The following is a 144179-nucleotide window of genomic DNA, read 5'->3' as shown; positions in this document are numbered from 1 at the left end:
CTTGTGTTTGCTACATATTTCAGCAGTGGCTCAAAATCAGATGCCTCATCGCTCATATAATTCTGCCGAATCCATCTGTAACATAAAGCTGGGTCTTGCACTACTCCAGCACAAACCCCCACAGGTTGTGAGTTGGAACACAGAGCTATTAATCTTACAGAAAAGAAAATGAGCAGGGGCATCATGGAGGTCTTCCAAGCCGCATCAAACAGAGGATTTTTTTTGCTCTTCTGAGTAGGGTGTGTCTTAATATCAGCAGGTATTTATTTTCAGTTTATTTATTTATGCTCACAGCATCTCAGTGATTTTTTTTTTTTTTTTTTTTTTTTGAACTTGTAAAGGCACTCAGCTTTTACTTTTCCTGTGTGGTTCTTGATTTACACACTTGCTGAGAAATAGACTAAAGCAAGTCAAAATCCAGACAAGTAAAATGGAGACGTTCAGCAGCTCTAGGCCAGCCAGTCAGTGTAAGGAAGGGTGAAGTCTGTGTGCTCAATGTAATCCTGAGATAAGCAAAGGGTCATGTTTCCTTTGTACATTACTGCCATCTGCTGCATTTTATCAACAGGCTTGTGGAGCTGGTTTGTTTCTTGCTTATACGCAGAAGAGCTCACAAAGCAGAACAAGCCCCACAAATCTGTCTCTCCACACCAATTTCAAAGTTCCTGGTATTATTCAAGAACTAAACACACCTCTCTCTTGATAGTCGCTCAACTCTAATAATGTTTTCATAGCACAGAAAGTTTACAACTTAGTCATTTGCTTGTATTTCCCATCATGCAAATTTGTTGGAAGAACCTTTTCTGCTACCAAAACTGCCAAAGAAATATGGTAAGGGGACGGAGAGATTGTTTACTGGTGTTCATGATACAAAGTATATGCTGTACATTAATCATTGTCTTTACTTGGATTAGTTAAATAAATCATCCTAATTAGGGTAGAACAGTTATTTAAGAGAATTATATAAAAGCCAGAAGAACATAGGAAATTGCCTGGGTCACTGGTAGTGGGTTAACTGAAATTATTACTGTTGGTTAAACTAACCTTTCTATTTCCACCCCACTGCTAACCTTGACTGGTCTTTTTAATGCCTTTTAGGCACCTGCTTTTCCTAACAGGTTGACAGCTGAAGGCCGCATCTATTTGTCTGCAGTTAAAGTGGCCCTGTATCTCCTCAGATAAATTCTTTGTGCTGAGACTGTCAGTTCTCACTACCTAGTTTAACATTTTACAGGAGATAGTTCAGTACATGGTGTATTTGCCTCTGAAATAAAAGTCAGTCATTGTTCTACATATGGTGTAAGGAGCACTGAATTTCCAAATTTCTGGGTTTTTTTTCAGCAGAAGTAATAAAACTATAATTCTAGATACTTGTGCCGCAATAGTTAGCTAAGCAGAATACTTAAAAATAGAGATGATAAATCTATGTGACCAAATTAAGATCCTAGTGATTAACCTTAGTTGTGTAATACAGTTTTCCTGGACATTTTAAAAGGTATCTAAGTGATTTTACAGTGATGCTATCTGCAGCTAAGCTATGGCCAGGTATCACAGCAGAAGCTCTGCACTCTAGTGAAAGGGGAAACAAGACATCTCTAATGAGAGGTCTGGACCTATGAAGCTGACCGCATGATTTTTTGGGGCACATAGATGAATCCCACTGAAGTCAATGAATGACAGTGTTATTGTAAGCTCATAACATAGTATAATACCCTGAAAGGGTTGGGGTTTTACTACCCTCTCCCATTTGTTACAGGTAACTACACTTTTTTTTTGCCCTAAAGCTTAGATTTTTTAATTCAGATCAGTTGTCCGTTCCCTGGTAAATTTTTACTTCACAAGTATTTTATGACTTCCTTTGAAGTACAACATTTATGTTTCACTCTTCTGAATAAAAACCAGTATTGGTGATGGCTTTAGATAAAAGGCAACAGGCAAAAATAGTACTTACACCTGTATAAGATTTAGGTGGTCAGTATTACCTCACCTGCAGAGAAAAAAATAGAATCAGGAAAACGAAGACCAAGAAGAAACCAAGGAGAACTGGGAAGAAAATACTGCAGTAGAAAAAAGCAAGTTCCACCCAGATGGGACATGATGAAAGGTGGTAAATGACATAGGACTTGCAGAAGCATTGCTGACTAGTAAGATAAGGAAGGTTATTCTGTAGGGGTGGCCACACCTGTATGATTATTTTTTAAAATGGTTTTCTTAAGACCACTGATTGATTTCTCTATCTTTGCAAGGTAACTAGGAAAAAAAAGTGCCTGACAGCTGATTTTAACAGAAAAAAATAATTCCAGAAAATAATAAATTCTTGCCACTGAAAGCTGAACAGCAATTTAAACCCTAGTATTGAAATGAACAAAACCCAGAAAAGAAAGATGTACCTGCAGAAATCCAAGCTGAGCGATTTAATGACTATGTCAAACTTTTGTAAGGTAATATCATGAGTTCTTAAAAAATTCCCTTTCCTCTGATGCAATTGTCTCTGACATTGAGAGCAATGAGGGTATGGGTCTGTTATACAGGACAGACATTAGAGAGAGAGAGGACACTGTAACTGCTACCACCTGTTCTGTGAAAAAGGTGATGGGTTCTGTTCACTGGGACAAGACCACTGTATTAGGCCTCAGTGAAAATTACAGTAAGGCATGTGAATTCCAGTCACAAGGAGCAGTCAGCAAAATTATTCTTGTCTAACAGAAATAATTGTGAATAGATTGTTTTCCCAATGTGTTCGTGATGACAAATTATCTACTTTGTCATCTGCTGACATGTGTTCTCTGGTTCTGTATATTTGCTGCTGTGAAAAGGTCTGCTAGGGTGGGAGGCTTGAAATGAAAAAGGAGGGTTGATATCTGTTTTCACCATACAAAAGAGTTTCTAGTGTCTGCCCCAAAGCCCATGCTTTAGATTTGTTTATAACATTTATGCTATTCTGATCTAGATTGTAAGGTAGATACATGTTTCTAAGATCAAACCATCACAGCTGCTCTGTGTAATTTCTAATACAACACAAATGCTGGCCCTTTCTTCATCTGACTGCTTTTCTGGAATGCAGTGGTGAATTTATCGGTTGGACTTAAGTTCTTCTTCACTTGTACTCAGTAAGGTGAGTTAATTACTTCACCTAATTTTTTTTTTACCTCTCTTAAGTTTTTCAAGCAGCAAGCAAAGAAGACAGACCAAGGGCAAGCATTCTTACAGACGCTCAGGAATACCGAGTGAGCAATCCATTGTCTGGGATCACAATCTAAGCAAGACTGAGCAAACCAAGAAGGGGATATTATTCCTTGTATTATAAGACTTCAAAGCGTGACTGTGTCAGAAGTTATAATCATGCAAAAATCCAAATCAAGTCTTCACAGTGACCTGTTTGATTATTGCCCTGTGAATGGCCAACAAAATACCAGTGCAGACTGGATGGCCAAGTGAAAGCCAAACACGGTCATACATATACTGTTTGATGACAAAAATGCATGTAACAAAATAGGAAACCCAGGCTGTGAGGCTCATGACTCAATGGAAGTGTCTGCTCCAGTCACAGGAAGAAACTAAGCATGTAGATGGATCACTAAGGCCTATTAAAAAAGAAATTAAAATATCTCACAGCAAACAATAAGTTAAGCCCTTTCCTCAAAAGGAACTTGGAATTCATCTGTGGTGTCTGAATAAAAGCAAACCAAAACAACCCAGAGAGGAAAAGTAAAAGATTTGTGGGCCTGTTCAGGGAAAAGAGGAGGTGAATAGATGGAGTTATGAGAGAGGAATGTAAAATTATAGCACAGAGAAGATCAGGAGCCTACTTACACTTGCTCATATGAAAATTAGAGGTGAGTTTTAACACTAATGAAAGGCAATCAAGATACAGAAATAAACCATATTTTGCTTCAGGCATTGGTAAGTTGTGCAAAGTATTGCCACAATATGTTGGGGGATAATGTTGATGTGGCATTTATGTGGGAAATGATCTTGCACAGCAGAATATTTTTATACAACAACAAAAAGCCAAGGAGCATCAGAAAACAAACTTCTCTTGATCAGAACTTCTTGCATGCTTCTGTATATACCAGTCTTTTCATTATAGGCCTTGGTTACGAGTTATAAAACCAGATCAATGTTCTCTGCAGACCTCTGAGAGAAACTTCGCTTTTTTTCTGAAAATCTTTCACTCCTCAGACACATTTTGATTTTTCCAGTGATTCTTAGTTTGAGAATTTCCACCATAGGGCATTACATTTTTCTCTGGAGCTCAAGATGATTCGGGGCCACTATGTAAAATTAGAAAAAACTCCTAAGTCAGTAAAACGGGCTGAGTGTATTTATTCAATTAACCTGGCTCTCCCCGCAGCAGCTGAGTGTCAGGTAGCATTTGCTTGGTAGGGCTAGAAATGGAATAGAAACACATAAAGGAAAATATCTTCACAGTTAGTAGACTGAAACATATCCATTATCTCAAAATGTTCTTTTTTCTTGCAAGAGCAGTGCAAGACAGCAGAGATCACGACTCTGAAATGCTGGGAAAGGTAATTCCTTCCAGCTGGGGTATGCTTCACAAACTACATCTCACTATGTACTTATTACATTGAGAAAGATAGTGGGGCTGTTCCCTATAGCAAGCTTTGTCCGTACTAAGAAGTTTAAGTATTCTAACCAGTATCAATCTAAAATTGATATTGTAAACAACTGTGAGCCCCCGCTGTAAACACGTAAGATGGTTTAAGCCTTTTACTGAACTAAATTACACGAATGCAAGCAAACCAGTCTTAATGGCTCTACATTAGATGTTCTCACCAGTTTCTACACGAACTTTAAACTACGAGGTAAATAGCAGAGATAGGAAAATGTTGCTATTGTACTCGATCATCTAAAAGCTGTGTTTCCAGGTATTCACTCAGCTTGAACAAAAGCAGTAAAATATGTTCTCACAGGCAAGAATCCAACACTTTCGATAAAAAGGAATACTATTTTCAACAAGAGGAGAACAAAACAACAAACATATGAGATTTTTGTATTGAAACCTGCCTAAATGCTGTGGTTTGAACAAAAACTCAGAAGAACTTGAATTTATTATGCCAGTTTTAATGTAGCTGATCTTTAAAAAAAGTTTACAATACAAGGAGAGAAAGTTTGTAACGAAAACCTTCAGAATGAGACTCTGTGGCTTGAACTTGGATAACTGCCTACATTACTATAAATGTAAACTGAATCCAAACGTGCCCCCCTTAGGTCATTCCTGACTGTTATAGCAACACAAATATTACTTACACTTGAATACATGCGGTAATGTGTGTATATGTGCTTGCCCAGTGCTATCCAATGCCGTATTAAAGTACATTCTCAAGGATCACATAATTTTACTTCATCTCCCTTGAGGATCTTCAACTGAAGTAAAAATTCCTCAACAGCCTTGACTGACACCTTAGAATAAAAATTAACAAATGAAGCTGTTAGTTTGATACTAATTTAATTAAATACTAATTAAATACTGATTTAATTAATAGTGATTATTATTTTCCCCTGATAGAAAAAGAATGAGTATCTTTCCAAACTTTGAATCCTCCCTTCCTAGCCCAATGCAGTCTTTCAAATAAACCCGCTTTGATATTCCATAGCGCATTTTTTTAAGTATAAAAAGTAGCTGGAATTTAAGTTTCTAGCATATCAAATGCCTTACTTTGGACATCAACATAAAGCTTAGGCTGCAGAGGAGAGGAGAGTGAAGGGCAAATAAGAGTTAATTTTGATTTCTTTGCATTAAAGCCACTCAGCAAATCGTTGATACCCACTTTTGCAGAGGCATACAGGCATATGGAAGTTAGGAGGCACTCCACACTTGCTTAACAAGGACTTTGTTAATTAACAAGGATTATCCTCATTTTCTTGTGTCTCTAAGCTTTAGCCTGTTTGAAGACTATAGTTTTGGGGAGGGTTACTGAGAAAAGAGCAAGAGGACCGGTTTCCACTTGTAGCACAAATGCGCAGTGTGCCAAAGCCTTTGCAGAAAAACTTCTGTAATAGAGTTCAGACAACCAACATAGATGAAACACTGTATGGCCTTAATTCAGCATCAAGCTCACATACAATATTTTCAGAATCAAAAGAAATAACTGCATGCTTTTTGTACTGCCAGGATTTAAATATTTTGCTGCATCAGGACTCCAGTGTACACTGTTACTAAACGAGATTTGACTAAGCAGCACTTTGCCGTAAACCATTTAATTGCTTGCATATAGTCATAAAATGACTGTAGTCAAATATTGTAACCTTAATAAAAATACATAGTGTAAATAAAAATCTTATGCAAAGAAGCATCCATTATTTTATTTTTTTCACTTGAAGGCCAGCTAAGTGCTAAGTACTGATAGTGAAGACTATTTGAAACACTGAGTTAAAACCATGATGTGCTAAGCACTTTTTAGCGCCAGCCCTAAATCTTTAGTAGATAGAACAAAGCTATTTTGTAACATGATTGTATTGGCATCCATGGCTATGATTTGTATTTTTGTATTTAAATCCCTATTCTCACCATGACAAAGTCTATTCCCCGATCAGGCCTGCCAAAAGCAGTTCAACACAGATGTTCCAAATGACAAATGTAATTGATATATCAGCTTGTACAGGGCGTAAAATTTCTACTGTATTAACATCTCAGCATCCATGGGTTCCTGAACAAAATGATGTGTCATCATAAATTAGGAAATTGCAATATCAATTCTGCTTTGGAAGAACAAGTCAGATTAGAAAGAAGTACATAGAGAGATCTACTGGTAGGAAATTTAAACTGAAATAAAAATTTCTGAGTAGGGTTGGTCACAGCTGTCCAAACAAAATAAATGGCAAGTTAGTTTTCTTGCTTGAAATGGATAGAAATCAATTGTCGGGTGACTTTTGCTAAAGTCATCTGAACAGGAGCAAATAAAATTCGTTTTAGTCTCTGAACAGCTTGTTTTCAAATAAGTTAATAACCATGGACATTACAAGTGTTTAAAGATTTTAATCACAATCTCTAGTCCTTCAAAGTGGGAAAGCTTGTTGCTCTGGATTAATAATCTTAAAAGATTGTAACACTCAGCTGATTCAACATACTAAACCATGCTGCACCTTCAAACAAGAAGGTGTGAAGCTAGAAACACTTCTTTGCCTATGTCTGGAAATGCTTGAAAGACTGCATTTCTGTTCAAATTTCCAAACACATTGCTGCCAATTTATAGAATTCCCACTAGGTGAAACAACCAAGACCCTCTGCCCAACTACATCATGTCCCTGTCTGATCACTCCTTCAAATTATAAAATATCTTGCAGTTTACTACTGCATTTATAGACAAAAAAAAAACCCAAAGAACAAAAAGCTAAGCAGCTGTCCTGCTGCTACACATGGTTTCTGATAATTCTGATAGTAAGTATTAATGACTTAGTAAAAGTTCTGGGAAGAAAGCAGAAGTAGTATATGCTACCAAGAAATTTAGTTAGACTCATGACATCACTTTGTCTTCAGGAGACACTTGCAGGTCTGTAATGAATTAGCGAGCTTGCTGGCATGGTACAGAGAACAAAAAGAAGTAATTTCAAAGAAAATGAATATCATACTGTCATACTTAGTTGGCTGATTTTGATCAGGAAATTCAGCCGTCAGCGGGAAAGTCTCATCACGAAACACTTGTTGGCCGCAGCTGTGACACGTTTTAGAACTGTATGAGTCCAGGGATGTTCAGGAAAACGTTATAAAAAAAAAATAAACCTTGTGTTGCTCTTAGGAAATACAAGATAAAGGAGAAAAGAAATGTCTTTAGGAGGTTCTCTCCACCCACTGCAGGCCCATTGCCAGATTAGACCACTTGGAAGGATCATTTCTTGGCTCCAGACTCCTATATTTTCTTTTGATAGATTTCCTTCCTGAGATGTGAGCGGTATACTATTGCTTGCTAAGATCAGCAATATTGATAAAATATTTCTTCCCAAGGAGAAGTCATTTTTCTTGAGGTGAATACTTTGACTAGTATTAGTTACTTTCCCATTCCTACACAACGGAAGGATATACCTCTTATTCTTTACATTGGCAGTTTTAAAGATGATGTGAACACATTTATCAAGTTGTATGTTGTCTTGCATTCCTCAAGCACTCTTGGGAATGTGGTTTACAGTACATGTTGAAGTGTGAAGTGAGGTAATTTGTTGCTTTTAGTGAGTGCCTGTGGCTCCATTGCTAACGCTATATGTTGAAACGCTGTGTAACACACTGTATTTGAAGCACATTGTAGAATCTGTCATCTTTATTTAATCTGCCAAAAGTAACCATATGTAAGTAACCATAAAAGTTCTCGTAGAAACACTGGCTCTCCCACTTAACATGTAAAATAGTTTGATTGTAGGTTAAGTCTGCAGGACACGCTAAACACCAAGTGTTTAACGAAAGAGAAGAAGTCAAGATTAAACTTAACAGGGATAGTTGGAGGAGCAGTAGTTCACAACAAACAAATTAATATAAGCTGTATAAAGAAATCCTCCCGAGCTCTTAGGAAAAACCTATCTTATTACATTGAAAGTGGATCTCCACCTTAGATGGAGTCCTCTGAAACAAGTAGTAAGGCTCCTACCTTAATATTGCATGTATATTGAAAAAAGTGGTATAGAAAATTATATACTCTTGAACCCCACTTCATGCTGTAGGATATCTAATTAGCATGTTAAAGTAATACTGAGTTTGAAGTCCATGCAGAAGAGGCTGGAATAAGGGCTAAGATGAAGGTAGGAGCAAGGAACACGGGACCAGTCTTGATGTCTTCCTAGGGCTTACAAATACTTTGGGTCTCTGCCATGAAAAGGGAAAAGACCTTCTTACAGGTCTAATCCTATCATCCCTTGAAAATGTCTGCAACAGGTAAAAGATATACCTGTGAAAGTAAGTAAGGCCCTGTTGTGGAGAATATATACCCGTGAAAGTAAGTAGGGCCCTGTTGTGGAGAATATATAAATGAAAATAGGGATATGAAAACTCAAGGAAAATATACAATCCCTTTTAAGAATGAGAAAAGACATTACTTCCAACACATATTCACTTGCTGGTGCCTGCTGGAGCCTTGACGCAGAAGCACTGAGAGACAGCTGAGAGTGGCCCAATTTTGCAGATTTCTGAAGGAATTAAATTCCACAACACAACAGATTTGGAAACAGTAGCAAGTGAAACAGGTTCCAACTGTGACATAGTCCAACATGGTGGTGTTAGATTAGGAACTCATCTGAAAAGCCTGCATACAATATTACTGATGTAGAACATGCAAATGAACTGCCTTTTATTTTCCCCCCTGCCTCCCTTTCTGCTAAATAGGTTTATGTAGTAAAAGGAACTCTGCAAGAGGACAAAGAACCTTCTGATTTCCTAACAAATCAGGAAAGATGAAAAGTTCCTAAGTTTAAGGAGGAAGCCCAAAGACAAGAGTTCTGACTCTTGTTGCTGGCTGGTTGCTGCTTTCCAATGAAAGAGGCACTGCTTCAGTGCCCCTACTTGTGTCAGACCAAGCAGTACTGTTCTGAGGAAATTAATCCATTAGCCACAGTGCTGTCGGGATACCAGCTTTCCTCTACAATAAAACTGAAACATTTTCTTTTGGTTCCAACCTAGTAGTATAAACATAGGGGCGAAAACTGGAGAAACAGGCCAAGTTTTGACATTCAGACATTATTCCAAGTTTTAGAAAATAATTCCATTTTCTCTTCTGGCAGCCTGCTTGGTTTGAGAGTGCGGAATGTCTGCAGTTTTATTTTTATCACCCAAAGAAGGCTGATAGACAACAAGCTGAATCAAGCCTCTGGAATATTTTAAGCCAATTTATCTGAAACTGATAGGAGTGATATTTGCTTTCTTTAGGAATATTTAACTTCCTCCTCACCTCAGATGAGACAGGGAGCTACTATACATAGAGCAGTTCAAGGACAATCTGAAGTCAGGCTCCTGAAGATTTTCCAGGGCAATTTCTACCCTTCCATTTTTTCCTCACCACCTTTGTGCAATTGCACAGTCAGCTCACTGAGCAGAAAAGGTAACATTAGTTACCTTTGTAAGTAAGTAAGTGTTATTTGCCACTGTATCACTTTCCTCCCTTACCTGTGTTGATGCAAAGGAGAGGGTGGGACTATACAAGAATTCGTGGAGAAGTGTGACCTCAGGAGCTTAGCCTTAGGTCAGTTTAGATTCAGGAAGCTACTACAACCGGTCGCGAGATCTCTCTTGCTAGGTGACCAGAGAGGGTACAGTGGCAGGAACTGCAAAACAGCAAAACAGCAGTGAGTGAGATGCTGAGTTTGGAGGGCAGGACTCCTGCCCCAGCGCTGTGGTTCACTGCCTTTGCAATTAAGCATTTCTGCAGAGCTGCACTGTAAACTGTGTGGCTGATCTGATCCGTGCTAACCAGAGCCCTCCATATATTACACGGGGTTTTCTTGTTTTCAGAACTGTATTCTCCCAGAGGTGTGGGGGTCTGCTGCAGAGCATGTTACCGCAGCATGGCTGAGGGGCAGGTGGACGTGTGGTTGGAATGAGTCCAGAGGAAGCCTACAAGGATGATCAGAGGGCTGGAGCACCTCCCATATGAGGACAGGCTGAGAGAGTTGGGGTTGTTCAGCCTAGAGAAGGCGCTGAGGGACCTTATAGCGACCTTCCAGCGCTGAAAGGGGGCTACAGGAAAGCTGGAGAGGGGCCGATTACAAAGGCTTGTAGTGATAGGACTAGGGGCAATGGCTATCAACTGGAGAGGGGCACGTTTAGACTAGACATTAGGAAGAACTTCTTCACGATGAGAGTGATGAGGCACTGGCACAGGTTGCCCAGCGAAGCGTTGGCTGCCCTATCCCTGGAGGTGTTTAAGGCCAGGTTGCATGGGGCCATGGGCAGCCTGGTCTGGTGGGAGAAGTGTCCCTGCCCATGGCAGTGAAAAAAAAAAAAAAAACAAAACCCAAAAAAACAAACCAAAAAACCCCATTTTTGAGCTATTTATTTTATCCCTAAACGAAAAGTTCCATTTTGCAAGAGTAGTTTATTAGTAATCCCATCCATGCCCATTTGCTACTGATCTCTCCATGTCCTCATCTGCAGCACTGACGTGATTTGGACCTAAGGCTTCAGCAGCCTCTCTCAGATCAAGAAAGGCGTTTGCGGTGTTATAAGCTATAGCAGCCATAACCGAAATAATACATTAGCGTAGATGGACCTGCTCGTCTGCGCTGCAGATGCAGAAACGCCGGTGCAGAGCACGATGCTCAATGCAGGACTGATCACTTAAATCCTACATTTCCCTTGTTAAAAGTTATCTGAGAACGGCTTTATTCTCCTGTCAGAGATGAGCTGCAATGCCTGCTTCGCTGCCTAAAGAAGAGGGAGACAACAGCGCCCCTTCAGCCGTTTCAGTCTGTGGTCGAATATTTGCATATCACTTACCCATCCTGCAGCGGTGTCCCTGGTTGCTGAAAGGAGATGGTCCACACGAAATATATTACATATTGGGCTTTGACAGAGATTGAACTGCATTGTTTTCGAAACGGAAAGGACAATAATTTGATACTGCAAAACTAGAGCGCTACCAGTGCCACCATAACCTTGAAGTGTCTCCGATTTAGAGCTATAAATAGCTTTCCTACAAACTTGTGTTCTTGGCTGGTCCGATGGCAGTGGTATTTATAATTAATTGATCACAGTCAGTTACAGATTTCTTTGTTCTTTCTCCACTCCCACTGCTGCACTTGACTGGTCTTTTGCAATCGAACTTTATAGAAATAACATTAGTTCACAGCTCCGATGGGCAGGACAAACTCGGGATGCTGCTGCTTTTGGGGTCAGGAGTATTTCAAACACTACGCAAGTGTAATTCAACCTTATCCCACTACTGCTTTATTAAGTGCTTCAGTGACTTTAACATTTTTTTTTTAGGTCCTGTTCTCTTTATTTTGTAAGCCAACACTCTTTTTTTTTTATTAGCCTCTGATTTTCTGGAATAAATGAGCATTGAGTCAAGGATATAGTTTTTAATTTTAATCCCTCACAGACTGTGCTTTCCTCCACAGTCTTTTGAGAAGCCAATGCCTCCTACTTACTTGATTTTTACCATTGTTAACAGCACAGGCTCTGTGCTTCAAAGGCACTTCTGCAGTGGCAGTTGAAAGAGTTATTTGCTGCTGGGGGTAGAGGAGTAAAAAGGAGTAAGTTACCTGAGATTCTACTTTAATTATATGGTTTTCATTTCTAATATATCATGCTTACAACTTTAAGCACTTTTTTTCATAGATTAATTAAATGGAATAATAGTTAAAAGGATAAATAGCAAAAATTAGGTGATTACTTCCTAAACCTTTCATATACAAGACAAGGATTTCTGCTCCAGGCACTTTAAGCAAATGTGCCATTTGATTGTCAGAGCATATAGCAACCGAGAAAAGTGGAAGCCCTCATTTTATGCAGGAAGGTATTTAATTTTCGCTAGTCATGATCCTCAAATACATCTTTGATGATTGCTTCACACAGGTGGCTGCTTGAAACTTGTAGCCTTGAGCCATCTCAGCCTCCTCTTTCTAGACTGGGGGTTATGTTGTGGAATTTTTTAAAGTCAGTTGTGAGATGTTAATTGTGCTGAGAAGAGTATATCCCCAGCCATTACAGATTCATTTTCCTGTAGGTTCTTTCTATCAGCATTACTCATATATTTGAAATCTGCATTTATTGTGCAATTATTGAAGCCTTCTAGTTAAAATGCTGTTGTTCCTGTTTATCTCTCTTTTCCATTACCCTTTGTTTTTTTCCACTGCCTTCCTTTCAACTATGTCTACAGCCCCACAAATACACAGCATACAAACAAAAAGGTTCGTTTTACAGACTGAGCTGCAGAGGCAAAGGTGAACTATATACTCCTATCTCTACCCCGACTCTGTGTCCCCACCCTCTGCCTGTGTCCGCAGGCTGAATGTGCAAAGGCAGTGAGAGTGCACTTGTGATCACACAGTGCAACTGCACTGTGAGCTCTGCAGGCACAGCTCTGGAAATCACAAACCACGTACCCTTCCATAAACCCAAATGACAGGAATATACCTGGAGAAACCTACATGGTGTCATAGACTGAAATCTAATATCTATCTATCTATCTATCTATCTATCTATCTATCTATCTATCTCTCCTCTTCAGGATTTTCTTTACCAGATCCCAATTTTCCCCCTACAGGTATTTCATTGGCCCTCCTTCAGGGGTGTGAAAGCTTTTTCTTAATGAGGGACAAAGATAGCCTCCTAGTAACTCTCCTTTGCCATATATTAATATTTAAGTTAGCCCTGTTAATCAATGTGATAACACTTCTGCTGCCACAGCTTCACAGTGGGTGTGGTGGTTGGCAATACTCAGCTCTGTCTCCATTGCAGGGCCACCAAAACTTCCCCTCTTGCAAGCCTTCTCCTCCCTCCCACAGAGAATCGCCCTTCAAAATCCCAAGGGCTCTGTGCTTCAGGACATTGAAAGCCTGGTGCCAGTGACTGGAGTCAACCCGCGAGGCACACCTGGTCCAGGCCAGCAGAAAGGGGGCCTGTTTGCTCAACGCTGCAACACCCACCTTTGCACAACGGAAGTCCTGGCAGGCGTTGTTCCTACAAATGACAAAGCCAGCTCCAAACTCAATACTGCACCTTTTCTGGGAGGAGGCAGGGTGGCAAACACTTTGGGGAAAGCCTCTCCGTGCCCTCAGGCTCCCCATCTTTCTTAGCCTGACGGGCTGATGCTACAGCTCACGTCCCCTGGGTCAGCCCCACGAGTGGTACTGCAAGGGGCAGGTGCCATCTGGGAGAGGTGGAAGGTGAGGTGCCTCAGAGGCACCCACTCTTCTTTTTTTGATGTCAACTTTTCTCACCACTGTACCTCCTGCTTGTGCCAGCAGCCTGTCCATCCACCCTGCTGACCACTTCCACTTGCTCTTCCGCAGCCAGGCCTTGATGCTATTTTGTCTTCCCCACTTCATCTCAGCTCTCTGTTGCCTCCTGGGGACTTCACCATTCCAGGGCACTGCCTGCATCCACACCCACTCTTCTGAAAGGCGCTGTGTAAAATCTGTGTTACCGCAGAGATATTTAATAAACCTAGGCAGTATCCAGTGTGTGAGGAAAGATGCCTGCATTATTCAGTGCTGCATTCAGGAGAAGTAATATATTTTTTATTATTTTACTGTATATGATTCTAGTCTGCTCTGCTTTCACAGGGAATTTTGTCCTCTTTTTCCCACTTTGGAAACTCAATCTTGATTCTGTTTTCTAACCACTTCTCCCTCCCATTTGCTGCATCCTCTAGGCAAGTGTACTGATTTTTAAAGAAAGCCTCTTAAATACGTGAGACAGAGTGGAAGCCTCCCTGGGGCCCCCGCGGCACTCGCATGGAGGGTCAATCTCCTCTTTCATTTCAGTGTGCCATAGACCCCCACACCTCTCCCAGCACATCACTCGCATTGCAGAGAGCTGCCCCAATGCACCTGTGCCAACTGGCAGGGCTGCATAGGGATGTCTGGGCATAAACAGCACATTGGTTATTTTCTTTTTGTCATCACCAGTAGTTCTTTTCCTTGCATCACTTAAATTACTAATACATTAGCTTCGTAGGGATTTGGCTATGAAGACAATACACAGTCTTGTTTCTTAGGAGTTACTGCTATGCAAGTGCAAGTTTCTGATGTCTTTTCCTGTTGGGTGCAAGCAGCTTAAAACACACCACTCTGATGTCCGTGTCTTACCACTTCCAGTCATGGAAGCCTTTTTTTAACTCAGACACATTGAGGGGTGAAAGTTAAATATTCTGCTATCCCTGCTAAGCCAGTGCTTGTCCTCAGTTCAACAAACCTCTGAAGATACAACAGTGTTTTAAAAAGCCTTTACAATGGCCCTTCCTTTCAAACACAAGCAGTAATTAAGTTTCATCCCCATCTAGGAGGCCTGTATAAAAGTTGGGGTAGTGTGTGTGCTCTAAATGTAGAGCTTATCCTGTTGTTTCCCAAAAATGTCCTGAAGGTCACAAATTTTGAACAGAATAAAAGGTAATCACTGGAAACAGAAAACACTGCACGTATGCTGTCACTAGACATGCAGGAAAATGTCAGCCTCAAAACATTTCCCCCCAAAAATAAGCTGTAGTGAAATGAGGGTGGATTTAAAATTTAAAATTCTAATTTTTAAATGTTAGGACTTTATGACTCAAAGTGTTTGGAAAACCACTAAGAATGCACTGGCCAGTTCTGCTGATTGCATCTCTTGGCTGGCTTTGCAGTCACTAGATCAGTAGATAAATTCCTACTAAATACAACTGTCAGCTCAACATATATTTTGGACAGTAAGTCTTTAGGCTGAACCTTATGTTTGCAGGTAAGAATGCCACAAAGTGTCCTTTGTATTTGCATGATGAATATTTTTCTAGAAAATTCCTTCCCTTCGTAACATTTTGAACCTGTGAAATTTGTATCTAGCTACTAGGTTTCACATGAAATTTTACAGACTGAATTTATTAATCACCAAGAGCATCAGTTATCAGGGTATTAATTCCTACAATACTGCAAAGCAAAAGCTAGTGAACTTTTTATTAATATGAGACATGAACTGCAGCATCTGAGGCTCACAAAAATGAATGAGATATAAAAGTCAGTGATAGTGACTGGCACATGCAATCGTGTACACCGCACCCGTCAGAGCCCACTCTACTCACCAGGACAGTAACACGCCAGGGAACGGCGCTGTGTAGTGGTGGGTGCCCTCCTCAGACTTAGCACTGATGCTTTTGGTGCATCCACACCCCTCTACACAGTGCCTGCTCCACCAGGCACAACGCTTTTACCTTCTGTGGGACAGTCCGTCTTTGAGCCACAGAAACATCACTGTTTGCTTTTCTACAGCTGAGCAGGAGGAAAGAAGATTGTCCCTAGTTAAGGCAAAACAAACATTTTGAACACAACGTAGCTCAAATTACAGTTAGATATGGTAGCTTCTCTCTAGGCAAATCTATCTTTCCACTAAAAGTTTGTTCTGTTGTTTAAACTGAATTCTGGAAGTATTAGCTTAGATGCTTAGTGTAAGAAATAATAATTGCAAATATGCAACATCGTTACCTCCACTGAAAAAGCTGAGCTATTTCTTCAGAAGGTGTTCTCTAGGGAAAGGTGTTAGAAGACTCTGAATATACAAATACCTACAGTCCACAGAGATTAAATAAAGTACTTTTAATTAATTCCCAGTGGGGGGAGAGTCTTCCCAAACTCTAAACTGTACGGAAGCTATGCAAGGAAAAAAAAAAAGTGAGGAATGCAAGATACTTTTTTTTTTTTTCCACCACAGAAATCAAAATCCTTTCACAGCAATACAGGTTATCTCTCTTAGGACTGAAACCCTGAGTTGGGGGAAATCAAATCTTACTTGGCCTCAGAAGGGAATGCCACTAACAGTGTCACATGAAATAATTTTCTCTCTTGCCTTGAAAAGAAGTATCTATAATTTTAAGAAGTCATTACACACCAATTTAAAAAAATGGCAGGTTAGACATCTAAAGGAAACATGCTTTAAGAATGCACTGCAATAATAATGTATCATTCCCTGTCACCATGCTAGCCCCGTGAATACTCTAGGGACCATAGCTAAAGTAAATCAGAACACATGAAATCTCCTCCTTAAGGAGCTTGCAGGCAACTGTGTGTTGGCTGTTGTTTGCCCTATTGGCTGTCAGAGGGAGTGCTGTTTTTGTTGAGACATGTGGCTGCTGTTTCAATGTGAATAACAGCTAATAATAATTGATGTCAATAAAGCAATACCAGCTTACACCTACTGAAGGTATGGTCCTAATTAGCAGCAGGTACAAAAATGAAATTAAATGGAAACCTATTGTGCATGCTACCTGCAACAAAACAGCGACAACACAGTGAAATATTCCCTTGGAAAAAAAAAACAAGTTTCAGAGAAGCAAAGCAGGATGGATAAAATAAATCAATTTGCAATCAATTATTTTTCAACAAAAATTTCTGTAGCCATAATGAATGGCTGTGGTGGGTTCACCCTGGCTGGTTGCCAGGTGCCTACAAAAGCTGCTGTATCATAGAATCACCAAGTTGGAGAAGACCTCCAGGATCGTCGAGTCCAAACATCATTCCCTTCCTCAGCGGAACTGAGGAAAGATCTGAGAAGCTCTCCAAGTCCAGGAAAACCCAGCTTCCTTCAATAATCACAGGCCTTTGGGAAAGGATAAAGGTAGCAATTAGATATTTGAACTACAAGTTGCTTTCATTTATTATGGGGGAGAACACAGCTGTATGTCGCCAGCGTTCCCCCAGGAAGAAGAGATCATAGAATCATAGAATAGTTTGGGTTGGAAGGGACCTTAAAGATCATCCAGTTCCAAACCCCCTGACACGGGCAGAGACACATCCCACTAGATCAGGCTGCCCAAGGCCTCATCCAACATGGCCTTGAATACCTCCAAGGATGGGGTATCCACAGCTTCCCTGGGCAACCTGTGCTAGTACCTCACCACCCTCATCATGAAGAATTTCTTCCTAATGTCTAGTCTAAATCTTCCCACCCTCCAATAGCCATTCCCTCTTGTCCTATTACTCCATACCCTTTAAAGAGTCCCTCCCTAGCTTTCTTGTAGGCCCCATCAGAAATTCCTCATGTCTAGTCTAAATCTGCCCCTCCCCAGTTTATTCCCATTGCCCCTAGTGTAATCACCACAAGCCTTTGTAAAAAGTCTTTAGTGGGGGGTCTCTTGCCCACCTGTCCTGCCCCTGCGCTCCTGCTGCTGGCCTTCAAGCATCTCAGTGCGCTCCCACACGTCTCAGCGCTGGCAGTGCCCAGGGGAGCCCTTCCCAGGACTGCAGCTTGTGCACAGGCCTTCCTTTTAGGAAAAGTGCGGAGCTTCCCTTCCTCAGGTGCCTGGTGTGAGAAACACTCATCCACTGGCAAAATATTGAAAAGGACAAAAACTTCGAAGCAAAGGCAATTATACTTTTATTTTACAATTCAGCGCTGAATTGGATGCCCTTCTAAACAAGGCATCCCGTTGTACAAAAGCAGTGGGTATATAGACTAGTTTTAGACAAAGATCTGTGTAAATCCTCAAAGACTGTCCTTTTTTTTTTTGGTTATCCAACCATGTCTGGAGACTTCCCTTCAGGCTACCTCCTGACCTAAGCCAGCGATATCTCACAAGACAATGCGGCATCTCAATAAATTCTCACAGCCCCAAGACAAGTCATCTCTTAACCTACAACAGCTACATCTTACACGGCAGATTTATATGACGAGGTAATTAAACGTACAAATCAGCTGCAGCAAAATCTATCAATTAATTCTCACACTGGGAGCTCCCTTTTCCCTGTCGGACACCTCCTCGCACTTAACCCGTAAAAATGGAGCGGGTTTTACCGCTCCACCTCCCCAGTGCCCGAAACGCCGGGCGGGGACACAGCCCCTGATTTGCATCTGCCCTCCCAGGATGCAGCGGGACCGCAAAGCGGGACGAGAACGGAAACTTGCTGCCTTATTTAAAAGCTTTTCTTTGCAGTCGTGGCTTTCATCGCACTGCAGAAGTCAGAGGCTGAATAGATTGCCCGAGAAAAACAAAGAACACCGTTGCTCACTAGCCATAACTTGGAGGTACCCGACAAGAAGAGGTATAAATAGCCTTGCAATAGCACAAGCTTCCTGGCTGGTCCGAAGGTAGTGGGGTATCTCAATTGATTGTTCACAGTCAGTTACAGATTGATCTCCTTGTTCTCTCTTTCCCCCCCTTCCCACTACTGCACTTGACTGGTCTTTTGCAGCCCCACAGCACCCTTCATCTGTCCCCCTCACCCTCTCGTTTTGACTAAGGGCAAGGCAAAGCACCGAAAAAAGTTAAACCAACCTTTAAATTTAAGAGTCCCCAGCCAAATTCTCAGTGGTTTGGTTTGCCGGGGCTCACCTGCAGCCACCAGTGTGGAACACAATCTGCTAATTTAGACCTCGTTGGGGACACCCCAGCCGGCAGGGTGCTCCTGGCAGAGGTGACCCTTTGAGCCAGCATTGCTACATAAGGCACCTTACAGTTTGAACTGTGGTGGGGCAGCTGAGCACAACGCACGGTGGCCAGCACCACTTCCACCTCCCCGAGGACCAGTGTGACAGAAAGGATGGAGAAGTGCTCAGCAGTGAAGGCCTCACACGCTTCTTGCAGCCGCTGCCCCGCCTTTAGCTGGGTATACAAGCCAAAACACCTGCTGCCCTTGGCACACGTTTTACCAGGGATGCAAGTGGGGAAATGGCCAAGAAGCAAACCAATGCCATTGTGCCAGCACCAAACCTGCAACTAAAAGGATTAATCAACCTGCACCAAATCTGCAACTAAAGGATTAATCTAGTGCAACTAAAAGGATTAATCAGCAGGAAATTGTGAGTTTTTAGAGCTCCAGGAGGGACTCAAGAGCATATCAGGTATGCCTATACCAGTAAAAACAGCAAAGGTTCATGAATAGTCCCTAATCTGGGCTCAGGGAACATAGACACCTCAGGGAAAGCCAAAGACTGAGGAATTCAGGCTATTTGTAAGCTAAGGGTGTTTTGAAGGAAGGCTGGGCAAAATTTTGAAGTAATGGGCAGAGATGTGTCTTTTCTTCCTCAGGAAAAACAAAGGATTTCTGAAGAAAATGGAAATATCTGAAGTAGTTGACTTGGTTTTGAAAACTAGCTCCTTCTTTATGAATAAAACCAGTTATGAATACATACAATTTAGCACAATAAGTAGTATTGCAAAGTATTTTTGTGAAGCAGTAAAAGGACGTCACTTTTCAAAGCATACCTGGTCATATAAAGAGAGTTTCAGAGTGCACTGAAGGACTTCTAAAGGGACACTTAGCCTGGTGGTGTATCTCAAATTGCTATGGGGGGGGGGAGGTGGAAATTAAAGGTGTCAATATTTTTGGCATATAAGAAGAAATGAAGGATGCGGCAACAGGGTTTAAAACTACTACATAAAGAATGAGCTTGTATTTTAATGCAGATAAAGAAATAATGCAGATTTACCAAGTTAAAAAAAAAAAAAAACAACAAAACAAAACCCAAACCAGGAAATTACGTTTCATTCATTTTGGAGAAAAAAAAAAATCTTGTCATCGGAAGTAAAAGTAAGAAGAGACAGCTTATTAAGTATTGCGTTCAATCACTGTCACTATCTTTATTTTTCCTATCTCTGTTTTTTTCATTTCTCCCTCTGTTCCCTTTCCTTTCACTGTCGCAAAAGATGCACATCTGAGCACCTTTAGGAAGGGGACAATGTCCTTGGACAGGTGCTATAACCAGTGTTATAAAAATGTGGAAAGTCACACTTGCTTAAAGAGAAAATCTTCAGCGGAGCATGCCAGTAACTTGCTTTAGAGGGAGTCTTATGCTGGGGATCACAACAGATTGCAAACGCATTCCCATGATCTGAAGAAATCTTTCTAAGTCTGAAAGAGGTGGCTTTCAGAACCTCTGCACAGCATTTCCTGCTGGCTGGAGATAGACTGCTCCTTACTCATCACCCATAGTCTCGGATCTTGCCCGAGGCACTTAATTCTTCCCATCCAGGAGGATTTTTCCCCTGTAGGTGCATCCCAGATACCAAAGGAAATGACATAGACCAGAGAACCACAAAATAACCATTTCTCCCTGGAGGCAAACAAATGAGTCCAACAGTATACTTTTGAATGCATTTGATGAACTGTCTGAAGCCAATGAAGCAAATTTAGCCATTAGTTTCTTTGCTTATTAGAGAAACATTTCTATTCAGTCAGGCAATGTTCATTCATTATCACCATTAAAGAGGTATGGTTTAAAATTAGGTGCTGATTTCAGTTAGCGGCAAAATGAAAAGTGATAAGAGGAAGGTTTCAAACCAAACCAGTGTTGTGACTTTTTTCCTTCCTAAACAGTAACACAGGATCTACAGTTCCCACTAGAATATCTTCACTGTTCTACCTATTCTATGTTGACCTGATGCATTCAAACTAAAAGTTTTTCCATATTTTCTTGCACTGACATAGTTACTGAACTGAGTTTGCTAGTGGCACATACAGCTTATTACCTGTAAAACAGGTAGTGCTGGTTTCATGTGTGTAGTAATCTCACATTATCCCAATTTCCTCTTTCCTTTCCGAAGAGTATGTTTTCCACTAACGAGTTAGGCTTGGTCTTTCAAAATGTAGTGTTTTACAGCTGAGAGGAGGACTTGTTCCTTATATATCCCTAGTCCAACAGGACCCTCTCAGGCTGAAGCGCTCGACTACTGTACATCTGATCAAGGTTGACCATTCCTACAATTCTCATCTGGTTGTGTTGTTAGGAAAAAACCCCAACCAAACCCTGAATTGCTTGTACCACTGAAGCTGTTGTCGCATCACTGATCAAAGACTTTTCGATCCTTACCTGTTCTTTAGGACTGCTTCCAATACGATGAAGAGCTGCCCTTACACCCACTGCTGCACTGCTATACAAAACAGCCCACTTCAAGGATCTCATTAATACTGATGATGATGTGATGCATCTTGGAAGTGAAAGAATGAATAACAAAGCCAAATATGACCTTTTTTTTAATTTAAAAAGTGACCTTTCTATTTGAAGACGGGCTCGTTTGCTCAAACAGAACATTAAGGGTGATCTTGGAAAAATAGAGGCAGGCAGTTTAGGAAGGCCACTTATATTTCAATGGACTGGTCAGTACACCAATAAACTCGATTTGCACCTGTTTTAGTAGTGTGCTCCGTTACTGCTCCATCAGGCTAGTTGAAAGGATCCTGAACAAAGCCCTACCCGTCCCCCCTACCCCAGCCCTCTGTGAAGGTCTCTCTGAAGAGCTACAGCTTAATTAGGCTAGTGGAGTTTTACTGGCTATCCTTTAGTTGTTGGATCATCTTGAGATTGTAGAAGACCAAAATGAGACCACTTCTATTTTCTTTTACTCTGCTTCTATAATTTTGAGCAGCAATTTACCAGGCTGTATTGCAGAACAATTCCCCCCTATTGTAAGGCAAAACATACTGCATTTCAGGAAGGCTACTGTAACTTAGACAAAGCAAGTAGGAGGAGATTAATCAAGAAGAGACTGACAAGCATCAGCTTTCACTTTGAAAACAAAAAATGGCTGTAAAAAACCTCAGTATATGGCATTCCATCAGAGGACTGGGTTACTGATTGTAACAAGGGGTTTCTTTGCATGATTAGATTAAATATAGCTCTATCTCCTTTATCTCTTTTTTTCTTTTAATCAAGCCACACACAGTTTGTGATTTGGACAAACAGCATTTTGAAACTGAAATTTCCATCTTTCTAAAGTAAGGATCCATGGTAATTCACAAAGCAGATCTCTTCCTTTCAATATGTGGAAATTAACCTGGAGAACGGCCATATCCTTTTAGATCCAAGTCCTTCCAGACTGAAGGAATCTCACCAAGCCTCTGCAGAGGCATGGTCATTTAGATTTCATGGTGTGTTTGTGGTTATAGAACTTGTCCGGACCTTCAGATGCTGCAAAGGGTCAATAATGGCACAGTGGCTTCACACAAAACAAGCCGTTCATGGCACAAACTCCAGCACTAATGTTAGTGTGAGATCAGTCCATAGCCTCTGAAAGCACGCACCACTGTGTGTAAAGAACAGGCTCCGGTGCAGAGTAACCTGCAAAGAAGTCGTAAGAAAACAAGCTCTGTGGGATTCTGAGCACAGATACCAAGACAGGTCGCACATGGCAGGAGAGTTTCTCCTGCTCATGGCTGCATGGCTTCACACAGCCTACCATGGGTCTCCTGGGTCCAGGCAGGAAGACAAGGAGACCCCTTTGTAGTTGGTAATTAGGAGCAGTGATTCCTGCCACACTGACATACTTCAAGCCATGCAGTATCACTAGATGAAGTCTCAGAACACCTGGCAACTGAGGCAAGATGTTACAGCATTTCAGTGCCTTCCGCTAGGGCTGCTGACAGATCCCTGCTCTGCACTGAAGAAGGGGGTTCTGCAACTTAAGCACATCAAACCAAAGCCAAATTGCTTAACAGATGCAAGGCTCTGTACCTTGTATTCATTACCCCACATCAAGGGCTGAGTGTACAGACTGCAATATTCAATATTTCTTCCACTTTGAACTATAACCAGAAAGGATGCCATACGTGCATGCAGCCGTGGGTAACAGCAAGGAAGGGGAGCTCCCTTGTTCTTCTGCACTGTGTATGCTTTTTTTTTTTTTTCCTTCTGTAGGAAGGGAGGACCAATGTTAATCAGCAGCACTTAGGTATTACTTTAATGGAGTTTTAGCTGCTAAGGAAAGCATCCTATTGTACCAGGAAGGGAAAAGTAGACATGCATAATAAATGTAACAAGTTCTAAAAGATAGTAGGACCTGTTCCTCTTAAAAAGCATTAATCACATTAATATTGCTTTTCAGGTAGAGCTTTATCTCTCTTCAGGGATATAACAGACCTAATGATGTCATGCCAGTGAGTTTCACAGAAAGTCTATGTCATGTTGACAGTACACACAGCAGGAAATAGGATATTTGAGCTAAGGAAATCAGTTTGCTTTCCAGTATAACTTTGCCCAAAGTTGAAAGGCAACAATATCCTAATCTGTGTCGGAAGTGATAAATACACCAATTATGAGGTGCAGATGCCAATGTGTGTGGCTCAGCTAAGGACTCACAGGAGATGCAGCCTGATAGACAACACTAGCGTAAGGATGGATCAAATCCTCATTCCTTCTACTGCTCCTAACCCCAAACCACAACCTGCTTGGGCTGATGCTGCCTGCCCTTGCAGCCTACAGTTGTCAAGAAACTAAGTTAGCACTACTACAACTATTGTATTCCTCTTATTTTGCTCTGACTTGCACATTGCTGCTCCAGAACAAAATGCAGGTCTTTGAGTACAGCCCTGAAGTAATTGTGTACCAGGCCACAAGGGCTCCCAGCAGGCTGGAGAGGCCATTTTCGACCCAGAGCAGTGTCAGCTCCTGTTAGGAGGGAGACATCTACGGAAACAATAAAGCATTGGCAATGACAATGTTAGTAAGTTAGCACCTACAAGAAGAGACGCCTACACTCAACTTTATCACTTTTTGTTCCAAGAAGAATCGAGCTTCAACCCTAACTGGACACCCCTCCTTCCCCCACCATTAAGGATCCTTTCACTCTCCCTTCTACATTCCATCTTTATCCATGTTCTCATGTTGGTTAGACATCTGTTTTAGAGTAAATCCCTATATGCCTGCAACTAACTAATAACCAGGAGCAGTTTAGTTCCCTGCAGTACTAAGCGAGGTATTTGCTTGAGGACAGAAACCGAACTATATTTAAGAACTGATTTAAAAAGTCTGTGCCAACTTCTTTGAAGAACTGAGTTGGTCTTAACTGGCAGACAGGATGGAACTTGCCACTTCGCTTATGTATACTTCCTAAAGCTGCAAAGAGTCACCTTTAATGCAAGCAGGTGCTCAGCTAATTCTGATCTCAGTCCTGTTGCTTGTGCACAGACACTAAAGATTTATAAAAGCTTTTGAAGCCTCTACAGAAAAGCTGCAAACAGAAGTGGCAAGTGATGGGAAGATAATGCAATTGCTATGAGCATTTTAAGTGAAATATTGCCTAAGCTTAACAGATACCTATATATTTAAGGACAGTACACAAAAAGCCTTCCACTATGAATAAAAGGAGGTTGACAATGCCAGGCCTGAAGTGAATTATTACAGTGCTTTTAACACAAAGCAGCAATTGAGATCTGATCCTGAATAGTTGATTAGCACTTCCCAGCTTTTGCTGGTAAACAAGAGGAGCTGAATAGCATTGAAGCACACCCCAGCACTCCATGGAGATTTGATACTGCCCCTTCACTCATAATCCGCTGGTAAGCTTTGTTCACTAGCTTCAGCTAAATTGTTATTTAAGAGAAAGCCTTCATGTGATCTCATATACCTCTGCAAGAATAATTCAGTAGTCACACGTTGCCGTGTATGTTGTTAACAGTCAATGAGGAACAGTCCCCTGTTAAGGCAGCAGGGAGGCACATCCCTTCAACAGAGGGCAGTAGGAAGGAGTAAGGATTGTGCATCCCCCTTGCAAGCCTTCTTGAGTCCTTGGACTATACCCTAATAGCCACCTCCTGGGCATATACTTACCCCTGCTACACACAAGACTGCATCTCACCAGAAGAAAAAAAAAATTGGGTGGCACTTTCAGATTTGGACACCCTGCAAAGAGTTGAAAAATAAGGTGACAAGGAAATATTGAAAGAAGACTGATGAGATTGGTCTTTTGCAAAAGAGAAAACAGTGCTGCTAGGAAAAAAGCACTACCCGAAAAATGAAATACGTATCAAAACTGCCTCGGTGACACTCAAGCCACACAAACCACAGCATCACAGCTCTGAGAAGAGGCAGACAGTGTTTCTGGAGTATATAAGCCTGCCACCCAACAAAACCCATAAATTTATGGACGTAACTAAACTGGGATATTCAAGACGAAAATCCATTTTTAAATGCACGTGCTGCCAAGTGGAGCACAGAGTATATGTGATCATCTTTTGTACCTGCAGTAACTGCCACAGGAATAAAGTCCTCAGTCTGCTTCCTCAAAGAATCACTATAAAACTTTCCTCTGTAGAAAAGGAAAGACAACAGTAATACACAGATCCAATACCAGAATCCACGCATTACCACCCACTAGATGGTCTTTCTGTCACACTCCTGTTACTCCAAAACATACTTGGGAAGACAAAGATATAAACGGGTCAATATGGACTAGTTAAAGAGAGGAAAATTGAAAAAAAAAAAAATTTGGTATTTTTAATCACCCTCTCTACTGCAGGCCATAAAGAAAAAGCAGACTGGTCTAGAGCATGTTTAGATATCAAGTCAGTGTCTTATCTTAACAGGACTGAATAAATCTGCACTTTGGAAAACTCCCATTCTCACCTCAGCAATGGACACAGAGATACAGTCACATGAACAGGTATACCGAAATATAACAGTAGAGAGACCGGCTCAAAACAATGCTCCCCTTGAGTAACTATACCAACAAGTACGACAAAATAAATCTGGCAGAGAGATCTGGTTCTTTTTTTTTTTTTAATACCTTTTAACTTAAAAAACAGTTGCATCAGAATCAAATAATCAAGGTCAAGATAGTCACAAAAAAAATAAAGAATGTATTTTTCTCCAAAGATCAAAACTGTAATTAAAGTATGACATTCATATCTGAGAAGTTCAGTGTCCAGAAAAGCTTCTCTGCCATATAAAAAAAGATAATGCAATTGCTTTACTGCTCAAGAATTTCCTTGTTCAAACTGCTTAATTCTTCTCTCACAGACGTTTTGTCAGTAACTTGCTTTTAACTACAACGTACAAATAATTTTTCTTCACTACCCTCATCCTATCTAAAGCTCTTCTTTTGTTCTGGAGCGTTTTGTGGCGTGCTCCTCTATAAACTTGCTCAAATGCTCTAAATCTCTGTCCCCACCTTCATATTTAATAGGGTTGTTCTTCTTGTCCTTTGGAGCAAAGTAAATAGTGGGGAATCCCTCCACTTTGTAGTGGTCACTTGTTACATCGTTGGCAGTAGCATCCATCTTGGCTATGACTAGGTTTTTCTCATTCTTGTATTTTTTGCCTAGCTCAGTATATATTGGTTCTAGTTTCTTGCAGTGTCCACACCATGGGGCATAGAATTCTATGAGAACATCCTTCTTTGGATCCATTACTATGGCATCAAATGTTTTGCCCACTACCACTTTCACAGGTCCTTTGTTATTTTTTGGTACTGGCTGGGACTTCACAATAGGCTTCAGTTTTCCTAGAAGGAAGCAAAACACACACTGTTGTTAGAATACAGTAAAAGCAATTCTTATGATCTCCCCAAAGAAGAAAGGGCAGAAGTACATCTTCCCGCCACGGAAAAAGTACTGCATGAATAAATGAATTTAACTGCATGTAACGTAGGCTACCTTGCTGCTACCCTTTTAGCACAATAACCTTGTGAAATACAGGCAACAATTTGTTTCATAGTTTGCTAGAACCTCTCTCCTTCTTTTTACGGCTGTCAATCCACAATGTAGTTGACAGTGATTTATTACACTAGTCCCAAATATGAATGACCAATTTGCACCTCCAAGCCGCAAGAACATTTTAGGCTTGTCAAACACAGTGTTACAACACAGTCAGATGCCACAGCACAGTCCAAGCAAACCTAATGAACAGGCATAAGACAAGAACATCCAAAAGCTTTAAGCCACAGAGCACTGTGAGGTTGCATGCATGACTTCATTGCGGCCATTGCTTCAGCAAAAACTCTCGCAAAACAAAGGGAAGGCAAAGAAAATGGCTTAAAGAATCCTATTTTAGAAACTGTACCTTTTTTGAATGACAGCACAAATTGCTTAAGTACATCAGAGTCAAACTCTTCTGGCTCCATGGCATATTTCTTGCCACCCTCATCTAGAATGGCAACATTGACATCCTCTCCACTCTCAAGCAGGCCCAAATCTTTTATTTCAGAAGAATAATCTTCCTCATCAGAAACAGCAAAGACATATTCGGGGAAGTCTTTGGCCACTTCCAGGACTTTCTCTCTCCAGTACTGAGTGGCTGAAAAAACAGAAGACAATAGGATTAGTGATTTCTAGTTGCTTACTGCTTGCTTCCTCCCAAAGTGGAGAAATGGTAATCCTGGCTAACTTACCAACACGATAGTCAAAACTGAAGTCTACAGTATAATAGACAACCACTAGAGGACGCTTAGCGTATCTTTTAGCATCATTGGAAGGCTTGCGATGACCAACTAGAGGCAAAGTATGCTTTAGAACATGCTCTTTAATCTCTGATCCATCTGTTGATTCCTGCTTAAAAAAATGGGAAAACACTTCAGACAAATAGATTTAAGTGGCATTTATTTTACATGCTACTGAAAACTAGCATTGATGCATACATGAATGAGACGAGCATGCTATAAATGATGCTGTCACATTCCTCAAATCCTTGAGCGCTAATTTAGTCTTCTACCCTTAAACTGGATTACAAAATAGTAAATTATTACTTGATTATGTAATCTGAGTTAATTTCACAGTCTTTTACAAGCCACCTGATCAAGGAGAGCAAATCCATGAAGCCTTCTTCCTCCATCTATAGAAGGCTTCACGCTTGAAATGGGGAGGGATTGTTTATAAAGCCTTGTAGCAATAGGACTAGGGGCAACAGGTATAAACTGTAGAGGGGCAGATTTAGATTAGACATAAGGAGGAATTTCTTCACAATGAGAGCGGTGAGGCAGTGGCACAGGTTGCCCAGGGAAGTTGTGGCTGCCCCATCCCTGGAGGTGTTCAAGGCCAGACTGGATGGGACCTTGGGCAGCCTGATCTAGTGGGATATGTCCTTGCCCCTTGTAAAGGGGTTGGAACTAGATGATCTTTAAGGTCCCTTCTAACCCAAACTGTTCTATGATTCTTGAACAAAACAATACAATTTCAAGGGACAAACAAGCTGCCTCAAATATCCAATGGAGTACTTCCACCAGGAAGATGCCAAGTGCTCACATTTACAAAGAAAAAGAGTATTCAATCCGCACACAAGCTTCTTAAGTTTCGGACCAGCTACTCACTTTAAGATCCAAAACATGCATCTTGGCCTCATGCTTTGAATGAAATTTTTCTGGCTGCATGACAACCAGTTTTCCTGGAGGTACTTTCAACAGTTTTGCAATCTCATCGCTGAAGGTGTGGTGGAACTTGTAATCTTCTCTTAAGCTGTTAGCTGAAAAATTAAGGTCAGGGAGAAGAAAAAGTCATAAAGAAGTGAACTGACAGCCTTCAACTGAAATCTTGAGACTGCACTGCAAGGAAATTCTTCCCATTCTCAAAAGGACGTGGAACAACCCAGAGACTCAGAGAACGGCCCTCATCCACAGGTGAGAAGCATGTGAAAATACATACAATTTGAGTAGCACTATTTAAACGCTGTTTAACAATCCATCTACTTGATGAGTTATTCTACTTATTCAAAAACCTCAAACTGCTTCCAAAGCCACAAATAGCTGTTTCACTGCATATGAGACTCCTGCCTCTTGGCTTTCCCTGAGATGACAGAAAGTACAGCTGGAAAGGAACTCCCAAGTTCACCTAGTCAATCTATTTGCTTTGGGGCTGTCTGGGAAACAGTTCCGTATCTTGCCATGCTGGATCAACTAAATCAGTTCCTGATCTAACTATAAATGATGTCAGCCCCAGAAGCAGGCATAGCCAGGAGAAGAATGGCTCACACTGGTCTCAAGGTTCTGGCTGAACCCAAGAGTGGCTGCAAGTGCTTCAGTCATGTGAGACAGGGATTGTTTAAAGAGACTGAGCACTTCAGGTGCTTAGTCTCTTCTGTGTGGTTGACAATGCTGTTAATGACATTTGCAATGTGTCATGGCCAAGGAGGGGTTAAGAATTAACATTGTCAGGAATGGTCTAGCTAAACTGATCCAGAGGTGATGATTCTTTCTCCAGCGCGCCCCCCCCCCCCCCCCAAACAAGTTGGGCAGAGCTCAGCCTCTGGACCTGTCAGATTAGAAACAAGCAATACCAGATGGCAGAGCTAGCAAGGTTCCAAGAAGCTGTGATTTGTTTTCCTCTCTAGTTCACAAGTTTTTAGGGACACAATACCAAGAGGAGGTATCTCCTGCAACTGGTTGATATTTTAGTGATGGCCTCAAAATCTGGTGTAACTTGTTTTCTTGAGTATAAGCAAAAGATCTCTTCCATCTCTCCCACTAAATTAGGAACAGAAATTAAGGATCACTCCATGCTCAAATTCCTGGGCAGAATCTCAACAAAACATACATTTCATTAATATTTTAAGACAGTCCTTACCTGCTTCCTGATAGAGCTGATAGGCTTTGTCATTCTCTCCACTAAAGACACCAACGATGATGACATCATCTCCATCCCTCAGAAATTCCTGTACCTGCTTGGTAGCCTGAATCTGTTTGGACGGAGGACCAGCCTGTTCAATCATATAGTCGACAATACCTGCGAGACAAACCCACCCCCAAGAAGTTGTTAGAACATTTATTGAACCAAAAGGTTCACACGTTCCCTCTATGACATTGTTTAACACCACATTTTCCATGGATGCCTTTCCTTCTGTGCAGCCTTCCCACAATAACTAAAAGACCAAATAAACCAGATCTCAGTCCAAGTTTCCAAAGCTGCAGTTCTGTATATTCTCTTTCAGGTTAGTTTCAGAAGAGGTGACCAAGCATGAGTTCCATGGATATCAGTTGATCTTTCAAGCAACTCTCCTTTCTGAAATTTCAGATTCTTATTCTTCACTGTCTCTGGACCCTGCCGTGAGCCAAAGTCCTGCTTGGATAGTCTTAAGTCTTTCCTCTTATTAAAACCTAATATTGATCACTTTTCCAGCCCTTACAGCACATTCCAGTGCAGCTAAAGGCTGCCCATTTATTCATACTGCCACTGTTTCACCATGCATGTTTAACTTTATATTAAAACAAGCCTATAGTACCGCCATAAGATGTTATAAAACCTGGAGACAAATTTATACTGCTGGCCTATGTAGGTATGAGAGCACACTTTGACTTCCCCAACTACCATTGCTATGATGTTAACAAGTTTGCAAGTCCTATAGATGTCAAAATATATGTGGCTAAGCCCTCCGGAAAAAAAAAAAGGCAGAAGTTGCAATACCGTATTTTTCCCGTGGACCATTGTAGTCATAAGGTTTGCCCTTGCGGAAGATTTTCAGAGTTGGGTAGCCAGTAACATCAAACTTCTTTGCAAGCTCAGTTTCAGCAGTAGCATCGACTTTAGCCAAGGGAATAGGAGGTGTACGATTGCTGAGCTCCCGGGCAGCCTTCTCATATTCTGGAGCAAGCCTTTTGCAGTGTCCACACCTAGAGAAGAAGAGTTGAGGGCAGTTGTTACAAATCCCAAGTCTTGCCAGCTAGAGCCTTTCTGCCCCTGAAGTGGAAGAGTTAAGTATTCCAGAATGGAGTAAGTAGAAATGGGGTTATTCAGTCTTTACAGGTCACTTCAGTCTAGCAAGACTTGCCTCTCCAACCTGAAGCTAGTCTCTATATCTGGCCCTACATTACTAAAGGTAGTTTCATTTTCAGAGGCCATTTTTAAATTAAGGATAAACTCCCTTTGGTTTTGCGTATCTCTCAACGTGTTCCCGAACTAGTAAATACGGAGACACTAAAGTGAAGCTTTGGAGATCACCCCTTGCTAAGACATAGATCCAATCTAGTTTTCAAGTAATTCATGATGTGATCCCACGTCCAGATTATCTAAGGTACATCAGATCTACACACACCTGCACAAGGCAAGCCTCTTCAGACTAGGCACAACAACTGAAAACAGGTTCACCAAGCGTGTTCAGGCCAGCTGTACTAGGAAAGTACAGGTAACTGCCATCTTGCTTACCACGGAGCATAGAACTCCACTAGGATTATGTCAGCACCATTCACAACATCATCAAAGTTATCCTGTGTCAATACCAGGGTTGCTTCTGGTGGAGGGGTCCAATTAGGGTCAGAAACCTCCTTCACTTTGGCCACAATTTCTGAAATACAATTGAGTAGCTCAATTAGCAAGTCTGTGTTATCAGTAGTATATAAAATGCAAAAGTTTGTATCAAGAACTTAAAGCCAGTGGCAAGCATGGCCTTAGACTAAACAGTGAAGCTTACATGAGAACACTTTCTTAATCGAGATCCTTTATGTTTTATCTCATTCTTGGTATTGCCAAGAGGATCATTAATATTCTCTTCACCCCACAGAGCATTTTATTTCTGTAGAGCAAGGATCTGTACTTTGCAGCACCACAGCATGTGAATTTCACCTCAAACCAGACAGAAAAGGCAATTTCTTCCCACTCCGACTGAAGCTGGATACATTCATTAAGCAAGAAACAAGTGGTTTTATATACAGGCAATACATAGACCAGATGTTTCTTATTAGCTGAACCTTCAGCAAGCACAAGACTACCTCCTCTTCTAGTCAAGTCATATTTCTATAAACCTTCCATCAGTAACAGCACTACCCACTAACTGCAAAATTGTCCTCTAGCATGTAGCCAATTGAGAAGACAGGAAAAATTTCAGCATTCATAATACTATTTTGCTTCATTAACTTGGGACCACAGTCCTTCAAAACAGTCACATTAAGAATCAAGAACATACAGTTCCTTGCTTTGTTACAGAGAACTGCAAAGGACTGATGCTTACCATCTTCTGTCCGAGAACCATCATAGTCAACAGGTTGGCCTTTTTTCAGGATTTTGATGGTTGGGTAGCCACTGACGTCAAAACGACTTGCTAATGAAGTCGCTGCAGTAGCATCTATTTTGGCAACTGGGATGGGAGGGTCATTTTCCTTCAGAGTTTTGGCTATCTTTTCATATTCTGGAGCAAACTGTTTGCAATGCCCACACCTGTCAGAGGAAGACACAAGCAGATACATAAAGCATGACAGACCCACAAGGCTATTTTCCTACTCTGCATTTCTAAGACACCTTCTGACAGATGTTCACAACCTCAACATAAGAATATTTGTCTTGCTATGTTTTCAGATGATGGAGAGATAGAGAGTAACTGTAAATGTGCTGTTTTCTCAACTCCAACCTTTTCTGGGTTTTGTGTGTTTTGTCTCTCCTCCCCTCATTAAAAAAGCAACACATTGTCATGTTTTCTAAAGCCATGACAAAAAAACCGACAACGGCTTTTACAACAAAATTGCAAGCCTTGTACTGTGCTTCTTCCTCCCCATCCCTCAATACCATTTCACTCAGACTTCAGTCTCTCCCTGATCTACATTCATCTTCTCTACCCAGCACCCTAAAATGAACTAAACAGAAAAATGAACCAGCAGTTAGGCTGGTGTAAGGAAATCTCACACCCACCGTGTTATCACAGCACCTGTTCTCTCTCTGGCCACATCAGAGCTCTTTTGGAAGAATATGGGCTCCTGCTGCAACAGCTGGCAGGACAGAGTATACCAATGTAAGAAAAGCTGAATATAGCTTGACAAGCTGAACATGAAACCAGGAAAATGAAGAAAAAAAAGAGGAAAAGTAGTGTGTAGCAGATGGTCTGTATTCCCAGCCTCTCAACTGGTAGGACTGGCATTAGAAAAAATACGAGGCATTCAGTCTGTGATGACCACGCATCTTGCTGCTTGGCTAAACGAAGCTTCATGTTCAACTTTCAGGCAGGCAAACTACAGCTGCAAAAACAGTACCTGCGGCCAAGCAAGGATGTGATTCTCTGTAATCAGAGTGGCATGAGTTAAAATGCAGCTCCACTTCAAACAAGATCATATTCCCCTCTCTATTCAAAGACTAGAAAAGGACAAATGAGTAAGTCATCTTCATATCAGTAAGCCACAAAAGAGAAGAGGTTTAGGCTGCAACATTAACTCAGGAACCTAAATGCAAATATATTCTACTCCTGTTTTTCCCCCCACTGACTATCCCTATTATCTTTGTCCATAAGAATGCAAAAGAAGACACATTCTGGCCTAAGTTCTGTCTCAGTTGTATGCCGGTAAATCCATTGTAGCTCCCCTGAGTGCACTAGCGTTACTGTGCAACTTGGTATGCCAACAGAATTATCATTGTGATAGATGTATGAGACACTGTTTAAAATGATAACACAAACAAGAATATCTTTACTCATATCACATTATTCTAGCAAGGACAGAGATTTGAACTTGAGAAGAAAAATCTCCTAGCAATTCCCCTGCTACTGAAGTTTCCTCCATCTAGATGAAGAAGTGCACAGGTTCTCAGTAGAGCAGCACAAAGACGTGATAGCAGGCAGTGAGACCAGTGCTTAACTTTTCTGGGGCTCACTGGGACCAGCTCTGATCCCTGACAGACATGGAGCGGGGATGGAACCAGGGTTGTTTTTCCCTTGGCATGGGATTCCTCAGCATGACTCATGGGAAAAAAACCCATGCTGTTTGTCACATGGCACATGGGTAGGGAGAGGGTACCTCCACACCACCAGAACCATCTCCTGCCCTGAACTACTGCAGAGTCCAGTGGTTCTCCTGCAGGCAAGCCACCCATACGTCATCTCTGAAATTGAAACCCAAGTTCACTTTTTAGCAGTATGTCCTGTTAGGGAAACCCCCAACACCCACTCTACCAAGCACCTAAGAAGGTACCGCAGACTGTGAACCCACCAAGGTGCATAGAACTCCAGCAGCACAGTGTCCTTGTCTGCAGTAAAGGTGTCAAAGTTTGCATCATTCAAGATTAATACGCCATTTTCTTCTTTAACTTCAGAATCATCATCCTCATCTTCGTCATCTTCATCATCGTCACTATCATAGTCCGCTTCTTCTGTAACAGATTCTGGAAAAGTAAAAGTAAGCATGTAATATGGGTTAGATTGTGACAAGTCCAACATTAAAGTAACACTACCAAGTTAAAGATAGATTAAGTATATCCTGCGTTTAAAGAAAACAGTATCAACATAGGTTAGTTCCTGCTTCCCATAAAATGACAGCTACCTCGGTTTGCTAAGAGCTTGGACTCTGATGTCTGACCATTTAACTTTTGTCCACACTACACCAGATAACGATATCGATATTTTGTACTACAGGGCAAACTAACAAAATAGACACAATAAGAATTAATGCATAAAGGCCTACATGATAACTGCTATTGAGGTATTTTAGGTATCTTATTGAAATATGGGAAAAGAAACATGTTTTGTTGGGCAAGAAGGGCACACAGATGACACCTGAATTCAAACAGAAGCCCTCCATCATGCAGCAAAACAGCTGCTCTTCAAGTGCAGCATTTATGTGTCTTGTACCAAAAAAAAGCAGATGTTATTCATCCCCAGTGCTTCCCTTGTACCCTTACCCACTACATCTGTAACAACACAACTGCTATGCTCTGACTCTCAGAGTCTAATAATCCAAAAGACTTACTATAAACTCAAATGCTGTCATTTTGCTACTGCCAAGGTGGTTTAGAGGCAGCACTTCAAAATTATGCTTCTGTTCCTGACTGTTCAATTCCACCCTTGCCACCTCAATACATCTTGCTTTCAGTTACAGTGATGTTTCAGGTTTGTAGTTCATAGAAGAGGCTTTCCACTCACAGGAGCATCACTCTGCTCTGCATCAGCACTGCGCTACAGAGTGAGTGTAAAGTCAAATAAGTAAGTGACTGTCACAAGAGTCCTGTGAAAACCCTCTACTATGCACTCGGCAGTTTCAATAGACTCTAAAACAAATGAAGTAAAAAATTCTTTTGACAAATTTTTGGGCAGGCCTTTGGTTTAAGGAGACCAAAACTGCTGGTCCAGAGCAAGCCTCTCAAGCAGAAAGCAGATTTGCTGAATTACTGAAGCAAAGTTAGCACATGAAATCTGAAGCCAAGGCATTTCAACTGCCTCAAGCTTCATTGGCTTGGAATTTGAGATGGTTTCTTTAATATTTGATCTTTCACATATTCATTTAAACTTTTTTTTTGTTTAAACTGCTGTCATTCGGGGCAAGCTGACCTTCCTGAATGACTTTAAAGGAATTTCAGTCATAGAACAAGTAATGAAAATACCTCATCCTAAGCGAAAATTGCACAACAATGAAGCTAGGGTCCTTTCAACCATGGGAAGTTCCAGGATTAGAAGAAAAAACAACCAAGGAACCAAAAAAAAACCCAGAAGATTAAGGTTTCTTGCTCAAAACTCTTCTCTACTTAACTTTAATTGGCTTTTGACTAAGCAGATAGCAGTTACTGCAGTAGGAGAGTAAATCACGTACATATAAGTTACTTATTCAGGACAGAATTCTGAAAATACACCACTTCCAGCTGAAATTTGAAAGTCAAGAATGGTAAATATGTAGAAAAAGTGCTAAACCCAAACCCCACTATTCTCAGACAAACAGCAAAGCAGAGGAAAAAGCTCGCTGTGGACAAACTTACCCTGTTAAATTGCAATAGTCACTTTTCTTGTTAGAAAAAAAGTATTAAAAAAGTAAGACTATAGGCTCTCAGAAAACAACATGCACTCCTGGAGAATATGCATTAATTTTAATTAGAACTCAACTGTATACACCATGAAAATACTAGAGGTGATAAGGGGAAAAACTACAAGAGATCATTTACCACACAACAGTAGTCACTGGATTAAGTTTCTTTAACAACTACAGTATTTAATCTGATCTATGAAGTAGTTAAAAGCAGCAAACAATGCCTCCCATTTGCTGTCTGAGCACTTGCAGTGAAAGGGCTGAACTGTCAAATACCCTTGGAGTGAATCTATGCCAGTCATGCACCTACAGGACTGCACAGGTAAAAAAAAATAGTTCTCAGGGGGGGGTTCCGCAGTCAAAACTTCTGCTTATATGTGTGCCCGGCAGTTCCGAGGATGTTTCACCAGTGTGTTCATGGTTAGTCCGTGCCTGAATATCCAGCAAGTTGCACAATGCCCATTGCTCTTCCAAGCAAATCACTTCAGTTTTCATGACACAAAGGAATCTGAGCAAACCTAGCCAGCTACTTTTACTCATTTATCTCCAAAATTAACTTACCAGCCTGCAAATCATTCCAACTATCCACCTCCCAACAGAAAAAAGATCACAGCTACTGTTGCACAGACTCACAGTTTCAAAAGCTCAGAACAAAGCATCTAGCATCCATCACTGCAATAGCTTTCTATCTTTCACTGCAAGTGTCTTTTTAGCCAGCCAACATAATACTTCCTTGACAGTGTCATGGACACTGCAAACACCAACTTCCTTGTCACTGGAGATGGAAGCAGGGCAATGGCACGTAAAAGCATTGGTCCAGCTTTTCACAATTAGCTTATGAATGATGCATGTTTAAAAAAAAAAAGTTAACCACACCTATAAATTGGTTCTCAAGGGTACAAACTCATTCTCTGTAGTCTCCAGCTTCACCAACACCTAGAGTTATCCCAGCCACTTTTAATGCCCCCTTTAGTGTTGGTACTGAAAGACCTGCCTCAGTGCAGAAGAGGTAAGCTAGACTTGTTTCAGTAAGAGCAAGAAACTTTCCTTTGCATTAATGATTTATAAGTTGAACAGAAGAGATACAGAATGAGTCTAATGGTGACAACTGAAATGTCAGAAGTACCTAGTAAACGTTTGCATAAGACAGCTCATGAAAATAACTAGCTGCACCTGAACTAAGTATCTTTGTTTCTTAAAGCTGCTTGCTAAGCAGATGGCCAAAACAACAGGTGACAGCTGTGGCTAAAACCTGCCCTTCAGTAAAATACAGGCCACTGCCTTCTACTATAACAAAGGATTTCCACAAATTTCAATGCATTACTACACAACTAAAAAACGATGATGAAGATGATGCTGCTTTTGAGAATTCAGGCACATGATGCTGGCTGGGAAGCTGGTTTGGCTATTCTGAACAAATGTCATCCTTAAAGTAACTTCTCTGAACTTCCAGTATTTATTGGAAGGGTGGCCTAGTAACTTTTTCTCAAGCAGGGTAAATCCCACGTGTAAAAGCCACATGCAGACATCATAGAATGGTTTGGGATGGAAGGGACCTTAAAGATCATCTGGTTCCAAGCCCCCTGCCATGGATCAGGTTGCTCAAAGTCCCATCCAACCTGGCCTTGAACACCTCTGGGGCATCCACAACTTCCCTGGACAAGCTGTTCCAGTGCTTCATTCACCATCCTCACAGGAAAAAAGTTCTTCACAATATGTAATACAAATCTACCCTCCTTCAGCTTTGAACTGTTAATCCAGGTCCTATCCCTGCACTCCCTGATAAAAAGCCCCCGCCCAGCTTTCCTGTAGGCCCCTTTTAAGTACTGTAAAGCTGCAATTAGGGGTCCCCAGAGCCTTCTCTTCTCCAGGCTGAAGAAGCCCAATTCTATCAGCCTGTCCTCACACAGGAGGTGCTCCAGCTCTCGGATCAACTTTGTGGCCCTCCTCTGGGCTCCATGTGCTTCCTGCGCTGACTATTCCAGAACTGAATGCAGTACTCCTGGTGAGGTCTCACAAGAGCAGAGTGGGAAAATCACCTCCCTCAGACTGCTGGTCACACTTCTTTTGATGCAGCCCAGGACACGGTTGGCTTTCTAGGCTGCAGGTACACATTGCTGGTTCACAATGACTTCTGGATGCAGCCTGAATGTTCCCTTTTGAGGTGTGCACTGCAGAGTCTGTTTCTCATTCGGATGAGCACAAAAGTCAAGACTTGTGTTGCCAGAGCATTCAAGAGCCTTTCTATGAAAGCAGTCTTCCTCAATCTTTTCTGTAGTGGAACCTCTACGTGATCTCTCCTTTTCCTTCATCGGGATGCAAAGGGTGTAACAGTTATGACCAAGGCTAACATTGCTGCAATCATATTCACCTCACCGCCCTAGTCAAACCTCACTTCCAAAACCAAACAGTGCAGTAGGCCTGGTTTAATCCAATTTTTTCATCTCTTGAGCAATCAATTTACTTGCTTGTTGCAAAGTAAATTTGTTACACTTCATACAGGTCTGCATTTCAAGCACAAGAGCGGAGACTAACTACATGCATTTCTAAAGTAAAAGCTTACTAAAGCCTATTCACACACAATTTTGAGACACAATAGAAGTAGGAAAACGATTCAAGTTGTTCAAGGATTACTGTTCAGCTTGGACACAGGAGGAACTATTTTCACCACCATGCATCTTTGAACCTGAGAACCCATATAATGACAAGAACAGCACACACGGCAAACACTAATGAGAACCTGGTCCACGAGAAGCTGAGCTGCTGCTGTCAGCCACAGGATGAAGGTTTTGGTGTAACATCACATGTGTTACTTCATCATGTGAAGGTAGCAGTGGGAACCAGTACTGGGCTTTGTACACGTTAAAAAGCGATGACTACCAAATATCCTAGCTAAAAGCAGAGAAACAGACACTATACAGAATCTTCCTCTGAAGCTCTTTCTTCTTAATTCTAAGCTGAAATACATGTATCTCCTTCCTGCAGATACTACATCCTACAAAAAAAAAAATCTTTTAATCTTTATCCTACAGATGTGTGCGACTGTTGGGTCACACAGATAAGGTGCCTGCATTTCTTCAAGTTTCAGTGTCTCTTCACTGAGTAAGAATTTGCAGGACAGGAGTTCAGATAGTCACCCATAATCTGGTCTCTCTGAAAGTCCTCCAATAGTCAACATACAGCGGTGTTAGCGCAGATAATATGGAAGAAATATGATTTCTCAAAATCCACATGAAAGACATTTAAAACGAAAAAAGACACAACTTTAAATGCCTGCTTCCTATGTACAAGCTCTAAGCTGGATAAGGCGGAGCAGCTTTGTTTCAACTAAGTTTGGAAAGAAGATTTGCATCAGTGAAATTTGACAGTAATGGGAAGAAACACCAAGAAAGCAGCAATACCAGGCCATTCTTCTGGGAAAATAAAACACCCAAAGGCTTGGAACTACATGATCTTTAAGGTCCCTTCCAACCCAACCCATTCCATGATTCTATGAATTTGAAACACATTGAACGCACACACTGAATACACAAATACCTTGAACTAAGGGGTAAGGAAAAGCGTTCTCTGTCGGACTGCAAAAATCACTGGTAATTTAGAAGTCAATAATTGCCAAAATGGCCAATTGCTCACTTTTCATTCTGTGTTTAGAAGAGGCAAAGTGGAGCTGCCTCACACCAAGATGACACACAGCACTATGACGAGCCAGCTCTCCCGGACTCCAGTAATACAAGGACTAATTATTATTACAAAAAGTGGACTATATTTTATTTAAGCTAAAGCACAGTTAAGTTTCATCTAAGCAGTTGCATTTTTTTCAAAGTTAGACAGAAGGTCCCTCTGACAGCATGCTTTCTTTTAGACAGTGCTTTCCCATACACTTGTCTATTCTTTGGAGATGACAACACCTTGTGTGCAGTATGATCTGTGCTGAACAGTCTCCTCTTCCGTAATCCCCTCTGTTTGGAGTTTCCCATCTTAAAAGCAAAGTCAGACAAAGAGCTGGAGCCAGCTCCAAACCAGCAAGAGTTTTGACTGCTGTGAAGTTCATAATAACATTAAAATTAGACCTCGCAAAGTACTAGACCATAGATAAAATCTGTGAAAGTTTATCCACACGCACGTAAGTAGGAAACACTCCCTGTCCCAGCTCTGCCTCGGGGCACGCGATAGATGGAGATCGCTCCTCGTGCTGCCCAGGCCTGATAAAGTGCACTCGCATTGAAGAGCTTCAAAGCGAGTCTCAGACTTCATTTCCCGGCATTTTCGCTGCCCCCCACCCCCCAGCTCACCTCCGCCGCCGTCCTCCTCCTCGGCCGCCGCGCCCCGCGCCAGGAGGGCGACCTGGGCCAGCGCCGCCAGCAGCAGTAGCACCCACAGCGCGCTCGGCCTCATCCCGCCTCGCCTTCCGGAGCGGAGCAGCGCCGACAGCCGAACCAGGGGAGCGGGGGCGGCGCGCGCCTCCCGCCGGCGGCTCCGACCTGAACCCTGAGCTGCCGCTCGCCCATTGGTCGCCCCGGCGCGACCAACAGCCGCCTGCCACGCGTCCAGGCGCAGCCGCGCCGGGAACGGAGAGAGGTGGAATTGCCGCTGGGCGGGGCGGCCGGGGGAGCCTCTGAGGGCTCGACGCGTGCTCAGGGGGCGGGGCTGTCGCGACTCGGGGGCGTAGCGGGGCGGGGCTTGCCTAGCGCGGGGCGGGACAGGGGGAGCGTGCCTCCATGCCTCGGGGGAGGGGCTGTGGCTTCCTCACGCCGGGGCGTGGCTTCCCGGGTGGGGGCGGGGCGTGGCTCCCTAACGCGGGGGCGTGGCTTCCCTGGCGCGACAGTGGGACAAAGGGGGGAGGGCTTCCCTGTCGCGGGGGGGCCGTGGAAGGGGCTTGAAGGGGCGTGGCTTCCCTGGGAAGGGGCGAGGCATTGGGCGTGGCTCCCTGACGCGAGGCCGGGGCGGCCGGGACGTGGCGGAGGGGGGCACGGCTTCCCGGGGCGGGGGCGGTGCGTGGGTCCTTGGCGCATGGGCAGGTAGAAGAGGTCGTGGCGTCGCGGAGGCGGTGTGGCTGCCGGGGCAGGAGAGGCGAGGCTCCCTGGGGCGGGGGCGGGGCTGCGGGGGCGGGTCTTCCCAGGTGCTGAGGGGTGGTGTGGGGCGCGGCTCCCTAGCGCGGGAGCGAGGTGGAGAGGGCGGGGCTTCCCTTATACGAGGGAGTGGCGGAGGGACAGTGGTTTCCCTGACTCAGGGGCGGGGCTTAGGGGGCGTGGCTCCCCGGCGTGTGGGTGGTGGGAGGGGCGTGGCTTCCCTGCCAAGGGGGCGTGGCTTCCTAGCTCCTTGACGCGGCGGAGGGGTTGTGGCTTCCCTCGAGAGGGAGCGTGACGGAGGGGGCGTGGTATGGCTCGGGGACGGTGTAAGGGGCGTGTCGCTCGGGGTCGCGACAGAGAGGGCGTAGCTCCCGGGGGTTGGGAGCGTGGCTTCCCGGGGCGGGGGCGGCTCGGAGGGGGCGGGGCTTTCTCGGGACAGGAGACTAGCGGAGGGGCGGGCTCCCTGGCGTGGGGGCGGGACGGAGGGGGCGTGGCTCCCGGGGACGAAGGGGCGGGGCTCCAGGGGCGGGGCTTCCATCGCGAGCGGGCGGCTGGGAGGTGCCGGGTTTGACTGTCTGGGGGTCGAGGCTTCAGAGCTGCGCTTAAGTAGTTGGCTGCAGCTTCCCAGGGGGGTTTGGGAGAGCTTTTGAGCTCCCGTGGGGCTCCGGCAGGGTGCGGGCGCTGTGGGTCTGCCAGGCTGGAAGGGGCCTCTGGGATCACCTGCTCCGGCTTTCTAAGGCGATGCTGCCAGCAAGTTCCTGGCAGCAAAGTCGTCAGGGCTGAGGATCTGCGGTTGTCCTGGGTGAAAGTGCTGAGAGGAATGGTTCTGGAGATCCTTGAGAACATCTGGGCCTGGGGAAGGAAATCTCTCCTGGAGGAGTCCCGTTTGTGCAGTGAGGTGCATTCCCTGGCCAGAGTTCAGTGGCTACTGGCTGTAAAACGGCCTCTCCTCTCAGATAATCTCTGTCTTCACATGGCTTCTGACAGACTCTTGATGCATCTTGGTTGCCATTTTGCGTCTGTCAGTGGTCTGTAGCAAACAGGTTGGGAAAAGGCATTTAAAAACCTGCCTCATTTCCTGCTGCTAAGTTATAGAATGGGAGTCAGTTCAAAAGGGAACTACAAACTGTAAACATGACCCCAATATCTGGCATAATAAATTGCCTGTATTGGGCACAGCTGGACTTGTATGCCTTTCTTGGCAAGGTAGTTCCTCTAAATCAGGTTTCATATATGCATATTTGTAAAGTATTACCTGGTTATCAGTCAGACAAAGCTGCAGTCAGTGCTGCTGGATGCTGACTTTGGGAAGACTTGGGAAACATGCTGCATAAATAACGTGGGGCCATTTTCTGTCAAATCCCAGAACTTCAGTAACTTGAAAATTATTTTAGAGGACCTAAGCATCTCTAATGGAAGAGAACTGCATCTTCCACAGTGTTACACTCATCTAGGGTTTCACTGGTATATAGAAGTTGTGCTGAGCTCCCAACAAGGTTGAAAAGGCTCCTTCTTGAACGCGTGATCTTGAAATCCAGAGAAATCACTTGCTATGTGCTGTGCAGCTGTTCTGTGATCCGCTCAGAGGAGACACTGAACTAAAGACATAAACACTGCTAGCAATTTATTTCATGGATCATGCTAGTTTTTCATTAATAAGTTGCAGAAGCAGTGAGGATGCGCATGAAAATCTTTTTGTTAGTGAAGTCTGCAATTTTGAATCTTTTTTTTTTTTTTTTTTTTTTTTAGCTACTACTGTTCAAAAAATCACAGAAGTTTGGTATCTCTTGTAAGATCCTTATGTGTCTGTACCTGTGGTTGCCATGTGGCTATGCCATTTGCTCTTGAAATGCACTACAAATCTCAGCCATCCAAATTTAACTGAACGGACCAGAAACTTTTCTTTCCAATATACTCTGATAGGTATGGAAAAATGCACTTTTTGTGTCTCCAGATATCCCCTTACTTCCGTAGATTCCCTTGTGATGTCCCTAAAGGGTTCTAGCTGTCCCTTAGGAAATACCCTACAAGACACCAGAGCTGAAAATACCCTTCCTGATAAGTAGTTGCTTGATTGTTGCTTTTTTTTTTTACTCCATTTCTTTCCTGACTGGTATTGGAAAGTGCGCAGTTTGTTCTTGCAGTCCCAGTGACTGTCATTATAAGGAGGACACTGCTGTAAACCTTCCTTCCTGCCATTGGGACTCCTCTCTCCTGCAGTCCCCTGCAGTGAAGGGGAGAAGGCCATTCAGCTGGAGCCCCAGAGATTAATCAACTTTTTAGACAAAGATAAGCCAGTTGAGGGATGGGATCACCTCACAGGAAAAGGAAAAAGCGACAATCACCTAGTATGAAGGCAGAGCAGCACTGGCTCTGCACAGCATACAGATGGTAGATGAGGGGCTTATGGTGACTGAGGAAGAGGAGGATGCTAAGAAGGCACCTTTTGGGCTGTTTTCTAAGAGAAAATGGATATGCTAGTGCAAGACAGCCCAGATACAGTAGTATGAGAAACACTGAACAATGTGGGAAAGAAGGCCGTTCCTTTCCCTGTGACTGGTGTGATGGAACTCCTGGTTCATTTGAGAGGCAGGGCAGGTAGTAATGCAGGAGCTCCACTGTCTCCTGAAGCTCCGGAAGGAAAGGGAGCTGATTTTCAGATGATTGTATGTATGTAAGTCCCTTTTATTCTTTCCATTAGCTGAATAACAGAGTACTTTAGCTGTTGTCTCCCATACCTTAGGCAAGGAGATGAGCAGTACTGGGGGTTTGCTTTGTGATCCTTCTGCTGGCAAAATGGAGTGGGGAGAAATCCAGAACTCATTTTGGGACAACCCAGCAACATCAGCCTCTCCCTCAGCAAGCCAAAGCCTAGCTTTGCTTATAGGTTGGACATTGTAATATGGCTTGCTAAGCTTTATAGTACTAGTGGATATTTATGTTAAAACTTGACTTGCAATAGCTTTCAAGTGATTGTGATTAATAACGTGGCATAGTGACCATGAAGACTGCTGGGCACAAGTGACTTGAGAGGTCTGCAGCTGAAGCTGCTTTGAGAGAAAGCAAGGAGGCCAGCAGGAGGGAGTGGTGTGTCATCAGAAAAATCACTGAGCAGCCAACTACTCTCCACTAGCTATAAAGCAGGGATGGTGCTGAAGCATTCCTCTGGGAATTTCTGGGCAAACTTTAGCTAGAAAAGAATATCCGATGGCTCGGTTTGATTTCTATTTTGCTCTTGTGGATACTTGTCTTTTCTTCCCATTATCTCCCTAGGAAATATGTTTCATCAAAAAAAATTGTTGATAGTTCATCAGACAAAACATTCTCAAGGTCACAGGGATGTTTCCTAATGGCAGCTGGAAGCATTTCAGGGACTATGGAAACACTGTATGGTACTCAGAAAAAGATGTGTTTCCTTAGCAATAATAATCTCTATTAGACTGAGTGGAGTTTTATAAGGTAAAGGAGTTGCTTAGTCTTTTTAGGATTATTAATTGCTTTTTTGATTCAACTTCGCTACATGATCTTATGCTGAATTCAACTTGATTTTATGTTGTGTGAACTATGTCTAAAATTCCCTGCATTGACTTATTCACCACTTATTCACCACTTGGCAGCATCAGAGTAAGTTGTTACTGTTGTCTTCTATTGCTGTTCTAATAAATAAAGACTTTCTTATTTGACTAACACATTGGGTATTTGTCTGTTTTCTTTCAGCAATAGCTAGCTAGTCTGTAGTGTTTTCCCAATTTATTACTGAAGGACTTATTTTTGTATCATAGAATCATAGAATGGCTTGGGTTTGAAGGGACCTTAAGGATCATCCAGTTCCAACCCCTCTGCCATGGGCAGGGACACCTTCCACCAGATCAGGCTGCTCAACACCTCATCCAGCTTGGCCTTGAATGCTTCCAGGGATGGGGCATCCACAGCTACCCTGGGAAACCTATGTCAGTGCCTCACCACCCTCATCATGAAGAATTTCTTCCTAATGTCTAGTCTAAATCTTCCCACCCTCCAATTTATAGCCATTCCCCCTTGTCCTATTACTCCATACCCTTTTAAAGAGTCCCTCCCTAGCTTTCTTGTAGGCCCCCATCAGGTACTGGAAGGCCGCTACAAGGTCTCCTCAGAACCTTCTCTTCCTCAGGCTGAACAACCCACCTGGACCTTCTGTTTTGAGATGTAATGCCTGACTAAAATCCAGGCTTTGCTCACTTTTCTCAGGCCACTACATGCTCTTTGCTCTAGCATCATGATCAGATCATCCACATCTGCAGAGAGGAAAAGAAATTAATATCTCACATTGTGTTTTCTTATTCTGGGAGTCTGATGTGGATGGACAACTTTCTTATACTATTTATTATGGTTCTGTCAAGTTATTTATCAGACTTTAGAAAACAGATTGGCAAGCTTTTGCTTTTCTTGATTGTTCAGTACTTCGCTTGGTTATTCAATATTAATAATAACATCTCTGATAATACCCGAGACAATATTTGAGTGGTTACACTTGTAAAAAGGTGAAAAACTTTTGCGTACATCTGTACTTTCAAAATTTTGAAATTATTTAAATTAAAAATGCACCTTTCCATTTTGTGCTACTCAAATTGAGAAAGGAGAACGTTCTTTAAACAAATAAAATGGTTGCAGTCAACAACCTGAATACCTGTCTGTTGGCAGAGGAGTCAGTGGCTACTTTAGTATCAGTCTCTGCATATGCAGTTTTTCATGTCACCTCTATTAAATGTCATGGAGGAGCAAAGAAAGGAAGAGTGAGTCATGTGAAATCCAGTTTGCATGGTCAGTATAAAACACAATGTGTCTGTAGAAGGTTGTTCTTCTTGCTCTGAGTGGTCCAACTCCATCAATGTGTCTGTGCTGCCTAACATCATCATTTTGCACCTCCAAAGCCTTCCCTCAGCTGCAGGGTACCTTACCTATGCCTCAACATAACTCTATGGCCAGATGCCTGCTGTAAATAGCTAAACAAGGAATGCTATATTCTGTTGTATCAGTGCTACAGGAATTCCAGAGGAGAGGAAAAAAAGTTATTTTACCAAGTAAAACATTTCAGAGATATTAATAACATTTTTTTAATACGGCTTTCTCTGAGAGGTTTTGTGTGACAAGTCACAGTCCTAGAAAAAACAGTGAAGTCAATGTTGTGTGACAACATCCAGGTTACAAGATTATGACAACGTTGAGAAGATTTTTAAAAAAATGAAGACTTTTTTCTTTGTGAGCTTTACGAAATGGCTCACCCCCTAAGTCACCGAGTTGTAATTGGCAGATCTGTTGAAGTTCATTTCATGTTCAATAGCTTTTTTGAAAAGAGTCATCTATGGGTGTGTTTTTGATGTCTTGAAGAAGGACGAGTTCTCCAGTGCTAGACAAAGAGCTCAAGTCAACTTAACCTACTCTTCAGAGCAGACTTCGCAAGTTGGAAGAAGTCTTTCTTCCAAATCATGACTTGCTTTTGAAGCTTCAGCTTTCTACCAAGCCAACTAATAGGTGTTAAGATAAGTTGTTTTGATCAAGTTTTTGCAGTTACAGTTCATTAAGATGCTTGGTAAGTTTGTAAGAAAAAGGCACGGGCATTTAGAGTCCTATCACTCCTGTCCTAGATGAACAGCAGATGATTTAAATACCTCAGAAATCTAGTAAAGTACTTTCTTAAAATGTTTTTATAGCTCAACTGCCAGTCTTCTGCATGCAGTAACAATTTTTTGGGTGCTGTATTAAACTCTGGATAAAAGTGTGATGAGCGCATCCTGCATTACCGTTTTTGATGAGTAGTGGTTTTCATGACCATTTCATAACATTTGTTAACTTTCAGAGGTTCACTGTGAAAGGCTTCCTGCTTAACAAGGTAATGTACTACTTGAGGACTTTATTCCATTTATGCCTTAATAGCCTGACAAAGCCACGTCACAGAACTTGATTTCTTTTCTAGGAAGTCAGCCATAGTCCCAAAGCCACCATATTTGCCTATGGTGAACTACTTCAAGAATACTGGCATTGTTACCAATGTAGTTATCAATGTACCAAGTATTAATGTAGATGAGCTCTCTTCTGTATGACAAAGTCTTTGCTATTACTGTTATCAGTATCGGCTCTTAAATGTTTATGATACTTGTGCTGTCAGCAGGGAAAGAGAGAAAACAATATTTTGTTACTATAGCACCTGAAATTGACTTGAAATGTGTTTCTTCTTGTTTGCAGCTTTTCTATGCCTGTTTGTTTTGAAAGAGAAATATGAAAATGCTTAGCAATTTTGTTTTTGTTTACATGTCATGTCATTCTGTGGCCACCCCTAACTAATTAATCATAGTAGTTTTATTTTTCTTCTAAGAGCTTGTAGCTTCTGCAGTCTCACAGAGGCTATAAACATGAGGCTGTTCCTGCAGCTGTTTTTATGAGGATGTTTTCTAGCTGCTGAATATGTGTATTTTTAAAACACAGTTACATCAGCATTTTGATATTCACCCAAATACTGTGCAGATTTGAAGCAACAGTAAATTGTATTGCATCTATTGAAAACATTCTCTGTATCTGGCAAGTTCTTGTAAGTACACAAAACTGTCAATCTGTTGAACAAAAGGGATATTAAAATTCTTTAACATCATTGACATTTTAAAGCTCTTATTTCAATATCCATTTATTAATTTTTGTTTGCATAATTCCTTGTTTTACTTCCTGTCACTATTTTCTGTAACAAGTACACAGGAGAAAAAGATATTCTGAATCTGTATCTCCAGTCTGGTTTAGCTATATGCTAAATGTTTAACTATATGTTTCTGCCTTTGGAGTGGATTATTGCAGGGAGTACACAAAATACAGGCTGCAAGAACCCCTTTCTTGCAGCAGGAAAGACTACATATAATGCAATTATTTATTTTATGATTAGAAATCCAAAATGAGGAGACAGTTACAGATCTCGGAGAACTCGGTTAATATCCATGAACAACTTCAAAAGGAGAAATGCAATTAAGGAAGACTTAATTTTTCTTTTTGGAGAACCTAAGGGAAAAAATTAATAAAAAATAGAGAATTTCAATGAAATTACAGAACCATGCATGATGCTCTGTCATGTAGAAAAGAGACTGCTAAAGATTTCCCAGAAGCTTTCTGTGCTCCTAGTACTTAGTTTTGATCTGAGTCATTGCCAAGAATCCCGGAGAAATCCACTTAGCACAGCAGTACCAGCATCTGGATCAGAGTACGTTAAGGTGGAAAACTGGCTTGCTTTTAGTGGGAACCAGACCACCTCTGATGAAGGGGGAAGCTCTGTCTAAAAGATTCCCCCATACTCTCTGAGCCTTGTCAGCTGAACTAGGATTGTGCTAGCTTCTGGTTTGAGCTCAGGAAATTCATACAGTGGTTGATGATGATGATATTACTAAAACCCCACTTACCCTGTTTTTTTGTCTAGTCCTCTGTAGCCAGGGGCAAATAATTCTACAATGGAAGTTTCTTGGCAAGGCTTAGCAGAATAATTTAAGTTGGAAAGGATTTTTAAGATCATGGAGTCCAAACAACTGCCAGCACTGCCAACTCTACTACTCCTAAACTGTGTCCCTAAGCACCACATCCACACATCTTTAAATATCTTTGGGGACTGTGACTCAACCACTTCCTTGGGAGGACTGTTTCAGTGCTTGACAACTCTAAACCTCCTCTGGTGCAACTTGAAACCATTTCCTCCTGTCCTATCACTTGTTACTTGGGAGAAGAGACAAACGCCCACCTCACTACAACCTCTTTTCAGGTAGTTGTAGTGAACAATAAGGCCTCCCCTCAGCCTCCTTTTCTTCAGACTGAACAGTCTGAGTTTCCTCATCTGCTCCTCATAAAACTTGTTCTTTAGACACTTCATTAGCTTTGTCGCACTTCTTTAGACACCATTCTATACCTCAATGTCTTTCTTGCAGTGAGGGGCCCAGAACTGAGCACAGCATTAGAGATGCAGCTTCAGCAGTGCTGAACACAAGAGGATGATCACTTCCCTAGTCATGCTGGTCGTGCCATTTCTCGTACAAGGCAGGACGCTTGGCTACCTGGGCACACTGCTGGCTCATGTTCAACTGGCTGTCAACCAACATACCCAGGTCCTTTTCTGCCAGGCAGCTTTCCAGCCATTCATCCTCAAGTCTGTAGTGTTGCATGAGGTTGTTGTAGCCCAAGTACAGGACCCAACACTTAGCCTTGTTGAACTCCACACAGCTGGCATTGGTCCAGCCTGTCCAAATCCATCTGTAGAGCCTTCCTTCCCTCAAGCAGATCAACAGTCCTGCCCAGCTTGGTGTTGTCTGCAAACTTACTGTGGGTGCACTCAGTCCCCTTATCCAGATCATTGTTAAAGGTATTAAACAGAACTGGCCCCAACACTGAGTCCCGGGGAACACCACTTGTGACCAGCTGCCAACCAGATTTAACTCCATTCACCACAACTGTCTGGGCTGAGCCATTCAACCATTTTTTTTACCCAGCAGTGAGTACATCAGTCCAAGCCAGGAGAATGCTCTGGGAAATAGTGTCAAAGGCTTCAACGGCTTTACTAAAGTCTAGGTAGACAACACAGCCTTTCCCTCATTCACTAGATGGGTCACCTGGTTGTAGAAAGAGATCAGGTGAAGCAGGACCTGTCTTTCATAAACCTACACTGACTGTGTCTGATCACCTGGTTGTCCTGTAAGTGCTGTGTGAAGTAAGATGATCTGCTCCATAAGCTTCCCTGCCGCTGAGGTCAGACTGACAGGCCTGTAGTTCCCCAGATCCTCCTTCTGGCCCTTATTGTAGGCGGGCATCACATTTACCAACCTCCAGTCAACAGGGACCACCCTGGTTAGCCAGGACTGTTGATAAATGATGGAAAGTGGCTTGGAGAAGACTTTTGCCAGCTCCCTTAGGACCCTTGGGTGGATTCCATCTGGCTCCATAGACTTGTGCGTGTCTAGGTGGTGAAGCAGTTCGTTAACCATTTTCCCCTTGATCATGGGAGCTTTGTTAGGCTCCTTGTCCCTGTCTTCCAGCTCATGGGGCTGGGTATCCAGAGAATAACTGGTCTTACCTTTGAAGACTGAGGTGAAGAAGTAAGTACCTCAGCCTTTTCCTCATTCTTTGTCACTAGGTTTCCCCTGGGATCCAATAAAGGATGAAGATTCTCCTTATCCCTCCTTTTGCTGCTAATATATTTATAGAAACATTTTCTATTGTCTTTCACAGCAGTAGCCAGATTAAGTTCTAGCTGGGCTTTGGCCCTTCCAGTTTTCTCCCTGTATAACCCATCATCTTTGTAGTCCTCCTGAGTAGCCTGCCCCTTCTTCCAAAGGCCATAAACTCTCCTTATTTTTAATTCAGTTCCAGCCAAATCTCTCTGTTCAGCCAGGCCGGTCTTCTTCCCCTCCAGCTTGTCTTCTGCCACATGGGGACAGCCTGTTCCTGCACCTTTAATACTTTGTTCTTGAGAAATGTCCATCATTCCTGGGATCCTTGCCCTTCAGGACTTCCCACCGAGGGACTCTGTCAACCAAGTTCCTCTGGAAGTTCAACATGGCAGTGCTGCTGAACCTCCTCCTCAGTTCTCCAAGAATTGAAAGCTCTGTTATTTCATGATCACTGTGCCCAAGGCATCCTCCAACCATCACTTCACCTACAAGTCCTTCTTTGTACGTGAACAACAGATCCAGCCCTAGCTGGCTCACTCACCAGCTGTGTCAGAAAGTTACACACTAAAGGAGCCTCCAGGACTTGGAGTGTCAAACATAGCATCACTGCTTTTGGCAGGCAACGAATGCAGAAGTGATGACTGCAGCAGTAGTTTAGGTATAATATTAAGCAGCACTGCAGAGGACCAAATTATCATGGCCACAAACAGGAACCAGACCCTAGGGAATCCATCAGTTTTGAAACATATGCCTTCCAAATGTCACGGCTGTCCCAACATTCATAACCATGGCATGTCAGTCATGACTGTGAGCTTGCACAGATACTTTTCATGATTCACTTAAGCATAACTTTGTCTTTTTTTCAGTCAAGGCCTGTGTGGGTGAGTCAAGGCTGTTTGCATATCAGTCCAAAATTTTTGCTGTATTTTAGCAGTCAAATAGGGAAAGAAATTTTTTCCCTAAAACCATCTAGTTTATTCATCACAGGTTTAAATTTCCTGAGTCTTTCTTGTCCGAGAAGAGTCTCTATTTTCTGAACAGTGTATATCATGTCATTAAGTTGAGAATTTAGTATGCAAAACAAATTGTCTTTCGTATGTCAGGTTGTGAAATTAGTGAGCATAATACATGTAGAGCTCTTCCTCTTTGCTTGTCTGTTGTAACAGCAATACCATCGACAGTTAATGTAAGACTTTTTTTGCCTACCCTCATCAAAATGTTGCCCTTGTTTCCCTTGTATCTATCCCCTCTGTTTAAGGCAACACATTTCCTCTTGGATTCCTTCCAGAGGATGAGGTCTTGAAAGAAGCGCTATATGTGAGACATAATTTAAATTTATGCTTTCATCAAGTGTAAAACTAGTAAAGCTTTCTGTCTTTTCTCACTATTTGTTTTCCTCTAATAATTTCCATTTCTCGTGCCTGCTGTTCATCAGTTTTTACAGAAAATAGCTCTTTTCTATTCAGGACAGTGTTAAGTCATCATTTGGATGATTATTAAGCAAGCACTCAGTACTTTTGAGGAAAGGGTGTTTTTTGCCCAGAACTCCCATCTGTAAATGCAGGGGTGTTTCATTGTAATCTGGTAACTTATTTCCATAATGTCTGTTTTAGGGTTTTTTTTTCAGTTTTAGTTCTACTTTGTTTCCAAATATGTCAGAACATTATCTTTTTATGTGCTACTTTTTTTTCTCCTCTTTGTCCTGGTTATCACTAAATTATTTTTCATGTTTGTTTTCATTTTTTTGAAAATGCTGTTGAATGCTCACTGGGTAATACCAAACACTTTGGTAATATGAACTGCACAGTCCACCTTAGAAAAAAGGAGTCATCATCAATTTTTTTTTCCTAAGAAATTGAAAGGATGCTAAACTTCATATTTTTATGGCTAGACATAAATGTGTGAAAATATTTTTGCAAAAATGTTCTATTTAGGGTATGATTAATGACAGAAAAAGAGAGCTAAAAAGACTTTAAACAAGTTTTGCTCTTATAGGTCATGTATGTACTTTAAACAAACCTGACAAACCTGACAAATTGAAACTGTGGAAGATGACACTGTCTCAGTGTTTGACTCACAGTCGAAGTGCATCTCTTAACAGAGTTTGTAATATGAATTACCAGTCCCTGATATGGTTGACTCATGTTCTCAAAGTTCTGATAACCACTGTTTTGGCTTGCACTTCTGGGTTAGAGGCTATATTTATCTCTTCCATTCAATAAGTACCATCATAACATATTGGGCCTATCACAGTTATAGAGCTGTAGCAGTCCTGTCACTGTCAACTGCAAGTACCAATGTTTCTGCTGCACATCCTTATGTCTCAGGCCTGAGAATTAATTTCTGTTTGAATAAATCACCCTTTGAGGGGCAGCCAACGAAGGGTTTGTAGCCAAAAATCCTTCAGAATTTTTTGGCCCATGATTTAGGTCTTATCAGACAGGAGCTTTGGGAGGCAGTTGCTTTCCAAAAAGAAAAACATGTCAGAATAACTCATGGTTCCTACATGTAGTCAAGACATAATCTACTTGACATTCAGCTAGATATTCATTATCTCCTTCATGGCAAACCCTTCAGAAGAGTTACAAGGAAGACTGGCAGTCCTATTTTTTTCTCTTTTATCACCAACTAAAGCTCAATAACAAAACATATGCTACTGTAGATTGAAAATCCCTTCTGTTTGTAGCAAATGAGAACCAGACTCCTTGGCTAGTGAGATATGAGGTCCAATACAAAACCCCCAAGACTAACCAAGAGAGGGAGGGGAGAGACAAAGAGACAGTTATAGAACATGTTCTAACCGGTCACAGTGAGACAAAACTCAGCATGATCCCTTCACTCAGTACTAGTGGACGTGTGTTCAAATTTAGAGGTTTTCTAATGTCAGAAAATGTCGATATGCAAGAGTTATCAATAAGTTAACTCAAAGACAACACGCAAGCCCACAACAATTTGTCTGTGAAGCAATTCTTAGCTAATAACAAAATCACCGTGCTTCAGTATCCATCCTATTTGCCAGACTCAAAGAAACCCATATTTTGTCAGTAGAAGCTGTGAAAGCAAAAATGAAGAAGATGCTCAGAAGACTTTCAGAAAATCCTCTGCGGCATTGCTTTGAACGTTGGCAGCATTGTATGCAGCTGTGTGTCAACTCAGAAGGGAACTCTTTTGAAGGTGATCATAGTTGATTTTTCTTATTTTGTTAAATAAAAGGAGCTACAGGCACAGCCTCAGTTTTGGTTTGGTGGTGTTTTTTTTTTTAATGTTGGACCTCGTATATCTATCTATCTATCTATCTATCTATCTATCTATCTATCTATCTATCTATCTTTTTTAGCAGTGAACTTTTCCAAGATGCTCTTGTTTTCTTGTGCTTTAAAGGCTCAGATAATCTGTTTTTCTCCTATTTAGATTTCAAAGCACAGCTTTGCAGTTGAAGTTTGTTTTGTATTATATGCTTGAGAGCAGTGTTGTTCCTGTCCCGCTTCTAGCTTTTGTAGGAGCAGAAGAGCTGAGATGCTTCTTCTCAGTCTTCTGCTTTCAAACAAATTTGAAAGTCGTGCTGAAATCTCAAATTCCTGAAGAATCACATTGGCCAGTGTACATCAGTTTTCCTTGTATGTGTACAGTTTGCTAAACTAAAGGTCACATTATTACCATGAGAATACCCTCCCTGTAATCCAGAGCTGCCATTTCAGCCCATATGGGCATACCCAAGCTCACTAGTTTAGGTACCAGCAGTGAGGATGCTATTTGGAAACTACCAGTGTGAAGGTCTTGGCTAGTCTTCTACAATTTGTCCTGACCCAGCTTCACTATTGTGCGGCTTAAAGCGACTGGAAGAACAAGCTAGTTTGAATGTTCTCTGAAAGCCTGCGTAATCATACAAAGCATTTATGCAATTGTTGCTCTGGTGATTTCCATTATTTCTTTGCAGAGCCTCTTGCTGGTGCAGTATAGTAAGAGTGACCCTCTGTAATTCTACAGATTTCAGCCAGAGTTTGCCTGAATGTGAATCCGGGTAATGAAACCATTTTTATGCCTAGAAATTTTCCCATAAATGAGACTGTCACCTCATTCAGTGGGTGCCAGCTACTACCAATTTGTGGTTAATGTTCTTGAGTGTATCATTGTAGGTGAGCAAGAATGAAGGAAAGCATCTCTAAAATGCAGTCACGGGTAGGCTTGGAAAATGTTGAGGCTGGGAAATGCAGATATAGTTCATATCATACCAAGGCAAGGATGTCAGATTATTTGTGACTGTCCTATTAAAATGAATCATAATCATTAAATTAATCTTATCTATTTACCTCCGTAAAGTGAATCTCACTCTTAGGTATTTTTATCATTCAAATTTCTGGCTTTATTTCCCTACTTCATCCTTCTGAAATAGTTGAAATGACACAAATGTTTTAAGGGACTGGTTTATGCTGCACTTTTACTATCTCATTTGGGATTTTTTAACATTTACAAGGATTGAATATTTATCCTTTTAGAATGCTCAGCACAATTCTAGCTCATGGAAAAAACAGGGCACTTAACAGGAAATAATTGGAAATAAGTCATTTGTAAAACACTAAGGAATAAATCTGTCTAATTTGGCATCACATGGTTATAACTTGGCCTCCAGAAGAACTGTCTGTGAAAGTGTATATGCTTTAGGTTTCAAAAATATCTTTATAAAATAGAGTGGAAATAATTGTATCTGACCCAGTATTGTAAAAGCTGGAATAAAATCAAAATTGTATTATGCTGACTGTTTTGAAAAGCACTGACAAGCTCTCTTTGAATTAAAAATGTCAAGCAGTTGGAATAATCAAAATTTTCTGCTAGAGCTGTTTTCAACAGCTGAATACTTAAACCAGTTAAATGAAACTATTACACGGTAGAATAAAGACAAACTGAACCTGATGGAGTATATTCTGACGGTTCAATCGTAACAGAAACTATTAGGAGGCCTTGAAGAATGAATTGGATGATGTAGGAGGAACAGGAGCTGGCACATATAAAAATGAGTGATTTTCTTTCTTATAGGGAAAGAATGTGATTTTAGATGATCTCTATGAGGAGGACCTATGTAACACATGGCATGTCATTCCGTGAGGTAGCATATTTTACAGTCTGGCAACTAAACAAATTTATACGTTTAGTGATTAATCTATTTCAAAGTCAAAACCACTTTGAAAGGTTGTGTGTGCATAGAAGGGAAATTCTTGCTGTAGTATTTACTTACTCACATGGGTGGGATTTGGAGCAATAACAGGAATGTTGGGAGAGAGTCCCCTTTGGCAAGTGTTTTGAAAATAAAAAAGAAGTTATTGTAAGACAATATTTGCATCTGCAAGCCCAGGAATGTAAAGAACTGGGCTAGGAGAATTAAGCCCAATGTAACGGTTCATTATTTGCATGGCAAAAGAAAATTACAAAGATAGATGAAGGAAAACTAATTTAAGAGTTGCATATGCTCTCCTTCCTACTCCCCACAGATCACTCACCAAGAGTAATTCCACTGCTGGCGTGTGAATTTCTGCCATTTTTAGTCTGCCTGAGAGTCTTTTACCTGGCATTTCTAACCTTGACGTCAGGGGCTTAAGTGAAATTATAAATAGTATTCTATAAAGGTGACCATTAGCTACGTTTGACCTGGCTTTTATTCCTTCTTTAAGTTGATATGGGTCTTGATGTTCCTTCATGTTCATTAGGGATCTGAACAGGCTGGACCGATGGGCTGAGACCAATGGCATGAGGTTTAACAAGGCCAAATGCTGGGTCCTGCACTTGGGCCACAACAACCCTATGCAGTGCTACAGACTAGGAGAAGTCTGGCTAGAAAGCTGCCTAGAGGAGAAGGACCTGGGGGTGTTGGTTGACAGCTGAGTGAACATGAGCCAGCAGTGTGCCCAGGTGGCCAAGAAGGCCAATGGCATCTTGGCTTGTATCAGAAATGGTGTGGCCAGCAGGTCCAGGGAGGTTATTCTCCCTCTGTACTCGGCACTGGTGAGACCGCACGTCGAATACTGTGTTCGGTTCTGGGCCCCTCGCTACAAGAAGGATGTTGAGGCTCTGAAGTGTGTCCAGAGAAGAGCAACAAAGCTGGTGAGGGGTCTGGAGAACAAGTCTTACAAGGAGTGGCTCAGAGAGCTTGGGTTGTTTAGCCTGGAGAAGAGGAGGCTGAAGGGAGACCTTATTGCTCTCTACAACTATCTGAAAGGAGGTTTTGGAGAGGAGGGAGCTGGCCTCTTCCCCCAAGTGACATGGGACAGGAAAAGAGAGAATGGCCTCAAGCTGCACCAGGAGAGGTTCAGGCTGGACATCAGGAATAAAATTTTCACGGAAAGGGTCATTGGGCACTGGAACAGGCTGCCCAGGGAGGTGGTTGAGTCACCTTCCCTGGAGATGTTTAAGGGAAGGGTGGATGAGGTTCTGAGGGGCATGGTTTAGGGAGTGTTAGGAATGGTTGGACTCGATGATCAAGTGGGTCCTTTCCAACCTAACGATTCTATGATTCTATGATTCACGAGTATTTAATAATATTAGCCAGGGCCACCAGACTTATGAGACTGTGCATTTGAGCTGAATCCTTGTGCTCTGTAGATGACTACAATTCCAGATGTTCTGTCCTTCTACAGGGTCCACAGGCTTGGGGTAGCCAGAGGCTACAACAAAACCTCCTATTTTTGGTTATCGCCTCCTGCTTTCCTACCCTATTCCCTAAAACCCCTAAAAAATCATAGTAACATTGTGAATGGTCATTAATTCTTATTTTATTTTTGGGGGTTTTTTTTGATCTTGCTGCTTCGAGAAGAGCACAGGGCTTTTTAATATGATCTGTAGTCATACTTATGATCAACCATGTGTTGAACAATTTAATCTATGCTTTGGCATCAGAACAGATGTAGGTTAAGCTTCCCAAGAGAGGTGGAAGGGTTCTGAGTTGTAGCAAATGTAGATAAACCTTTTGTATTTTTGTTTATAGTAACATGTCCCTGCTTACACTGAGAATTGGCAACATGAAAGAGGTCAAGGCACTGCTTTTCTTGAGTTGCACTCTTAGTTATTTTGATAGAAAGTGCCATCTGAGGTTTCTGCCGAGAGAGCAAACCCCACTTTCATTAATTATTATAATGTCTTTTCTAGAAGTCTTTACTGCTCCAGTCCTGAAAATGGGCTAAACTCAGCCATGAAGTTGCAGACCTTTCATATCTTTTCAGGAATATCACACCTTTCCGGTGATTCACGAGCTGTGTGTGAACAAAAGTAAGAGCAAAGCATAATGTTTAGAATGAAAGTGTTACATAGGGTGGTATCAAAACGAGAAATTCAGTTTTGGTGAATTTGTGCTCTGACATAAACAGGCAAAGAAAGCTTCAGTGTGTGGAATTGAGTGTTGGTATAATATAAAATCACCACTAGATGTCACTGGTCAACAAACTATAAAGTTAAACTAGCTGCCTTCAGACACCAGGAGGGTTGTGCTTGTTTATGTATGGGAGGTTTTTCCCTTAAGTAATCATTTTATCAATTATAAACAGGTTTGAGTCTTGGGAGAGTGGACAGAAATGTTATTTAATCCAGAATTTGCACATTTTTTAAATCTGTAATACTTTGAAGGGAAAGACTGAGGATTTTCTTGTTTCTTTTATGGTGTGAGTAATGTTTTAGGTGCCCTCTTCTTTCCTATGTGTTCACGAGAAGGCCAGCAAGGCATTGCTCATTGCTGCTTTGAACCACGCGGGCAGATATGAGTTGGCTTCTCTGAGTCTGAGTCGTGACTTGGCCTCGCAAGGTTCAGTTCAGACGGGTTTTATTCGCTAACTAGCCAGTGAAGCTCCTCGGGCAAAGGCAGTGTACGTGTATGTATTGAAAAGATGGCAAAACATGTTTTTTCCTGCAGCCTTGTTTAGGAGTAATAGGCATTTCAGACATTTTCTCAACACTGCTTTTCTTGCAAGCTGATAATATTTCTAAGCTAGGTGCACTATTGCACTGGTTTTTTCCTGAGAACACGTCTCTGTGTATATAAATGTTACATAGTAATAAAACTTTTATCGTCATAATTTTTCAACAATTGGCTTACTTCTATGCGAGGAATATAATTAGTAAAGCAATGAAAACAGTAACTTTCAGTTATGTATGGGATACTCATATCCATGAGATTGACTCTTAAAACTGTTTTAACTTCAAAATGCCTATTTCAGATAATTTGTTTTAATCTTGCTCTATAGCAGACAGCAATAGATCTTGATGTTTATTTCTATTTCATTTGTAAACCTCAGTATCTAATCACCTGTAGTATTCATTTAATAAAACTCTACCCTCTAGAAGAAGCATTTTATGATTTGTAGCACAGGTTCTTTACAAGAGCAGTTTGTTATTCTTGAGTGTAAATAATGCACTAAATTCACAGGCAGTCATATAGGTAGACCTATTCAGTAAGAATTCAGTGGTGTGCTAAAATAAATTATTTAATAAAATATATTATTTAGCACCTTCCTCTGTGGTTCACAGTGCTTTACGAAAGTGAAAAGTTTTTCTTTGTTTCCATGTCAAAAGTGCAGAAAGGTTAATAATGTGTATTCTTAAACTAAGGTTTTCCAAATTGACGTGACTAAAATTATATTTGCATTTCTACTTGGAAACAGTGGAAGGTGCTGGCACAGATTTACTCTTCAATGTATCAGAAATGCTAATTAGGCTGTAACCAAAAGGGTTATCTCTCCTCTCTCCAATCACTTCTCAAGCAAAGGGAACTCAATGGCTTGAAGAAGAATCTGTCTTCCCTGATGACTTACATCAGGCTCATTTCTGATCCTAAATGGTCTTTAGGAAGAAAAAAGTTGCTTCTTAGGACTGAAAGAAAGAAAATGGGGCCTCTACAACTAGTGCTGCCAGAAGGTCCTGCACCTATCAAGCTATTTAGATGACTATATTTTATTCTGGAGATGGAAATTTCACCAGAAAGGGTATGAATCTTTTTACCATTCTATCTTGATAAATCAGCTGCAATTGTCTCTCCAAAGAAGCTCCCGTTCTGTGCTCTTGTGTTTTCAGATACCTTTTTTAATAAAAAGATAAATATTGATACTGTCACTTTTTATTTCTTTGTTTATAATAATTTAAGAAACAATTATATTATAATAGTTTATTATATTATAATTTGTTTATAATAGTTTAAGAAACATTAAACTATTATAATAATTATCCCAGTGATGTAAGTGAGCATTTGTAGACAGTTTCTCCTACAGTTCCAAGAAACATTAAACCATTATAACAATTATCCCAGTGTTGTAAATTTGCTTTTCTCCTACACTGAAATTATGTAGGTGTCTTGGTGAGACAATAGCTTAAATACACAACACTTGTAAAGAAATACCTGTAGAACTGCTGTGTATCCCACAGTTCTATTTCTTCCCTCCAAAACTGCTATGAAAATGGCATAAACAAAAGGCCACGTTTCACTGGTTTTGTTTAAAATGTGATTATTTTTCAGGATTGTAAAAAAACTGCAAACCTGAATTAATAAAATAGATATAACTCCCTTTTGTATTTGTGCTTTTACATGTTGAAGATCATGAGTTACAGAAAAATTAGATTTATGAAAAAGCAGGAAATGATATGTATGTCCTCACTCTGCTTTGCATTACAACAACAAGTAGAAGCTGTTGCAACGTCAAAGTGGTATTTATTTGTTTTTCCAATAATGTGAAACATATTTTTCATTATTGTTTTCTTTTCATGTCACTGGAATTCTCTTTTAAAAACAAAGAAATTTATGAAATTACTTCTGTTTATATGATATGCCAGATTTTTGTGAAACAGACATAACATCCTGTAATACGCCAATAGTGCAGTATTACATTTTTGGAATACGTGTTTATCAAAAGATGAAGTCCATTGTGCACACAATTTATTATTTATTGCCTCTGAAAAAAAAATCTTTCCAATATAGGTACAATTAAGAAACTGCCTTCAACTTGAAAGAATAATATCATAGAAGATATATTCTACACTTGAAAAAAAAAAAGTTAAAAAAATTTGAAAAAAATATAATACAGAAAATTGTAAATTATCACTAGAGATCTACTTAATGAGAAGGTGGAGTTCAGGATCCTGAGTGAAGGGAGAAGGGAAAAAAATTAAGCTTACAACTCTGGATTTCTGGAGAGCATACTCTGGCCCCTTCAAGAATCTGCTTTGGAGAGTCTCATGGGATAAGGCTCTGGGAAGAAGGAGTGAGTTAAGGAAGCTAGTTAATATTCAAGGATCACCTCCTCCAAACTCAAGAAAGCTCCACCTCAATGAATATTAAGTCAGGCAAATATGCCAAAAGATCTGTGTAGAGGAACAAGGAGCTCCTAACTGAAATCAAACACAAAAATGAAGCATACTAAGGGGGGGAAGCAAGGATGGGTAACCTGGAAGGAATTCCAGAAACATTGTCCAAGCATCCAGGGATGAAATTAGGGAAACTAAAACTCAAATGGAATTGAATCTCTGGAAAGAATAGCGTGCACTGAAGCAGAGGAGTCCTTCTGGCAGGACTTAAGACCTTGTGTAAAGCACCTATGCTAGAGTAGTTCATGAAGAACTGTAGCTTGTGAGAAGGACCAGTGCTGGACACAATCCATGGAGAACTGTCTCTCATGGGAGGGACCCCACACTGGAGCAGGAGAAGAGTGTGACGAGAAAGGAGCTGCAGAAACGTGTGATGAACTGTGGAACCCCTGTTCCCTGTCTCCCTGTGCTGCTGTGGTGGAGGAGGTAAAGAAATCAGGAGTGAATTTGATCATGGTAGAAGGGTGGGATGGGGGAGAAGAGGTTTTTAAAATTTATTCCACATTACCCTACTCTGATTTGATTTGTAATAAGTTAATTTCCCCAAATGGAGTTTCTTTTGCCTGTGACAGTAATAGGTGAGTAGTCTCTTCCCGTCCTCATCTCTACCCAGGAACCTTTTATTACATTTTCTCTCCCCTGTCCAGATGAGGAGGGGGACTAACCGAGTGGCTTTGGTGGGCACCTGGCATCCAGCCAGGGTCAACCTACCACACGCAGGTGTCTAATATTTTCCTGAATTTGAAGTGATTTGGGCTTCTGTTGCAGCTTTACTGTTTTGAACCAGTTTATCTCCATGGGTATATGCATTCCACTGAAACTCACGAGGCCTGTTAGCTCAGAAGCTCAGACTGATGGGTGCATGGTGGCTCAAAAGCTGAAGAGTATGCCAGGAGTGCTCAGTTCAGCTGCAAATATTGGTAATTCCTACTTCAGTTTGCCATGAGAGTGTTCCTTGACTGAACAGGCAGATGGACTTAGATACTTGTTTTCAGAAATACCAATGCTTGCAGAAGAGGTTGAGTAAAATCTAAAAAGAGTGGAAGACAGAGGATTTTGAAAAACATTCTGTTCTGGCTGAGTCTGCACCACCTAAAGCAGTTATAGTTAGCTTAAACTGATGATGTAGCAAGAGTTTGGTATCCTGGGTCTTTTTGGGTGCATCTACATTTGTGTTTTAGTCCAAGTGTGTTTTTTTAAGCCTGTGTCCTGACTGTGTCCCCTTATTGCACCTCAGTTCTCATTGTAAGGCAGTCTCAAAGCATGTGAGTTGGATTGCATTAGGAAGAAACAAAACTGGAAGATGTAGTTCAGGTACATACCTCATGGACTCAGGATGCCAGTCATCAATTGATCCATAGGATCAGGCTAGCACTAAGTGAAACTTCTGAACGGTGTGTAGTGTGGAGACCGAGACCTTATCATCGACTGTTTCAACCATCGGGCTATGCTGCTTGGTAATGCAGTCTTCATTTTAGGAGTGGACACATAAAGAGCTCAGCCTTCAGAGGTAATCTGAGAGTTTGCTAATGTCTACTGGAAGAATAAACCAAGTCTGTTCATAGATAATACGGGTCTATTTACATTGGAAGTTGGGGTAAAGAGCTTGCTTTAAGTGTTAAACTTGAGGGTTTCTAAGCAAAGAAATAACCTGCTTTCTTCGTGTGTTTGGAGAAGAAGAACTTTGTGCACATTAGTTGCCAATGACAACATTAGCATTTAAAATTTACTTGTTTTCACTTGAATGGCTCTGAATATTGGCTGGCTGCTCCAATGAAGACAAAATACAGAAGGCAATTACAGAACAATGAAGAACATAGTTAATATTCTTACCATTACTGTGTTTTCTTACCCTCTATACCTGTAGTTCTTTCCTGTTTTGGATTTAAGATTTTTAGAATAATGATCTTATTACATTTTTGGGTATGTTTTTATGCTCAGAGTCAGGACAGGTAGAAAATGCTGTCTGTAAACATACTTACATATTCCAAATACCAGAAATGAAAATAAGAGGAGAAACAGATGAAGGAACACAAAATAAGTTTTAGAGAACCATCAGGTATTGGAAGGTTTATTTTCCCTTTGTACTGGGAATTTCCATTGTTTATTATATCCACATTTTCCATCAGCTTGGTAAGCACAAGCCAACTTTTATAGTGGTGAGAACTAGACACTGATTCTAGTGTCTGATTTCACCTTCTTGCATTCGTGTAGAGATGACTGGGGAGGCTTTGTTCTCCAGGGTGTTCTGTTTTTCTGTGGCAGAAAGCCTTTTCCTCCCTGCTGTTAGTAGCACAACTCCTCCACTTGAAATACTCAAATGCCAGTAAAAATCAGAAAGTTCTCAGGAGCCTGCTCCTCAGGTGCATTGAGTCCTACCCCACTGTCATGTGTGCTGATGGGGTTGTTGATGGTAGTTTTTGAACCACAGCACGTGATCGGCCTGCTTTAAAGTAAAAGAAAGCAAATGTTTATTTGTAATGCAATTTAAGAAAGAAACATGTTGCAGCTGATCAAGATTCGAGGCTGGACTAGTTTTTGAAAGTAGGGTACAAGGGTAAAATTTTGTTGTCATTACCTGTGTCCTTGCTCAGCATCCTTTGATTCCTCCATTCCCCTGGGCTCTGGCCTAGGTGACATGTCAGAGGACGGCTCTGTGATACCAGTCATTCACTCTTATGATGTTTTAAATGAAGCCAGGAACTCACCGGCACAGTTAGGTTGAGGGTGCTCTGCTGGCTACCTGGAGGAAACAGCCCATGAGAGGGGAGAGATCCCCATTCTGCTTGCTGTTCCATTCGAGTTCTGTCTTACTTACTCATTTTTCAGAAGTACCATTGTACTTTCATGTGGGCAGACATAAACATTAAGGTATCTATGCCCTTCCTAGACAACATTTTTCTAGCTTCTGTTAAAGGTAATATTAAAACATTAGCCTTACCTAGCTATTGATTGGTTCCTGCTCTGTTACAATAATTTGCTGGGTTTGCACTGCACTATCCTTAAGAAACAATTATTTAAAAAATGGTGAAGAAGATGATCTCAGAGATTCTTATATATGTGCATTGAGTTTGGTTATCCTTGCATTTAAGTCTTTTTGTACTTTTATGCAAATAATTAATTTTTCTTTTTGGAGTTTCTGGGTGAGGTGAGGAGAGAGGAGACAATTGCTTAAGTGTGGTCCACGGTGTGTTTATTTTCATACCCTGTTCTTAACTTCCTCCAGCCAAATCTAAGGCAAAAGTCATGAGAGAGGTCATATATATATACCTCCTTCTCCTCAAAAAGCCTGCCCATGGGTGCCAAAGGGGACTGTGTGTCAATGAGAGGGCTCTTTGCAGCCAACATTATGGTTAAAATCTGAATGCTTGTACTCTTTTGGACTTGTGGTGAGCTGCTATTCTTCATTGTATGAGAGTAACTCCAGACACATCAGCTGAACTAAAAATATTAGAGTAATTTACTGTTTGTTTTTTTTTTTTTAAATACCTAGTGTATATGGTTCACTAAAAAAAATGTGTAAGATTATACTACATGGAGTAGATATAGGTATAAAAATAATGCCAGTCAGAGTCATAACTGAATATACAAGGGGTTGGGCATAGTTTTAAGTAGGAGCTTATTAGGCTAGTCATTGAGAATCATGTAATTGAAGAACTTATATCAGTTTGCTAGCCTGTTCTGAGCTCACTCTGCACATCCAATTAATGCTCAAGCTAAAGCTAGAAACTACTAATGACTTGTATGGGTTAAAATTAAGAGTGTTTGGGTGGAAATTTTAAAACGTTTTTCCTCCTGAGGTATAACACATTTCTCCAAGCATTTCAATGCTGTATATAAGCAAAGAAAACAGCTCACTGCACTGTTCAATTTAGATGAACACCATTTATCTATCTAAAATTGGAGACACTTGGAAATATCAGGATGCTTGACAATCAGACCCATAGCCTGTTTTGTTGCTCTAACATATAATCTTAGTAATATCTAGTTTTATCCATTAAGCATGATTAGAAAGAGTTATCCCTTTTGATACAAGTGGTTGGACGAAACTGTACGGTCTTGCAGGTGAACAAGGAGTTCAGGATAAAATCTAGTTGTTTGAGTTTGACAATTTAAAATGTAACCATGGCCTTGTAAAAGGAATGTGCTGAGTCCTGAACCCTAGGGTAAAGTCAAGTCTTTTGGTCAAGTCTTTTGGTTCCTTATTCTCCCAGATATGTTCCCTCAGTTATGTCCAAAAAAACCCCTCTTTCAAAGTTTTGCTTCAGAGCCAAGTATAAGTCTGTGCCTTTTTTTTCCTTCTTTCTTCTCTTTACTGCTATTTTCTTTCCCTTCTCCCTTGACCCAGACCTGCACAAATCAATAGCCATGACAAGAGATGACAAGACTCGCATGTGTTTGGCACGTGCTTTCATTCTCACTGGGACACGTGCTGGTCTGAGGCTGCCAGCTGCTCTTGTTTTATGAAAAATGTTAGGTTTAGCTCTGTAAAATACAGGAAGTGGTTATCTCTGCAGATCCACATCTCTGAACTTTAGGGAAACACTGAAGGACCTGGATTATAAGCATTTGTTTCCTACTGTTCAGTTTTATAGGGATCGTTTTTAAATCTAGAAAATGCAATGTCCAGACAAAGAGACTTCACCATTCCTTAAGAAACCTAAAAACCTTTCTTTGAATTCAAGAGCCCTTTCAAGATAGAGACAACTTTTTATATGCATTAGCTGAAAAATCATTGGAAGCTCCATACTGTTGTAATGCAGTTTCAACCCATCTGTGGTGGTAACAGTTTACAGCAATTTGTCTTGCACTCAGTTTTCCTACAGGAAATTTTTGTGCTGTATTTAAATCAAGAAATATTTTATCAACATTTTTAATCCACAGCATGCCTAGAGGTAGGAACGGTGATGTATTCCATGGAAAATGTCTACAGACTCACCTAATGTGACTTTTTCTTCCTCTATGCACCTGTTTCTTATCACTATATTTTTCAGTAACATATTTTTGCATTAACATTTTTTCATTCTTTTGTCAGGCTTGTGTCCTTGTGCTCCCAAAAGTTTTAATAATCTTAATTTTGTTCCACTTGACAGTAAGCAGATATGCTTTACTTACTCTTTTACACATAAAATTCAGTCAGGAATAATTACATTTGACTGAGCTTAAGGAATTAGACATGCTCTAAACCTTTTTATTGAAAATTGCACTGCTGTGCATTCGCCTATGAATGCAGGTGAATATGGAAGCCTACAGAATATTTGGTGATATTAGTAGACCAAGTCCAGAGCAATGTGATTTTCCTCAGCAGTATCAAAGCCACTGTAAAACTATCAATAAGGCTTCTTGAGTAACAAGAGCACCACCTTCGGGCACTGAAGAAGAGAGGTAACAAAAAGCTGAGTGGCCTTAGGAATAACTCCTAGAGATAATATGAAAAGCTTGCACATTTTCTTGCATGTAGAATCTGTTTCCTAGTAAAAATAGAGTTTAAAGTCGGGATACCGAAAAAGACTGATAACCAGAATTTGCACAAGAAAAGGGCAAAGGAGAAAACCACAAGGGTAAAACCTGTGTTCAGAGCTGTGGAGATGCCAATAGAGATGGGAAACCATAATAGGAGGGGAGAAGCATGAGGTCTGCAAAGGTGTATAGGTGCGTTAAGGGGACTGTGGAAGTAGGGAGTCTTAGAGCCAATGGTAGAGAAAATTTAAGTGCTTTCCCATGGGGCAGGTGCCTGAATGAAGTGCAGTGTTTAATACATCTATCCAAAATTATTCCTCTGTGCATGAGTCTTTGGCTAGACTGTTCATGTACAAATCTGGTGTGCTTTTGTTTTTTTGAAAATAATTCCCTACTATTTTGCATGGGTATAATAATAGGCTATGTTTAGCATCCCAATTCACAAATCAGTGACATCTGTTGTTAAGATTCCCTGAGTGACAGTCAATAATGTGTGCAGTGCTTTAACAGTTCCATGCTGAAAAGAATTTTTTCTTGTTTGAAGTAATTTTATTACTTATCTTGTTGTAATAAACCCATCCTCTACCGCAGCTAATGGGGTGCAGACAGATATTGTCATGCTACTTTGCTATTAAAAATATAAACAATAGAGAAAACAATGAATGTGCTAGTAACTGAGCAACTGAGCCTGAATTTTCTATTATACTTTCTTGGCTTCTTAGTGTGTGTGTGTTTATTCTTATGTTTTAAGGCAAACTTATTCTCTATTGCAGAATTTCCAGGCTATGTAATTTCTGCATTCCCATCACAGTTTTTTCCAGTTATTTCAGTGCTTTCTCAGCCAACACTTCTGTAATGCTTGACCCCATGTATTTTGTGTTCTGAGGTCATTTAGAAAAGGAAGCCAAGGGACTGCAGATCCCCTAAGCCACTTTGCTGCCCTTGATTTTATGATTATATGTATCATGGTTTGAGGCAGATACTGGCAAATGCCACCCTTACTGTAACCTTGCAGATCCTTTGTTGCCTTGGAATATGGGCAGAGCAAACTCATGTCTGGCTGCAAGAAATTCCATAGTCTTTGCCTGCGTGAAGGTCTATATATTGGACTAAACTTCCCACAAAAGTAAGGGCTGGAACCAATTTCTTCTGAATTTTTATGAGTATTGGCTTCCAATCCAGATTTAAGTGTGCAGCTCCATTTCTAAAGAAAAAAAAAAAGTACTATAAATAATCATGTATTAAAGCTAAGGATTTCTGCTTCTCCTATTGTCTTTTTTATCAGTTTCTTCCTACACTTGTGTTGTTATCTCCTCCATCTCTTGAAAAGTTGTTCACCTCCAGTACCCCAAAACATCTGACACTTCTATTATGTGGAATATATATCACCTCAATAATAGATTAGATACAGTTTTCAGAGCTTCCTTATTGACATAATAGCATTTAGCTTTCTGTGATAAATCAGTGAGCTCTTTGTAAGGTCTATTCACAGACCATTAGCACTACATGTAGCTACAGCTTCTGGCTGTTTCCCAGCCTGTTCTTGTCAGCACTGGGCATCACAGGAATTAATCATTGTAGGTTATTTGAATCAGACCCTATAAGTGAGTCTGATAATTACTTATTAATGTCAACAAGCACATCACTTTCTATTTGGAATCATATAAATATGTCAGGGTATTCTGTTATCTATTTTTTTATAACAAGTGAAAAAAATCTCATTTAGAATAAAGTAAATCTGCACTCAAGTGTTTCTACTTGCAAACTTTCAGTGAGTTGCTGAAGTGCTACTGCCCTTTCCTTCCTATAGGGAAAGCTGAGAGATCCATCTATTAAGCATATGCTTTTTTTTCTGCCTGCTGGGCTTATAGATTTGTTTTTTAAAGTCGTTCATGATGTAGACTGAGGCTCAGCTCTGTAATAACTAAGCAGCTCTTCAGTCAGACTGTTGTAAACCGCATTTTCAGAGCTATCATAGCAAAGATTTTCCATCCAAAGGACTTCTGAGGTGTTGCCCTAGAGCACCTTTTCCATAGCGTGCTTGGGTGTCTATATTAAGTTTATATAACTAACAGTCTCTGCATTAAGCCTTTCTCTAGCATTTAATAGAAAATATTCCTATGTCCACTGAGCCCATATGTGTTTAATTATCCACTCCTCCCATCATAGCACCTATGCAAATGTGACACTTGGGTCTTAAGAGGGCAGGCCAAACTGGTTGAGTCGTTAAGTAAATGTAGCCGAGTGCTCCAAGATTAATGCTGACAGCCAATGGGAAGCTGTAACTTAGACAACTTTGCGGTAATTCAAATGTTGGATAAGTGAATTTTTTAGAACATCAGTTTTCCACAGGGGCATGAAATCTCTTGGTTCCTAAGTAATAAAAATGTATTTAAATGTATGTAATCCCTAATAAATAAAATGTATTGTTTTATTTTTAATTGAGGGAGGCAGGTAAGAGTAACTGAGGAAGGCTGTAAGATGGCCATGTTGAGTCAAAAATTCAGTTCTCATTGGCCCTGCACTGATCATGTTTTTGCACTAAAGGTAGATTTTACTCTGTGAACTGCACTCTGGGATTGTAAAGAGGCTTAGAAGGAGGGCTGTTTGCATCTCGATTTGTAAATGATTTGCCACATGGCTCAAGGCTAGCTCTGTGACCTTCTAGTTAGTTTATCTGCCAGCCAAATGGATGTCATACTAAATTGAATTAATATAATATTAATTCGAAGTTCAGTCACTATATTTATTTAAAGTATTTTGAAGGAGCTGGAATCTGTATGTAAGTAAGATATCAAAAAAACACTTGCAAGGTTTCTTCTATACCTTTAGAGTATAGACTTGTTTTCTCCTTCTCCTTCTCCTTCTCCTTCTCCTTCTCCTTCTCCTTCTCCTTCTCCTTCTCCTTCTCCTTCTCTATTCTATTTTTTTCTTCTTTTTAAAGGGAATTGTAGCCCTGACTGTAAGAGGAATTTTCAGAGCTGAAAACCTAAATTTGTTGTTTCCATGCCTCAATTTCATTCACTTTTCATTCTTGTTTATTCTTTTCAGACCTAGAATTCCATCAGATTTTTAGATCTCATGTTTTCTGATCATTGTGAATGTACACTTAATATTTCAGGTTACAGGGACCCCTGTACCCTAGGGTAACGATTCAGGGTCTGGATCCTTGCAATTTTGTTAGCTGGTGCTTTACAGACTGATCACTCCATTGCTTTCTAGCATTCTTTCAGGGTTCGAAGCAGATTTCATGAAAATTGAATACTTTCTGGTTCAGCAACTGAGTAGTATTGAATGCTTCTGGCATTCGTCACCTTAACAACTGTTCTCTGGTTAGTGAAATTAAGTATCGCTTGGACCTCCAGGCTTGTCATGGGGAACAGTGATATTTGTTTTCTGTGATATGATTATTTCTTTTTCTGTCATGCAGTCTAAGTGAATTTTCTGTTTTTAAAATCCCTTTATAGTTCTGTTTGTTTTGTTTGGGTTTTTTTCCCCTCCTATTAGATTTGCTAATAGGTTATATTTACTTCTCAACTTTCTGAACTCTTTCAAACTTTTCACTGATCACTGTGGATTTTCGTGTCATAATTATTTTCCTCTCTTTCCCTCTTTGCACTAATTCCTGCTTTCACCATTTTCAGTTCTGTTACCTGCATACTTTTTTCAGCCACCTTTTCTGCTGCATAGGCACAAGACTTGTGAACATCAGTTAAACAGAAAAATGTGCTGAAGGAACCTTGCTGTCTAGCAGATGAAGGAATTAGACCACACAGGATCTATTCATGCATAGAAATTCTTTTGCTTCTTTATGCTTTGTGAGCTACAAGATCTTGTTGCTCTGAATTATGTTATTCATAGTTATCATTATTTATTCTCTGTGTGCAGCCCTCCTTGTTGGAAAAACTGTTTCTACCAAAATCAAAGCTCTATTTAAATGCCAAGTCCTAAGTTAGATATTTTTCCAAATGTGTACATTCACCAATATACATAGGAGTTAAAAAATAAAAATGAAAGGACAATAGTCCTTAATTTTTTCCTATCATTTTACTAACATTGAAATGCTAAAACTTGTGCTTGACCTAGAAGTTATTGACAGCTCAATTTGAGCCAGTGACTGGAACCCCAGAACTCCCGGAGACATTCCAAAATTATTCTCGGTTTCTTAATGTTTTGGGGTTTGTTTTTTTTTTTTCATTTTGTTTGTTATCATTCGATTAACCCTGGTTTAGTCAGTTTTGAAAACTGATCAATTTTGCATTGAAACTCTTGTCTCTCTTATATTGATTTATAAACCACATATAATGTCTTTGTCCTCACTCTTTTCCTTTTAACACTAGTTCTTTCTTCCACAGGTTGCATGACTATTTTTTCCTTACTCTAAGCAGAGCCTTTCTTCGAACTCTGAACCTCTTGGCTTTCATCTTCAGTATCTTTTATATTCTTCCTTTCAGACTCCGTGTTTAAAATCATCTTGGCTTTTGTTAAAGTGCATATCATAAAAGAAAAATGGAAGTTGCCTAGTCCAATTCCCTTAGACTATTGTGGCATTGTTCCCTACTTGGTATTTTTTCAATGCTTCATCTATTTTTAAATATCAAAAGATACAAAGAAGTTAGTTATTTGTACTAGAAAATTATACAGTAGCTTGATAGCTCCCTAACTTGTCTTCTTCACACCCGACCATTTTCTTCTCTTTAATGCTATTTGCATATTGTACTTCTAAATGTGTAAGAACTGCAAGAATTTCCTTCTTTTCCAATTAGTTTAAGAATATTCCTTCTTGACCTTTACCCTATAGCCATGATTTCATGCCTGCCTCTTACTACTAATTTTCTTTAAACCTCTGTGGTCTTTTTTTATTACCGGTATTAGTCTTTTTTTTCCTAGCCTCTGTTTAAAGCTTTGTCTTTCTTAATTGTGATGAACCTGAAAAATTCTTCTACTGCAAATTTCATTATTGTCTCTAACACCTTTGTCTGTATGGTAATGTAGAGGAACACATTTTACTTAGCAGTCCTCCCTGTCTCTGTGGAGGTCATAGTAAGTGATCATCAAATTAAATAGACAGTTCACCCAATGGGAACAAAAAAATGGTACATGTGGTGTGTTTTGAGATCCTCAACAATCTGCAAAAGAATGTTGAAGTGCTGAGTCAGACCATGGTCAGTTTATTGGGGACCAAGACCCCAGGAGGGAGAAGAAGCTTGAGCAGGTCCTCACACCATGTGCAGTTTCTTCTTTGTTGTCTCCAGAATTTATGAACCTGGCAGGACTAGCCTTGAAAGACACCTTGCCAACAGCTGTCTTGGTGTGTGCCTGCAGAACAGCCTCTCGCAGTGTAAGATGTGGTTCTCTCTGGGGATTTGTGAACCCGTCTATTGGGTAAAGTGCCTCCCTTGTACAAGTGGAGATAGCTACAGCCCATCTTGGCGGGGTGGTACAGTTGAAAAAAGAGAGAAAGTTTCTCATTTTTCTTTTGTAAACTTCAGGACAGGTGGGACACATGAGCCATAAGCCCCCTTCCCTTGCCAAGTTCTGCTGAAGTGGATGAAGGCATTGAATTTTGTGGTGGCTCTTGCCTCAAAGAACATGTTTTGCAACCTATGTCTCTGTAAGGAGGGCTTCAAATGGACAGTATGCTTGGATGTTACTGCAAACACTGGGAATACTCCCTTCTTCTCTTGGGAGCACATTAGAAAGTTAGAAGTTGGGACAGAGTTGTGGCCTCTCAGAGGGAGAGAGCTGGGTGTGATGAAAAGTCTTTAGATAGTAGGATCTGATAGCACTGGAGAGTCTGCTGAACCCTTCTGGAGTATAAAGGAAAAAAACAAACATGGGGACAGAGCGGGTTAACTTCTGGGAGCAGTGGGAGTGCTACAGTGGTGTAGATATATTGAAGGGATAGATAGTAGGTTTACAGCAAGTCATTTTGCAGTTCTGGATCTTTCTTCACTAAAGTCTGTACTGAGATCAATTAAAAAAGAGTACCTGATGGACTCTACCTGAGCTGGAAAAGGGATGAGGGGAAAAAGAATCCTCAGAGGCTGTGAGAATGCATTTGGTTATTTAAAAATATTTCAACATTAGCATTGTCCCTGTCATTGCTACTGTCTTACTGTGTCTTAAAGAGCTGTAAGTCTGCCTTTTCTTCCATTTTTATTCTGTTTACAGATGGGAATTTTCAGTTGCTATCTGCTTCAATATCTCCATATTTCTCTCTGTGATTTCATCATAGGTATGAATATATCCAACTTTAAAATACTGAAGAGGTGGATTTTCATGGAACTCTTGATTTCTTTGCTAGGTAAATGGTTACCTTTCCCAGCCTATAAATGCTGTCTGCACAGTCCTTGCATTTAAATGAATTCAACACAGATATTTTGGATTTTCAATTCTAGAGCAATGGTGCAAGTAATGTTAGCAAACAGGGATATGGAAATGCTTGTGGCAGAGTCTGTATTTGGAAACGTAATTTCTTGCAGCAGGAAGTTAATTTTGTCTCTCTCTCTTCCACCTTTCTTATTTGTTCAGCTGGACATTAACAGTTTTAAAAGGAAAACGCATTAGAACGTCACAGAACAACACAAAACATTGTAGATAAGACTAGACTAGACTAGACAAGCTCAGCTCGAAAGAGCCTGCCACAACAACTGTCCAACCGCCTGAGCACTTCAGAACTGACCAAAAGTTGAAGCATGGCATTAAGGGCATTGTCCAAATCCTTCTTAAGCACTGGCATGCATGGGGCATCAACCATTGCTCCAGTAAGTCTGTTCCAGGGTTTGGCCACCCTTTCTGTAAAGAAATGTTTCCGCATGTCAAGTCAGCCTCCCCTGATGGATGCAGCATAGAGCCATTCCCATGCATCGTGGCACTGGATCCCAGGAAGAAGAGATCAACACTTCCTTCTCCCCCTTCCCATCCTCAGGAAGCTGTAGAGAGCAGTGAGGGTGCCCCTCAGCTTCCTTTTCTCCAAACTAGACAAATCCAGAGTCCTCAGCTGCTTCTCAGAGGACATGCCTGCAAGCCCCTTCCCCAGCTTTGTTGCCCTCCTCTGGATGCATTCGTGTGCCTTAACATAATTTCAACATTGTGAGGCCTAGAACTGCACACAGTGCTCAAAGTGAGGCTGCACCAGAGCTAAATACAGTGGGATAATGTGTCTTGACTGTCTAGTTGAGCCGTGTTTAATGCACCCCAGGATGTGGTTTTCCCTCCTGGTTGCCAGGGCATGCTGCTGACTCCTGTTGAACCCCCTGTCAATAAGCATCCCTAGACTCATTTCTGCAGTGCTGTTCTCAAGCCACTCCCCTCCCAGTTTAGATTTGTGCCTGGCATTATTCTGTCCCCGGTGCAGAATCCAGCATTTGGTCTGGTTCAGTTTCATGCCACTGATGATTGCCCAATGCTCCAATCTATCCAGATCCCTTTGCAAGACCTCGTGTCGCTCAAAAGATTCAACAGCACCTCCCAGTTTAATATCATCAGCAAACTTCCTAAGACTGCATTCAGCTCCTGCACCCAGATCATTGATACAAATGTGGAATACAACTAGCCCTAGAACTGAGCCCCGAGGAACAGCACTAGTGATTGGCTGCCTGTCAGATGTAGCCAACAACCCTCTAAGCCCTGTCCTTCAGCCAGTTCTTCACACAGTGCACCCTGTACCTGCTCATCTCACCGCTGGACAGGTTGTCCAGAAGGATGCTGTGGGGGACAGTACCAAAACCTTATTAAAACTCAGAAAACCTGTATTCATTACCATCCTTTCACTCACTAGGTGACCATATAGTAGAGGCATATCAGACTGGTTAAGCAGGACTTTCCCTTTGTGAGCCCATATTGACTGAGCCAGATGATGGCATTGTTCTTTAAAAGACTTTTAATTGTACCCATCATGTTCTCCATCATCCTTCCAGGTCCTGAGATTAAAGATGGTTTGCTGTCTAAGGTACAATTGCTTTGATACTGCTTGATTTTATGCAAGGAATTTACAAAATAATCCTAAAGAGAGTACTAATCTCAAAGTAGGATGAAGAGACTTTTTGTAATATAATATGACAAGATTTTAAGTGGAGCAGCATTGCTCATCCAGAGCAAAGATGAGTTATGTCTCTTTGGATGAAGAGGAGCAAATCTCGCCTTGTTCCCAACTTTAAGCTATTTTAAATTCTAGACAGAATATTTGTTCACACATCTAAAGGCAAATGTCTGCTTTGAGAATTCATAATGAAAAGAAGATGGTGTTTTGCTTTGTTGTTGTTTTTTTTTTTTTTCTTCTCCATCATTTGTTGATTAAATGCTTTCAATCAGAAATGGTCTCTCTCTGCTAATGCTTCTGCTGTGCTCTGTGGCAAATCATGCACTGAGACACTGCCTTTTCTTTTATATTTTTCATTGGGCTGAAGGTTTCTCTTGGGCCTGAGATCCAAGACTCGGAATTGGTTAAACCTGTTAGAGCTCTTTGTAGGAGTTTATACAGACAGAAAGACAACCTTGGTTATGCTTCTCGTTATTTTTATTTTGAATATCAGCTAACTTGCTCTTAATGAAGCAAAATAAAAAGTTTCAGTGATGTTAGTGATGTTTTCCTTTTTTTTCTTCTGCAGTGGTTTGATATTTTGTGATGAGATATATATATAGAGGCAGCTGTTCACAGACACAATTATATAGGAGCAAATTTATATGGCCCCATCACTGCATGACTGCTGCATGAATTTCTAAGTACTGATATCGAGTGCATCTGACTGAGCTTTTAAAAGAGTACATGGAGGCTGTAGTGAGGCTTGGCCATTCCTCTATTGGGATGCCATGCTTTAGGGTAATTTAAGATTAGGTCCATGATTCCCAGGTATTAGCATAGAATGATCTCACAACCTAGGTACTCAACACAGAAAACAAGAAAATAATTTAGAGTTTTTTCTTACACTATTTTTGGTCTAAATTTTTCACTCCTACCCTGTTTTAAATAATGAAACATTAAGCTTCTTTTTTAAAAAAAATTTTGCACCGCAGAGGGAGCTGAAATTTTTAAAAAAGATATTCAGTGTGTTGTTGCCTGTAACAATGAGAAACGTGAGTGGAAAAACACATGAGATTTTAGGATTGCAGTCGAGGAAGATGATGGTCATTTATTCTAAGCTATTAAGTAAAATGAGTCAGAGGATTTTATGTCGGTGGTGTTAATGGTCTTACCTGAGAGCGCTACCATGCAGAATGTGAGGCAGCAGAGTAGAGGCAACATGCTGCTAGGCCATACACTTTGCAGCTGATGTTGTTGGACTACAGCTTGTCTTGATGCTGTTTATGTTCAGCAATACTGATTTAATGGGAAAAATTAAATGACATATACAAGAGAAATCATTCAGTTACATTTTCTGTGCTTTGAGAATTAAATTTTCAGATTCTTCAAGTGTTGGCTTTTTAATTAGTCTGTCTATTTTAGTTTCTGCCAAACTGGTTTCAATTTAGCCTGAGATTCAGTCCATCAGATCTGCCAGTAGAAAAGCAGGTGTACTTGTACCTGAGCCTTTTTCTGTTAACCTCTCATTCTCCCATGTCATTAAGATTAAACTGTTTATACTAAAGTCCATTTTGATAAAACCAGGCAAGGGAGAGGCTGCATGTTTAGCTAGTCTGGTAGACTTGGAAGAAAATGTAAACCGCTGTTATCTATATAAACTGCTGTTATCTTTTGTCTTCCAGAGCTACAGGCACCACACATTCCATGAAAAGATCCTCGACTGGTGTTTATTTCCAATACACATAGGAATGATAAGGAAACCCTCCAGAGAACAAAATGCCCCATTTTCTTCCTTATCCTTTTGCTGTATTAGAAAAATGACCTACCTGGCAGCAGCCCTACCTGATCTTGCTATTTCCAAGGCATCTCTGAGTATGTGCAGAGGAACATAGGGCAGCTTTTCTGCTCTGGTATAAGGGTGAACTTCTTTTAAGCAATCTGGCTTAGGAAAGCCCAGCAGTTTTCCTACGTGCAGAGAGGGGCCAGCTTAAAACCTGCTGCCTTTTTGGGCACATCTGCTGCATGGCCTCCCGTGTGTGGGAGCAGCAGAGCAGAGGGCAGAGGTGGTGAGGAGAACTCATAAACACAGCTTGGGCACATCATGATACCACATCTGACTAAAGCCACAGTGACCTCCATAGGTGTGAGTCCTTGTGGCTCTTAGAATTGGAGGAGCCTAATTTTCCTTCATATCCTTTATTTGTCTGGGGATTCAAGAGGTCTAGGGGTAATGTAAGCCTACAAAAGTGTTGACAAAAGGCAGAGAACGGGAAAGATTTGAAGGATCTTATAAATGAAGGCAAGACGTTTGAAAAAACAAATATAAGCCAGTAGGGTTTTCTTAATGTGATAAAGTGGGAGTATATGAACTGATGGTAAAAGTGGTTATTGTGAATTGAATTAATAGGGGATGTGAGCTCTAGCTGCATGTACAGTCACACCTCAGGCAGGGGGAGAAGAAGGTATGAAAAAGATTAACGTTTTCATTTGTGAGCTTAAAGATGAGCTTAAATTTGTAAGCAGTGGTTTGGAAACAGAATCTGCCACTTTTACGCCAGACCCATGCTCTTGTTGTTGCATGTATTATTTAAAAGGATGGCTTTATAATCTATTATTTATCATCATAAATCATTCATTATTCTGCTGTTTCTTCACAGACGACTGCAAGAGTGGCAGTTTAAGCTGTTACCACAGGGTGTCTCTCACTGGTAGAGTTTAGCATCCTATCCCTTATGACCCACATAAATTCCAGGCAGATAATTACTTTCTCATATTTGGTCAAGATAATTCACTTCAAAGAATTTCTTTGATTAAGAAAATCTATTACTATCATCTAGATAATATTAATTCTTTTCTTCTGGAGTTTTTTCAGTTACTATTTGAACAGGCCATTTTTCTATAGTCCATTAAGGAAGATCAGCATCTTTTGAAGTTTACTTTAATGGAATCCCTTCTATCAATTAATTAATATTTACTAGGTTCCAGCATTAATTAGTGTAAGAAATAAATCTATATGTTATTTTTGTCAGGAAACATCTATGCATATCTCTGACATAGATGAATTTAATGTAAATCTATGGACGTGTTCACCTGAGGAGCAGTTTCACCCTCAGGCTTTCTGAGCCCATTTCACAAACTGTCACAACACTACCCAAAATGCTCGTTTCATACTCAACAAAATGGGCAAATGAAATAAATGTTGTTCAAGAAGTTTTGATCTTTTTATTAATATTTTCCAGGAAAGGAAGCAGTGTTGCAATAAAAGAAATCTGTTAGAGGATATTTATTACTTTAAGAGACGAAACTGCTATCTCAACCCATGAAAACAGCTTTCCTCACAAGGTCAGCTGTAGACATTTATTTTATTCAGCACTAGAACAGCAATGTTCTGAGGAGTAGACAAAAAATAAGCAGAGATTATTCTGAAGGAGGAACAACTGGAACACATTGACAAGACAGAGCAAGTTAAAAATATTTTGGGGTAATACTGTTTTAAAAGTAGTTACCTAATTTATGGTCTTCACAGGGATATGTTTTTTGTTAAATGTTTATGTTTCACCCCCACTCCGACATATGTTTCATGCATTTGTGGGGAAGTACAATTATAGTTTTGTTTGGGGTCATTCTGTTGGAGGTTGTCTTTTAAACTCCCATTTGTCTTAACCTCTGATGGATGACTGAGGCAACCAGCACACTTGCAAGAGCACCACAAAACCCCCACTTTGCACATGTTCAACAGTGTTTAACTTTACTGCGAACTTTAAATCTTGGTTCAGCTTTTAGGACAAGGGAGAGGTCATATTTTCTGATACCTCTTCTGATACCTCTCTCTTCCCTTATCACAGCACTGTATTTTTTACACTGGGCTTTGCTTCAAGTATTCCTGATAGCCTTGCCAACATCAAGCAGGAACTTCCACCTGAAATCATTGAGCTGCAACTGATGAATCAACCAGCTGACAGAATTGATGGAGATGGTGAGTGTGCATATGTGCTGGTGGTATACCACCTGCTGCACCTGTCATCCACTTACTCGCATCCTTCCTCTCATTTAGAAATCTCAGGAGACAATGGTAAACATAGCTTGCCTTTGGAGTATTTTATTTCTGTATCTACCGACAAAATAGCTGCCCATGTCAGTTAATCTAAGTTATTTAAAGCATTCATGCTTATCTGTATTAGCTGTTCATTTCCTTTCCATGAAACAATTTAATGTCTGGTAAATCAACTTGTTATGGGGAGTACTGCTATCTTACTTTGTTTTTTTTCTGATCTTTTCTAAGTTGAAAACAAAAAGGAGCAATGGCATGAAGAGATCCTGTGTAAGATTTCACTGATACTTCCATGAGATGCAGTAACATTGTACTACTAAAGTTAAACACAGTGAGAGATTTTTATAGCAAATCACTTACATACGAAGGGCCAGATAATCTGTTAAAGGTAATTATGAAGAATAAAACCTTCATGAACAGCGAACATTTGGAAAGAGAATGTTCTTTTCCTTCTTCCACGTTTTATACTTTTATTTGGGGATAGGTATTATTTCATGTTAACTAATCCATAAACACACACTTAAGTTTTCTTAATAATACCTGGAATTTCCTTAAAATGTAGATTAATTCTCAGAGAAGAGATTGAGCACACATGTTTCAGCAGCATATGCTGTTGTTTGATGTTGAGTGAAGATAGCAAGTACTACCAGATAAATCTTCAGCTCACTATTCCCACTCATGTCCTGTTCTTATTTTTGTGCTACTCCAGATGTTTGAGACATGTCATTTTCTCAAATGAGAATTATGGTCACTTGGCATAATGAGATACTCTCTGTTGTTTGTGGTTGGCAGAACCTGAGCAGATGCAATCTTTTCTGTAAGGGCAACAAACTCGCTTGAACCTTTAATTGGTACACTCATAAATGCAAACAGTAGTTTCATTGCTATTTGAGGAAAATAATTGGTCTCCTTTATTGCAATTTTATTTGTAGAGAATCCTGAGGCTTATGAATGTGTGTGCTCAAAGGGTGAAAAACCCTTCGTGAATGGATACATTTGAGATCCCTGGAAAGATCTATGACAGTGATGGAAAACACAAGCAACCATGTGTCTCTGACTTCCCATCTTTTTTCCTGCCTTTCCCCTTTTCAGTGGCAGTGACAATCAGGGGTGTGCTTTAGTCATACTGCCAACAAATTTTCTCTGTATTTCCCATTTAGAAGCAAAAGTGTTTACTGTGCTTTGCTTCTCAGTCAGGGGAAAGGGAGGCAGTACTTGTAAAGTGAATGTATGACACAGGGGAAGCTCTCTGAGTCTCGTCCTCGAATAATGGAAGCTGGAGCTCTTCACCATCACAAGGCAAGGGAAAGTAGATGAGTAAAACGCTGAGGCAATCTTTGTGCCAGGGTTTACATTTGATGTAATTTGTAGTGAATGCTGTGAGATGTGTCTGTGGAAAAAGGTGTAAGTGATCAGTGCATCAACTGGAGTTGCCTAAGGGCTGTAAACATGACAGGATTAAAATAGGATGATTTATTAGGATAGAAATCTAACAGTGTGAATGTGATAGCAAGTTAAAGTCAGCCTTAATGAAACCGGGGGGGTGTTGAATTTTCATTTTTATTTTAGAAGGTGAACTAGAATAGGAATTAGGAATGGAGAAGGTTAGAAATGTTATCTATTGCATTCATTTTGTGCCTCCAAATAATCTTTTATTTAATATGATAATATTTTCCATTTTATATAGTGCTGCATTTTTCCATGGAATGGAAATTTATGTAATTTCCCACACAAGATGTGTCTTAGCATTTGCCTTACTCAGCCCTAAAGTCAGTCTTTCATGCACCTAAGAAGGGCAATTTGTCTGTTTTCATGTGAAGGAGTTGCTGGCTGTGTCATAATCGCACTGATTAGAGTCCACTTGTGGAATCAGAAATCCTGGGCTTAAGCTGAACTCAAACAGGCTTCACTGCTTTCTATGGCAGGCAGGAAGGTTTATGTTGATACTGTGTGTTCCTTCACCAATCTCTGCAGAATCAGCTCAGTATCAGGGGTTATAAAATGATCCTTTGATATTCCCTCAGATGGCTGCAAGAGAATTGTTGACTCTAAGATTTCGGACTTCAGCTCTTTAAGATTTTATATCAATAGAAATTGTTGACAGCATTATTGTTTCTAAAAAGAAAAATATATGTATATGTTTGCATCTCTCTTCTTGCAGCGTTCTCCTTCCAAGCTAAGTTATTTCTCTGAGACACAACCACATTTGGAGACAGTCTTCATATTCCCTTGCTGGCATTTCTCAAGCTGCTCAGACAGCCTGTCGGGAGAAAATAAAAGCATTTTCTGAGTGAAAATTCAAAGCCTCTGGTATGTAATTGCAGTGAAGTGTTTAAAAGCCCACAAATTAATTTTGGCTTTGTTTAGCCAAGAAGGAACAGAGCATTGTGAGAACTTTGCTAATGCTTACATTAAAAATGAAGGTATGGCTTCTTTCCTGTGCCTGAGCCAAATTCCAAAGACTTCTTGTTACCCTAGAACTCCTGCCTGATATGCAAAAGAAGAATAGCTGCATGCAACAAGAAAAGAGGATCAGAACGTGCATGACATGCAGCCTTGAGATGCTCCTTTTGATAAGAGAAAAAACCCTGGGAATCAGTAAGACACCTCAGCTCTTACAGACTTGTGCTTACTTCTCTTGTCAAGTTTTCCATCCTAGAAACTACTATGAAAGCACAGTGATTGAATGTTCCGATTCCTTCAAAGAAAGCCCACATTTTGCGCCAGTGGAAAGGCTGCCATGTCATAGATTAGTATGCAAAATAAAAGGGTCTTAGAGTTGCTGAACACTCACAGCTCAGCAGCTCTGAAACACAGTGTGGTTTGAAACAGGTACACACTGCTGAGATGCTTTGCTCTGAACACAGGAACCCAGCTGAAATCAAAGACCTCACTTGCATGTGGCTTAAAAAAATGCCATTTTAGAAGGCTGGCAAAGTATCTGTGCATTCCCCTCATCCATTTCTACTCTTAAGTTAAAAAAAGAGAAGATCTTCACATACAAAAATGTCCTTTTTTTCTCACTCTTCAATTCAGGTAATATAGGCATAGAAAGTTTCAGCTCTTCAAATCTGGCTGACTTAAAATTAATTTGGCTTTTATGTGCAGTTAGTATACCACAGTGTAACCTTTGAGTCACTGGAAGAAGCCATTTTTTTAACTCTGATTTTTTTTAACATGTTTGTACATTTCCTATATTGATGTTAAAAAGATAGGAGAAAAGATTTGTGTGAAATTACTCAAGTAGAATGTAAAGGAGGAAATTATTTTAATAACCTGCAGATACCTTTTAGTTTTTTAAATTTCTGGAGGAGCGGAGGCATGCTTCTAAGAGCACTGAATGGGAAAGATGACGTACTTTACTTTAAAACCACAAAAGAACTGAACCTACGTTTTCAAACCTCACTCTAGTGCGCAATCCTATTAAATGTGGTCTTGATGTGTCTTTTATACAAAATTGCTGTTCTAGGGAGAGGAAAAGAAAACTTTCCATGCAACATTGGACGAGGTGTCTCCATGAAGGCAAGTGGCAACTCTATCTGGGCCGGTACTTGAGGTGGCAAGGAAAGGCAGTCTGCTGAAGGATAATCTCCCCAAGCTAGGGTTTATTTAGGGTTTATAGTATTTCACAAGATTGGCTTTCAGCTACAAAGAAAAAGTGGCACACAAATGATAGGAGGTTCATTATAACTGACACACTTGAATATCTGCAGAGCTGTTTTCAACACTATGGATTCCCAGTCTTTTCTGTGTTTTCCCAGGTTTTCCTTTTCCTTCAGCCTAGGTAACATGATAAATCAGAAATAGTTTGTGTATTGAGAGGTTTGGTTTTGGAGGCATGTGCAATGCATAATTCTGCTAGTGTTGGGGACCCACTCTCCAGAAGTGTTTGAAAGCACTGTGCTATACAAGTGTGTATAAAGTCAATGGGAACAACCTGACTAATACTTATAAGCACTCTTTGTTCTTGTGTATGGCATGAAAATATTTTTGAAATTTAAAGCTTTATTGTACATTTGACCTTCAACAATGGTATTAATGTTCTGCTGAAAAGTGGAGTGTCCGTGCACCTAGAAACTCACTCTTTATTACTGAGCAGGACAATTATTTTTAACAAAGAAAAGGCTTCTTTAGCAGCTTCTTAACCTGCCATTTCTTGCTGGAGATGCTAATTTCCAGAGAGCTCCAGAAACGGAGTCTTTAAATATTGATGAAAATGAAGAGAGGTACCATTCTCTGAACAGAGCCATAGATGAAATGGCAACATAAAAATACATTAAGCATTTTATTAGAGCTCCTGGCTGCCCTGCTCTGGCACTGTGCAGGGCTAGGTTAGCTTGCTGCCCATGTTCAGCTGTAAATATTAAGTGTGCTAACATGTCAGCGCCGTGCAAGCTAAACCACAAGGGCTGCAGGTGGATTAACACAGGTGGTACCCTCCAGCCCCTTGTGCCTTCACCCTTGCTGCCCGGGTGTTGTGGTGGGGCGATGGGGCTGTCCTGGCTCCCAAGTCAGGAGGTGAGGGGTCCCTGAGCCTTTCAGACACTGGGGACTAGAACCTTCCCATTGGGGGAGAGAGAGTCCTTCCCCTCAAACCACCCTCCCAGCCTTGTGGGTTCGGAGAGGTATCCTTCCTTGCTGTGGCTTTTGGAGGCATGGCTGCCCTTGTGTGTGGGCACACACACACATGTGCATGTGCACACACAGAGACACATAAAGAGATAGACACACACACGGACACAGATACACAGACGGACACATATACACACATGGACAGACACGGACACACACAGATGCAGACACAGTGACACACACAGACACATGCACAGACACAGACACACACACACACACAGATGCAGACACAGTGACACACACAGACACATGCACAGACACAGACACAGACACACACACACAGAGACACCCCCCACTACACATGCACCCCTGCATACAAACACTGTCACACACACACTCGCTGTCTCACACACACACATACACACACATACACAAAAACACATACACACACAAACACATACACAAACCCATGAACACACACCTACACACACACATACACTTACACACACAAACACACAAACATAAACACACATAAACACACATATACACACATACACATATGCATACACACACAAACACAAATACACACACACAGAAACACATACACATACACACACGCACACGCACATACAGACACCCCTGCTACACACGCAACCCCCTGCACACACACACTCACTGTCACTACAGACTCGCTGTCACACCCACTCCCGCTGTCACACCCATACGCCCCCCTGGCCCCGCGCCCCGGTGCCGCCCCCAGCCCGGCAGCCCTGGGGCGGGGTGGTCGCGCCCCTCGCTCCCCGGGGTGCGGCGGAGCCTCCCCGGCGCGGGGCCGGCGGTTCCTGCGCGGTGCCGGAGCGGCCGCCCCATGCGGGCTCTCTCCCCGCCGCCCGCGCCGGGATGCAGGCGCCCGCGGGCCGCCGGCTGCAGCTCCGCGTTCTGCTGCTGTGGGGTGAGTGGCGTCGTCGTCCCTTCCATCCCCCGAGGAGGGGGATTAGCCCCGGGGGTCCTTTGCGGAGCCGCCCGGGATCAGGCGGAGCCGTGTGGATGGGACTGATTTCGGGAGAGATGTAAGCTTCCCGCTCCCTTTGGGAGAGCATCCCTTGAGGAGGGGGATTAGCCCCAGGGGTCCTTCGCGGGGCCGCCCGGGAGCAGGCGGATCCGTGCGGGTGGGACTGATTTCGGGAGAGATGTGAGCTTCCCACTCCCTTTGGGAGAGCATCCCTCGAGGAGGGGGATTTTCTCTGCGGGTCCTTTGCGGGGCCGCCTGGGAGCAGGCGGAGCCGTGCGGGTGGGACTGAATTCGGGAGAGATTTGAGCTTCCCCCGTCCCTTTTCGTCCCTTGAGGAGGGTTTTCTCGGCGGGCGCTGTGCGGGGCCGCCCCGGAGCAGGCGGCGCCGCGCGGTGGGTCTGGCCGCAGCGGGAGGGCTGCTGTGGCTGCGGGCTCTGCCCGTCCCGAGCAGGGCGGGAGCGAACGTAGCATCCCGCATCCTGCCGGCTGCCACCCGCCGCCGGGAGGGAGCCCCGAAACACGGCACGGGGCTCGCTGCCGGCTGTTACCCGCGTGTCGCCAAATCCGACGCTGAGGAAGCGGGTTTGGCCGTCGAGGAGGTCTTTCTGCTGCGGGAGAGGAGCTGATTCCCGTTAGAGCAGCTGAGTGACGAACAGGCGGCTGTAGAAGTGCAGACAGCCTGCAGATCTGTCACTTAACACGAGGGTAACCCTACTGCTAGAAAAAAAAACACTTTTTTTTTTTTTTTTCCCCTTGACAGGTAGCTTGTTTTAAGACTCCTGTATTTAGTATGTTGCAGTCAGGTCAAAAGTCAATGGGAGAAGTAAGTTCTGATTTCTTCACTCAGCAGTAAACTCAGAGATGTAGTTAATTCCCCACAAGTCACAGGTAGGGGAAGAGAAAATCAGGCCTCATACATTTAGAAGGTTTACTTAGAGGACTTTATAACCTTGTTTGCTAACTTAATAAAACTGGTGAACACTGGACATCTTTCTATGAAAAGACCCACAAGTAAATGGATAGTTGTACTGACAGTGTTCAGTGGCATTGCCTTGACCTGGTCTGCCAAAAAAATGATGTGTCAACTGCCTAAATTTTCTGATTCTCTGTGGCTTGGGAAGTGAGAAAATCTTGCCTTAAGTGCTCAGGTTTTTTTTTTAATTATTTCCCTGCTGAAAAGGAGTTAAAAAGATGGCCAACACCTGTCTTGATACATGAAAGATTTTTGCAGTCTTGAACTTGGGGAACCAGGCAGTAATCTTTTCGTATGATGAGGCATTCTGATGTTACTGTGACTTTTACAAAGTGAATCTGCTCACTGGAGATGTATTTTCAGAGAATGAGTGGAGTGAGGGACAATGTGTCCGTAGCTCAGAAAGCTGCAGAAAGACCTTTTTCATCAGAGAGACACAAGTTAAACCAATTGTGCTATACGTTTTTAATTTTGCGAGTTGCTTTCCTAATTGAATAACAACAAAAATGATTTTAGGGATATCTGTTAATTGACAATGCATTACTTTTGCTTGGAATTGGAAAGGATAGGTATAACCAAGAACTAATGAAATTAGACTAATTTCATAGTTGAAAAGCTCTGAAAGTTTTATGAAGTGAAACTGAGAGTTTTAATAAGGAAAGCCTTATGTGGTAGAAGATTAAAGCTCTTCTTTGAATAATGCAAGCAGACTTCTAGTATCAGTTATTTTGGAAGGATTTTTTCTTTAATCAAATGTCCTTTTTTCCTTTTCCCTAATGACTTCTTTTGATTAACCAGAGACCCTTGACTTCTCTCATTAAGGTAGAACTGCCAGGATTCCTCAGCGTTTACTCTCACTAAATCCAGTGGAAAGCCTGTCTGTGTGGGGACTGGGACTATACTTCTGTAACCTCAGACCACTGCTTTCTGCATATCTTTCTGTATGGGGCTCTTGAAACATTATCACTCTGTAGAACCATCTGTATTGTCACTCCTTACTGAGGATGGCAAAAAAGGCAGTGTTGCTGGAAGCTCATTAATTGTAGAAGGATTTGCTGTTGGGTACGTGTGTGTGCTTATTGGGAGAGAAGGAATGTGTGAACTGAGGTACCTGGTACACAGGCATGTACTGTTTTCCCCTGTGAAGTGCTGATAACATCCAGAATGGGGAGAGGTGCAGAGCTGAAAACACCACTTGTCTGTTCTTTGCTTAGCAGATCTGTAGATACTTGGAAAGCATCTACTTACTGCAAGATCTAAGTGCCTCAGAAATAATGACATATTTACCGTACTACCCAATTGTTTTATTCCTCTTCTATATATAGAAACTGAGGCATAGAGAAATTTAAGAGCTTGACCAAGGCTTTTAACAAACAAAGCAGATTTTTTTACACAAGTAGTTGCTGTTTCAGCATCCCTGTCCGAACATGTGCTCATTCATCCTTTACATAACACCTGTAGTTCAGTGCTTTTTTTGTGTATGAGTTGAAAGATGCTAGAAGAGTAAAGCTGGATATTTTTTAAAATTCTAGAGGAATCAATTTTCCTATCTAGATTTCAAAGATTGTCTGTAGTTGTTCACATTTCATAATCCTGCTGCACAACAGTTAAAGTGTAGTGTTTTGGCCAGAGGCTAACGACCGGACAGTTGGAAAGCTGGGAACAGAGCCTGGCTCCAGGCTCCCATTCTTACTTTTTATTTTAAAGACCTTATCTCACCCTACAAACAATCATGAAAAAGCGGCCTATTAAAAGCTAGATTCTGTAAGATCCTGAGCTCCCCTTGGCGGAACACGATGTCTGTAACTTCTGGGGAGTTTGGACTCTTATGAGGAAAAAAAAAAAACAAATGGGAAACAATTTTATTGGGTTAAAGTTTGAATACAATTTTTTTTTCCTCTGTTATTTTCTTGTGACTGTATCATGCTGTTCTGCAGCTGCAGAAGGTGGAATGAAGAAAGGAAAAACCATTGTGGGAACCCTGAATTTAGCAGACCCAGGTGGGTGGGTGTGTAAAACAAATAAAGCTCTGCAAGGCAGAACATCTGATTTTGGGGCAGAACAGAGAGTTTAGAAAAACACTTCTCTACCAAAACGATACTTTGTTTTCAAAAGACAACACCAGGCAAACAGTCAACAGACCCCATCAACGTCTATCCTGAAAGCAAAGTGCCAAGTTGGAATAGGGGTTGTATTCCAACTTGCTGTTGGATGCAGGCATCCTTCCTACCATCCTTCGCCCTTTCTGTGTCTTCTGATCCCTTTCTCGGGAAGGTGGTGCCGTTTCCTTGAGATCTTCACAGGGAGCAGGGGACAGGTTCGTACCACGTGACAGGGCGACCACAGTATTTCCCGTCCGATTTCACTTGTCTGTGGAGGCTGCGAGTGGACTGCAGGTGGTAGCACAGAGCATCAAATGCCATCTCCAGCCGGCTAGTCCCAGCAACCCGGAGGAATGGCAGCCAGTATTTAAAGGTAACTCCAGACAGAAAGTGAGAAAGAAGAAAATGGGCTTTCTAAACCTGATTTACACCAATGAGATCCAGTCCTGGAAACAGTTTAGCTGGTAAACTCTTGCTCTTAAATTAGTAAGATTTTCCTACATATGCAGTAGTTAGGTTTTCAAATACCTTTGAGATCAGAGGCATTAGCTTTTAGGTTTGTTTTAGCCAAACCTGCAAAGCAAATTGTCCGAGGCTGTGCATTGAAGCTAGAAATAAATCCTGGGGTAGACACATACTGCTGCAGATACAGGCACACCACGAGATTTTAAAGACAAGGTCTTGAGTGTGACTGGGTTGGCTCAAGGGGAACTCTGGGAGGTTTTTGCCCACCCATTAGGTTGTTTTTAAACATTGCAGTACCAATGGGTTTTGTACAGTTTATTTCAGTTTCTTCCACCTCTCTACTGATAACAGAGATGATTTGTGGCTTGGAGGCATATGAATAAAATTCCAGTTTCTGTGACTAAGGAAAGAAATACAGTGAGGGGGCACTCTGCAAAACAACATTTGCTACCATCTCTGTCTTTGCTATTGAAATTAGTGCTTGAGGCACAGGTACGAAGAAAGCAAACTGTAGGGCTCTTTTAGGGCTCATGAAGAGATTAATTTTCACAAAAACAATGCATCCTGGTTTATTTCGCACCTTTTTATTTAGTGCAAGCTGTCACATCAACCATCTTATTTCAGAATAGAAGTTTGTAAGTGTATTATTTTGGATTTTATGAAGATATTCTGTGCGTTTTTGTAAAATAAGTCTCTTCAGAGCCAGGCTTGCATTGAAGTAAACTGGACAATAATCATGTTATTTTAATGTGACTGTATATGTAGGATAACCTAAAAAGCTGCCTGAAGAAATTCTGGGTCATTTGGGAGGAAGATATGTGAGTATCAAGAAAGACAGAAGGAAAGCAGAATAGGAGAAAGCCTTCTTTTCCACAAGTTTGTAGGCTTGATATCTGTTCGTATGCTGGCTTCCCTGAAACTAGTCTAAACAGAGGAGGCAGCTTTGTGACTCTCTAAAGGCTTTTAAAGAAAGTGTGTTGATGCTGTTAGAAATGGTCTGAAGGCTAGAGAAGGACCCAGCCTTCATCTTCAGAGCAGCTTGACATGACCTACCATATTGACTCGAACAAGGGACAGGTCTGCATAATAGCTGGTGGCCTCAATTTATTCCCTGGAAAAGAGAATTTTGTCTGCATGAAGCCTGCTTTATGATCTTTTGCAGATGAGATGTCACTTGCTCCACCTGTGCTTCAAGCTAGGGAGACTGTGGTCTGAAGAGGATAATCTGATAGGTACTGCTGTGGCCCTGGACACAGCACTGGGCTGACAAAAGCACATCTTGTTCACATCTAACCAGACTGAGTAAACAAAGGACTATGCAGAGCACCACGCCCTACAGTAAAGCATCTCTTATTACTCTCACACCCTAATAAATGTGACTGGTTTTCCTTTATTTTGAAGAGCATGGCCTGGGGGAAAATTTTGTGGGTGGTGTGAGAGGAAATACTGGAATTCACGTTGGCCATTAATGACTTCTCATGGAAATTGGAAGGTTTTTTTTCAGATACTGGAAGTCATGGATTTCTTTTGCATCCCTCTGTGTGCTGAGAGATTGATGCTGAATACTAATCTGAAATACTCTTGCTTTTTTGTTGTCTTAAAAAGTTCAGGATTTGTCAGAGTGTGCTGTTCTTGGTCTGTGTGGCCCTCCTGCCTTCAGAAGAAAGGAAGAGAGAGTTCAGAGCCATAGGGTATTATGAGGATACTGGGAAATACTGGGACAGAAATAGCATCCTGTAGAAGTACATTGGGTTTGTGTGGCAAGGTTTCAGTAGCAGAGGGGCGGTAGAGGTGGCGTCTGTAAGAAGCTGCCAGAAGCTTCCCCTGCATCCAATGGAGTTAATGCTCCTAGACAGACCTGCTGCTGGCCAAGGCCAAGCCAAACAATGATGGTGGTAGCACCTCTGTGATAAAATATTTAAGAAGGGAAAACCCCCTTGCGTAACTGCAGCTTGAGAGGAGTGAGAATATGTGAGAGAAACAACTTTGCAGACACCAAGGTCAGTGAAGAAAGGAGTGGGAGGAGGTGCTCCAGGTGGTGGAGCAGCCCATGGTGAGGCAGGCTGCACCCCTGCAGCCCATGGAGGTTAAAGGTGGAGCAGATATTCACCTGCAGCCAATAGAGGGCCCCATGTCAGAGCAGGTGGATGCACCAAAAGGAGGCTGTAACCCTGTGGAGAGCCCACACTGGAGCAGGGTCCTGGCAGGACCTGTGGCCCTGTGGAGAGAACAGCCCACGTTGGAGCAGGTTTGCTGGCAGGATTTGTGACTTTTTTCTGAAGCAGTCTGTCCCTGAAGGACTGCACCTTGTGGAAAGGACACATGGTGGATCAGTTTGTGAAGCACTGCAGCCTGTGAGAAGGACTCATGTTGGAAAGACTGTCTCCTGTGTGAGGGACCCCACACCGGTGCAGGGGAAGAGTGTGAGGAGTTATCTGCCTGGGGAGAGAGGAGCTGCAGAAACAATGTGTGATCAACTGGATGCAACCCCTATTCCCCATCTCCCTGTGGTGCTGCGGTGGAGGAGGTAGAGAAATCAGGAGTGAATTTGAGCCCAGGAAGAAAGGAGGTGTAGGGGAAAGGTGTTTTTAAATTTTGGTTTTATTTCTCATCATCCTACCCTGATTTGACTGGCAATAAGTTGATTTCCTTGAGCCAAGTCTGTTTCGCCTGTGACAGTAATTGCTGAGTGATCTCCCTGTCCTTATCTTGACACGTGCACACTTGTCATATTTTTTGTCTCCCTGTCCTACTGAGGAGAGGAAGTGATAGAATGGCTTGGTGGGCACCTGCTGGCCAGACAAGAACAATACACCTCAAGAAGTCATTCAAGTGCTCATCAGTAGGACACAAAGTCCAGGTTTCTTCCAAGATTTAAGTTCTTGGACTTCAACTTTGGTCTGTAGTCCTTGCTGTTGTGAGCACCTTCTGGGCACAGAATGTCTTTAAGGATGGAGTAAGTAAGTATGGAGTGGAAAGTGTCCTGCCACAAAACACTTAGGGATGCAGAATGATGTAGAAGTAGTGTTGCTGGAATAAACACTGATCCACTTCATTTTTAACTAGCTCTAATGTAAACCAGAGACATCAAGAAATTCATAGCAATGTGAAGGAAAGGTCAAAGGAAAATTAACATTCTCAAAATATTTGTGGTTTTGTGTCTTCCTGCATGTTAAGATTTTGGAAAGAAATATTAATGTTTTTTTTCTTGCATTTAATAGTAAAAATAATTAATTGGTATAATTATTAATAACGGGGAAAAAGATCTCCCTGTAACGTAACATTTTAAGCCTGGGATTTTGAGCAAGTTTTAATTAAAGTTGGTTCCAATTCCTCTTTTTTGTACTTTTGTGGTCGGGCAGTACAGAACAGGTGGAATATGCATTGCAACACTGTAGGGATGTTTGATCCTATACCAGTCTGCTGAAGATATTGGCTGTGGTATGCTGAGTATGCTTAGATATATTTGGATTTTCTTTTCCTCCCAGCTATTTCATACTTTATTATGCAATGAATTATTGAAAACCTTGCCAAAGAAATAAAAAGTGTTGGCAGAAATAATCCAAAATAAACCCCTTATGTATGAAGTGGGGGATTCTCCATCACTTGCAGTCTTGAAATCTACATTGGAAATATTTATGCAGAGCATCTTGTCACTTGAGTAGAAGTCATTGGCTTGGTGTAGAAATTATTGACGTTCTTTACCTTGTGTTACAGGAGAGGTAAATCTGGGTGATCTGAGGGATTCCTTCTGGTCTTGAGAATGTCAGTCTATAGGCTTTTAAAATAAAGATGCTTGTAAGTTTATGAGGAAATATTTGTTGATGCATTTGCAAAACGAGAGGGAGGGAAGTCCTTGTTCTTTATTGCTGCCCTTTCTACTGATTTTTGCATGGCTCAAGAATCCTGAGGAGGATTTTCCTCAGATTTTTTTGGGGAAAAAGCTCACCCCAATATGGGAGCAAAGCCATGGAGATTTCAGCCCATGGAGAACATTTCTGTGAGAGCAGGCAGATTTAAATAAACTGTTTCGCTGCTTCACTGATGGTGTTTGTGCTAAACAGGACCTTATGTTCTATAGATCAATAGAAGATAACCAATATCAGTCCGGTTATGTCTACACTTTGATTTTTAGTTTCCTATGTGGATATCCATCCAGGGAAAATTATAGTGTGCAGGGATTAAGCTGTCATGCTGGGCTGGCAAAGCTCTGTTTTCTGTGTTTATTCCTTGGAGTAAAGATGCTGTTGTGAAGAGGTATGTACACCTACTACGAGCAGGTACATATATAGCAGTATAAGTGGACATGTGAAGCTTTGAGATTTTGTCAGTATTTTATTGCTCTTCTGAGTTCTTCATGGCAATATGTCATTTAAAATATTCTGTGATCGTGCAGCTGAGTAACCAGAGCTCTGAAAACTGGTAAGCAACCTGGGCTACCTAAGAAAACCAACCCATGGTTGAATGCTCAGACCAACTTATTATTTCATGACAGGTGTAGAATTCACTGAAAACATAACTGCACTGAAACTATGTTGATGTAACGTCCTGATACAGTATGTAACAACATTAGGAATCTGTGAGAGGAGTACATGAGGCATGAAGAGAAGGTGGATATACAGGATGGGAGTTTTTATTGCCTGATCAGAAAAGATAAAAAAAACACCCCACATTCCCCAGGCCTTCTGTGGTGGCAATGTCTTGATTTAAATGTCCTGCCTGTCAAGGGAAGAAGAAACTTTTAATGTCTTCAAGTATCACATGGTTTTAAGTACTTCCTCAGGAGGGAGTGTGTTGTGACCCTTGTCCATGAAACCTTCATGGGTCATTTCCCCTTCCCAAGTTATATTAAAAAAAAAAGTGTGGCCTGACTTCTCTTTCAGGCTACTCCACAGGAGCAGATTAGAGGCCTTATTTGCCTTGAGGGACTGGTGTTCTACACTCATTCGTAGGTGGATAGGTATATAGTAAAGTCACTATTGTGCTGACCTTATGTTTCCTTATTATAGGGAAACCTTATGTCACTTCACAGTTTCTTCTGTGTTTTCCTGCCTTTTTGACTAATGACAGGTAGCTGGGTTGCTATAATGAGCACCCATTACGTCAAATACGTGCTTCCAGGTGATGAGGTGGTACAGTCAGACTGAGGTCCTGGACGCAAAGGGCCAGCTTCAGGGTCTGTCACAGTTCTCATGTATGAAGTAGACATAGGCTGTTCAGAAATTGTGAAGCATTATTTATATGCTGCCATTGGTAATTTAAGAACTTCACAAAGGACTGTGAAGGATGATGATTTATATTCCTCCTCTGAGAAATTCCCATTTGAAGTATGAGTTCAGAATAATTGTCACATTCTTTGCAGATACTGTAAAGCTGGGAAATTCTGAACAAATATGAGACTGAACAGTTGATGCCCTCAGTAATGCTCACTGTTGATTTGTACTGATAAAATGACAAAGCTTAAGTTGCTTCCTTTCATTTGCTCTGCAGGAAGAAGACTCTAATGTCCAAAGCTGTTAACTGTCTGAAATTACCTTACCAATTCAAATGCAATAATGTAATGCCTCAAACTGGGATAAACTACAGCATTTAACTACAATTTTAGTTTTGAATATTTCCATGGCTAATATGGCTTTCATGCAGTTAACACAAGGGGGAAAAAATGTGTTAGAAAGGATTCAGCATCAAAGCAGGGGATAATGCAAAGCTGACTTCTGTGTTATGCTGGTGTTCTAGATAGCTTCTCAGACACAGGGGACAGATCAGTCCACCCTGCCAACAGGTTTACCTTCCGCCTCACCACACGCTGAGGCATGGTTTTTTCTAGGCCAATTTTGAATGCAAGTGTAATACCACTTTCAAGTACTATATTTATCAGGCTTCTGTTTATTCCCGGAATCCTTCTTTTGTGTTGGGTTCCTGTCATTGCTCAGCCTTGTGAACTTCAGTTGCCTCATTTCCTCAGCTGCTTTCTGCTGTGTGATGTTGTTCTTGTCTCCTGTCCCCATCTACCCCTCCAGTCCCACTCCTCTTATTAAGAAAAGTGTCAAAGGGACAGTTAGTAGCTAAGAACAAAAGGTGACCTCCTGAGCCATATATTTTGTGCTGAGTGTTATTTAAAGATTGTCTGGTGGGACTTCAGTTTGTGTACCAATAGCATTATTTTCCTTTTCTGTACTTTCCTAACAGCCTCTAGACTTGAAACAATATGTTCATTCATGTTGTTTTTTTCTCTGAGAGTCGACCACCTGAGAAGACGTGTTTCATTTTACCCATAAACACATGCATACATTTCACTGAGTAGCAGGTAGAGGTATACAGCTGGACTGTTTTTTTAATCTTATTTGTTAAGGCTGAGTGGAAAGCTGCACTTTGTTGGTGACTTGCTGACCTGCTGTCAGGACTCTCAGTGCATCAACAGCCCCCTGAACAGCCCTGCTGAGTTCCCCCATCACCTGCCTATGTCTCCCACTGTGCCCTGGCCTGTACCATATGTGGTCCTGGCTTACTGGCTTTTTTCCTGTATATGCTCTGGACCTACGTACTGCATCACCTTGTCTCCCAACCCATCTTTATCCCTTCTTGCTGCTGCTGTCTGCCTTCTCTGGTTCATCCCCTGACATGCTGGAGCTGCCTGCCTTTGAGTATTGCACTGGGGTCACCCCAGCTCATCACTAGTTATTCCCAACTTTTTCCTCCTGAATGTGCTTCAGACTTCCTTATCGGAAAGCTATCACTTGTTACTTGGGCAAAGAGACTGACAGCCACCTCACTAACAACCTCCTTTCTGGTAGTTGTAGAGAGCAAGACTAGACAGTCTGAATGCATTCAGCCACTCCTCATAAGACAGACTTGTTCTCCAGCCCCAGCTTTGTTGCCCTTCGCACACGCTCCAGCAGCTCAATGTCTTCCTTGTAGTAAGGGACCCAAAACTGAACAAAGGATTCGGGCACAGCCTCACCAGTGCTATGCATGAGGGTACAACCACTTTCCCATTCCTGCCGGCCGCACTAACTCTGACACGTGACAGGATGCTTTTGGCCTTCTTGGCCACCTGGGCTCACTGCTGGCTCATATACAGCCAGCTGCTGACCAACACCCTCCAGGTCCTTTTCCACCATGCAGCTTCTCAGCCATTCATCCCCAAACCTACGGCATTGCATGGATTTGTTGTAGCCTGAGTGAAGGACATGACATTTAGCCTTGTTGAATCCCTTACAGCTGGAAACAGCCCATCAATCCAGCCTGTCCAAATCCCTCTGTAGAGCCTTTCTTCTGACAAGCAGATCAACACTTTTGCCCAGCTTCATGTCACCTGCAAACTTACTGAGGGTGCACTCAATCCCCTTATTTAGTTCATTGATAAAGATATTAAGCAAGACTGGCTCCAACACTGAGCCCTGGGGGACACCACTCGTGACTGACTGCCAACTGGAATTGTCTCCATTTACAATGACTCTCTAGGCCCAGCCATCCAGTCAGTTTGAGCTTTAACTTGAGGTCATTATATGTTCTTTTTTTCTTATGAAAGTTATGATTAATGAAAATATGATTTTGAATCAGACATCACAAATTTCAAAGAATATGCGTAGGATTATACTTGCTGTAGTTGCTGGTGAAAAACTGCATACAGTGGTCAGGTAAAACAGGAATTATTTGATATCTGTATTTGAGAAAGTATTGGAGCTGCTCAGAAGTCTTACTGTCCTGACAGTAATTGCAGCATCCTGAAGAAATATTCAGGCAAGGGAAAATGATATTCTTATATACTTATACAAGGTTTTCAGGATTATTTTTACAAAGAGTTTCGAGGAACGTGCAGTAGGAAGAACACAGAGCAATTAATGTGCTGCTTCAGTTTTATGAAGTATTGTAGTTGCAATGCAAAGATTTTCAGTGCTACTTTTAAGCCTCTGATAAAAAATAAAAGTGAATAATAACAGTGTAGCAGAAAAGTAAACTTTGAGAAGGCTTTATCCATTTGACTGAAAAATAGAAGTTTATACGTTTGAAAAGTTAGAGAACATTATCCTCTGATGCATCCTGATAGCAAATTCACATTTTGCTGTGGATATCATCATGAATTCCCTTTTAATGTCAGAACAGTGTGTGTTTACAAAAGGAGAGTAAAGAGTAGATAGTAAGAGGCTGCTGTGAAGGTCTAGGATTAGATTTTCTTTTTTTTTCATATACAAGATTTTGAAGTAGATTTTGAATAAAACCTTGCCTTTTTACCTCAGTTTTCGTAATTTCTATTACTTTATCCTGGTTTGTTTATATTTTATTTTTTTTCCCAAGTGCCCTTCAAACCCATTTTTCTGCATCTTTCATGCAGTGGTGCTTTCCTTCACCTCTTGCTTTGGCTGTAATCTGGTTGGTCCCTTAATGGTCTGATTCCACTGATGTGAGGGCGATCATGTGTGCTGCTACAGTATATGAAGAAAATAAAAGTAAAAGGCCATTTCTAATAATGGTCCACTATTAACGTGATTTAATCTGCAGGCTACTGGCACAGTTAAACTGAACCTCCTTTCCCCTCCCTTAAATGTTGGTACAGGTAGGAGTGTATGGCAGGTGTGTATTTTGGGGTCATGGCAACATCTTCCAACACTGTGACCCACTTTGCTTCCTTTGACCCTTTTTTACTTACCCCTTCTTAAAAGGGCTTCTGGAAAGGTCATACTTTTTGTGTAAACTATCGTGGTCAGCTACCTGTAGTCTTCTTATTAAATCTTTGTTATGAGTTGAATATCTGGGCGTAAAGAAAATGAAGAGGGAGGGGTGTGATAGCACATGGTGGTCTGGATTGTTGTTTTACCCATCTCTGAAGCTTTCTGGACTCTTTTGGTTGAGGATGGGTGCAAAACATCCTGTGTTACTTTGTTATAAAGAGATCAGAAAATGCAAAAAAGCACCTTTCCCTGTGAGCAGGGGGATTTGTGAGCGCGAACCTACGAGCCTTGGTACAATACTTGATTTAATGCAGCTTCCCTGCCTGATATTGGGGGGGGGGGGGGTATCACTCAACCTCTTGTCTGTTAATCATGGACCTGTTGTTTTCTTTTACCAGTTCTCTCTCATTGTAAAGTAAATCCTGATTTATTTGCCTCACTGTAGTCTCGTGAGGATTACTGCAGCAATAACTGAAACATGTAGAGGTCAGTGAGAGGAACTCATAGAATAAGAGTTGGTGCAGCCTGTGGGCTTCAAGGGGAGCATCTAGAGCACCTATGTGTGTCTATATATATTCTTCAGAATGGATGGGTTTGGCTTCCTCCTGAAGTGTGTGCTTTTAATTTGATTTTCAGTTTTATGCAGTTGATAAGACACATTTTCAAGTGAGGATTAAAGAAAAATCCACCCAGGGACTTAAATATATTTACTAGTATAACAGCTAATAGCCTGAAAGAAAAGTGCTCTCTTTGTGAAAAAAATGCAGCCATCAGAGTATATAATGGAGTTTTAGCTCTGTGTGTTTGGATGCAATGCAGTTTTTTGATACATGGACTCATGCTCTTCACATTTTCAGTAAGTTCTGGCTTGTTAGTAACTAAGAGATTAATACTTGTCTGGAAGAAAAATGTGTTCCTTAGAAGGATGTGAATTCTTCTCAGATGTATGTATGTAACAATTTGCCGTTAACTCAGTGGAGAGCTTGGTGTATTTCAGTGAATGCACAGTCTAGATCAATATGATTTGGATTGATATTCTGCTATGTATATCTTGATTAATTTTACTGGAGTGACACGTATGTTATAAACAAGGAGCAGGAGGCACTCATCTGTGTGATTTCATTTCTGATACAAGGTTAACATAATGGAGCTTTGTCAGCAATCTTTTTTCAGTGGGACGTGAAAAATAATTGAAGCCACATCCCTCAGCTTTATTTGCAAAGTCCTAAGTGTGACTGAAGCTGTGCAGACACAGTGGGCTTCTGTTAATTTGATCTGTCTGGATGTACTGCAGATCACTGATCAGAATACTCCTTTTGGCATAGTCTGTTTTTCTGTGTGGATGCTCTTCTGACACACATGTGTTAGTGTAACATCTGCATGAGAAGCTTATAGGTTTTGAACACAACATTTTTCAGAAGGTCTGACTTCACCGCAAAAGGTGGAGACCGTGCAACATAGCATTACATTTATTTCTAAATGAATAGAGTATGCACTTACCTGATTCTGTGCTTGTTTAATTTTAATGGCTAAGGGATTTATTGTTTTTTGCTCTACAATTTAGAATGTACAGTTCATCAACCTATCGAGCAAATGTGTTATCTTCTCCAACTTTTTCACCCTCAAGAAGCTTGAAATAAAAATTTCCCTGTCCCTAATCCTGAATGTTGGAAGCTACAGGAAAGATCTGTTGTGGACAGATCCATAACAAGTCTGCATGACTCAGCCATTTAAAGGATAGATAAAAGGGAATTTAAAACCATAACATTCTCTAAATGTTCGCTTTTCCGTTCAGACATACTCTTTAATAAAACTGAAATTAATGTTTGAGTGAACATATTGAGTATTCTATGGAAACCTAAATTATGCTCAAGTTTGCTTGTATCTGCACTAATTCTTTTGTATAATAGTATGGAGGTATCTGATCTCTCTTTTTTTCCCTCCCATAGTTAATGGTCTAATGATGCTTGGAATCACAGGTGAGCTTTACTTCTAAAATTCAAACTTCTATTTCTGTTTTGTTAATGTCAGCCATTTGAGAAGTGCTTCCATTTCAGTTAGTCAACTGTCATGCATTTTTTACATCTGGTCTTGTCCATTGACTTTATTAACAGAGAGTGTTGTAGTGATTTGTAAAAATCATTCTAAATAGTAATGATAAATTATAGAATTATTCATAATTTAGAACCCCATTAGACAGAAACTCTTGTGTTGTCAAATGGTACTATCAGAGCTTTTCCTATAGCCCTTCAAAATAGTGAAGTTCTAAAGAAAGCCAAAGAAAAGCACTAAGGCCATGGAAAATCTGTTTAAACCTCCCTGCTGGGAAGGGGCTGGAGTAAATTGTTAGTGCGCATGATGTAATGGAGGAGAAATTTGTATTCTGTTGGATTTATAGGGTTATAAATCGAGTGATAACTGGCTGTTTAGAATACTCTGCCAGGGAAAGCAGCTTTGCTTAACTTTTGTCAAAGCATCAATGAAGGATTTAAGTTTCCAGCTATGCAATTTTCTTATCTGTTTTTGAATTCTGCCCAGCTTTAATGTTCATTGGCAGATCTGACCATGGGAAGTATAACTTATAACTGCCGCAGCTGCCAGATGAATTGGCGGGAACACTTAAATAGGGAGGTTCCATGCTTTCATGTTAAATTCCTGAGGACAAAATTATCCTGCTCCTGTTTAGTGACTTTCACCATTTCTATTGCTGGTGATTAATTGTAGTTCTGCTGTTTTTTCTGACCTGGATGAAGATTTAGTATTAGCTCTATGAGGTCTGACAGTCAGACATGATGAAGGAGTTAGGGTCAGGTCCCAGTGAGTCAGCTGTACTCCTGGAGATGTTCTTGGTCTGTGTAAATTGATAGGCTTAGGGTTTCAGGTGTGGCATAGGCTGTCCAGTTATGCACCTGCTGCTCTTTGAAAGTATGTGAAAGCAAAGTGTTTCTTTGGTCAGATGTGATGGCTGTGTCTCAAATCAAAGCTAAATGTTTCATCCTTATCAAAACAAAGTGCTTTAGTTAGTTTGAATAGATTTTCTTTTCCAGAATTTTAATTTTATAAGAAATATTGAAACATAATACTGTCTCTGTATTCCAATGCAGGCATGGCAAAAACCTTTGACTTTGATTCTAAGTATTGTGGAGTTGCCGTAACAGGTTGCAAAAGATACAGGCTTGCTCAGGTCGAGGTTGACTTCTTTGCAAGTAGCTGTATGCTCTAACATCTGATAGTAGTAGATAATTCTTTTAGTAGGTATACTAAAAAAAAAAAGCTTAACAGTGACTGACTCTGGGAAATCAAGCCCTTTAGCTAGTAAGATATACATATATTTTTGATGTTGAAGTTCTTTAAAGTCATGTAGTTAGCTGAATGGGATATATCTGTGTATGCTTGAGTAGTGCTTTCTACACTGAAGTATATGATTGCTAACTCCAGGCAGCTTTTAACTAAAACTGCAGGTAGGCAGTAGTAAGTTAGTATAAGTAGCAGCTAAGTAAGATTAGAGAAGTGACTAGGTAGGTTCCTTGATGCTACGTCTAAAAGAAGATGATATGGAAACCTGTAGTATTCTGTACTAAGTTTTATTTTCAATAAATTTGCATACAGGTATTTTATCTGCTTACTAATATTGTTTCAGAAATTGGATGTTAGGTTTATAACAATGTAAGTGCAAGCAAAATTACCTGAAGGGGTTTGAGTGATATGCTCATGCTTCTTTTATTTTGATGCTTGAGGTTTAAGGTGTTTTCTGATTTTACCTAGGTGCACATCAACAGACTAATATCTGCAATGAATCTCTCATGTTAGAAAAGTTGCCTGCCTGTGGAAAATCCTTCGAAGAGATGATGAAGAAAGTGGACTCTAAAAAGTGGTGCAACCTGACAGAATTTATCATGTAAGAGTTAGCTTCGGTTTTGATAGTTGTCACCTTATAAGGATGTTTGCCTTTTAAGAAAAGGATCACTTTAAATACTGAGAATACTATATCTGTAATATATCCCTAAAGCATGTAAAGCATTTGTGTTCCAGATAAACTGAAATTATGCTGCAATTGATTTGCACTTGCAGAGAGCTAAGCTGTAGCTCTTAAGACCTTGCAATATGGCCACATGCACGCGGAGAGACTCAGCTCTTAACTTGAAGAGTTCACGAACTAGACAACTTTAATGAAAACTAATCAGTAGGCTAATCAATACTAGCTCCTATTGCTTTTACCTCAGATGGTTGTGGTTGTGGTTGTATTTCATCTATATTTCTGTGTATTTTATGCAAATGTTACTTATTTTTTTTCCCTGTGAAATCACTAAAGCACTATTCTTTTAGAATAACGCTATTCTGTTTTTTTTTTGTTGGCAACAATGCAGCTTCATCCCCTGATTTCCTTTTTTTCAGTCAGGTGACAGGAGCATTTCCTCATATAGTGTTTCAGAAATCCACCTCTTACATAAAGTTGTCCTGTTCAAACGTAGAATCATTTGTCCTATTGAACCTACTTCAGATTGTTTCTTTGCCTGGAGAGGACAGCATGGAGAAAGTGAGCAACACACATTTTACAAGACTGACAGTAGTGAGGGTGGTATTGTTATTTTCTTATTTCTATTCCTGTTCTGTAGTTGCTAGAGGTATTTAAACACCTCCCTATAAGGCTGCACACTTCAGCCTTTGCTCTGGAGAAGATTCACAGGGCCTGTGTATTTGCTGGCATTTTTGGCTTGTGGAGCATCTGCTTCTCCAGAGCATGTCAGCTCATGCATAATGCTTGTTTCTCGGAAGCGCTGAGTACCCTCTACACCAACTGAAATCAGAGGAAACTGCAGGTGTTCAGCACTTCAGAAAATGAGACTCGAGTGAATTAGCTCTCGTGGGGTATCAGCAAGCCTAAAGCAGAACATCTTCCTGGATTTGAAACTGTGCTAGTGCTGTTTTGGGAGCTACTCCTGAGGCAAAGTAGCCACAAGCTAGCTGCTATGTCATCTGTTAACAGCATCATTCAGGCCCACGTATGTTCTTCTCTCATATGATCTTTGGTCTTGTCTCCTATTTAGTATCACATTATGTGATGCAGGATTTTGCAGTCACCTTATGCAGGATTTTAAATAGCTGATCACCAGTAGAAACAATAGATAATGAGATGTTGGACTGCTGTGCCATGTTGCAGCAGTTTCTTATGCTTTTCTTACTGCTGATACCTGTTTAAATGTCCCACCTGTTGATGAAGTTTCATAATCTCACAGTGTATAAACAACTTAGATACTACTCCTTTTTAGCACATGTATTTGCCTGCCCTAGATGAGATTTATAACCTTGCAGCCATTTAAAAGGTAAATTCTTAAAACTCATGTTATTGGAGTGAAACATGTACTCATGCAGCTCTCCATTTGGGGGCAGGAAGCAAGAGGAGGTAAGCCCTTCTTATCTAGCGTGCAGAAATTGCATTTAAATTTGACAAAGAAATGCATGTACACAAAAGAAAAGGAAAGCCTTGCAAGACAGCTATGGTTAAATTTGTTTAACAAATAGCTGTATGATAGGGGACAATAATTTTAATTTTGTAACTCATCTAATTGCAAGTTGTTTTAATTCTTTTAAAGGAAGCACTAATTTTGCTCCATTTGATCTTCATTACAATTATATTATAGTCCTGAGTACTTTGCTGATATTTTGTTCATATTGATAGGCATCCTCAACTAATGGGACTATTTACAGCAAAGAAAGATACCTATAGGAGTCAAAATATTAGACTCTGCTTTTGTTAATGTAGGTGAAGAAGCAGGCAGCTTTTTGCAAGCCTTGTGCTAAGTTTTCTTCAAAATTTTAAATATTTTGATGCAAGATTTTTCCAGGGTTTGGAGGTGACTGAAGTTTCTAAGTTCCTCTGAATTTCAGTTAGAGTTAAGGATCCGCCTTGCTTTTATCCTTTCCAATTGCACTTCCCCTTTGGTGTCACTTTCATGCCCTGTACAAGGAAATTCCTGCCTGTGTATGGAGATTGTTTTGTCTGAAGAAATCAGTCAGTCTGAGGCTTTGTTTGTTTTTCGCCATATGCAGTACCAGAAGAAGAATGTCAGCCTCTTCCAGATGTAGCAACAAAAATAACTTCACATTTTTACATGATACACAGTTTTAAAAAAAATTCTTTCTATTACTTATATTTCAGTGTCTAGCTTAAAAGAGAGTACAGGAAGGAATTTGTTTTCAAATTATTTTGAAATTGCTCAATGGAGGAACTCTGATGAGAGGAACATTTATTCCTCAATGGAGGAACTCTGATGAATGGGTCTGTAACCCTTCTTTATTTGGAGTATTCTGACAAATCAATCAAAAAATGGTGTTTCCAGCCATGGTCGCTTAAAATTCAGATATTTAGACCTGGTGGAATTAGTTTACCTTGATCTTATATCTTGCCTCCAGCAGCAAAAATTAGTTAAGCTGGATCAAATAGTGAGTTAAAACTAAGAGTTTTGTATGAAAGGAACGGTTTCTTTATACAGTAATTTCTGCATGGCATTTTACACTTACTAAGATCTTGCAAAATTTGGCACTGTATCTTATATAAAAATGTAATAGTTGATGGAAATCTGCTTCTTTTCTAACCTTTTTGTTTAAGGGAAGAGTTTAGCTCTTCGTGGTAAATGGCTGTTCTTAGTTATGGGACTGTAAATTGTAATTATCTGTCTTACTTCACTGGCAAAACAGTTGTGAGGAACATTGCAGTGACTTCAATTTGCTGTAACTTAATTATGCTGTAAGATTTTCTGACAGCTACATTACTTATTTCTTAACTTTAAAGCACACAAGTTTGCTAAAAATAAAAAGCAGCATTTTGATAGATTTTAAACAGATGAGATTCTCTCATGTGTGTCAGCTGGTACTGAAAACCAGTGTGAGACTTTTGGCCCCCATGGCTGATCTTGATCTTGCTGGAAATGTATAATTATCACATATAAATTGTAAAAATTCATGTAAAGTTTTACAGAAGCATTATCAGTAAAAAGTTTTCCTGTTAGTTTTCACATTTTTCTGTGAGGATTCAGACAGAAATTAGGATACAAATATTCTGAGTCAGATTGGCCAAATGTATTTGAAGTAAATACTATGTGGGATCCAAGCAGGATTTTAAAATATTTTACATTATTCATATCTGATGGGTTTCAGTGGTTCTTGCTTGAACACCAAAACAGCTGGAGATATTAATTGACAAAAGAAGAGGGGATCAGCTGTTCACAGTTTTGTTAATGCTTTTAGGCTATTCAAGAGGGAGCCCTGAAGATGAAAATGTGACTGAGTGGTTTAAATGTCAGGAAATGGTGGTAGAGCAGAGACTGAAGTGTTGGTGAAAGCTATAGAGAGTTAACAAAAGCAAGAAGACTTGTTGTTTGCCAGAAGACTGGAAATTAAGAATAAAAACTTTTCTGTAATGTGTAATATTAGTTATTTTATGTATTTATAACAACACGTCTATTGCTATATTATGTATAATATATACAATAACATATATATTATATTTATGTATTATTTTCTTAATATTTAGCAATGCAGCTAAATACATAAAATCTACTACATACTACGAAGTCTACTGAGTTCCACAAACCTAAGCCCCTTATTGATAGTCACATTTTTTTTTACTGTGCTCTATGCAGTAAATTGTGATCTGGTTACCATGGGACTGCAGTCGAGAGGCCAGGTGTGACCAATTCATTAAATAAGAGGCCAGATGAAGACAAGAATACCCAGAGCTGTCTTGGATGAAAGTGAAAAAAAAATGTTTATTGTAATTGTGTAGATTAGTTTCTATTCTTAGTCAATGAAAGGGTTTCCTGAATACTTCTAACTAGATGCCGGAAACAACTTAGCTAGAACAAACAGTCTCCAAACAAACCTCTGTGTCTCTCCCAGCCCTAACATCTATTGAAATATGGGACCAAAATGTGGCTATGGTGCTTCTCAGGGGCTCATTAAGCTTTTGGCCTGCTCCCAAGCATCGGTGTCTCCTCTTGTCTTCTGCATCCTCATTCCCCAGACACTTCTGAGCGTACTTATTAGCATTTCAGTAATTTTGTGGCCAGAGAGATGACTATGGCCACCTGGTCTGCACTGTTGAATAATACAGACCGCACAGTCTGCCCAGTACTCACTATTATAAACCCTGTAAGAGTGAGTGAGTATCTTATAGGAGGACTTCAGTTTAGCACATGTAAGGAAAAGGTGTGGTTTCTCTGTTTCAGCAGAAGAATTGATTGGAACAGACTTCCTGTGGTTCCTACATTTCTTTTTACCTCATCAAGCCTGTCTTCATGGCCCAGAGAGCCCCTAATTTGCTGTGGAGCAGTGGTGGTGTAGCACTGCTCTATGGCACCTAGCAGAAGTTACAGTTCTGATTCTTCCAAAGTGTTAAATTTGAGTCCTTAGCAGAATAGGAGAGGACAAAATTTGTCTTTAACCATATGTCTAAAGCTGATTCATTTTACGTGTGTGTCTGCCTGGTGGAATTCACTGCTTTACCGTGAGCATGGTCCAAGGGCTGTGCTCACACTCAAAAACCATTTTATTTTCTGTACAGCCTCAGAGTAATTTTCCCAGAGCCCTTTATATCAAAAATGAATTTATAAACAGAAGCAATAGACTTCAATCCCAGTGAAAATGACAGAGGAGGTCTATCCAAGTTGAACAAATGTTGAAGATTTCAGAAAGAAATTAAGGAAAAAAAGATGTGCATGACTAGAGCCAAATTTGATGTAATCTTCCTGAAAAATAATCCGAAAGCTGTTCCTCAATTTTAAAGTCAGTGGGAGCTTTGCCTGTTACAATTTGGCCCAACTAAACTAAACTAATCATAGAAATGTCTAGTTTTCAAAGAAACATAGTAAAATATTAAGGAAAAGAAAGCCAGATGATGTTAAGTCAACAGGAAAGAAACTGTGCAATCCAAGAGGAAATTATATTCCCCCAGTTCTTAGAGCTTGGACCTCATAGCTTCTGCTGGCTGAATGCATGTATAAGAGGCCTCCAAACTGAGTCATTTTCATGGTCAGTGGTGTAAATTTTCTTAGAGCTTATTATTAAATATTTTATTTAAAAATAAGCAATACATAAGATTTCTGTCTAAAGTTACTTGGTGGTAAAAGAATGCAGCATAACTGATAGAATAGTATCAATTATGTAATGCAAATATGGATGGTATATTTTTAGAGGCAGTGAAAATGCAAAAAGACAAACGTGTTATGAAAATGAATACTTAATAAAACTTTTGTGGTTCTTCTGTTTTGGTTTGCAAGACAGTTTCTGCATTCTTGTTTTCTAAATGGATCAACCATGAACATATAATTACTCAAATTAACTCAGAATGGGCAAAAAGATAGATTTTTCTTACTTCAATGTGGTATTAGTCATGTGGTTAACTGTTGACAGCACGGTGAGGTATGAATTAATACTGCTCATTTGTTCTGTATTTAAGGTCTTTTTTCAATTACAGCAGCTTGCAAAGTAGTGATACTTTTAGAAAAGTATTTTACATGGTTAATTGACAAGGCTCTGGCATTTCTATTTAGCTTTTTAAATTCATTATCGGAAAGTACATCCAAGACAATAAATGCAGGGTTCTGCACTTTTAAAAACATTAGTCACCTTCTTCAGCCTATTGAATAATTTGCAAAGGGCAGACATATATGTTGCCAGCTGCATCGATAAACTTGGTGGCAATATATGAAATGACTATAGTACTTATGAAGAATAATATAGAGTCCAACACAAAAAAAATGAGACAGTGCCTGTAACTCTTTATTTAACTAATTAAGAGATCAGCTATGATTACCTACAAAACAGTTCCCTTCTGAGTTGATACACAGCTGCATACAATGCTGCCGATGTTCAAATCAATTCCACAGATCATTGTCTGAAAGACTCTTGAGGGTCTCTGTTGTTTTTGTTTCAGATCTTTGACTGACAAAAAAATGGTTTCCTTTGAGGAGCTACATGATATTTTGGGAAGAGGGAGGCAGGTCTAGCAAATAGGGTTCTTAAGTGCACTGTTGTTATTAGCTAAAAACTGCTTCACAGACAAAGTGGTGTGGGCTGGCACACCCCGACATTTTCCAAATGAGAATAAGAAAACTTCAACACGTGCCGACTTGCACTGAGTGATCAAGTTGAGCCTTGTCTCACTGTGACAGGTTCTATAACCACCTCTTTCTCTCGCCACTGCTGTGGGACTTGGAGTTATCACTGTGGCCTTGAGTCTGATTTTTATCTGCAGGAAGCAGAGTGATCTTAAGGTGTTCTATCTTATATATGATTTATCGAAATGCACTGTAATCTATCACAGATTTTTGCATCACTTTACTGGGGAGTATATATATCTAATACATATCTAGGATGACACGCAAAGGTGTTCCAGGTGTGAAGTGTTAGTGTTACTACTTACAGAAAAATAGGTACAAAATCTAAAGTTGTTTCTACTTTTAACTATTGTTGTGCAAAGAAAAAAAGTAGGTTTTTAACCATCAGTGTGAAAATAAGGCAGTGTTTTCATCATCCAAAGAGGAATTAGATAAAGGCTTGAAAAGTAAACCCACTATGTGTGCATAGTGCTTAAAATTAACAGACCCGATAATAGCTCTCGTATGGCAAGAGTTTTTGATCTTTCACAGATGATACACCATCTTACACTATTCTTTCTATAATTAAGGTAAAGCTTAGGAGGACGAAAGAAGAAGTTGCATGAACTCAGCAGAGTCCCCCTAATCTGATCTGCAGCTAGTCTTGCTAAGTATCATCCAGAATCTCCTGCCATAATATTTTTTGCACCTGCACAGGAGGCTGCTTACTTGTCCTTGTCAAAACTGCAGAACCCACTTGTTCGTTAACTAGTAGTTGACATGATCTGAACTTTAAGATCTGTTGCCTGATTTTTGACTCCCATTATTCGTTATCTGCTTGGAACAGAAAACAGCTGCCACTCTCTTCCAAAGCAAGTTGATTTTGTAATTGCAGAATTTATTTTGGTTCATATAAAATCCATTTTCCATAAATAATCAGAAAAAATATCTGCATTAAGTAAGGAGGGGCTTGGAAATTAAAATGAATGGGAAGTTTGACTTAGAAGCAGATTAATTGTTTTTTATTTTACTTATTTTTCAGTCTGTGCACATGCTGCAGTGGGTGTTTCTCTAAGTGTAAGCCTGGTTGATCTCTGATTTTTCTTTCGCAGCTGGATATCATGAGATATTTTTGTTCCCTGTTTCCACTCTAAGAAAAGATGCTGTGGTGTTATAAAAGGCTTGTACTACTTTGGACTAAGTGGAATCTAATAACAGCTTCATTTCAGCAGATGACACTTTGATATCCTTTTAAAAATGGAATCCAAAGCAGTTGTTTGTAGATGCAAGCTGGAATGAATGAAGAGGGCTCTTCTGGTATTTCTTCCCCCATGGGCCTTGTCTGCTGGTCAGAAAAATGACTATGTTCATAGATGCCTGTTTTAAATAGCCATTTGGAGGCTCAGTGATGTACTGATCTGGACGAGAGCCACATTTTCTCTGCTTGCATGCCAGCTTCGTTTACCTAGATGGAAAGAAAAGCCTTGAATTGCTGAGATAGAGAGTGCTGCAAATGACTAGCTCACAGCAGCTCTGGGCTGGGGACTGGCTCTTCCCTCCTGACTGTCTTCCCTTCAGGTGTTGGAGGATTGGACTGAACCTGAGCAAGCATTTCATTTTGGAAATAGTAGTGGAATAATGGTGTTAGCATGGAGTTGTAACATTTTAAGAAAAGTGGTGTCAGATAAGTCTTTATATCTAGCAAACTTTACAAGGTGAATGAACAAAGTGACTGATGTGTTTGGAAGAAAGCAGGATTGCCTCAACAGGTGACTGATGCTAGTGACTAACCAGAATACCTGTATGCACCAAGCGCATTTGCATTTGAGCTGGCTGGAGGGAAGATTATGCAATTGGATGGTGACTCTGATGGTAATACTTTTGGGAAGGAATTGAGCTTAGGTAGATACAAGAATAGCATATTGGTTATGTGTTTTTCCATCACTGATGGTGGCATATTTGAGTGTAATTCTTGACTAGCTTGCTTCTTTTGTGATGCATTTTTTACTGCACAGAACAGGTGTGGGATTCATCAGTCCAACATACAATTGTCCTTGATTCTCTTCCTAGCCAATGGAAGCTTAAGGAAGGTCTCTTAAAACAGATCATATACACCATGCCCTAAAATTACTCCAGTGTTTCACTGTCCATAAAGGCAGTCTAGTTTCTAAGCATGCAGAAATTTGCTCTGAAGCCTAACCTGACAAGATAAAGTTGGAACAGACTTTCAGACGGTGTTATCAGCTTCTCAGGGCTCCCATCTCCTTCACATTTGGCATTTGAAGGAGGATATGTGCTGGAAAACACCAGTGATTTTCTTAAATGAGATTTATTCATAGAATCATAGAATCATAGAATAGTTAGGGTTGGAAGGGACCTTAAAGATCATCTAGTTCCAACCCCCCTGCCATGGGCAGGGACATCCCACTAAATCAGGCTGCTCAAGGCCCCATCCAACCTGGTCTTGAACACCTCCAGGTATGGGGCAGCCACAAATTCCTTGACAACCTGTTCCAGTGTCTCACTACACTCATAGTGAAGAAATTCTTCCTAATGTCTAGTCTAAATCTGCCCGTCTCCAGTTTATACCCATTCCCCCTCATCACCACAAGCCTTTATGAATAGTCCCTCTCCAGCTTTCCTGTAGGCCCCCTTCAGGTACTGGAAGTCACTATAAGATCTCCTCTGAGCCTTCTCTTCTCCAGGCTGAACAAGCCCAACTCTCTCAGTCTGTCCTCGTAGGGAAGGTGCTCCAGCCTTCTGATCATCTTTGTAGCTCTCCTCTGGACCCGTTCCTACAGCTCCATACCCTTCTTACGCTGAGGATTCCAGAACTAGATACAGTATTCCAGATGAGGTCTCACAAGAGAGGAATAGAAGGGCAGAATCACTTCCCTCACCCTGCTGGCCACGCTTCTTTTGATGCAGCCCAGGATATGATTGGCCTTCTGGGCTGCGAGTGCATATTACCGGCTCATGTTGAGCTTCTCATCGACCAGCACCCCCAAGTCCTTCTCTGCAGGGCTGCTCTCAATCACATCATCTCCGATCATGTACTGACAATGGGGATTGCCCTGACCCAGGTGTAGGACCTTTCACTAGGCCTTGTTGAACCTCATGAGGTTTTCAGAGGCCCACTTCTCCAGTGTGTCCAGGTCCCTCTGGGTGACATCCTGACCTTCTGGTGTGGCAACTACACCACTCAGCTTGGTGTCATCTGCAAACTTGCTGAGGGTGCACTCGATTTCACTGTCAATATCATTGATAAAGATATTAAACAGCACCGGTCCCAGTACAGACTGCTGAGGGGCACCAATCGTCACAGATCTCCCTCTGGATTTTGAGCCATTGACTACTACTCTTTGAATATGACCATCCAACTAGTTTCTTATCAACTGAGTAGTCCACCCATCAAATCTGTATCTCTCCAATTTAGAGAGAGAGGATGTTGCGAGGGACCGTGTCAAAGGCTTTACAGAAGTCTAGATATATTGCATCCGTTGCTTTAGCCATATCCACTGCTGTGGTCACTCCATCATATAAAGCCACTAAATGGGAGAGGCACTGAAAGAGATAGGCCACTGAAGGGAGAGAAAGCTGATGGGAAGAGAAAATACACCAGATCTTAGTCTGATTTTGCCTTTACCTTACTGTGTGTGAAATGATCTGAATTGGATAGAAAAACATCTGATTGTAATAGGAAAATAGCAGATGAGACAGCAGAGGTTGTGCACCTGTAGTTTTCAGTACTGGGAAATGTTTACCAGAAATCAAAAGATGTTCTGATCATTTGCATCCAAACTTTTGAGTACTTCCTGCCTCCCTTGACATGTTTAAGTACAAGGATTAAAATTTTAGGTGTAAAATTTTAAATACTGATGAGCATAGGGACATAAAAATATGTGATGTGTTTGAATGTTTGCCCCAGAAAACATTCTGTCTTCTACCATGAGAATCCCAAGAAGATGAAGGGCTTTCACTAGTTTACCAACTTGATGAAAAGTTTGAAACTTAATCCGTAAGTTAAGAAGTTTTAAGGTTTACATTTCACTTACAGAAACACAAGCCTCTTTTGTTCGATTGTAAGGAATAGGTATGTAATGATTTTTGCTACTGGTGATATCACTTGGTAGGTATGTATGTGGTCTGGTAGAGGGTAAACGTCTGTAAGGCCGGAGTGTTCCCTACTATGTTTTCTGGCCAATTGTATTGTTATTTAGGTGACATTTTAATTGTGCAGCTGATAGGAATTTTCACACACTAACGCTGTTAATTTCAGAATCATACCTCGAGTTTTTTTTTTTTTGCCTTTCCTCCATTTTCCAATTGTTATACTTTAAGTACAAGCTGGCTTGTGAATATGTATTTTTTAAAAGTTAAAAATTATTTTCTAAAGAAAATGCTCTAAATTCAAATACTACTTTGAACCAGAGGGGAGAATTCATATTAAAGATATCATGGGTTAACTCTGGTAGGTAGCTAAACACCACACAGCCACTTGCTCATTTCACCTCTCCTCCACCCCAGTGTGCAGGAAAGGAGGAAAGGAAAAATATGAACAAGAAAACCTGGAAGTCAATATAAAATTAAATAAAAAATAAATTGTTTAAAAGGTGAAAGCTAAGTGCAAAAAGAGAAAACAAAACAAGTGATGCAAAGGCAATCACACACCACTTCCCTTGGATAGGCCAATGCCCAGCCAGTTCCCAAGCGAAAAAATGACTAACCTCCCTAAAACTCCCTATTTTCCATTTTATTGCTGAGCATGATGTTATATGGTATGGAGTATCTCTCTGGTTAGTTCAGGTCATTTGCCTGGTTGTGTCCCCTCCCAGCCTATTGCGCACCCACCAGTCTTTTCACTGGGGGGGGTAGAGTGAGAAACAGAGAAGCCTTGATGCTGTACAAATACTATTCAGCAAAAGCTAGAGCATTAGTGTGCTATCAGTGCTGTTTTGGTCAAAATTCTAAAACACAGCACCATGTAAACTTCTACGAAGCAAATCAACTCTATCCTAGCTAGGCCTGGTACAGTCTCCACCCATTATTGCATACCATTTACATCCTGCTTGGGAATTACACTATCCGATACATCCTCATTAACTACCACCCCCCTTCCCATTCTTTGATTTATACACAGGTATCTTCCCTTTGTTTATGGGTCATCCCTGTGAAATGTCTGTAATATGTCCCTTAAATTCATTTAGTCCAAGACTTGGGTGCTCTCTGTTGTAGTAGTGACTCCAAACAGTAGAGGTGTGTTGTGTTGAGTTACTGGACACCAAGGTCAGTTCAGGTTAAGTCACTGCTGTGCTTGTTCAGCTTTTGCAAGATTCTTTCACCTGAGGGTGATTCCTGCTGTAGTACTTCCGAAAATAGACTTAACTCAAATCATGGGTTATTTTCCCCAAGGTTCAGTCACCTTAAAGTACACATTGGATTTCCCCATCCTCCTGCATTACCCACCACTGGGTCTTTGCAAAAACAATCCCATGGACAAGTTTGCATTTCCCTAAGGGAGAATCAAAGCATGCTGTCTTTCCTAGCCAGTTCTCCACATGCATTGCTGGGACCTTGTCTGTTTCTGTTTTGTTTGGGCAGTTACCTGATCACGGTGTATTAACTAGGGAAGTGGCTTCTGCTAAATTTGCATCCCACTGCTTATATGTTCCAGTGCCCATGCCTTTCAGTGTGGTCTTAAACCATCATATCTTTCAGTCTTTCCAGTGGCAGGTGTGTGATAGGAACTGTGTTACAACCAATCAGTGCCATGTTCCTTGGCCCTGGTGCTAATGAGATTGTTTTGGAATGAGTCCCGTAGTCTGACTCAGTTCTTTCAGGGGTGCCCTGTTGCCACAGACTTTGCTTTTTAAGGCCCAGGAGAGTAGGTTCCATAGTTGAGTAGGGACCTGTGCTTTGAGTTTCAGAAGACAAGGAGTCTTGTGGTGGATGTGTCCACACAAAAGCTCCAGCACCAGCTTCAGTGTCATGTCAGCTCAATTGCCTTCCTTTAAAACCAGTTAGATTGGAACAATACAAGTCCACTCCACGGGAGAATGGAGTTGAGCAAAGCTGCCTGCAAATGTAAGGCACGTGAGTTTGTTCTGAGCTGCATGCAGATAAGGCTAAACTGTTTCTAATATTCAGGCTGGCTAATTGAAAGGTTTTATTGTATTGCACTGCATTGGTTTAGTGACTTGCTAATCTGCAGACTGAAAAAGCATCTTTTTTATTTGTGGTTCATTTACCATAGAAATAAAGGTTATGCACTAATGTTTTATAATTATAATTGCAATTATAATTATAATTAGAGAGAATATTGCTGTGTTAGAGTTGCCTACATTCTTTCCAGGGAAAGATTAGTGAGAAGCAATTACCTTGTTGCTTGGCCAGATTAATACAGATCAGTCCTTTGCCACTTCTTGGTATTGAAAGTAGGAATTTCTTGACAGCATTTTGTGGGCTGTTTACAGGGAAGTCTTTTTACTGCCATTCCCACTAGAACACCACTTCCTTTATCTGGATCTAAAAGTGATGATTTAAAGAGCAATAAAACATTACTCTTGAGGAATTGCATTCTAGGTCTGTGATTTAGTTGTAACTTTGTTTTTCCTGTTCTTGAATTTGAGGGTAAGGATTTTTCTGTATGTTCAGTGACTTGACTGGAGGAGGAACTCCTTTCCTATGGGAACACTTTGTTTTGTTAGCCCTAAGTTTAGCGGAACTTTGCTGGAGCTTAGCAGTAACCAGTCCCACATTGGTTTGCCAGTAAAGCATTTACTATCCATGCTTATCTAGATTTTAATTTACATTTTGAAATGGATTAATAATAGTAAGATCAATATGTGTGGTTTAGTAGTAGGATTAATTCTTAGAGAATTAAGGGCTAGTTCATTGCTGTAGTGTTTGATGGAAAGGAGCACAAAGTTTGCAAATTGGCAGAAGTTTTACTAGGGACCAAAATGCCAGGGAAGGTGTCTGTGGTTTTGTATGCATTTGTTTTTCTGCTGAGAGTTATTCAAGAGAGTTGACTTTAAGCAGAGCCCCAGATTAGCTGCAAACCCCGATGTTACTTATGCAGATTTCTGTCATTTAAGTTGCTCCCATGCTCATTTTGCTTACTCTAAAGCTAGCAGCATGGTATGTCTTTCTAAATACAAAGTTTGCTTCTACATTGTGGGAAAAAAAAAGCCAGTAGCACTTGGAGAGGGTAGTGTTTCACCACCTTTATCATAAAAAAATCTTCCTTATGTGTAGTCTAAATCTTCCCTCTTTTAGTTTAAAATCCATTACCTGTTATCCTATTGCAACAGGCCCTGCTAAAATGTTTGTCATCTTTCTTACAGTCCCTTTTTAAGTATTGAAAGGCTGCAATAAGGTCTCACTGGAGCCTTCTCTTCTCCAGGCTGAACAATTCCAGCTTTGTCAGCCTTTCTTCATAGCAGAGAAGTTCCATTCCTCTGAGCGTTTTTGTGACCCTCCTCTGCTCGCCGTGCTTCTTTTGATGCAGCCCAGCATACAAATGGCCTTCTGGGCTGAAAGCACACACTGTCAGATCACGTCCACCTTTTCACCCATCAAGACGCCTAAGTCCTTCTCCCTCAGCCTGTATTGATACTGGGGGTTGCCCTAATCCAGGTGCAGGACTTTGCACTTGGACTTGTGGAACCTCATAAGGTTCACCTGGGCTGACATCTCAAGCTTGTCCAGGTCCATCTGGGTGACATCTTGTCCTTCTGGTGTGACAACTGCACCACTCAGCTTAGTGTCATCTGCAGACTTGCTGAGGGTACACATGATTGTGCTGTCTTTATCATGAATGAAAATATTAAACAGCACTGGTAGCAGTACAGACCTCTGAGGGACACCACTTGTCATGGATCTCCATCTGGACATCGAGCCATTGACTACTCTCTCTGAATGCAACTGTCCAGCCAATTCCTTATCCATTGAACAGTGCACCCATCAAATCCGTATCTTTCCAATATAAAAAGAAGGATGTTGCGGGGGACCATGTCAAAGGCTTTACGGAAGTCCAGATACATGACATCCATAGCTCTTCCCTTGTCCACTGATGCAGCTGCTCCATCATAGAAAGCCACTAGGTTGGTCATACAGGACTTGCCTCTGGCGAAGGCATGATTAGCAATCTTTTTTTCTGTTTTGTTTTGATTGCATATAGAAGTCTGTGTCTGAAATAGCAGTCTTGCAGGCTTTTTTTTTGCCATTCCATTCACTATTTAGAAGTTAGTTGCTTTATTTTAGCTTCCATTTCATAACTACCTTCTGACTTTGAAACCAAACCTATATTATCCATGCTGGTTTTGTTTATTAAATTTTCAGTGGTGTCTGGTCTCTCACTGTCACTACAGGGCTACTTACACATATGAGTTTTTGTTTACAGATGTAGTGAAGTGATATGAAAAATATGCCACATTTATCTGTAGCTTTTGTAGCAGAAATTGTAAAGGGAAGGCTTTCTTTGCTTTGTTTAACCTGCTACCTACATTTTGAGCAGCACAGCAAACAGGATTGAGAAAAAGATGCAGCTACCATGGGCTTAATTTTAACAGTTAAGGGACAGTCATTCAAATAATACAGGGGTTGTTAGATACTTGGGAATTTTTTTGACAACTAAATTGGGTGCAAGCTATTTGCATGTGACACATATGGTCTCCATTAAGGTAGTCATCAGAGACCATATTTTCTTTTATTACACAGTATTTTTTGTGAGACTGGACAATGCTACTTCAGCCTCATTTTATAGGGGGACAAATAAAGAACAGAGATGTCTAACTAATGGGCACATGCAGATGGGTTTGGCAACACCTCTTCTTCACGAGCATCCGCATGTCAAACTGCCACGATTCCTTGTGGTGCTCTTGTGTTGAGCTGTACAGCATTGTGGTTCAGAAACTGATTCGTGAAGAGTGCACGTCGTCGTACTGGAGGAGGAGGAATACACCAGAATGCAGAAGCCTTGTTGTCTGTGCCAAGTTAAACCGCCCTTGCTTTTTTATTATGCGACCTGAATTCCCAAACACTTTTGGAGTAATTGTAGCTGAAATTACAAATAACATGCATGATTTCAAAGGCTTTTACTGGCTGTTTTTAGGGTTTTCACAAGTTTTAAATATCTGTGTCTAAACAATTTCTGTAGGCCTCATTAGGTCTCATGTCCCTCTAGACTCACGCTATGCACTTAAGCTCTGCTTCCAGAATAATACTAAATACAAAATGCTGAACAAACAAATATATCCCAAACAACCCCTCACACAAAGAAAGAGGAAAAGTGAGAAAATACGTCAGAATTACTCTTATTTTCATTATCTGTAATATCATATTTTTCTGCAGTGAAAGGTGCAATGTAGTGAAAAGGTACATTTTTTATTGACTCTCTTTCTTCTCTACATACAGTCTCATTTTCTTTCTAAATACCATTTTGTCATTGAGCTTTCTTCTTAAGGTTTGGGAATTGGAGATGTCTTTTTTAGCTTACTTCACTAAAGTCTTCTACAAATTACTCTGTTTTCTTTCAGCTTTCAGTGAATAATATGTCCTTCTTTACCCCTTGCCATTCACTCTGTTTTCAATCAAATGTCAGTGTTACTACAATAGCTGCTGGTGTTGGACCAGGGCAGAGAGCAGGCATTAGACTTGCTAAAATAGTACCAAATCTTCAGTCCTGTTTGCACTGTTACATTTTAAGCTCATTCTGAATCAAGATAGCAAGGTTGTTGCAGCAAACATGAGGACATCTGTTTACCAAGGAACTTGTTAACAAGCAACTTTGCAATGTTTCAGGACCTTATGCAAAAATGAGCTGCGGTTGTAACTATATTCTCTATCAGCTGCTCTGTCATCAAAGTTGTGATTTAGAAGCTGAACAGTGATGATTTAAAAGCAGTGAATTGCAGAGAACTCTATTCTTATGATAAAGTAATGTACAATTTTAAGCCTGAAATGCAAAGTGCCACATGCGTATGTTAATTAACATAGCAGCGTAGTATCTGTTGTGTCGAACTGGTGAACGTATATGCCTCAACTTCACAGTTTCCAGGAGAATTCATGTTCACCACTGCAATAGCACATATTTCTTGAATGGTGCTGTGAGAGCTAGCTCACGAAGGATTTCTTGCAGAAGTTCAGCCTTCATCATTTTAGTATTTGTCCCTGATGAGTTCATGATTAAGTAATGTGTTCTGACATAATTCATTGTTTATGCAATCGCATAGTAAATAATTCCTTATACAAACTATATTAAAGCCACAGTTCTTGAGCGAGATCACTGCTTAGAGCAGAGAGACACTGCAATGTTGTAATCATCTCCAAGGAACAAAATGAACTCTTATCTGGAAGACAGAGTACATGAATGAACCTTTGCAAGCCGGACATTGTAAAGCATTTCAGTGTTTGCGTTGTGGGGTGCCAGTTCCCAGTGCTGGTCTTGCATGCTGCATTTTCCTGTGCGTCTGCAGTGCATTCCCTATATCTTTATTTCTCTCTTGGCTGGGAGAAATGGCAGTTTGTGAGGTGGCTGACAGCATCTGAAACACAGCACAGATTCTAAGTATATCTTTCTCCACACATCATCACTGGTGACAATGACTATTTAGGAAGTGTGATTGCATATATGCTTAAATTTTTGTGGGATTAGGATTTGCCTTTGCTTTCTCTTTTAATTTTTGTCTAATTTAAAGGACTTACAGGACTGACTGCTGTAGATATGGCATAGTGATAGCTTCAGAGAACACTTCCTCTCTGAACTGGTGTTCCTCAAGCACAGACTGAGTTTACAACTAAGTAATAATTAAAATATAGCTCAGGAGTGGTGAAAGGCAAAGCCCACTTGCTAGTGGATGCTTCTGGCTTGGTAAAACTCCATTACTTACTAAATTTTTCATTTTTATAACATTGTACCTGGTGTCAGCCTACATTTCCTCCCTTGTTATACATTTCTGTAACACAGTAGTTTCTGTTGCTCCTTGGAGATGGATATTAGGTACATAAACTACTGCTTACATGTACAGTTGCTCTTTGTGTTTACCTTTCTTGCTGTATCTAAAGATAAAATTAACAATAATTTACCAATTAAAAACAATTGGTTTCTAATAATTAGAAATTAACAACAACTTAGTATTTGATGTACATTTTAGGGTTTTCAGTTAGGTTTATTAAATCATTTCTGATTTTCAAGACATCTGTTAATGTGAAGCCAAGGGTGGAGATCTGTAATTATTTCAAAGGACACCAGAATATATTTATTATTTTCAACCCAAATGAGTAAACCTGTTACAATACCCATTATCTTTATAATGTTGTCATTAAGCCACCAAGGGTTTTCTTTGCCTCCCTCCTCGCCACTCCCCTGCTACTTTCTTTCCTTATGTTTTGTAGTGCATTATTTTCTTCTGGTTGAATTCTACATTGAAGATGCACAACAGCAGATGTGATCTGATTAGGGAGGTAGAAGTGTGCCTGTGAGAATAGTTGTCTTGGCAGAAGATATATGACAAAAGGAGTACAGCCACTAATGGGTTTGGAAAGATGTTGAATGAAAAAAGCTCAGAAATATTCTACTGTATTTTTAGGCTCATATCTGATTATAAAACTAAAGCTTTCCTTTTAATGTGATGATGAAACCTCAGGAGATAATTGTCTTAAGGTTTGGATTCTTATTTGAAGTTCATTCAGACTGTTACACCCTTATATTCTTTAAAGTCTGGCTACACATCATGCAAGAATAGGCTTTTCTATTTGTGAGGTTGTTTGGTACTTCCCACCTCCACTCCATCTGGAAATGTTGTAAGGAGAGCCTTTGTCATCATATGGTATTTATAAGTATTATTATTTCAGCATTTCTCTTTCTGGACTGAGTAGAGGCTACAAGGATAAACATTTACTTTGAATTCCAGTTTAAGACTATGAATAAAGAAATTTCTTGGTTGAACCGTCTAGGGAAAAAGAAGAGAGTTATAAAAATACCTATATAAAAAACCCACATGACTTGTATCGCACTGGAACAGTGCCTCCAGGATTCCTGTCCAGGATTGTAGAGCAGCAGAAGGAGCGTCTCTAGGGTATATATTACCTGATTTACGTCAAGATTCATTTATGCTAGTGAGAATTTTCCTCTTTTTTTTTCTGAATTCTTAGTGGACTGACTAATTCCTAGTGTACATACCCTGCTGTACTCTTCTATAATTGTATAATTGTATCACAGATCATGAAGCTGATGTGTGTAATATGGGACAGTGAAAGTGGGGTGAGTGTTTTTTAATTCCTGCCCTGTCTCACTAATCAATGGCTAGAAACATCCCTGACTACATGCATGCAGTGTCTCTGTGGTAGTCTATCCATGAGCGCTAGAGAGGTGGCAAAATTCTCTTACTGGAACTGCTGGTAGGTCTACTGCCTGCAGGCAGTGAAAGCCTTCAAAAATTTGTCTTCAGTAACATGATATGTGGTAGTCTGCTTTTTGAGAATTGTTTGAAACTTTCTGAAGAACAGTTTGACTTTGGAAAGTGCTCATTTGTTGAAACTTAATGAAGCAGTCTATTTGTTTTCTTGGTCTCATGAAAATTTGGAGGAATTATATTTTTTGTGTGCGTTTGTAAACATCTCTGCAGTTCTTCTGTGCAGGGATGTTAAGAAAGAAAGAGCAAGAATTTACCACATTCCTCCCTATGGATGTAGGAAGCTGGATGAGATTCAAGTCCCCACTTAGACTGAGCAGTGCCCTGAGTGGCAGGCAGCTGGGTACTCTGAGACGAGTGACATGTAATAATGTAGCCAACTGTCTATTTAAACAGTTTGAGAGGATATTCCATGAAACACTGTCCCATTAAGGCAAATGTGTGCACTAGTATTTCTGATAATAATTGCGTATCATCCGCGTTCTTGGTTTTAGGTAAATATATATAAATACATTTTCTCATGAGTAAAATAATTCACAAAATAAATTTTTCCACAATTTTTACTAAAACCAGCCACACAATTATCTGTTTTTGTAGAAACATAAAACATAGGAGAAAAAGTGTTTGTGCTCTGAAAATGAAGTATTTTTCTAGAATATTGAAAATTATCTTTTGTGACAAATGTGCACAGAGGCTTCTCCAAAGAGAAATAAAGTATTTTTAATGTTCTCTGAAGGTGAATATTTTCAATAGCATACAGTATGACCAAGTAGTTGGTTCCTCAATAAAACTGACAGTGATTCTCCTGAGCATGTCAGGAGAAAGCATATCAGTATATGAATTTTGGTACTCAGACTATGTTTAGATTTTCTTCTCAGGACTGGCTTACTCAAATGAGTTGAAACTCACAGGCATAGTAATCTTTTCAGCCCATTGATCATAGAATCATAGAATGGTTTTGATTGGAAGGAACCTTAAAGATCATTCAGTTCCAAACCCCCTGACACGGGCAGGGACACCTCCCACTGGACCAGGCTGCTCAAGATCCCATCCAAGATGGCCCTAAACACTGCCAGGGAGGGGGCATCCACAGCTTCCCTGGGCAACCTGTGCCAGTGCCTCACCACCCTCATTGTGAAGAATTTCTTCCTAATGTCTAATCTAAATCTTCCCCTTCCAATTTAAAACCATTCCCCTTGTCCTATCAATATATGCCCCTGTAAAAAGTCTCTCCTCAGCTTTCTTGTAGGCCCCCTTCATGTACTGCAAGACTGCTATAAATCTTCTTGGAGCCTTCTCTTCCCCAGGTTGAAGAACCCCAACTCTCTCAGCCTGTCCTCATAGGGAAAATGCTTCAGCCCTCTGATCATCTTTGTAGCCCTCCTCTGGTCCCGTTCCACCAGTTCCATATTCTTCTTATGCTGGGGATACCAGAACTGGACACAGGTGGGGATCTTAAGCAACCAGAGTAGAGGGGGAGAATCACCTGCCTCGACCTGCTAGCCATGCTTCTTTTGATGCAGCCCAGGATACGATTGGCCTTCTGGGCTGCAAGCGCGCCTTGCCAGCTCATGTCGAGCTTCTGGTCAATCAGCACCCCCAGGTCCTTCTCCACAGGGCAGCTCTCAGTCATGTCATCCCCACCCTGTATTGGAACTGTGGATTGCCCTGACCGAGGAGTAGGTCCTTACTCTTGGCCTTGTTGAATCTCAAGAAGTTCACACAAGCCCACTTCTCCAGCTTGTCTGTGTCCCTCTGGACACTACCTTTTCTGAATACTAACTAAATGGGATTCTTGTAGCTAGCCTGAATAGATGAAAATGTTACCAACACAGAGAATAATAACCTTTCCACAGCTCTTTATAATCCCAGAAGGTGCTTGTGCTGCTGTACTGTTCTACAATTACTTGTTCTTGGAATAAGTAGAAAATGTTATTTTTCATTCCTTCTTCTCACAAAGTGTGTAATTTTTATGCACTTGTGTAGAAGTACCTCCAGTCAGAGGCCAGGGTGTCTTTGTGATAGGCATTTTATTATACAAAATGAAAAGGTTTCCTGCTCTAGCCTTTACAATTTGAATAAAGAGAATCACATAACGCATAGGGGAATTAAGCATAAAAGAATCAAATTAGAATTAAATATCCATCAAACTCTACCTCCCTCTAAAAAAAAAAGCCCAACAACCTGCAAACCAATTGATCACCCACAAAATATCCATGGTGCAGTAATAAGGATTCAGTTGCTCCCTTCTGAGGCAGCTGTTACACAGTACCATGCAAAGGATTATTTTTCAAAGTAAACTTTCTATTGCAATGCATGAACTCTAAAGTGCATAAATGTTTAAGAGAATCAACCTTCACTGGCAGGCTTGCAAATCCCAAATAGTTGAGATTTTTTTCTTATCTACATTCTCACTGTTGTGTGGAAATAGTGCAGGTAGCTTTTTTTTTCCAGAGAGAGGATGGTAAGGGGCAATTGTAAGAAATTTGAACCGTTAAAATAACATTTTTGTTCTGTTTTGACTCCTGGAGAGTCAGTCTTTCAAATGCAATATTATTCCCTAATTACATTTAACTGACCTTCTGCCAAAATTGAACCGGATTTTACTAGCTATGTTGTAATTGAAATGCAAAATCAGTGAGAAATGTTTTTGTTTACACCATTTAACATTTATGAAAAAATCTTCTGAATTCTAGGAAGAACAGTGAACTTTCTCCATGTGCAGGGTACTTTTATATAAAGTCTGCTCAGGTCACCGGGATTGATTGTTGTTTTTGTTATTCTGCATGAAGTGATAGACAAATTGAGGTGACAGCGGCAGCGGGGACCTGAAGTAGTTATTGATGGGGCAAGCTTGCTCACCAGAGCACAAAGCAGAGCTGGAGCAGAGCCCAGTGGTCTCTGGAGCCCAGCCTGGTGTCTGTGCTAGGCAGAGCACTGACCTGTCTGGGAAACTGGATGCATAGTCTCTGCATTATAGTCTGTCAAGCCTTCTAGGCATGCCTTTAGATGTATTATTCTTCAGGTCCTCTGGGACTGTCTGTCCCATATTCAGTTAGACATCTTCACCTTCTAGTTTTGTCCAAGGACATAAAGAATGGATGCTACCAGGTTGCATGGGAGAATGACACTATTAAAATAAGAAACAGCTAATATATGTATTTTATTTTTAGCTTATTTCCTGTTGTTTCCCTGCAGTGGCTGGCATTGTCACAAAAGCTTCCTTTCTAATTGCTCTGCTTAAAATATAAATACATTGTGTGTATATGCATCTGTGTGCCAGAGCATCTGGGTGTGGATTTGTCAGATTGAGCGGTGTATTTGCTTACAAATAAGGCAGCATCAGCTCAAATTCCCTGAGAATGAGAACTGTGAGGAAGTTGCAGAAGGACCTTTCTGTGAGGCTTTTTCTTCTGTGAACATAGCCCCAGATTCTGTATTCTCAACCTATGTACTTGTAGAATGGACAGGCAGATGTTTCCCCGACAGACAAGCAATAAACAGTGGACTTCAGTCTTGACCGAAACACGGAATATCTCTGCTTCACTACTTCATAGCAAAGGATTAAGTCAGCATTAGTCCCCTGTGGTACTTAATGTCAGAATGAGTAATTCATGAGGAGTTACTGTATTTATACATAGTGAAAGGGAGGGGGTAGGGCCTTCAGATAATAGTACAGGATACTGTCCCTGGAGGGGTCATTGGTTCCTTGCTCTCCTTTCTATTTTTAGTTTCACTTTGAAGTGAGTATTGAGTCATGCAGAACTGAGAGAAATACTCAAAAATACAACAGACAATAAATCAACTTTTTTATTTCTTGCCCTATTTTCATGTACTGACCAGACACTCTTTTTCTTCTTAATTTCTGATCTCCTCTGCCATACTTCATTCACTTCCTGAATTTCTTTGGCTTGTGATAACACCACAAACCCCATCCTATTACTCATTTAGGCCTATTGTTCTCATAAATATAAGTTATCCCTGGACAGGTAAATTTCAGCACATGCTATGTTAACATCTTTAGGCATTAGATGGGGTTCCCAGTCTTTCACAAGCATTACAAATGTGTAATTAGGAATGACTGATGTTTTTCCCTGCTGGGCATTTGCTGGAGTTGGGGATAAAGTTGTCAAAAGCTAACTTTCTAAGTGTTTGTATTCCCATCACCTTCTTACTGCCTGAGGGTACAACAGAACTGAAATTTTTACACAGTAATGCATATTGTAGCTTGGTCACATCATCATTTTCACCACAATATCATGTCCAATGACAGATAAGGCATGACTTATGCATATTTTGCTAAAAATATCCTATTCTTGTTACATTTGTCTGTTTTTTTAAAGATACTGTAGATGTCTCAAGTGAGGACGTTCTAATTCTGCTTATGTCATTAGGAGGTGCTGACTGTAGTAACAGCACCCAAACTCTGAGGTTTTGACCACTGTCCATCCAGGATCTCGGGATTTCCTGTGAAATATCTCAGTTGTATGAGTAGATGTAAGTCAGAGTATTGTCTACACACAGGTTACATTGAGGTCCTTCAGCAGAGCACCTTCATGACAGATTCTATATGGCAACCTATGTGGCTTTTTATAAGTGTAATATGCATGTGTGTTCTATTTAAACTTCTCTTCATTCTCTTCTTCTCCTAGGTATTATGACAGCTTTACGCAGTGCACAGAACGTGAAGCCAACAATGCGAGCTGTTTTTGGCCAAACCCCCTTGCAGAGGGCTTTATCACTGGAATTCATAAACAATTCTTTTCAAACTGTACTTCAGACAAGGTTCACTGGGAAGATCCACCAGATGAAATTCTCATAACTTTGATCTTGATCCCAGTCATGTTGACATGTGCCATGATAACATTGGTAGTATGGTGCAGCAAGAGAAGTGATATCCTGGTCTAAGTTTTTCTTCTGGGCTTTGTTTTTCTTCATTTACTTCTTCCGAAAACACTAAGAAAGGAGGACAAAGAGAGAAATTCAACATAAAGATTTCAGATCCGCTGAAATGAAACCTGTGGGATATTGAGAAAGAGACATTGTTCCTGTGAACAAAGCTGCCTGCTACTGCTGCCGAAATTCACTGCTTTTGAAGTTGGCCATTGGTGTTGCTGTTGCAATGATCTCTACTTCCATTGGACCTAATCATCATCATGCAATTCATAGGCAGCTCCCAGAAACATCAGAATTCCTAGGCAAATGGAACCGTTAGCTATAAAAGGGTTAAAGTTACTTTATCATGAGTAAAGCTGTTTGGTAAACTAAGTTTTGCAAAACTGTATGTAGGCATGCGTGGTGTAACATCAGGTGTAAGGAAGATGATACCTCTTGAGTTTTTGAGCAGGATGCTTGATGTTTGCATCTGTGAATGCTGTGACTTGGATAAAAGATCACTGGCAGAGGAACAGAACATGGATGTAACCAGGTGGAAGCTTTTCCTGGAACGCAGTAAAAAACATCATTATCAAGAACTGGGAGTATCGTCCTGGTAAAGGAAAAATTTCTATGTCCAGTGACTGTCCCCATGGGGAAATTATCATGCCACGTTATAAAATAGTTTTTTAAATGCCTTTAAGCACAGCCACTTGGAATTGTGTGGCTTACAAACAAACTCTGGGAAGATATACAGGTCTTATTTTATGGAGCTGGAAAATGTGGAAGGAGATTGGTTGATTTTAAATATATTAAGGAATAATGAAGAATCTTTCATGTGCCAGACTCCATTTTTCCTCTTTTATAATTATTATTCTTGACTTGTGTTCACTGTGTATTCCCCACACTTCAATTTGTGCAAGTGATATCCTACAAATAAATGCGAAGGTGTCTTGTTGATTGAGGTGCCTTTCAGAGCATAATATTTTACATAAATAATTCTTCATCCTGTCAGGATTGTGGGAACTAAATTATGAACATCAAAGCTTGGAGCAGACACAGGAGGAAAGAGAACATACTCTACTCAGAAATCTTATTCTAGAAAGTTATTCCTATGTAACAGTTTAAATAAAGATCATCTGCCCAAAATAAAATTACTTCTATGTTTGTATTGTAAACCTTTCTTTTCTGTCATTCCACAGAATGCCTTTCAGTTGAATGCTCTTGAAGAGTAATATCTGTATAAATATGACTCTTTGTTTTTCCATGCCTTATGCACACAAAACACAGGTTGAAAAGTCAAGCTTCATATCTCTGCTAGTTAGATTTTGTCCTTTAAGATTCTGGTCTAGTGTTTGAGATATAGGTCTGTGTGTATGAAAAGCATTTCCAGGCTTGAATAAAATTAGAAATGCCCCCTTTGCTAGAATTGTTTATATGTGGATAAATAAAGGGCATCTGTAGCTGTAACTGGCTTGTTCTCACATCCTTTCACAGGAGCTGAGGGCACTTTTTCTTTACTTTGATGTTAAAATGATTAATTTCCTAAGGTGTTTTTCCAAAGAAATCTTTCCATTCTCTAGATGCTAGCAGAAAATTGGCCTTTATAAAAGAATGATATGTATTAAGGATTTTGGTTTCATTTTCTTCTTAACAATTGATTTATGCATTAGAATGTTTTGGTCCCTCAAAACTAGTGATGGACCAAAATCCAACCTATTCATTTGATCCAAAAGATTGTTTGTTTAAGCATTTTGTGTGACCAAACCCAAATAATTTTCTTTTCTGCATGGAATTTCATTTTAATCCTCATTTTACTTTAAATTTCAACAGCCTTCAAATCAATTTTCAAAACTTTAGTTTGGAAACCACACAGCAAAAATTTTGCCTTTTTCAAAATCATGTTCATTTCTATCTAATTGCAATATGTGGTACAAATTCTTGACTCATTCTGGCTAGTTTGAAACTTTTGTTCACATGATCAACAGGCCAGCTGAGAGATATCAGCCAGTTTAATTCAATGTAGAACAAATTGGCCTGGGTGCTTAAGGGAGAAGAAACTACTGCCTTGCTGACATCATGCTACTAGATGTGTACTATGGTCTTTAAACAAATGCCATGTCTAAAAGGATTCTATTTAATTTGAAACTAAAATCTAGTGTGAGCTTTGAAAAAGAGTTAAGAAATGTACATTTAAAAGAATAAAAAATAGTGGATTTTCCTTCATGTGCTCTGGGGGAAGAGGAAGGATTCTGTCACTGCTGTGTGCTTTGGATGTGAAAATTTAATCATTTTTTGTATGTCTTCCACATGCAAAATGTGATCTTCCACTATTTTTATGTATTTGATAGAAAGGCAGAGGTATTGAAACAGCGCATTGAGGAATAGCTGCTAATATAATGCAGCCTCGTGGTTAAATCTGGAGACACATTTGTAGTGTCTTAAGTAAAAAAGCAACCACAGTATCGCGTTCTTAACAGCTGTATACATTAGCAGGGAACCAGAATGGTAACTGTTGGACCTTTTGACATAACTTGTACAGAATGTTAGTGAGATGTAGCATTTATTTTATACTACATCGTGCTTACTACTTTTCCCTCTAAGCCTATTTCCATTGCCAAGAAAATCACATCTGGCACCAAGAATCTGGCTTGTTTTGTAATTGCGAATTAATCCTATGTTACAACAGAGTCTCAGAGGAAAATAGAGATTCACACCGCAAGAAAATAATTGGTTCAAAATTCTTCCTAGTATTAGAGCATTGTTTCATCCCAAGAAATGCTTAGGCTGGAAGAGAAGTGACAGGCTTGCTGTGCAGCTGGCTGGCATTGCTTAACTGCTGTAAATTCTGGGATTTTTTTGCATTCAGAAACAACAGGGAACATGTGCATTTCCATGGGATATAAGAGCTTCAGCAAAGAGTTTACAGAAGAAGATGATGACTAGTGAGAGCAAGACAAAGGCTGAGAGGGCTGTGATCTCTTTCAGGAAAGACATCGTGATGATGAAAACCAAAGGAAGAAAAGAGCTGCTGAAGTGCAGGGAAAAAGATGATGAAGAAAACAAAACAATTCAGGACTTCTTTCCAAGAAGACATCACCATAACCAAGGTAGTACCAAATGTCCCTTGGTGCATTGGTAAGGAATGGTGGGGAAATCCTTCATGCTCTATATGTCTCTGCAAAGTTCATGCAGGGGAAGCTAAAAGCCAATATTCACCTCTGGCATCCCCACATCCAAAGGAATGTCTGTAATATAAATGCCCTTATTTACATAGCCTGGATGTATGGGTGAATTTACAGGGTTGCCCAGCAGCTGCGCCCTGTGCACGGCCACCAAGGGCAGGGACAGCCCTTCGGGCCTCTTAGGCAGAGGGACTGCCTCAGGGCTAGCATCCCAAAGGTTTTCCTATGAAGGATGCTACCCGGAGGGGCAGTGGGCAGGGCTGTGCATGGGTAATCCCATCATTCCCATGGAACAGGGCCACCTGCCAGCAAGGCAGTAGCCACAATGCCCAGGGACAGGATGAAAATTAGCATCCTCTCATGTCCCACTGCCAGAACTGGCCCAGGGAAAGCCAAAAGACATGCAAGAGGAAGTCCTTCAGGAGCCAGCGGAATTACTTGGAGGGGGCTGAGGGAGGAGTACATGAGGAGGCTGGACAAATCTGCTGGAAGTTCTGTGCTGGAAGGACAGGTGCTCCTGGTGAGGCTCCTGATGCGGCTACCTTCAAAGCTCATCTGCGGGACAGAAGTTCTCAACTGGATAACAGTGGCAAGACCAAGGGAAATGCTTGTTGAAGAGCACTGCAGAGCTTGCTGACCTCATCCCTTGCAGAGCCAGTGGCAGCAGCTGTAAGAAGTGGGATGCAGAGAGAGGTTGTTGGTTTCCTATAGTTTTGGAGCACCCACTGCTGCCCTGCCAGGCATGGGAAGGATTCTTGATCCCAGGGTTGGTCAGGCTGGGGCCTTTTACCAGTCTCCAAAGCCCCTGAGGTGATGTGAGTTTGAGGGAGAGCAGGGCTATGGCATCTCCTGGGAGCTGTGACCAGCCTGTGGCATGAGGAGGCAGGTTTTGGGAGTCATTATAATTTTCTGCTGACAGTAATTATACTTTTAAAAAAAAATCTATGTGATAGGTTAGCTGACAGAAAAGAAAGAAAAAAGTGGGCAAAAAGTATCCAGAAGAATCCAAAGGTGTAAAGTAGAGAGAATGGAATGGAATTGGAATGGAATGGAATTGTTCAGCTGGAAGGGACATACAATGACCATCTAGTCCAACTGTCTGACCACTTCAGGACTGACAAGGTTAAGTATGGCATTAAGGGCATTGTCCAAATGCCTCTTAAACAGTGACAGTGCGGGCCATCAACCTCAAAGACTCTTGTTGTAGATTTGGACCACCCACTTGGTAGAGATGTGTTTCCTCATGTCGAATCTGATCTTTGAGCAGTTCCCACGTGCCCTGCACTGGATTGCAGAGAAGAGAGCACCACTTGCCTCTCCATTTCCCCTCCTCAGGAAGCTGTAGAGAGCGGTGAGGTCACCCCTCAGCCTCCTTCTCTCCAAAGTAGAGAAACCCAGTGTCCTCAGCCGCTCCTCAGAGGACATGCCTACCAGCCCCTTCAGCAGCTTTGTTACCCTTCTCTGGACGCGTTCAATTACCTTAACAACCTTTTTAAATTGTGAGGCTCATTTAACAGGATCAGTTTCCTGTACAGTGATCCCCCACAGTATGAGAATGCAATTAGTATTGCTGTAGTGAGTTATTTCAGGATGTGTTATTTTAAGCCCTTTGGAAAGAGGAAAACAAAGACAAGAATAATCAATGGGATTGGTAGTGACATAATCAGTGGTCTAATCATCTCACTTTTCCATGTAGTTATGCTGTGTTTTAAGCACCCCAGGATGCTATTTTCTCTGTTGGCTGCCAGGCCTTTCTGCTGATTCCTGTTGAGTGTCCTGTCAAGCATTGTCTCTAGATCCCTTTCTTACGGGCTGTTCTCCAGCCACTCGTCTTCTAATTTAGATGACGTGTGCTCAGCAGTACTCCATTCCATGTGCAAAATCCGTCAGTGCTTGACTGAACCCTGGACTGAATCTGCAGTCCTGATAAGGCTAAATGAAAGCTTAAAAGCAGGTTTTGCTTAGCCTTTACAGAGCTTTTTCAATAGGGAAGAGTCTTTGTGTTCCAGGCTGGCCTGGCTTAGTAACTTCTGCACATCAGTTGTGGCCGCTAATCCCTCTGGCTGACATAACATCATTTACCACCTTAGGGAATGAGACTTAGGGTCAACCCCTTCTTCTGCTGATGTAGCTGATGTCTCTGCCCATCTAAATGTTGTCTGTAGATCTTGATGACAGGTGTCTGCCTGTTCCAATACATTCTTTATATCTTTTATAACCTGATGAGAAGTATGAATTTTGCTAGGCAGCAAGACAACATGTAGGTAATGAGGTAATGCTGGGCATTATTTTGCTTAAGCTGTAATCTTCAAAGACATGTGGGTACTTCATTTGCAGATAATGAAATATCTTGACCTGAATTCACAGTGTCTGAGTTCCAAAGGGAAAACAAAAGGTTGCATTTTTTTACCTCATGGATGTGTTGAAAGGGTAAGATCAAATAATGACTGCCATTACTTCTGAACATAAGAAGCATGAAGCTCTGCAGGTGCTTAGACAGAAATACCTAAGAGCATGCAATGCTATTTTAATACTGAGAAGTGCTTCAGGACATAGAGCAAGTTATTTAATTTTAGTTAAAGAATCTGTGTTTTTCTACTCTGGCAGAACTTTGCAAAAATGAGTTGAGACCCTAAAATAGCTCTGTGACTTTGATAAAACCAGATTTTCTACATAAAAGGAAATCTGAGATACAGAGAGCTGGAGAGTACTAGAGGTTTCGGAGCACCGAGGCTACTACCTTGTCTTTAGGTAAACTCTCAGCAGAACATATGAAACTAAGACAAATAGTGATGGCGTGTAGTGGTCATTTTCCATCAACACCAACTGGGCCAAGACCCTCAGGGAACAGAGGCAGGAAGAGGCCATGTTTCTGGATCCTTTATGCAATCAGAGGCAGCATATAGGCACCAGTTTGCTTAGAGCTCTCTGTGAAAGCTGACTCTAGTCTAAAGTGCTGGGAGCCACATTAGTGTGGTATTGTACTTCACTTTTAGATATGTGCCTTGTTGTGTTACCCTCTGCAAAGAGCCTCACTAATGTGATGACTTGACTGCTGGGGTTGGAGGCAGTTTGAAATATGGGGCTAGAGAAAATGTGCCTTGGTAGAATCTCTTGAGAGTATGTGTATACAGACCAGGCTACCAGTTTTTTTTTTGGGAACCTTCAATGCTGGCAGCAGTTTAGCTAAAAATTACTCCTTGAGATTTGCCATTCGGAGATATCTGAAGTCTGTCTGAATCCTTCAGGGTGACATTTTTTTTATTTGTAAATATATTTAGAGTAAAGGTATATGCAAGAGAGCAGGCTCTCTAATCTCATTTTCGCTGCGTTCTAAGGGAAACAGTTGCCTTTGGTCAGAGTAATGGCTGGAAACGCTCTCTAAAAAGCATCAAATGGATCCTAGTGACAGCCTTACTGTAGCCTCAGCTACAAAATGAGTATCTAAACTATAGAGGAGATTAATCATGCTCCCAAGCACCTCAGTCCTCTATTCTTCGGTGCCCTGCCTGAATAGGGGATGTTAATGAGAATTAAAGTGTGAATGCTCACATGTAACCTAAGGAATTCCGAGTATGTAGAACATATTTAAAACAACAATCTAACAATTCAAACAACAGCTAGTAAAAAAATCAATGGGAAATGCATGCAGGGAGAATTTTCAGGATTTAATCCATTTAGCTAATTGTTTTTCTTTGTTATCTTTCTTTGCTTTGTAGCTATTATTTTTAAACAACACATGGACTAGAAGGGAGAAATAAAGAGCTTATGCCTGTTATAGCACAGCACTATATATTTGAAAAATGCCATTTTATTTCCCCTCTATTATTAACATTAATATGAATCTTCTGTCATCTTTGTTCTCCTGCTGCTTTGAGCAGACTTCCATGTTTTCTACCCTGCTCTGAGCAGCAGGAGAATGCAATTTTTTTCTGACAGCCTCAGTAACATTAAAGATGGGGAATGACAGCTGTGAAAAGCTTTTCAGTACATAACTGCTCGAAACTGAAATATGGCTTGGAAATCAGTTAAACTATTATTGTATAGCAGATCAAGGAACTGCACATGTGTGTATACAGACAATGAGTGAGAACACAAGGATAATTCCACTGGCACAACCTCACTTTACATCCTAGAAAGTTACATCATACAAAAGCCTCAGCTTAGTCATTCAATGACAGCTGCAGAGGTCTAGCTATTTCCCTCACATAGGTAAGAGACTGCCTTATTTTCCCCTTCTCTTTGTCAGGACTGTAACATTGCTGCAAGGAGGGGTCCTGCTATTTTCCTGCTGGCCTAATAGTTTGTGTAAACTTTATGGAGATGCCTCTTTGTGACTGTGGTTATATGATTTTGTGTGAATGGTGCATCTGCTCAGTATTTGATGCACAAACACACTGTACCAGTCAAGGCTATGTGTATGCTTGATACTGCAAAGAGGGCATCTCACCAGTTTATCAGTGTGACAAGCTGTTGGAAGCATGTATATCATTTCAGCATGTTTCAACCACTAGCGAGAACATAGAACAAGCATAGTTAGATACAAAATACTTGGGGGAAACCAACTGATATGAGTCCTGAAGTATGCCTTTGTCTGATCAGAGACCTATAACACCAATACCTGTAGATCTTGTCAGATGGAGCTGAAGAGAGCTGATAGATATCAAGCCAACTGCTGCAAAAACAAAGATATGTACTTTATCAAAATTGAACAAACGAGTGGTTTTGTTAGGAACTTGACTGGGAAACAATTTTACAGGCAATGTCACATTAGAATGTTTCTATTCCAAATTGCTGGAAAGAGGCTTGGATGACCTGTAGGAATTAAATTAAACTAAATATTCACTTCTAAATAAAATCATGCATGTGAATTTACACATTGATTTTGAAGTGCATCTTAACCACTTGCAAAAATCTTAACCTGAATGAAGAGAAAGGTAAAAAGATCCCAAAGTATTCAATGAAGTATGAAGAATTTAGTTTATTTATTTAAATAAGTTGTTTATTATTGCTTTAGTTTGCTCTTCGATGTAGACATTTTATAAAAGTACATGATTTTCTTTAAGATCAAGTGTGTGTACTTTTACCAAGGCATGAAGCTATTAACCCAGCCAGCTTTAGAAATGTAGGTACTATGCTTTCTGTTTTGTAAATGGTGATATATCACTGTTGTTTACTGGTTAGTCTTTTGAGAAACATCTCTAAGATAAGGATAATGGAGACAGGTGGAGTAGGCGCATGGTCTCTGTGCCAGCAGAACTCAAGGAACAGCTGGTTCAAGTTTTAAACTTTATCTCATTTAATAGTTTTAAATATTATTAGTCCTAATGGGGCACTGTAATAAGAGCACTTCATTCAGCTTGGGGCTATCTGGAGTTGGTTTGCAAACTTAAAAGCCTCACTTGGGAAGACTCAAGTTTGCTAGGTTTTGACAAAAGGAGTAATTTCTAAGGATAACTATCAATAACTGGGGTCATGGTTTATAGATATTCCATAGAATCAGCATCTTACAGACCTATGGTGGAGTAAGTTGATTCCCATAAGTTTGAATGTCTAAGGAGTGATATTTGCAGGAGCATAATATTTATGAAGTAGTTGCAATAAATTTTCCTGTCAATAGCGAGTGAATCACAGCTCTTTTAGACTGCCTAATTTGTCCCAGACTATTTTAAAGTGAAAAGCTCTGCAAGCAAATTTTAGACTTTTTAGGAATTAATCTGGGCATTAAAATTACTTTTTTTAACCTTTGGAGAAACACTAGTATTTGACAATTGTGTTGGCAGAATATTTGCAGGCTCCCCATGTTTTCCTATCTTTCAACAATTTGATTTATTTTAGCAAAAATAACATTTTTGAGTAAAGTCAAAGAGAGAATACACTCACACCCAGGCTGACAAATTAGAAAAAAAAAATTAATAGGAGCTAATGAGTGTAGTCAGAGTGTGTTGCACATATATTAATCAAGTGCAACAGGAATCCTGATACCTAACCATAAATCCCTTCTCAACTATTGACTGGTACAGTCCATTTATGAATTTCTGTGCAGTGAATGAGTATCTTCCATATTACGAAAGACCATTACTTCAGAAGAACATACAGTATTGGAAAGCTGATATGACATGGGACTATAATAAAGTTTCAATAATAATTGAAAAAGAAAATCAGTAAAGTATAGGTGCGTTCTGCATGTGTATTTATAGGGTTGGCAGTGGTCCATACTTCTGAAAAGTCTGAATAATTCTGCCTGGGAAGGAATTACAGTGATGGAGGAAGTGAGGGTTGATTTTAATTTTTAAACTGTTATTTTATCCTAGAAAATATCCCAATAGTTGAAGAAATTCATCTGAATTCTAGTTCTCTAATTGCATAATCCTGTACCCAAGACTGAACCCTAAACCTAACCCTAACACAAGACCCTAAACCTAAATCAAACCCTAACTCCTAACCCTTAACAAAACATAACACTAAACCTAATTGTAAGCCCTAACTGTAACCATTACCCTAAACCCTAATCCTACTTCTAACCTTAGCTCTAAACCAAATAAACCCCCTAAACCTAACCAAGACCCTAACCCTAATCCTAAATTTAACCCTAAAACAAAACCTAATCTTAAACCTAACCCTAATCCCGCTAACCATAACCCTAATCCGAAACCCTAACCCTATCCATAAAACCTAACCTTAAGCCTAAATCCTTGCCCTAATATATAACTAAATATAACTCTAACCATAACCCTAAGGAAAAACCCTAAACCAGATACTATAGCTCTACCTCTAATCCTAACCTGAACCCTAATCCTAACTCTTACCCTAATGGTAACCGTAACCCTAACCCTAATGGCACCTAGCCATAGCCCAACTATAACCTTGGTTGCGTTTAGGTTTATGTTTGAATTAGCTTTAGTTTTAGGGTCAGAATTAAGGTAAGCATTAGGTATAGCACCAGGGTTAACGTTACACTTATGTTTAGGTTTAGTGTTAGGGTTATGTATAGCTGTCTTTAGAATTTTGGTAAGGGTTAGGGTTAGTGGTTATGGTTAGGGATCAGAGTTATGTTTATATAAGGGTTAGGGTTAGGATGAGGGTTAGGGTAAGGTTAGGGTTAGGTTAGGTTTAATTTAGGGTCAGGGTTATGATTAGGTTAGGGTTCTGGTAACTCACCATTAGGGTTAGGGCTAACATTAAGGGTTAGATTTATAGTTAGTATTAGGATTCAGTTATGTTCAGGGTAAGGGTTAGGTTTAGGGATAGGGTTAGGGTTTAGGTTAGGGATTAAAGTTAGAGTTAGGGATAGGGTCATTAAGGTTAGGGTTAGGCTTAGGGTCAGTGTTAGATTTAGGGTTAAGGTTTATGTTTAGGTGTGAGTTAGGTTTAGGGTTAGTGTTGGGGTAAGGTTTAGGGTTTGAGCGAGGGTTAGGGATAGGCTTGGGTTAGTGCTAGGGTTCAGGTTAGGTTTAGGGTTGGGTTAGGGTTAGATTTAGGGATTACTTTTAGTGTTAGGGTTAAGGTTAGGATTAGGATTAGCCTAAGGGTTAATGTTAGAGTTAGGGTTAGTGGTTAGGGTTAGTGTTAATGTTAGGTTTATCGTTAGGTCATTACGGTTATTTTTAGGGTTAGGTTCTGGGTTGTTAGGGTTAGGATTAGGTTAGGCACCATGAGGGCTAGAGTAAGCGTTAGGTTTTACACTTATATTTAGTGTTAGGTTTAGGTTATGTTGATGCTAAAAGTTAGGTTTACGGTTGAGTTAGGGTTAGGCTTATGATGGGTGCTAGGATTGGTGTTATGGCTAGGGTGTTTGGGTTAGGGTTACTCATTTTCAGGGTTAGTTTTAGGGTTATTTTTAGTTTAAGCTGAGGGCTACGGGTAGGGTTGTGGGTTAAGTTTAGTGTTAGGCTTAGAGCTAGGTTTAGGTTTCTTTTAAGGTTAACAATGGTGTTGAACTCTAAGGTCCATTAGGGTTACGATTAGGGTTTATGTTTTGGGTTAGGGTTTCTGTTAGGGTTTCTGGTTTGTGTTAATGTTAGGATTAGGGTTAGGGGCCATTAGGGTTAGAGTTAGGGTTAGTGGTAGTTTTAGGTGTTAGGATTAAGTTTAGGATTGGGGCTGTTAGGATCAGAGTTTATGTTGGTGGTTAGGGCTCATGGGTTCATGTTAGCATTCTTTTTTAGGTTTATGGTTAGGGTTATATTAGGCCTAGGGGCCATTATGTTTAAGGTAAGCATTAGGGTTCGGGGGTTAATATTTGTTTTTGGGATAGTGTTAATGTTAGGGTTCAGGTTATGTTTAGATTTAGGTGTTAGGGATAGTGTTAGGGGTAAGGTTTAGGATTAGGGGCCATTAGATTTAGGATTAGGGTTAGTGTTATATTTAAGGAATAGAGTTAAGTTTAGTGGCCATTAGGGTAAGGTTTTCGGGTTAGTGTTTAGGCTTAGAGCTAGGTTTTATTAGGGTTAGTGTTAGGTTTAGGTTTAGGGTTAGGTTTAGGGTGGGTTACCTTAACCCTAAGCTAGGGTTGGGTGGAATAAACCTTTGAACCCCAAGTTCAAATTGTGCTTTGCATTCTCTAAGTTATGGTATTTTTAATGTGTTTTAATTATATTAATTTTCTCCAAATGTACTTTGTGGTAAGAGAGCAGAGTTGGATTCTGCTGTTAGAGCAGTAACAGGGAGAACCAGCTCTCTGACTGGAGACACCAAGTTCTTTTTAAATTTTTTTCCTTTTTGTATGTTAAATGTGCAGATTAATATCACCTCGATGGTATCATGAGAAGATTTTGGCAGAAATGTGCAGAAGTAAAGAAATTGTATCCTCTGGCAGTCTCTTTACATTCTCTTATGAGCAGACAAAGAAAGACACTTCTGGATCTGATCCTTCCTGATCCTCCAGTACGCTTCCTGTGCAGGTCTAGTCCCTTTAAGCCAGATGATGGAGAAACTTTGCAGTGTGGAGAATTCGAAAAATAAGAACTTTCCTTTTGAATCTCAGTGTGTGACTGTCTTAACCCACTCCTTTAAAGAGGTCAACGTTTATTTTATATCAATGGCTTTAAACAGATGTCAATCAAACATTAGCTCCACCACTGCATTTCTACACTCTCAATGCAGACTACAGAGCCTTGCAAATTTTGGACTCCAGCAATATACCAGTCAGCATTAAAATGTTGCTGGCACTAATAACTTGTTGGCACATGGAAAATATTATCTAGCCCCGCCTTGATCTTGACTTCTAGATAGATTAGAAAGATGTATACAAGGACAAGTAAAAAGAAACTGTCATATATTTTCTTGAGAAAAAAAAGGACAAATTTGCTAGCTTATATAGTACTCGATGGAAGTTTTAAAGCACCTGTAATGTGTGGTGCCAAAAATCATATGATCAATGTAAGTATTTGTTTAAATTTTCATTATATTGGTAAAACTAATTGATACAAAAAATATTTATAGACTGATGTTTCCCCTTGGTTTCCAAATTTCCCAACTGCATTAAAATAGATATTGTACAGAGATTTTTATAACATAAGTAAGGGCAAATAGGATGAATTTATAATACTCATATTCTGCTGTGCTCTAAGCTATTATTAAAATCAAAGTGTTCAGAGGAGAAAAGTCAATGCATTAACCAACTGGACCACCCAGATCACAGGCAAAAATAGAAGCAGCATTTTCTTTTTTGAATATGTGCTATTCTAGCTCTTGGGGATACTTAATTGAAAGGGAAAATTTGGTTGTTTTTCTTCCAAATATTTCTTATGAATGGAATGCTTCACTTCTTTTTCCCTTTCTGTAATGTGTTATCCACAAAAAAGCCTTGGAATAATGATAAAAGAAACAAAACCAAAAAACCCCAACCAAACAAATCATGGTTTCTCGAATGAATTAATTTTTTCAGTGTTCAAGGATATACTCAGGGGAACAGATGCCTAACTGGGTTTGGTGGAATTTACAAATGGCCAGCCATGCAGTCTGGTGAATATCCAACAAAAGTTGGGTCTATTTCGGATTTATGCACTGCACTTTACTGACATGGAAAATTAATCTGGTACTTATGGTAGATTGTTATCATTTGTGATGTACTATGGTTTCTAAGTAATCCTGTTACGTATGACTTCTATGACATGTCACATTTCACTGATAGCTAGCCCAGACAGTAAATATCTTTGATCAAAACTGAGTATGACATGAAGAGTAAAAACTTTTCTAGAAGGTCCTTCCAAATTTTTTTTTTCGTCCTTCCAGGGAGAAGCGAGCTGCTTCTCCTTTACCACAATGTTGAGAAGATACATGGACTGTGTGGAAACCATGGCCTTATAGTAGAACATGAGGTGTTGGCATCACCATTCCCTCAGGAAAACTCTGTCATTTGGCCATTTACTCAGAGAAATATGCAGAGTTTTGGGAGGCAGACTTTTGAAGATGAGAGTATTGTGAAGCCAGGATAAACAAGTTATGAAAAAATCCTCAATCAAGAAGGATTTTTTTTGCTACTGATGCAACTTGAACATGAATAGTTGAGAGTAAATGATGTTGTCTCCCCTGCCTCCTGGATCTCTGTGGGCTTGTCTTACTGCCCTGAGGGACCTGGCAGCTGTGCCCATCAAGACTTGCCAGGGCCAGCTGTGGAGCTGGGACAGGATGTCTTGGGTGGAGCTGTGTGTGTGGGCTGTGAGGAGTCCCTGCTTGATTGCGGGCTGCTTTAATCCCAGCCCAAGTCACAGCCAGATCCCTTTGCAGAGCCTCCCCTGCCCTCAAGCAGATCAAAACTTCCTCACAGCTTAGTGTCATCTGCAAACTTGCTAAGGGTACATTAAATTCCCTCATCCAAGCCGTTAATAAATAGATTGAATAGGACTGGACCCAGCACTGGGCCCTGGGAACACCACTCATCACCAGCCTCCAGATGGATTTAATTCCATTTACCACCATTCTTTGGAACCAGCCAGTTTTTAACCCAGCAGAGAGTGCACCTGTCCAGGCCAGTGGAAGACAGTTTCTCAACTGTCAGTTGAGACAGTTTTTTTTTAGTTCTTACCCATATATGAGAACAATAGCAGCAACTATGAAGCATACTTCAAGCCACGCATTGCCTGAGACTGATGATCTAGGCCAGAAGTTAATGACCGCTGTTAATGTTACTAGTGCATGCTGTTTGTTAGTATCCCACCAGAGACTGTTCGTATCAGAACAATTATTCTAGGAACTCTGACAGTGTAGGTCAACGTTGCCAGCTCAGTTTGATGTTTAATTCGTACACAATGAGCAGGCTATAAGTCCATTAATATATTAATATCAAAAAAAGCTTTGTTTTTTTTTGCAGTATAACTGAGGTGCCAGTGATCCTAGGATGGGGATGGGATGGCTCTGTGACTGCTAACTACAGCTAAGTAGCTACTTTAACCTCTAACTACTCTGAACTACTTTGTGTTAAGTAATGTGCTTTGTTGTCTGCAGACTTGAGATGACTATAAATTATATACTTAGGTGCTAAAGTGTAAATGATATTGAGTATATAAGTGACTGGCCCAATCTATTAAAAAAATGAACAGAAAATGGTAGGGCAGGTGAATTATTGCATATTGTACTGTACGTAATTTACTGACCCCCTCAGGGGTTTGTTATCACATCTGTCCTAGACATTTGTGAAGGGAAACTGCATCTGCTTGTTATTCAGACTACTACTTTCAGTGGGACTTGTAAACTAAATTTGAATGAAAATTAGAGTATTAAAAAGAACAAGCATTTGTTTAAAATGACAACTTCTGGCACCTAGATTTATGAACAAGTTGCCAAACTCTCTTTTAGGTGGCTTGGAGATATTTATGTGTGACTGTAATATCACTGGCCAAGCCTTGAATTTGGGCTAAAAACCTGTGAAAGTGCTTGTTCTAGTTGTCACTTCTCTATTTTCTACAATGTTTTACACAGAACCATCCCATATGCCTTCTCTAAGCCTTTTCAGAGCTTTTGGAGCCCTTCGGGATCTCCTCTTACCCTTAATATTCTCACAAGAAATTGCCTTCTACAATAATTGAATTTTTACAGAGTGTAAATGAGATTAGGTTCCAAATATGATGAAGAAGATTTTTCCACATGAAGCAACTCTGCTTGATGTTTGGTACTCCTTACCCATTCCTAGGCTTTGACTTGCTATTAATTGAGCCGCTTTGGAGGAAAAATAGTTGATGTTTTCTTGCTTGTTTTGCTCAGAAGGGGTTGATTGTCTCAGTGCTCAGAACTGCATTGGTATTGATGATTGTACAAGAAAGATGTGGGCCTGTTAGAGGTGGCGTGGAGGAGAGCCATGGAAATTATCAATGGGCTGGAATACCTCTTCTATAAATTAAAACTGAGACAGTTGGACTTGTTCGGCCTGGAGAAAAGAAGAGGGGAGACTTTATTGCAGCCTTTCAATATGTAAAGTGGGCTTATAAGAAAGACAGGGAAAGACCTTTAACCGGCATGTGTAGTGATAGGACAAGCTGCAGCAGTTTTAAACTGAGAGAGGGTAGACTTAGACTGGAGATAAGGAATATATATTTTTGTGAGGTTTGTTGGACCCTGAAACAGGTTACCCAGAGAAGTTGTGGATGCTCCATCACTGGAAGTGTTCAAAGTCAAGTTCCATGAGGCTTTGAGCAATCAGATCTAGTGCAAGATGCCCTGCACAAGCGGGGGGATTGGACTAGATCTTTGATGTTCTCTTTGAAGCCAAACCATTCTTTGATTCTATGTTTCTATGGCTTACTGTTTTTTTGGTTTTTTTTTTTCAATCTAAAAACCTACATATTTTTGTTGATCAAAGGTTTTGATGATTTAATATTTGTGTCATTGGATTGCGTTGGCTTAAACAGACCCCTAAATCCCCCAAGATATTTATGCTGATATTTTGTTATGTGAAACAATGTTTAGAAAGTTAACATGCTTACGACTTTACAAAACCATATACCCTGTATGACTGTAGATCAGGTATTGACTTCTCTTTTAAGACTTTTCTTCATTATTTTCAAAACTTCTGAGTTAAGAAAGGTGATTTTTCATAGAGTCATATAGCAGATAACGTTAGCTTCTCACAGAGTAGCTATAAGGAGAAACATGCTTTTCATGAATATAAAAAAATGCGAACTTGGCAGTAGTTAAAAGTGTTAGAATGTAGAGGATTGTATTGGGTAGCTAAGTGGATTATGTGCTTTGCAGTACCGCTGTTGATGTTCTTGCTTCTCTGAAAACACCTTTGGAAATAAATGAATTTATCTCTTGGGAAAGAGGCACATGAATCAGAGCCAGGGAAATGATTATAGTTAAATTAAGTCAGAACTGTAACTTGGGTATATTTTCTTCCCATAAGCAAAGAAAGACTTTCCAGATTCAATCGCTGTAGTCTGTGATTCCCTATTACCTTAAATTGGCCAGCTTCTCAGTGTTTGGATAGTCAGTGATTCCTGAAACTAGGGTACTTTAAGGCTAATGGTGGAACCAAGCCTCCTGAATCTTGATCAGGTGTCCTATTCCCAGGACCATCTTCTGTCAAGTGTTCATTGCGTATTCCAACAAAGCTTTCAACTTTGAAAAATTTTCCTGTACTACTACTTCCAATGCTTTCATTCCATCCTGAATACAGACATGTTCTTTACATCCTAATTCAGCTTCTTCGTGTTAGTTAGCTTTTAATTTTGCAAATAAATTTCAGGCAATTTAGTCTTGCTGACTTTGTGTTTCTAATAAGTGCCACATTCAGTCGGCTTCTTCTCTGCTTACTTGAAGACCACACTGATTTTGTAGGCCTGTCTACTGAGGTGGTCCACCAAGTGAGAACAGTTGTATTTTGCTAGTTGTCTGTATAGATTCAGCCAGTTGTGTAAGGAACATAAATCTTCCCTTGGACTGTCTAATTCTGTCACAGAGTCTGCAAAGAACAACACATGACTTTTCAGTATTATGCTCTGAAAAGTTTTTCATTGCCTTCTGAATGTATGTATCCAAGTATGATGTATGGCTTTGTGTTATGTTCATTTTACATAGAATGAAAGAGCATGGGTATTCTCATAATTCTTAGCAACCACATGGGGAGAGGAGATGTTGCCTTTCAGTTTATGAATCTCATTCTAACTTTCCAGAAGCAGGACAAAATATCTTTGTTTGTACACTGGGTTAATTTCTTTTTTTTCATTTATAGTCACAGGTTGAATGCAGGAATCATACCATCATTTTAGGGAAAGATCTTTCTCAAAAACAGTTCTGTGAAGTGATGAGTTATGAGTTATCTCACTTTCATCTGAATTTAAAGTAAAATTCTACTATCTGGCATCTATTAAACTCACTCAGCATTTTACAAGATGAAGCTTGGAAAAAGATCTAAAGCTTTAGTAACTTCAAGCCATTGCAGGAATAGAAAATATCTGATTGTACCAGTCATTAAAAATCAAGTTTTTTTGTTTTTTTTTTCTAAGTGATACACAGATGTCTTAAAGCAATGTCTTTTTGCACACTGTATTACCACAATCTAATCTACAGGCCAGTTTCATGGAATATCAGAATCAAAGAAACATAGAATGGTAGGGGTTGGAAGGGACCTCCAGAGAATACCTAGTCCAACCCCTCTGCTAAAATAGGATCACCTAGAGCAGGTTGCAGAGGACAGCGGCCAGGTGGGTTTGGAATACCTCCAGAGAAGGAGACTCCACAGGCTTTTTGGGCAGCTTGTTCCAGTGGTCCATCACAGTAAAGACATTTTTCCTCATGTTGAGGTGGAACATCTTGTGTTCCTGTTTGTACCTTTTGCACCTTGCCCAGGGATCACTGAAAATAGTCTGCCCCATGCTCTTTAATATTTATAAGCATGGGTAAGATCCTCTTTCAGTCTTCTCTTCTCCAGTCTAAACAAACTCAGATCTCTCAGACTGAGAGAGATGCTCTCAGAGAGAGATGCTTCAGTCCCCTAATCATCTTTGTGACCCCTTCTGGACTCTCTCCATTAGTTCCTTATTTTTCTTGAGCTGGGGAGCCCAGGACTGAACACAGTACTCCAGATACGGCCTCCCTAGGGCAGAGTAGACCTCCCTTGACTTCCTGGTACTAGTCAAATGCCCCAGGATACCATTGGCACATTGCTGGCTTGTGGTTAGCTTTTTGTTCACAAGCACTCCCAGGTCCTTCTCCACAGAGCAGCTTTCCAGCAGGTCAACCTATAGTGGTACATGGGGTTATTCCTTCTAAGGTGCAGGACTCTACTCTTGCCTTTGGTGGCCTTCATTAGATTCTTCTCTGTCCACGTCTCCAGCCTGTCCAGGTCTTGTACAGCCCTCTAGTGTATCAGCGACTCCTCTCAGTTTTGTGTCATCAGCAAACTTGTTGACAGTACACTACTTTTCAGAAGTGATTTCCTCTGTGGTTCCCTGAGAATATGAGAGGGATAAATATTAAGTCAGAATAGATGAGGAGGCCACATAATTATGTACCCATATCATAAATCACTGTCTCTCTGCTTTAGAATTAAGTTTGCTAGGGAAAGGATTCAGCAACCTATAAAGAACGGGGAATGTTTGAGTGCACTGCAAATGTATGGGTATAAGTGATGACATTATTATTGCAAATATAAGTATGAAGAACATTGTTAGATTAGAAGAGCAATGGAAAGAGCCCAAGTTAAGAACAGCAAGAGAAATCCAGATCAAACGTGTTAGATTATAAAGACAATAAAGAATGTAGTACCTGTCATCTCACTATGGAATATGAGACAATATGGCAACAGTGTAAAAACAATGGAAAATCATATTAAAGGTATTATTAAAGAAGAAATAGTGTGATTTATAGAAGCTTACAATATAAATAAAGTGTCAGCTTAGCTCAGTAATTTGCAGCAAGATTATTAAAAGTCTCAAAATGACTGTATGATCCTGGGACAAATTCTTCTTTGGATTCTCCTAAACCGACAGAAGTATTTTTAAATGACTAAAGGACTTGTTTGTAACAAAATACTTTATTGCATGGTTAATATGTGGTTCTGGATATGTAGATGAAAAAGGGCGATCTCTGATCCCTCTGAATTTAAGTGTACTCATGCTGTTAATTTTCGTTCCAAAGAAGAAAAATGCTCATGTATGTGTCTGTTGCGAACCTTCCGGACTTTCTGAATGCGCTTAACTCCAGCAGATGCACAGAGAGTATCCCATAGTTATTCAATCACTTTAGGGAATGCAAAGGTTGCAAAACAAATATTTATAGCTAATCTATAAATCCCAGGAGGTTCAGAATAAAAGCACAGAAAAAATCTTGTGTATAATGATACAATGACATTACCACAATAAATTTCCAATGGGTTTCATTAAAATGGAAAGGACAGCTCTGTGGCTGTAAGGAAACATGTCAAAGAGAAAAGAAAATCAATGCTTACAGAGGCTAATAACAAACTTACTTCTTTTCTTTTCACAGAAATGTAGAAAAGAAACAAGTCCCCTATCTCAGTACGAAAACTAATTCTAAAGGATTAAACCTCCAGTTAAAATTGAACCATTTGAGCTTTATTCAGTGTTTTAAGCATAGTGCTCCTACAGACAGTGATAACAACATCTCATTTGATTGAAACTGTATTCAAAATACTCAGTTCTTTCCTATGTCTGATAGTGTAATCTCCTCAAAAAACTGGACATGCAGTTGGCACTGGGCTACCCACAGGAGCCTATGTGAGTTTACAACAAGGGGGAAGTTTCTTTCCTAATGGAGTTATCAGGGAAGTAAGCAAACAAAAGAATCTATTATCTCCCTTATCTGACTCAAACAACTACTTTCTTTTTTGATTGCTCCCTGCAGTTTAATAAAGTTTGATAGACAGTGCATTACCTCTAAGACCATTGTTCTCTAGAACAAATACTACAAAGATAAACATTAGCCATGCTGTTCTGTTTCAAGAAAGTTGTGAAGAAGAACAGTCTTCTGAACTAAAACCACATTTACATCATAGACTGGAGGAAATAATTCTTGGTCAGACATCACCTGATATAGAATTATGGAATGGCTACACTCCTACTGCAGTGGCAGTGGTTTATAGTTATTTTTTTTTACTGCTAGAAGCAAAGCAATGCCATGCAAATATGTACTCCGTGCCCCTCTTTTTCTTTAAATACAAAAATTTTTTTTCTTTAAATACAAAAATGAAGCTCCTTGTGAAACAGATGAAAACGTGAAATTGTCTTGGAAGAACTAGTGAAAGAAAATACTAACTGAAGGCAAGAGGTCTTTCACTTTGCATTGAGTTTATTTCATAGGAGATTATCAGCAAAGAAGACTATGCAGAAGATGAAATTATATTCTGGTAATTTGACCCAGACCCTCAGAACAAGCTGACTTATCCTGTGTTATGTAGGAAGTAGATTGTGTAAGAAAGCATTCAATTCAGTTTTTTACAGTACAAAAATATACTTGCAGCTAAATCTCTAAGGTTTTCTGTCATGTTTCCTTCTAGATGTCATGATTTCATATGACTGCACTTGGAGTCCTTTTTCACTTTTTCCTTTTTCAATTAGAACTGTGACACTGTAAAGTGGTTACTTGGCCATAAGTGAGAACTGGATTTACAGTAAACATGAATGTTTCAGGATATGGTTAGAGTCTGTACCTGCTCCAACCTGATTTAGCCTTTATGTTGCAGTGGAAATCCTATTAGCCTCCCAGGAGTAT

General features: G+C 40.5%; 2 protein-coding genes across 3 annotated transcripts; one reads left to right on the top strand and one right to left on the bottom strand.

Annotated features, from left to right (window-relative positions):
- Nucleotides 1-26289: 26289 nt before the first annotated feature.
- On the bottom strand, nt 26290-40534 carry PDIA4 (protein disulfide isomerase family A member 4). Of its 2 annotated transcripts, none has more exons than XM_054059899.1 (10): nt 40325-40534; nt 34230-34401; nt 32270-32475; nt 31468-31606; nt 30730-30935; nt 29893-30051; nt 28644-28795; nt 27729-27888; nt 27401-27634; nt 26290-26843 (listed from the first exon to the last, which is right to left on the bottom strand). In XM_054059899.1, exons 1-10 carry the CDS (start codon nt 40425-40427, stop codon nt 26428-26430), a joined length of 1947 nt encoding a protein of 648 aa, XP_053915874.1. In that variant the 5' UTR covers nt 40428-40534; the 3' UTR covers nt 26290-26427. The 2 variants fall into 2 exon arrangements, with proteins under 2 accessions (XP_053915874.1, XP_053915875.1); XM_054059900.1 differs by having other exon boundaries at nt 27729-27885; nt 40325-40532.
- A 32273-nt stretch (nt 40535-72807) lies between these two features.
- Nucleotides 72808-125426, top strand: RAMP3 (receptor activity modifying protein 3). The gene is made up of 7 exons (XM_054057884.1): nt 72808-72830; nt 77935-78065; nt 81610-81662; nt 83400-83664; nt 97886-97915; nt 99702-99834; nt 123102-125426. The coding sequence occupies exons 1-7, from the start codon at nt 72808-72810 to the stop codon at nt 123355-123357; spliced, it is 891 nt and encodes a 296-aa protein (XP_053913859.1). The 3' UTR covers nt 123358-125426.
- The last annotated feature ends 18753 nt before the right edge of the window (nt 125427-144179 follow it).

Source organism: Cuculus canorus, chromosome 2 (assembly GCF_017976375.1).
Source record: "Cuculus canorus isolate bCucCan1 chromosome 2, bCucCan1.pri, whole genome shotgun sequence".
Taxonomy (NCBI): domain Eukaryota; kingdom Metazoa; phylum Chordata; class Aves; order Cuculiformes; family Cuculidae; genus Cuculus; species Cuculus canorus.
The sequence above is the reverse complement of the archived record's forward strand: the minus strand, read 5'-3'. Positions and strand labels throughout refer to the sequence as shown.

Bases quoted from the DNA above. Each gene is read 5' to 3' on its own strand.
- PDIA4 (XM_054059899.1), bottom strand. From the start codon at position 40,427: ATGAGGCCGAGCGCGCTGTGGGTGCTACTGCTGCTGGCGGCGCTGGCC. The intron at 32,476-34,229 runs GTGGGTTCACAG...TTCCTCTGACAG, and splicing joins CTGGAGTTCTATGCACCTTG to GTGTGGGCATTGCAAACAGT. The intron at 31,607-32,269 runs GTAAGCATCAGT...ATTGTATTTCAG, and splicing joins TGGTTCTCGGACAGAAGATG to AAATTGTGGCCAAAGTGAAG.
- RAMP3 (XM_054057884.1), top strand. From the start codon at position 72,808: ATGGGGCATCAACCATTGCTCCA. The intron at 78,066-81,609 runs GTGAGTGTGCAT...TTGCTGTTCTAG, and splicing joins TGACAGAATTGATGGAGATG to GGAGAGGAAAAGAAAACTTT. The intron at 97,916-99,701 runs GTGAGCTTTACT...GATTTTACCTAG, and splicing joins AATGATGCTTGGAATCACAG to GTGCACATCAACAGACTAAT.